Raw genomic sequence first — 123,676 nt, forward strand, 5'->3', positions numbered from 1 at the left:
CTATAACCACCAAAGAGAACTTTGATACACAAATGATATTCCATATCATTTTTTCTTTGATTAGTAGGTATCCCGATTAGGTGTGTATGCTCATTTCAAAAGTATTTATAGCCCTTATGAAGTTGAAGCTGGCATTTCCCAACCATATCTGTACTTCATAAGTCACAATGACAAAGCTAAAATGTGCTCAGCTGTTTTTGCAAAAATCAGAAAAAACTCAAATTATAAATTTAAGACACTCAGACACTTTTGTAAACCTTTACACTATTACATCTAGAAAATCCTTTTTATTGACAAATGTCAGCCATTATTAGCAAATATTCTTTCAACATATTGATTTCACTATATTAGTACTAAATCTAATTCTCCACTTGTATGTTCTGCTGCTACCTCAATCATTCGCAACTAAATTTCTACACCCAGGCTTGTCACTCTGCTTACTGTGCCCTCCAAGTCTTATTAGCTAGTTTCTCCGTTGCTTATTGCCCATTTTAAAACCTCTGTCACTAAGACCTGGCTTAAACAAGGGGACTGCTGGCCTTTTATAACACAATAATTACAGCTTCTTTAATTCATCGAGGCCATAATCCATCCATCCTCTTACAACTTTTCCATTTCATTATTTTGAATCACTATCCTTCAAAAATCCAGTTTGCTACATTATTATCTACCAAACGCTGAAATCCTGCACTGATTTCTTGAAATTTCTCCTGCTTGCTCTAATCTCTTTTCAAATTTGACGATTTTTTTTAGTAGCAGACTTTAACTTACATAGCAACGATCCTTCAGGTTGTAATGACACAGAATTTGCATTTCATTTCAGCTGGTTGAAAATGTTAAAGGCCCTCATGTTACAAGCAATCTGTATGGTCATCTTTGATGAACCATCAACAGCTAGCCTTTCCGTTCGCTTCTCTGATATATTCATATCAAAACATGGGTTTTCCAGTTTTCATTTGACTCGAGTAAGTGGTTTAGTTAGTCTTAGCTCATTAGATAAAATGTTCCCATTAAAATATGGATTATTCTAAACTGCCAATCCTTCCTCTTGGTTTACTAAGTACATTTGTCGCCACAGGAGCGAGTGTAAGAATGCTGAATAGAGATGCAAGTAAACAAACTTGCTCACTGTCTTCACATGATAAAATTATTACTTACACTCAATCAACTTTAACTCCATTGACCAACTAATTAATCCCACTCAGTCTGGGTTTCCTCACACGTCTTCTTATGACTGTGAAAAGTTTCTAAATGTCTTTGTTAGCAAAATATATGGTGTCAGATTAAACTTCAGCCCTGGAGCTTATCAACCTGACCTCTTTACTCACCCTGCTCTGCTTTCTGAGTTTTACTGATTCCGATAACAGATTTCCTGGACAGAGATTATTATATATGAGTTTCTTCTTGCAAGAGGGTCTGCCTGTAATCTCCCCTTGTTCTCTGTTTTATTATCAGTCAGTCTCTTTCATCTTGTTGCATGCATGATATCCCCAAGAGAGTCAACGTGTTCCTTTTAGCCGGTTGAGGCGACTTTTGTTGTGATTTGGTGCTATATAAATAAAATTGAATTGAATTGAATTGAATTGAATCTTTCACAAATCCTTATCTGGTTTCTCTCAGGATCATAACACTGAAACTGCATTACTCAAAATTAGTAATGATGCTCTGGGATAAAGGTGAGCCTTCCAGTTTAGTATATATATATATAGTGTATGTTGAGGTGTAAACACTTATTTAGTTGTGGGTTTTCTGTAATGATTGACTTTATGTAGAACTCTGCAATAGAACCCATAGACCCTCAAGCTTTCCTTGTATAAAAGATGTCCAGGTGGGACAAGAAGTACACTGAACTAATAGTGAACTTCCACCTTTCACATTGACAAAACTCACATTTTGAAACAATTTTTCCAAGCAAAACTAGACCACCAGCTGCAGGCCATTCAATATCAAAATGTTTGCTGGAATCTCCAGAAAAGAAAAGCAGCACAGGTTAGGTTAAAAGGCACAAGAAAGAATACGGAGTCTGCAAAACTGCATTTAAAGCAGTCAGCAACTGAACTATGTGGACAGAAATGCAGGTACTTGCACTCTAAAAAGTAATTCAGAGGCTTAGTTATCACTATAAATATAAGTTAGATGAGCCTGATAAAATCTATAAATATCCTTTTAGTAATTATTTGAGTTTGATAAGTTGGAATAAATGTCTAAAATGTTAACGTTTGTGTTAAATTAAGGTATTTATTTACATTTATCTCAGACAAAAAAATCAGTATGTGGTTCACAGAATACCTTCTTTGCATGTACTTAATATTTTTGTTTAAAATTGAATCAAAATGTTTGAGAAATATGTATCTATACTCATCAGTATCTTGTACTAAAATCATTAATTATTCAAATCAATATTATTTATTGTCAGCAACTACAACTGAAAAGTGTAAGTAAAACACGTTAACGTAGAGTAATTGAGTACCATGAGCCTTTTTCATTGTTTTGCTCATTTTGTTTTTTAAGTACTCTGAGCTCTTGTGTTTGCTGTCCTGGTTTGCCAGCTAAAAGGGAAAAATCTCTTTTATTTTTAATGCTTGTTTATTTCAAGTTATTGCCATGTTTATGAAAATTAAGTTTTCAATTGGAAAAATGTTTAACATGTGGTCATTTTTCATACATGTATTATGAAAAGCACAACTACATATTAGTTTGTTTAGGTTTTTAGACTTAGACTACCAGTGAAATACAATAACATTCATGTTTGAATGTTAGGGGGTGATCGTGGCTCAAGAGTTGGCAGTTCGTCTTGTAATCGGAAGGTTGCCGGTCGAGCCCCAGCACCGACAGTCTCGGTCGCCTACTGGTTGCCTACAGCCTACTGGTGGTCACAGGGCCCGGTGGTGCCCCAGGGCAGCTGTGGCTGCTATATAGCATGCCATCACCAGTGTGTGAATGACTGAATGATTCACACACACATTCAGGATGACTGAATGCAGTGCAAAGTGCTTTGGGGTCCATAGGGACTAGGTAAAGCGCTATACAAATACAAGCCATTTACCATATTTAATATTAAGTACAATTTTGATTACGTTCAGTTTACAATAATGAGTAAATGCAACAAAATTTTGGATTAACTGACCATCTATATTTCAGTTACATTGACCAAGCATGTCAGTGTTATTTACTCAATTCTTTCATGTTTGTGTAACAACTACAATTATTCATTTCAACTTAATATGTTTAAGCGTAAGTTATTCAATTGATCAAGTATACTGAACAGATTTGACTAGTTTCCAAAGTGTTGCCTCAAAAATTTTAAGTAAATGTCAGTTTTAGTTTTTAGAGTGTGCGTGATACCCCCCAACCCAGCAGATTCCGAGTGATGTGGTGCTTCCTGGATCTCCCCAAAGGCAGAGTATCCCTGCTTCCATCATCCTTCTCCCGCCTATTCCACAAAATATTATCAGCTTCATGGTATTTAAAATTGAATGGCTCCAATTCTTCAGCATATCGTTTTGGTGCTATAATAAAAAAACAGGCGCTCTTCGTTACCTTCAAGTGTTTGTGCTTTCTACCTGCTAACCTTGATTCTCTGTCTACTTCCTCATTACCTGCTCAAGCTCAGTTCCAAAAAGCTGTTTGTCCCTCAGCCTCTTCTTTGGAGATGTTTGGTGCACACCACCAGCCACTACTGAACAAAGTGAAAGAAACCACAGAAATCCACTCACCAATCTCTGCTACTTGGAACCCTGAGTTTGAAATCAGAGTTCTACCATTGCTTAAATATAACAGAGCCACACTTGATTTGGAACTACAGTTCAAACACATTTAGGGAAGGACAGATTTCATAACAAGAACAAAGAAAGTCAAGACATCATTAATCTTGAGATAAGTCTCAGATCTAAAATAAAACAATATGCGGTTGTGTTACACTCCTTTCTTATTTCAGTGCTGGGAGTGCCAAGATAGCGAATGGAAGTTTTACTGCAGCTGTTTGAAAAAAGATGAGCTGCTGAAAGACTTCCATTGGTTTTTAATACTGGTGGTACCGAGGCTGTAGACATAATGATAAATGTGCTCCATATGTCCTGTTTATTACTAAGCATGGATCATTTTCTGTTATGGAAACAACAACAGTGGGAAATGATTGTGTTTTCAGTGATAATGGCACAATATCTGGTAGAATTGCTTCTTCTTGCCACCATAGAGCAGATTGCACAAAGCAAATAGTATTTATTGCTGGCCTAAAGCAATTAATTTACAGTTGCTATGTCAACTACATCTCAATACACTTCTTTCATATTGTCCAATAAAAATATCGCATGCATTATAAAATTTCATAGGTGAAGAAAACAAAATGCAAACATGTTTTTTTCATTGGTTAATAAGTCTTATCATAATATAAAAAGGTATTACAAGAGCAAAACTAACCTTATTTTGCAAAAACCTAGTTTATATCTTTGTTAACATATCTACTGTGTTTTTAGATATAGGTTAAAAGAAGCAGTAAGGAAATCCTTCCTCAACTGACTATTGCTCTTCAATGTATTATTAGCCCTGACTCTCCAATCAGAGAATGACTGTAAGGGGCACCTGTAGCCCATTTTCCAGTGTATATTGGTGTTTTGGTCTCATTCATGTGAAAAATGGATTTAATGTGTTTAGGCCAACTGTTTCCCCTCGGGTGCCAGTGACATAAATTTTGTCATCAGACAGTTATCGCGTGATACCGTGACGATGTGTTTTCTTGTGGCCACGCAGATGCTTCTGTCTCGTTATTAGCTGTCAGCTATTGTATTTTAGATTGATTGTATTAACTGAGGTGCCTTTTTTTTCTTTAATTTCTTTAGAGTTGATAATCTGTTTTTATTTTTATTATATAAGTAAGCAGAAGTCCTGTGACATCAGTATGACCCAGTCACTACCCTCCACCATGGTAATGTTGGCATTACAGAGGAATGTAACGTCAGTAATTTGCACTCCATCCAGCACAGTGAGGTGACATATTGCCAATGTAGCCTATACGTGCTGCGTGGGTGGTTGTAGCCCCTACACAGCAGACACCTGTTTGCTCAGTGGGAAAAGGTTGTTTCTCCATAGTACTACTTTGCAATGTCATAACTCTCTTTGCTCTACCCACATAGAGAGGGACTCTGTAGTGCTATAATAACAGTGACAGTACTGCTAATACTGTTTCCATTCAGTGGCGCCATCTTGGATTGCTAGCTCGAGATATGTTGGTCTGCTCCAATTTTCCATGTGAAAAATCCAAGTTGAGGGGATGTTACACAAAACATTTCCAACTGGAACCTCAAAATTTCTGACTTCCGACTTATTCCGGAACAACGCCTTGTCTTTCTCTGTGTGACCCCACCTGGGAGGCAGTGGGTAACCTGGAAATCATTTGGGGTGTGTGAGTAGGGCAGCTGAATAGTGTATTGGTAACACCAACGTCTTTGGAACAGGAGATAGCTAAAGTTAGATGTTGTTTAGATTAACAAGCTGTGTGTCAGATGTTGAGGATTGAGGCAAGGCAAGGCAAGGCAAATTTATTTGTATAGCACAATTCAACAACAAGGTGATTCAAAGTGCTTTACAGAGACATTAGAAACAAAAACAAATAAAAAGCATGATTTAAAATTGATTAAAACAAGCAAACAAACAAACTAACTAAACACACACATTTCACACCTGTTCGCGCGATCTGAACCCTTATCGTAAGGGGAGCTACCAGTCCTTCTGTGGACGAGCTACTTTCTATTTTAAATTCCCTGAATTTAAAATACTCTCTAGACCCAGTCTAGACCCAGTTGGGGAGCTACCCAGAGCTCTAATCCCACACCTGTTCGCACGATCTGAACCCTTATCGAAAGGGGAGCTACCAGTCCTTCTGTGGACGAGCTACTTTCTATTTTAAATTCCCTGAATTTAAAATACTCTCTAGACCCAGTCTAGACCCAGCTGGGGAGCTACCCAGAGCTCTAAACCCATATACTGATGAGAAGTGCTGCTGGAACAAGGCATACATGAAGAGAGGTCATATGTAACGCATGTGGGAACTACAGACTCAAAGAAAACCATTTTGTTTTGCAGTGAGAAATATTTAGTGAGCAGTGGGTAGCACTCCTGGGCACTCCTCAGTGTAGATCGTGTCCCCAAGTTACTCCAAGCTAGCTGTATTAATTTGTTAGCTTGGTTGTCCTGCTATTTCAACAATTTTACTGTTGATATTGTTGTTGTTTTTTGATAGTTTTTTAGAAATATATATTATATATTAAAATAAAGTAATATATCCACAATCCTGCTGAGTTTGTTTTTTATTGATTGATTTGTGAAACTATTGAAATGAATCTGTCACATCTCTGCCTTTTCATGAATGAGTTTTTACTATCAACTGGCAATATAATTAAGGATTAATATTTCCTGTGGTGCAGTTCCCCAGGTTGCATTGTGGGTCTTCCCTCCAGCTTTCTTCCTAAGGAAAATAATCAGCCAGTACCGCGCAGCTGCAGTGCAAAAATGACTCGAGCTCAGATATTCAGACATCCAGGGTTTTGTACATAACTAATGAGTAAAACCCCAAAATAGTGGCCTTATTTATCAAAGCTGTAAGTCTGTAGCAAGGTTGTTCTAACACTAGTGACTCACTAGAGATTAATTGTCAGGTGTTCAATTATGCCAGAAGAGAAGAACAAAGAATTTACTTAAAAAAAGACAAACCTTCCTCTGTCAAAAGACTGTCAAGTTTTCCAACCTTCCATCCACCCCATCGCTCAAAATCAGCAAAACACTGGGTCTTGGATTTCAGTGTGATGGCGCAAAAGCAGGCTTCTATTTCTAGCTGTCACCCACTGATTTTCCAGCTCAATTAACAGTACTCTAGATAATTATGTTAATGTTAACGCCACGAGCTGGTTGAAAAGTGTCTCTCGCTGATGTTTTAATGTTTACAGCGGATTCATTGTAGAGTGTCCTGTAAATGAGGTATTTATTATGCACTTCATTATGTTTCAGGAGAAAAAGCTTTTTAGGAAAGGGGTAGCTAATGTGTTTGGGGAAGGCTATCTCAGGTAGCACATCTGCAGTAACTGGGGTGTAAACAGAACCTGTAGCCTGACAAAATGATGTAGTGTAAAATTATTGCTGGCCTTGGTAGAGAAGCTGTAAGTAGTTCTGCTTACACAAGAGCAGATAAGAGTAGATGATGCATTTACCAGAGTCTCATCAGTGCTGCTTTATGATTAGATTCATGATACTTCAGTCAGAAATATTGTGAGTCAAGGTAAATTTGAGGATACACACATCGATGCTTTGAGGACACGGTCTCAACGGCTTGTGAGTAAGAACAGTGTCTGTCTCATAAAAATATTAGCAGTGGCGTGATTGGCTCGTTAGTGTTTTGGAATGTTTCAATTGTTTTTATTTAAGAACAGAGGCCTTAATTGGTGTAACAATGTGACAATCATCATACATGTGGAAGCCATGAGACCAGCACCCGTGGATAAACATCATGTTAACAGCACAAGCAGCAAAGTTGGAATATTATGTCAGTACAGTAGTACTAAAAACTGTTTCCTCAAATGACCACTTGAGGCTGTCTCCAACAGTGAGTTAGTCCCCACATATTGCCATGATAAAAATATCCATCATACACTTTGTACGTCTTTGTTACAGCTGTACATGGGGTGAATTGTTTCATAACTAAAACATCTAAGCCACTGAAAAGGACCTTTAAATTGTATTTGTCCTGTTGCTGTTTTTGGAACCCTTTTAATGCAGTTAACGCTGCGCCCTGTGCTTTTTACAGATGAGATTTTCACCCTGAGCATGACATGAAAGGGTCTGGAGAAGCCTGTAGCATCGTTCAGCATGACCAGTTTGGTGGTGGGTCAGTGATGGTCTAGGGGGTCGTGGAGGGACAGGCTTAGGCAATGGCATCCTGAGCTCCATTAGGTATTGAAATAAAATCCTTGGATCTACTGTTGGAAAATATGTCTGGTGAGATGGGTCCTGGGTTCCTCCTGGCACACAACAACGCCCAGCTTCATGTGGTGAGAGTATGCAGGCAGCTATTGGAGGGCCTAACTAAATCCAATAGAACATCTCTGGGATACCTCAGTTCATCTGACATGCACCTCAGACTGTCCAGGAGCTCAGTGATGCACTGATCCAGATTTAGGAAGAGATCGCCCAGAACACCGTTGGTCATCTCGTTAGGAACACATATATATACAAACACACAATGTGTTTTTTTAATGTACCAGTACATATTATACTCTAATTGAGCACTAAAAGCGCTTTTAATAATCAAAAGCAACAACTGACAGCTTTTCTCCACTGAAACATTAATCATATGATAAGCATGTATAAATGCAAAATATGACCTGTATGCATTTACAAATATCAAAGCACTGACGCAAACATATAAGCAGCATTATCAAACACCTCTTGCACTCTAAGCATATGGGCCGACTCTCCATTATATTCAGCTAATGACAGCTGTGCCCAAATTGGATGAAAATCTGCTGTTAGAGTGCTCGCCAGGTGCCTCATTATGTTTGCAATGGCTCTCATTCGCTGCTAAATGCATTCCCTCCTAGTGGTGGATGATGAAGGAGAGAGATGATGTGATTTCTCTCCATCACCCTGTCATGATATCCAGAGGGACCTGCGAGAGGCGGTGGGGATAATGTAGGAGCTAGACACCTGTTATAACTGCCTTCTCTCAGGCTGAAGAGCATCATTTATATCATTTAATAATCGCTGGGCCTCCCCTGGGTATATCAGTCATGCATATGCATTGGTTAGCCTTTTATTCACTGTGGCATTTAGCTACAGGCGTCGTTTAAGCTTCTTTTTATAATTTTGTTGTCATTCACCATCATTATTTTCTTTTATCTTCTGTGTTCCTCTACTTTCATCTTGTCAGAGATCAATACATCTATTGGTGAATGAGTGATCTGGTTAAATAAAGATTTTTCCCTAAAATGCACACTATATTTTGCACAAAAATACTACAATAGCAGTACAGTGATAACAAATCAAAACGCTTTCTTTGGCAATAAAATGAACAGAGGACACTGACATGATTTTTGCATGACTCGCTGTTCATTTCATTTCATGCAGCACCAAAGTTTCCCCGCTGGCTTGACACTGAAGCAGTCTGGTTCAGACAAACAGTGATTCGGCTTAATTAATTAATTATTGGTCAGTTTGACCTGCTGCCACTCTGACAGTGGCTAAATTTGCTATTTGCAGGAGCTGAGACAGGTGTGTTGAATTCAAAGTAGAGCTTAAGCAGCTGCAGCCAATCTGTAAGCAGCTCAGCCTGCTGTGTTGGCTGGATCATAGTCTATGTTATGACCAGGGATTTTCTTTCTCAGTTTTTGCCTGCTTGCCTGGATTAGCTTCTCTTTTTTCCAGTTTCATCTACTCTGACTGTGGTGTCTGTCTCCAGCTCCTGCATGCTCAGCCTTTAGGCTCTTAGCCATCAGCACAGCCACCGTTTGTGGCTTTTCCATGCCTGCTGGCTGCCTCTGGGTCTTTTCCCTTCTGCCAGTGATTTTTATACCATTGGTGTGGTCTGTCTGCTATTTTACAATCTGCCCGCACATGGGTTTGCCTGTTGTTGTCCTACATAAAATTTCACTTTCTTCCCCTTCCTTTATTGCCACAGGCCAAGAGGCGGGGTGGACGGGTCGCTAGTCTATCACAGAAAGATAGACAACCTTTCACACTCAAATTCAAACCTATGGGCAATTTAGAATCACCAGTTAACCTAGCCCCACTAACTGCATGTCTTTGGACTGCGGGAGGAAACCGGAGCACCCGGAGAGAACTCCCATCCAGATGATTAGAACTCACAACATTTTCTCTGTGAGGCAAGACAGCTAACCACTGGACCACTTTGCTGCCCTTGCAATGGCCATTTTAGACATACATGTTCGCACTGCCTGTCTGAAATAGGTACTGTGCATCTGTGTATGCTTAAGGCAAGGGTGTCCAACTCCAGGCCTCGAGGGCCGGTGTCCTGCCGGTTTTAGATGTGGCCTCGATCCAACACAGCTGATTTAAATGGCTAAATTACCTCCTCAACATGTCTTGAAGTTCTCCAGAGGCATGGTAATGAATGAATCATTTGATTCAGGTGTGTTGATCCAGGGTGCTATCTAAAACCTGCAGGACACTGGCCCTTGAGACCTGGAGTTGGACAACCCTGGCTTAAGGGGATTGAGACACTGTGACTGTCATATCACCACCTTAGAGAAACAGTCAGAGCCACAGCAGTGGCTAATGCTAATGCTACAGTCACACTAGGGAAACCAATGGCTGACAAGTGTGTGCCTCTGAAAATGTTGCTCAGATGATGGGGACCAGGTCTGTGACCACTTGCAGTAGTCATCTTCAAAGTGACTTTGATGCATCAAAACAGGAATAAGTAATATAACCAGAATACAACCAGTAAGGTGGAGTTTTCTATTGCAAAGAGATGCATCACAGACGAGCTGCGCTCATCAGCGCAGACTTACTCAGACTGATTTCTACATGTTGGCAAAATTTGTGCATTTATAAATTAGATGGCAGTTGTTTTTAAACAGTCTGTGTGAGAGTGATTGCAGTCAGCTTGAGTCAGACCGCAACTGTTTGGAGACAGGTTGCCTCGCACCAGGCACCCTCTGTAAACGCCTTGAGATCAAAAGTGGTCACCCAGGGATTGAAAGTGTTGCATGTTCTGCCTCTGGGTAATCAGTTTACTACTTGCAGTCAGTCAACCACTTGTTTTTCACTAGTCAGAAGGAGGTTGCCATCCTATTTTTACTCTAGTAAAACTGAGACATTTTTTTCTATAAGTGAATTTAGTTCTGAAAGTCTTTTTCAAACTAGCATAGAAGTAACAGCTTCATAGGAAGCTGGTACAGTCACAAGTCCAAACCTCTTTGCATCTGCTTCTTCTTTATTATTTAGCAGTCACAACATGTAATACTCTTTATATGCTGCAACTTGTCACTGCTGACATACCTGCTAAAGAAAACTGCCAAAAACCGGTGTGCTTCATCAGTGGGGCATCTGAGTAAAGGAACCCCTTCCTATATAAATGCAGTGACTCAAGAGTCAACCTCCCCTTAGTGCAACAACAAACACCCAGGAATAAATGGCTCTTACAGCAGTTAATATTATTGTGAATAAATGTTGCACATTTTATTAGGCAGCAGCCAAAATCCCAAACTTGAGGCTTTGAGTGTAATGACCCCATGGTAGCTATGCCCATGCTTTCCATAAGATTTAAGTCTATCCATGATTACCCCGACAGGCAATCAGACCAACAGAAGCACAAAGCCATGGCTGCTAATCTTTTCACAAACATAATTAGCCCAACATGTTATCTTGATGGGTAAAGTATTTAATATGAGTTAAAACTATGCTCACTTGCTTTCTTTAGACTGTGAGGAAAGAACTTGATCAACCTGTTCCTTGAAAACAGGCCTGGTATACATACTCAAAACAACACTGGCATGCATTTGGAGTTGTAATTATTAACTTAAATGTCAACATTGCATAGTCCGTAGCCAAAGTGTTGTTGATTTTTTTTGTTGATGATCTGTAAGTGAAGGTAAATAATGCATTGAGAGGGAACTAAAAGGGCCATAAAACATATCATAAAACCAAAATAATGGGCAACTGCAGAGCCTGCTGAGAACTCAGTGGATTGATTGCTACAAATGACTAAATCTCACCCTTTTGATCTTGGTCTATCCAGTATCAAACTAGTAACACGCCCTTAGAAACAATCGAAATGTAATAAACTAAAGCATATCCATTACATATAAGGTGGGAAAAGGCTTTATGATAAAAGGCTGACAGTCTAACACCACTTTATTGGGTGTTTAATAACACTGCTTCCTCTGTGTTCGCCTTTCCCAAACGAAAGGTCAAACTGTAATAATGACACAATCTCTTGGTGCTATCTGCTCACACTGGAAGTAGAAGCCAGCTGGCATGAAAGACAACAGGGATAATGACGTGGTTCCCATCGTTAGCCGCTGTCTGCTTCCTAATAATATCACGAGCCTGTGTTGTTGCGACGTACGCACACAGAGGCTACAACTCTTACACAGCTGTTTTCCTTTGAATTATTCTTGTCCATCGTACACGTGTGTAGGTGGATACACTCTGTAGGTGGGGGGTAGCATTGCTTTTTGGTTTCAGAAATCTTATCACTGCCCAATTTCCTACTGTCTCAGGTGCCTGGCAACATCTTCTAATGTCTTCATAGTAACAAACAGGAAGTCCATTTAAAGGTAAGGCTCTTAACTCCCCCACTGTTTAAGCACTCTACTTCTGGTTGCCAAAGGAAACGTGCACTCTCCAGTTGAGGAGGAAGATGCAAACAAATGGAGCGAGCTGAAAGACACTCTAGCCCTCATTGTTGTTCACATTTGTGAAGCGCTTCACTAAAGCCGCTCAAACCAAAGACGCCACTGGGTAGAGATCAAAGCAAAGACAGGTGTACTCTGAATACATGAAAGTCATGTTCATTCTGTTCCTGGTCCATTTATAAACTTCAGATCAAGCTGCCTGTCGTGTGTGACATGTCGAGATTATGGAAAAACCATTCATCCACTTAAAAAATGGACTTGGCTAATGTCTTACTGCTTACAAGCTGTTTTCTAAAGTTGAGAGGTTTTCCAAGTCAGTAAAGCTTTTCAGTAAAGAATGTATTAAATGTAGAAAATGTTGAGATGTGTAGGCTCATTTTAAATTTGTTGCCAAGAACAGAGTCATGTTTACCTCTGTCTTTCATCAACACTTTGTGAGCTGATGTGACAAACTGCTTGGATTACTTTGTAAATGAGTTTATGTGTTTTAGCAGTTCAGGACATCCTTTGTCATGTTTTCACTGCGTGATAGGTCTAGACTGCAGGCAAGGCAGTTTAGCACCTGCAGTCTTTTACAGGTGAACTATGTATAATGATATTTGTCCTCAATTATTGTCCCAGTCCTGAAGAAGCCTGCTGCTGAAACTTTCAGATTTCAGAGATGTTGCTCTCACTCCCATTGTTACCAAGTGCCTTGAGAAAATAATATTCAGCCTTGTTAAAAGGTAGCCTCCCTCTTACCTTTGACCCTGACAAATTTGTAAAAAAGGTCCACAGAGGCGTTTCAATGATTACAGCTCTGCTTTCAGTACGATCATCCCAGATATACTAAACAGTAATTTCCTTACGAATTGTCCTCAGGATGTCAGGGTTGGCCTTAACCTCTCCTCCACCTTCTCACTCAGCAGTGGCGTCCCACAGGGCTATGTGCTGAGCCCATTGCTTGCTCACATTACACACATGACGTGCATACGTATGTCCTCCCACACTTCCAGTTCCATAATAAAGATGGTAGATGACACAGTGTTTGGCCTCATCTTAGGCAGTACATACCTCGACAAGGTCCCAAAAGTGGCCCACTGATGCCCTGCAAACAACCTGATAATCCGTCCCGGTCCATTCACACCACTGCTACGATACAAAAAGTCACAGAAACATCTGTGACTCCTAAAAAAAGAACAACCCATGTGTGAAGTTGGCGATTATTTTCCACCACTGTGTGACAGTGCATTTTTTCACTGTCTCTCAGTGTGGTATTCAGGCTGTTCAGTAGCCTGAAAAAAGCCCTACAGAGGGTCATAAAGTCAGCGCAAAGGATCATCGGCTGCCCTCTTCCTTCACTCGAGGACATTGCTGACATCTGCTTCCTCTCCAGAGAACATCATAATATCTATTTCTTACCCCAGTCATCATCTTTTCGACCTTTTGCCCTCAAGGAAGCGGTATAGGTCAATTAAAACGTACAGAAACAGATCCAGACCCTTGATAAACACTCAGTGTTCTTTACAGCTTAACACCATTATGTGTGCAATATTGTGTCAGTCAGTGCAGCACTTGACTTTGGACTTGCACTCACAGCATCTTATCACACCCTGCCTTGGTCTGTTTTCTTTATGTTGTGTTGTTTAGGACTGGTGTATGTACTGAAATTTCAATCTATCACTGTATGTAGTGACAATAACAACGTCTTATTTTATACAGTCAGCTGCCACTGTAGTACGGGGTTAGCAACTTTTACTTTCAGGACTGACTAAATTCTTCATTACACCAACACAGCCAGCCTGAACTGCTGATGCAAGACAGGATGGGTCTATGCTTTCATGTTGTTTATGCCAAATTCTGACCCTACCTGTACCTATGTTAGAGCACAAATCAGGACTCATCAGTGCACACTTCCAACAGACACATTTCCAATCCTCTTTTGTCAAGTTTTTATTTATTTATTTATTAACCTTTATTTATTTCATTGTGATTTAACTCTCATTTCCAAGAGAAACCTGGCCAGGACCTCACACAGGGTCTGTCTTGGTGAGCCAGTGTGAATGTAGCCTCACCTTTTATTCTGTTAGCTCACAGATGGGCTACAGCACCCGATGTGGTCTTCTGCTGCTGTAGCCCATCTGCTTAAAAGCTTGACATGCTGTGTGAGATGCTCGTATGCATATCTTATTTGAAATAAGTGGTTTGAGTTACTGTTGCCTTCTTATCAGCTCAAACCGATCCAGCCATTCTGTTTAAATCTATTATTTTAAAAACAAAAACTCATTTCCAGTATGTAAATGTAAGCAAACCATTTCCTGCCTTTATCTTCAACATAATGCTACTCATTTTTGCACCTAACTGCAACAAAATGTAACATCTTTTGGATCGACCCTTCACCAGAAACTCAGCGAAATCATAACTGGAAAAATGGCAGATGCAGTAAATGTCAGTCATTCTGTCTCCTGGTAAGTATTATGAGTGCCTTAGCAATGAACTCTATAGTATGTGAAGCCGCTGAGGTTCTTCTAGCCTGAGGCCTGAAATCATTAGCCATCTCCCAAAGCACAGCAGCGTGTTCACAGATGAACTGCTTCTGATGAGTGCGGTGGAGAGCGCTTCTGTATTTGTCCAGTCCTTCTTTAAGGACTAATCTCTCAGTGCTGGCTGGGTTTGCTGGCAGAAAAACTCTTATGTTTTGCTTTTATATCTGAACTCTCTACCTCTTTAACACAAAGTCACTTTTAGCTGTGTAGTTTGCTTCACTGGAAAAGGCAAACTGATCCTGTAGGCTGAACTGAGCGCCACAGAGAGAAGAAATACCCATTAGCTGTCGGGGTTATAAAAACATTCTTCCTTGCACTCACAAATCCTACTTGACACTGGATGCACTTAAATAGAAATTGACTTTTCTGTCAGCTGGATGGTGTAATAAAGACAAATGAAAATGCACACCTTACCCCACTGGAGAGTGAGATGTTCTCACCCAGCTCTTGTTTCCATAAATAAACAGTGTTATGCCATCCACTTTAATAAGAGTGGGCAGAAGTACTTGAATTAAAGTGCGCAGGAGTGAAGGGAGCCAAAGTTGGGTGATTAAACATAATTTAAAAAGCAAGCAGAATAAATCTCACTAACCAAATCACAAACATGACGAGAATGCGGGTCACCACTTTTTTTCCTTTATTTTGTTGTACACACAGTTGTATTTTGATTTAAATAAATAGTAATAATATTTTTAGGCAGAGAAAAGTGCGACAGTGTCATTCAGTAAGTGCGCAGCACATGCTACACGTTACAACAGTGCAAGAACAGACCTGACGTCTGCATTTAGGATTCATTCCAGCACACGATCAAGCAACGCAGGGTGATTACAGAACATACAGACGCTGCGACAGATGGCTCGCAGAAGGCTCGGAAGGGCTGCATTGAGTTTAAAAGCTGGTGAATTTAAAAGTGTTAACCTTGACTGTGTGATTCATTTTCATGACGCGCTGCCTTGTTTATCACTGCACAAACTGTGGCAGACACAATGGCTACATCTACTGGCCATTCTGCAGAGCTACACTCATGTAGTTGAAGCCCTGGTGCACACAGAAGTCTGGAGGGGACTAACTAATATAGTTAAATTCCAGATGCAGTCCAGTTGCTGCATAAACATAAACATAAATGAGAGAAAAAAAAGAAAAAAGAAAAAGAATTACACACAGTCTGCGTTCCCAGAAAGGTCATCAAATAGGAAAACACACATGCATGGTTCACTGAGCTGGATAGATAAAAAACAAAACAGCATCAGATTGCACAATAAACATGAACTGTTATCTAGCAGCTCACAAGTGTTGAACTAGAGAAGGTAATCCCTACAGCACATGCTGTTCAAATGATTGCCCAAACTACTGCAAACACATGCCAGTTTTTGGCAGGAGCTTGAGAGATTTCTGCATAAATATGAGTGAGGACAATTTCTTTGGCATAGGGACCCTACAAAAGGGTTCAGCACCATCACTCTCAATGGCGATCTAAAAGACATTTTAGAAGCTTTATATAGGTTTGCAATAAATAAATACAAAATGTGTGTTGGGTAGGATTAAAGGCCTAGACCAAATTGTAAATTAAGAACAGATTTGAACAGTCACTATTAAGGGGATCACATCTCATAAATAACACACAGGATTTAATCTGCACAGAAGTCAATTAAAACCTGAAGATAAGCTCAAAAGGCACGGCTTTTTATAATCCCACAGGTCAAATTTCATTCAGCAGCTTTATGGTCAAGGTCAGGATCGTGCGTTGAGGAAGTAAATGAGCAGATTTTACCCAACTGGTAGAGATCATTCAGGGGATCGTGCTCTGTCATTAGGTCTGGAACTTCATTCATTTTCCCTTGGTTCTTCTTATCAAACACTGCTGTAATCTGAGCCAGCGTCTTGCCCTTTGTCTCTGGCAAGGTGAGCCCCAGAAACACAGCAGATACCAAACAAACACAGAGGAAAGGCAGAAAGCAGAGGTTTCCCAGGCCATTGACGATGAAAGGTAACAGCATTCCCATTAGGAGCAGGCTAATCCACATTAGAGAGCCGGCGATCATGTAGGCCGCTGGACGAGCCGTCTGATCAAAGATCTCAGCTGGTAAGATCCCTGTCACTCCGGCTGGGCCCAGGCCAAAGCTGAGGATGTAAGCGAAAACGCACACCATGCTGAGGTATGCCATCCCTGTCACTTTGCGGCTCTGGAGTGAAAGAGCTACAGTAAAAACTATAGACCAACAAGACATGAGACTGTAACCCCCGATGAGAAGGTACCGGCGACCCACGCGTTCAATCAGGAGGTTACTCAGAATGGAAGCTGTTAGCTCAGATGCCCCCGTCCCAATGGTGACGTACTGAATTTTCTCTGGTGGGATCCCTGCTTCCTGAAAGATGTAGGAAGCATAGAAGTAGATGGAGTCGTTTCCACAGAGCATCATGGCGCTGCTGGCGGCCATGACTGTTTTGAGTTGTGATCGTAAATTACGATCCTTAAACAGGGCCCAGGGCGTCTTAGCAGAAGATGTAGCTCCAGAATTTATGGCTGCGGACATTTGCTGCTCCTGAAGCAACTCCTCCATCTCCAAAACGGGAGCCTCCCCGCCGCGGAGTCTTCCAAGAGCCTGGAGACATGCTTCCCTGTCTCCCCTGTCAATGAGTAGGTACCTGGGGCTTTCGGGGAACCAGGGAAGGGTAAGGAGCTGGACCAGTGCTGGCAAAGCATTACTAGCCAGTAAGTAGGGCCAAAGAGGCTCACTACCCAAAAGCTCAGTAAGTCCCACAACCTGACCCAAAAAGATCCCAAATGCAGTAAAGACGGCAGAAGAAAACGCCACAGCACCTCTGAGGTGTTTGGGGGCACTCTCTCCAAAATACATAGGCTGGACATTCATGCTGACACCTGAGTTCATCCCCACCAGAAAGCGAGCAATGATGATCATCTCAAATGATTTTGCCACCCGGCATGTTAGCACCAGCACAGCAGCAGCAAACATGAAGGAATTGTTCAAAAGCAGCGACTTTTTCCTCCCAAAGCGAACTGACATAGGGCCTGCCAGCAGGGCCCCAAGGAGGCCACCAAGAGAAAAGGCTGATACTATCAGGGTCCACACCAGGGTCACCTCTGGGATAGCCAAGCCTGTACCCCAGCGCTCTATGTAGGTGTCATTAATAAACTTTTGGATGTAGCTGGTAGGAGCGTTGATGATGGAGATGTTGTAGCCGTACTGAAAGGTTCCTCCAATGGCAGCACAGAGCACAGTCAGTCCAAGAGTCAATCCATTGCCTGAAGGTTTCCTGGTTTTTTCTGGTACATTATCTGCAGACTTCATCTCAAAGCAGGCTCTTTAAGTGGAAGAGCAAACTTGTCCCCTTCCGTTAGTTGTTCAATCAGTCCAAACCTTTTATGTAGCTTAGAGAGGCGTTTTTCACTCATATGAGACTACGGCTGATCTCTAATGCGGTTCAAATGAAAGGCAGCGTGATTCTTCAGTTAGAGCCGGGGTTATATAAATCTGCGCCTTTTCCCTGAGTCTAACCTTTCAGGCAACGTCATACCCGCAAGAGTTCTGCTGCAGTGATCCTTCCCCAGTCAAATTTAGAGTTAAATTTAAAAGAGTCAAATTACAGAAATTATTTAAAAGAGTAATAAAAAGAAGTGAAACCAGCTATGGGAAACAAGTATTATTCAGAAAAATAAATCCTGCTAGTCTAAATTTAGATAATTATTTTCACCACCTTAACGGATGTTTTTGCATGTGTGAGGCGCGTACAGAGTGCTGATTGGTTCAAACTGCTTACGTCATTTTTGTGCGATTACTACTGTCGCGAGGAAAAAATGTAAGTGAACGCAGTCGTTTTAATTTGTTTCTCTTTTGTATTTGGCTTATAAATTGCAAATCACTACACGAAAGTGTTAACGCGAAAGGTACTGCTTTTAGCTTTACACGAAATTGTTAATAAGCAAACACAATATACAGCCATATTATTATTATTTATATATTTAACCAACGGTAAGCTAGCTAACTTTTGAGCTAGCTTGATTTTGTTTTGCATTTTCTATGAGTAGATATACTGTGGCCACTCAGCATTTGTCCTCATTCTTAAAAATGCATATGTGGCGATTACAGAAATGTGTTGCAGAACTGCTCAAAGAGCAAATGAACGAGGGTTCGCGAGTTTCCTACAGAATAATAACAACAAAAGGAAGTTCGTTTTCTCCCCCTAACACAGAACTATTGGTAGCATCTATTTGACAAATCGACTAAATTAATTTGTAGCTCATGTCAAAAGCGCAAAGAATTATGCTTCCATAAACAAGCGGTCATTCTTACCTCAGTGTTGGAAAAAGTGACGATGCAGATGCTTTTGCACAGAGACGGAAAGACGTTACTTTAGCATCCCTGTAGTTACATCAGTGGAATATTATTTAACTGAGAATAAAGATCCTTTTCCCTCATATACCTCAGAGTGTTAGTTACCTTTAACAACTGGGATGTGATCAATAGCAGGCAAGGAGTTAAAAATGGAGAAATGACGAACGTGTTCAACATAGTCTGACTAAGCCAAAAGTTTTGGAATTTTGATTTAATAATTAAAACTATGATAAAGGGGAAAATCCAAAAAAGTATCAGTAATATAGGTAATCAAGATTTAGGTTCAAAAAGCTAGAAAGGGACAATATAATTCAGTAAAAATGTAAGATTATTTACAGCCACTTATAACCGTACTGCCAAAATACTGTAAATTTCAACGGTGGCTATGAAGATAATGTATGTGTGTAAAAACATAGAAAGATGAAGAAAATTTGCAGGTCCAAAATATAATATAATATATTTCAGTGCAGCATATTTTGAAGCCACCTAACAGTTTTACCAGTGTTTGTTTAAAGTTAAAAACTGCCTGTCCAATAAAACAAAGAAAAAAGTATAGTCAAACAGTATTTGTTGGAAAAAGTTTATTATTAATTTTCACTATGACATAATCTTATCATTTCAAGTAAAATGAGGTTTGCCTTCAAAAAATATTAAAAAGCTGTAGTTTGAGTTTCCCTTCTCTTCTTTTCTTGAGTTACATCTCACATATAGACCAGCTCAGCTTCAAGCCTCTTTTACTCCATTTTTGTTTTCCTTACTTTTATACTTTGCAAGTCTGCTTGGGTCCCGCTGATGTAAATTTTTGGAAAGGTAGTGCAGATGTTAACCTCATGTTATCATATGACGTGAAGGACAATAAAGCTCCTTGAATCCTTGAGATTTTAAATAACCTTACCAAAATTATAAAAAAAAGTTGTGCAGGCTAAAATAGAAATGTTCCTTCAAAATCTAGTCCGTAAAGGCCTGTAATGTAGTGGGGATGGAGCCGGACTCCCTTAAGGTGGTGTCAGAGAGGCGGATGTTGTCCAAGATGAGGACAATGCTGGACAATACAGCCCATCCACTCTATGACAGGAGCACGTTCACTTAGAGACTGAGTTACCCAAATGCACCGCTTAATAACACAGGAAATCATTCCTGCCTGTCAGTTTGCATGGTTTGATGTTACTGTATGCAAATGATAATCTATTTTGGCACAGTGCAAAGGTGTTGGGGATGTCTGGCACCCTAAATCTTAGATCTTTTTGGTTTTTTTCTCCTTTAACAGGGCGCCTTCTCCAACAAAAAGGAAGGACGATGACAAGAGCAAACAGCGCAGCAAGGACAAGTCAGGAGCCACTAAAGAGGGAGCTGACAAAGGCCGGGGCCGAGACAAGAACCGCACCCGACGCAGCGCTTCTAGCAGGAGCAGCAGGTCAGATCACTAACCACCTGTTCCCCTCTGGTTTGAATGAGAGTTAGCTCATTTTAATTAAAGCTTTGGGACCAAACCCTTCTATTGCTCCCCTCAGCAGATCATCCATTTAAAAATAAATAAATAAATAAAAAATTATCATAATGTTCTCTTTAGGTCGAGCTCCAGCTCCAGCAGCAGCAGCTCAGGTTCCAGCTCTGGCTCCTCCAGCGGCTCAAGCTCCTCTGCCTCCAGTCACTCTGGCTCCTCCAGCTCCCGCTCTTCTTCCTCCTCATCTTCATCATCCTCACCAAGCCCCAGCCGCCAACGCCACAACAACAGACGACGCTCGCGCTCAAAGTATGGAAGCGTTTACTAGGAAGCACCCAAAAAACTAAATGTAGTAAGAGATTAGCAAGAGGTTGTACATTGCCTGTTCAGTGAGTAATCCTCAGTGAGTCTTGGTTCTGGTGATGTTTTCATAAAAAGAACTTAATGTACTTGAAGAGTTTTCATATTAGACGCTGTCATTAACAGCTCACATGTTAAATTAAAGTCAGATGTGATTGTAGGTCTAAATCGCCAAAGAAGGAAGGCAGGGATCGACGACGCAGGAGTCCCACACCCAAACCGACCAAGGTCTTCCTGGGTCGGCTGACCAGAAACGTCATCAAGGTACATTCTTAGCTAGAAGTGCTTAAAAAGATGGTTTTTTTGTTTGTTTGTTTTTATTGTTATCACACTGGCTCTTTTGCTATGTCACAGAATGTTTTTTGTTTTGCTTTTTTTTTGTCATCCATAACATAAAATTTCAAGTTGATAAGCCGTTAGCTCCACCAATCAGGACCTCTCTGAATATATTTCACTGTTACCCGGAAACAGAAGGTGGAGGCATCAGCTACCAATGCTACAGATGGAGGTCACGAATGAGCAAACTGCTTTCAAAATGGTTTTAAAATGATGACATCCTTGTGTTACTAGTGGAAACATGCTGTTATTATTAGCATTAACAGGAATTTTTCCATGTTTACTATACATATTCCTGATTTTGAGTGCACCTGTGACTGCACCATTTGTGGGTAACTAGGGAATGACGTCATTCACGGAGCTTTCTGATTGGCAGAGCTAACTTGAAATTTCAAATAAACTAAAAATGTAGTTATGGATGTATTTTTTTTTCTTTTATCCCCCCCAGTGGTGGAAACTATCTTCCATACTTTTGTATTTAAGTCATAAAAGCAGGGAATCTTTGTGTGATGTATACAAGCAGTGTGCAAATGGATAACCATGAAGCCAGATTTTCTTTCACACCCGATTTCTGTTGATACGTGCGTTACGATAGATCCTGAGGGACTTTAGGACACTGCAGCCAACAGAATAACAAGTAATAAACATACTGCTTAGTCACAGCTTTAAACTGTGAGCAGAGTTTATTTTCACAGTTCTTAAAAAGTTTTTGTGTTTACAGTTTGTATTGAAACTTTTTGTTGATTCAAATGAAGAAGAGGATCGTAGGGATGGTGGAGAGTGCTCACAGGGGACTGATTAAGCCTTTGTTTTGGAGTTTGAGTCAGCAGCATTAAAATCTCTGGTAAACACTGTTAGCTACAAGCACAGTGGCCACATTTCATTTTTGTGAAAACTTAAGATATTTGATCATTTGTAGTTGATTGTAAAGCAAATCTTTGTAGTTGCTTAAAAAAAACAAATGTAGGCTGTAATGAAATGCTTTGCATTTCTATTATTACCTTAATACTTTTACCAGTACGCTCACGAAACAAGCATGGAGTTACTGATTACACTGAATGCGGCTACAAAGAACTGATAAGGTGTTAGCTGCAAGAAGGTATTTCTTACTCTAATAAGTATTAGCAGCCTTTCATTCCCTCAAATCCTGTTTGTTTTCTGTCTCAGTACAGAAACTTGTTCAGTCTTTTCTGGATAATTCTGTGTGTTCCAGAATTTTTAGTACACTCTGGGAGACTGAGAGAGGATTAATGCTGCAGATGATTCAGAGTGTGTAGCTGTCCGCTACACTGTTAATTGCAGAACAGTGGAGCTGCATCTGTGGACCTCTGGAGAAGAGAGGAGGGGTGGCGTGGGGGGTTCTTGATGATTTAATTCATTGGTTTCCCGCTTGATAAATAATAATCATTAAAATATATATTCAGGCTTTCATTCTAATATATATACAAATTTCCTAAATGGCATTCTATAATATGTCATATGTAATGTGTGTCTGTGTGTAACCACATGTATAACTTTTTGTTGGTGATGCTTAGACTGGCCAGTTACACAGAAATGACCCCCAGAATGAACCCAGCCGTCATCCAAATTCAGGTTCAGATTTCTTTACTGTCATTCAGTCAATACATCACAGATGCACTGCTGAACAAAATTAGGATCACAGAAAAACAAACAAAAATCGGAGGTCAGGTCATAGCTGTCACAGAGCCGTACTGTGCTGCACGCCAGTCTGTGATAGCTTTTGCTTAAAGGTAGAAGAGAGACCAGTCTGTGGCAGGGGTGCCTGCTGTCCCTGGTGATCCTTTTTGCCCTTGACAGGTGGCGTTGTTGGGCCAGGCTCCCAACAGGTGGCAGTGAGACCCCATTAATCTCAGCTGCCATCGCCACGCTCCCCAGTGGCTTTCTGTTTGAGGCACTGCTGCTCTCATGCCACAGAGTGTTGGTACTGCGTGTTGGTGCACTCTGTGTGGTGGCTCTGTAGGAAGTGGTGAGGACAGATGGGTTAAGATGAGCCTTTTTTTAACCTCGGTAGGAAGTGCAGGAGATTTTTTTTTGAAAACATAGGAGATGTGCAGGGGTCACATGAACCCCCATGAATATTATATGAAGCACAGTTTCCACACCAGTGTTGATGATATAGATCGGGCTGCGTATAGTCAAATAACAGCTCTTTGGGGAGGGGGGTTCACTTTCAGAATAAGATTGTCATTGCTGCAAAAAGTTTCACCTCCTTGTAGTCCTTGTTATTATTTTCCTTGTTAAGACTTTGATGAGATGTTGAATTTACAAAGTAGTTTTCTGAGATCATGCAGTGTTGTGGCTGTGAGGTGATCCTGGGGCCTGTTCTTCGTACCTCGCTAAGTAAGTTAGCTGGATTAGATTGTTGACGATTTTGCGTGATCTTGGATCGTTCGGTTCCCCGAAGCTCATCCGGGACTTGCTGTCATAGCAACAGAGCCGTAAGCGTAAACCTGCTGGGGAGCAGGTTTACTTTATGTAAACAGGATTAGATCGCGGCCACGCAGGTATGTCCGCTTCATTTATACGAAAGCAACAGCGATATTCCACCACTGTTTCAACATAAATAAATAACATCAATGTAACTAAAGATAATGCAGCATTTGATCCTTTCATTGATTTCACACAGATACATACAGGTCATATCCTAAAAAAGGGAAATGTACTATTAACATTCTATTACATGTATGTGATTATTACAGATGTAATTCATATTTCACAGTAGTAATTGCAAATCACTTCGTGTAATCAAGATGAGAGACCACGGCTATAAAAGCGAAGGTGGATTTGGGAAGCCTGTCGCAGCCATGTCCTGTCCGTTTACGCGACCAACCCATTGAGGAAGGTGCAAGATTGATAAGGAGAGTCCTCAGAATTCAGCGTATATTGCGGGACAGACAGGATCCTTTAGCTCAGCGCGACAGTGTGCTCATAGAGAGATATCGATATTCCCGTGAGGGTATTATTCACTTAACCAACTTGTTGACGAGGGGGTGCAGGACCACCACCTGTCTTTTTTTTGCTCTGCCCTTTTCTTGGTTGCTGTTATGACCAAACAAACAGATTATTTCAGGGTCTCTTTCCAAGAGACGAAAAGCAATATAAGTGATAAATATTACCATTCTGTAGAATATTTTTATATTCCACTTTTACTTGTTCCCATGTTCTAGTGGGTCCTGTTGTGGCTCTAATGTGAAAGGGGATATAATATAACATATTATAATATAATGTAATATAATATTGGATAATATAGTGTAATATAATAAATCTATAAATAAATAACAAAGTGACTGAATAGTGGTATTGTCATGCGCTTTGGGTGCCTTGAAAAGCGCTATATAAACCCACTCCATTATTATTGTTATTATTGAATTACTTACGAGTTTAATTTGTCAGCAACTTTCTGCCAGCCCTCTCTCCTTGCTTTTGCAGCCTTTGCAGTGTTCCCTTGCGTTTTAATTAAACTCTGAAACTCATGACAGGTGGCTGTCTCTCCTTGATCCTGGATCTGAGCTCTGAGGTTTCCTCCTGTTAAATTTTTTTTTTCTTCCTATTGTCACCAACTGCTTGCTTATAGGGTTTGATTGTTGATGATTTTCTCTGTATTACTGTAGGGTCTTTACCTTACAGTATAAACTACATCCAGGTGACGGTTGTTGTGATTTTGTGGCATATGAATAAAATTGAATTGAAATTTTAGATCTAGCCACATAGAGCCTTAGCATGCTCCTCAGTGTCTGTGTCCTGAGCCCCTCGAAGCACCGATCAGTCTGTGCAAATCCTGCAGTGCTGCTCCGTAGTTCTGATGACCAGAGGTCTGTATGCTGGAATTTACAAGACAGAGACGTGGTCTGATGAGTTGATGGTCGGGGCGGAGGACTGAATGCTTTGAATGCTGCTGTTATGTTTCAATAAACACAAGTAGTCAAGTATGATGGACCCTCTAGCTACAAAATCCACGTTGGAAAAAGTGGCGGAGAACTTTTTTCATAACCATTTGTTGGTTGTTTTGTATCAGGTTACTGTCACAGCTTTGTGTCTGTGTAACCGTGGATGTAAAGAACAGTGATGGAAATTACTGAGTTTGCTGAACGGCCAGCATTTAATGGCCAAGTCCTCAGTGTGTGGAGAACAATGTGATAGGCCCTGTTTGTGTCCATGCACCATCTGTTGTTAATGTGGATACCTACTCCACCACCACAAGGAATGCTGCTTCTGTGTGACGTTTTCCCCGCTAAGCCTCATCTGTGCAGTCGTCAGGCTACTGAGACTTTAAATGAGCAAAGATTTCAAGTTCAAGCAGAATGATGAATGAAGTCTGTAATCAGCAACTGACAACCGGGAAACCACAAATGGATCAAAAATCAAAAGAGGGCTCACCAAAGACTTAATCCAGAGATGGGCAAGCAGTGGTCACGTGATCAGGCTAAAAGAATCAGTTCTACCAGGAAGAACAAATTATTTTTGGTTTAGAAGCTGAAAGTTACTCACAATAAAAACAGCAGGTATCTCAAAGGTTTTCTGTGTCTTTTAAAGGAGCACATCCAGGAGATTTTCTCCACATATGGCAAGATCAAGATGATTGAAATGCCCATGAACCGCATGCACCCTCACCTGTCCAAGGGGTACGCCTATGTGGAGTACGAGACCTCCGAAGAGGCAGAGAAGGCTCTGAAGCACATGGACGGAGGTAGGAAGGACTGAAGAGATTGTTTCAGAGCCACGTTCTGAGTCATGTGCTTAAAGTGGATCAACTCTCACGCTGATGTCTTTCAGGTCAGATCGATGGTCAGGAAATCACTGTCACAGCTGTGCTGACTCCCACGGTGCGCCCCCCTCCTCGCAGGCTTTCCCCTCCCCGGAGGATGCCTCCTCCGCCCCCGATGTGGCGCCGGACTCCCCCTCGTATGAGGAGAAGGTAATGAGCAAATGATGGGCACCCACAGTGGAGAAGGGGGAGGAGGAGAGAGGAAACCTTTACCTCTTCTGTTATTTATGTTCTTTTCTCTTAATTTCTCTTTTTCTAGATCTCGGTCTCCACGCCGACGGTCTCCAGTGCGGCGCAGGTCTCGATCGCCTGGCCGCCGCCGCCATCGGTCGCGATCAAGTTCCAACTCCTCGCGCTAGCGATCGTGAAGCCTTTCCTCTCCCTCGCCTCCTCTGAATTTATTCTTTTGTTTTGTCCTTTTGATCAGAGCAACAAAAAATGTGAAAGAAAAATGTTTTTGTGTTGTTACCTTGTTAAGTGGCGAACACAGGAGCACCAAAGTCTTTACCATTTTCCCCAGTAAAGACATTCAGGCGGTGTTTTATGATAATAAGACGTAAGAATTGTGTTGAACTTTAAATGCGTCATTTTTAATACATTGAAACCTTTTCATTATTTTCTAGTATTTTTGTTGTGTTCATGTATTTGAAAACAATAGAAACACAAAACTGTAAAAGAGCCTAAAAGGCAAATCTTCATGTGTCCCCAGTAAGAAAAAAGGCTGTGAGATCAGAATAAAAGAACCTCTTGTATGTTTATGAACCACAGTGGGATTAATATGAAAATTGCAATGCAACCATTTCCTAGTTTTCAAATCATTATTGGACCTCCGTCCTTCAGATTAACAGTTTCCTTCTACTGCCTGTCCCTAATTTCTGTTGTCAGTTATGGTGTTGGGTAGTTACTCAGTCATATGGCAATGAATAGCCATTATTGCCATTGCATTTACAAGTGCTATTAAAGCTTAGATAATCACACTAATCTTTATGTCTATCATATGACCTATCCACAATATTACTGTCTTGTAATCCTGCCACGACCTTAGAATGAATGACTCCGTGATCGTTACTAGATGGGTTGCTGTTGCTCTACCCTGAATGCAATAAGCTCTATTAGATAGATCAGTGAAGACACGACAGGAAAGACATTCTGCAAAGGGCCGCAGGTTGGACTCAAACCTGGGCTTGCCACTCTCAGCCATATGACATGAGGTCACCCGTTCAACATGCTGAGCTAAACCAGCACAAATAAAATCAGTACTTAATTATAGTTCCAAATGAGTTGAAGACATAATTCAGACATGACAAAGACCTGTGGGCTTCCTGTTTTTGTCTGAATTCTGATAAAACTTTTTAGTGGTGTAGTGAGGGGTCAGACTGTTAACTAAATTATATAATAACTAAATGTTAATTTGACCGAGTCTTCAAGGTGAACTCAATGATTTATTGGTTGAAAAATGAGAAAGAGGCTTACAACTGATAAACTATAAGTCTTACGAGTGAGGTAAGTATTAGCATATAGAGAGTATCATATAAAGATTATATATAAAAATTTACAATGTCACATTTGACCTCTGACCTCTCCTTCAATAGATGGATCTGAAGGTCAAAGCAATAATAATGCTGTAGAGTTATTCAAAGCTGTTTCTTTCTGCCATTGTTTCCATCGACAAGATAAAACTATCTAGGGAGTAATATAAGGGGATTCTAAATATCACATCATAATTTAGTTTAAAACCACTTCCTTCTATCATCATCATCACTCCCTGAATCCAGAGACTCTTTAGCATCGATATCAGTCATCCAGGTGCTTGGAAGATGACGTAGCAGCTGCGTCAGAAGGATGGACAAATGTCTCACTAACAGTCACAGTAGTGGATGTTTTACTGTCACAACCAGAGCCAAAGACCACAGCTGAATTCCTAAAATATTCACATGAAATCACGCTGGATGCAAACACAACAAACACATCCACACTGCAAAACCTTTCTAACCCTCAGGTTAAAAAAAATCCAGATATAATGAATGACTCTGACATTATGTAAGTTGGCGAGTACTGACAGCTTACGTCATTATTATAGGTACAATCTGTAGGTTAGTGAATTCCCTTCCCTCTCTACTGACTTCTGGTTATATTTTGGGTAAGAATCAGAAGGCTGTTTTCTCCTTTGACATCTCCTTTGCTAAGAACTCATACATTTATTCTGCCACTCTGGCATAAAGGGCTATAATGGACACTGGACTGAATATTAAAAATGCCATATCATGCAATAGGCCTGTAGCGAGTAGGTCACCGGTTATGATCATACTGTAAATCTTTAATTGAGGCTGTCAGAAGCTGGGATGGGACTGACTCACTGTAACAGCAGGTGGTTTTTTTCACCTCGCTTTGTAATGTTGCATCATATTTTATGACATTGTTAATGTAAATTGCCAGTAAATATTCAGCTCAGAATGCTTTTTTGCAACCAGAGGAGCCACCTGCTGCTGGCCTTTAGAAAGTTACATCTCCTATACTTAAACAAATGACTGAGACTATGGCTCCAACATCATCAGATCAGATGAATAATAACCATCAATCAAATCTAGCTTTTTTAACATGCTACTGACAAGACTGCATCATTGTTTTTCAAGGAAACCAAGCAACTTATAGTGACATGGGGACCTCTTTTATAAAGGAGATATACTGGACAATCTATTGCACAACCACACTGAAGTACAGGTGTGTTCCTCTTTCTTCAAAAAGGTCTAATTTATACCACATTGTGTTCCATTATATTCAGCATGTTGTTTTTTTCCTTACTAAAATAAAGATGTTTTCCTGTTAACCGATATACAGAAAAGGTGCCAGCTCTTCCAATACTCAGTCAGGAAATATTTGTATTATTTAAAATTTGGGAGTGGGACTTGCATTTTTTAAGCACAGGTGTGCAGCTCATATGAAACTGTACTGCTCAGTACAAACCTCCCTCTGCACTCAGCTGCAGAAATCTGCTGTTGTAACATGATTCAGCAGAAGGCATCAGTATATTCAGGGAGCTTTCTCAGAGGGAAAAAGACAAAGTGATATCTGGGCCTGGGATGTATGTCATTTATTTTATTATGCTGCTGATCCTTCCTGGACAAAGTAAGTCTGTTTCACAACCCTTTGTAGATAACTGTGAATAGGACAGTAACTTGTGGTAAGTCACCCGTGAAATTGTTTAGACGTTTGTAGACGGGATGAAATGAAATCAAATAAAAACACACACAAAAAGCACTTTTGTTCACATGGCGGTTTCATTCTATGATCATATCTACACTTTAATAGACTGCTGTAAAATTGACATGATTTTACATTCTGTAAACAGCAATGCATTCTGGGAGCTTGAGGCAGTTTTTAGCAGTAAATCAAATACACACCTTATTCTGTAAACTTCAAATTCAAACATACACTGTGGGATTATTTTAATTTAATTTAACTTTAATATGTTTTGTTTGTTTGTTTAGGTGCTTAAAATTTGGCATTTCTGAAAGTAATGTGAAACATATGTTGCCACTAGTCGTCTACTACCATGGTAAGGTTAGCTTAATTGATGCTAGTTAAAAACTAACTTGATTATTTCCAATGCCCTCATTAGTGAATGTTGAGGAGCTTTTGGCATTGGCATACATAAGGTAAGCTTTAGGTATGAATTTAGCATTTTATTCATGAAAATTGTCCACGCAATCCTGTAATTACTGATCTTTATTCCAGTGTTATGGACATATGTCAGCACTAAGTTTAGGTCCATATCTTCTGCCTAATTTACCGCCTCCTGCTCTTGATTCCCTATCTACATGCTCACCTGCAGCCTTCTTTATTGCTTCTCAGGATCTGCTTTCATGTCACCCGTCTAATCCTCAAACTCCCCTGTTTCCTGTTAACAAGGTACTAGTTAGGTACTAGTGCTGCTACCTGCCTCTTCATAGACACTTATCCTAAATACCAAGATGTCTTTTTGTGAAAAGAACTCAAAAATAAAAATAAAACGTATTATGATGAGGTAAACAAAAGTATATAGTTCATTATATGTACACTTGTTTACTGCCTTATCATATGGTAGAGTTTACAGGCTGAAATGTTAGACTTTTAAAGCAAGTAGTCACATGTATTCAAGCATATTGGTTTCAGAATCTGTGCAATTCTTTTGAACCTATTTTAATGGAAACATGTCAAATAACAGCAAAAACCTGACTTGTGTAATATGTTAAAAGTGTGTGTAAAAATAATAATATGTTGGCTTTAGATCATATATTTGTAATCTCCCTGTGAGTTTAAGACAAGCATGGCCAATCATTATGAACTGCTTTGGCTTTAAAGCATCAGTGTACACAATTCAGTAATTCCTTAAAATCTCCAGAAAACAAATCTAAACAAAAAAATCTGAAAGAGACTTTTGTTTATTTATTCATTTATTTAAAAAAAAAACCAACAATCATATATGACCCCCTATGAGCAAGCACTTTGGCAACAGTGGGAAGGAAAAACTCCCTTTTAACAGGAAGAAACCTCCGGCAGAACCAGGCTCAGGGAGGGGCGGCCATCTGCTGCGACCGGTTGGGGTGAGAGAAGGAAGAGAGACAGAGGTTAACAACAGATATGATTCAATGCAGAGAGGTCTGTCTATTTGAGACAAAGCCTGTCTGATCTAGGTCTATCAGCTCCGGGATAATTGATTCCAGTCTCTTAGCTAATATTGAAGCAAATAATTTATAGTCCACGTTAAGGATAGAGATTGGCCTATACGAGCTGCATTCTTTTTTATCTTTGCCGTCTTTTGGGATAACTGCTTCTCTCCGAGATTGTGGGGCTACTCCTGTTCTTAGTGTATGATTAAAGCAATTAAGCAGCACTGGTGTTAGTTGCGTCCTAAATGCTTTATACCATTCGGACGGATAACCGTCTGTGCCCGGTGCCTTATTCGCCTTCAGCCTGGAAATGGCTGATGTAGATGTCTTCATTTTTATTTCAAAAAATGATTCTCTAGCGGTGGTCCTCGGCCCAGCTGTGGTTAAAGGTGTGGCGCTTGCCGTTTTCGCAGTTGGTTCTGGCCCTCTTATTTGATGTTGCAAAGATGCTTTCATCTGGCTTCCTCTTAATTGGCAAGATGGAATTTTGTGTCCTGTAGCTAGTGGTTGCGCAGGATGGAGCCATAGAATCGTGGCGTTTCTGCTGGTCATGATCTGACCTTTCATGTTGGTACAGTGTTTCTCTGCGCACATCTTTCCAATTAGTCTTTTTTCTTTTAAGATCTGGGTCACTCGTATCCTTTTCATTTTCCTGCAGGTGCTTTCTTTTACACTGTGCTTTCTTTGGAATTGTCTCAGAATTTTCACTCTGACTGGACCTGACTAAATTGTGGCTGCTCCTCTGAGTTGAATGGGGAGAACCGTTTTGGCTGTGGGGGATCACTTGTGTTTTTCTCTCTGCTGCAGAGGGAGGGAAGTTCCTCTGAGCAGATTGTCTGGTGTCAGAGGTGGGCTTGTGTGCAGACTCTGTCCTGCTGGTATGGAGACTCTGTCCTGGCGTCTCTTTCTTCTTTGTCCTTAAGTAGTTTATGTGCTCATAGCAGGACTCAACATAGGAGCTTCTCTGGCGTATCCATGCAATGTGGCTCAGTTTTGAAAAGGCATGCTCAAGGACCTGATTGGGTGTTATTCGTTTTCGGGGATCGAGGTGAAGCAAGTGCTTTACCATTTCTACAAACATCAGGATATCACACCTTTTTGCAGTTGCATCTGCATAATCCTCATCTTCAATGATCTCGGTATATAAGAGTTCATCCAGAGACTTCAATTTTTTAACTCTTTTGTCAACAAACTCAATCCCAAACTCCTGGAAATATTGTTCAGTTGTCTTGAGTTTCCAGTGGTAGATGTTGTCGGAATTGAACTCCCTGCAGAAATACTTTGCAGTCTTTTGCCCACAGTTTAACATTTGCTCTGGGAGTTCTCCTTGAGTCTCCGTTATGTATTTTAGTATGGCATATTCACTGTATCCCGGGTACAGCAAGTAACCAGTGTATAGAGTCACTGCCATGCAGCCCAGAGACCATATGTCTATGGCTTCTGTAAATGGAAGCCCCAGAATAATCTCCGGAGACCGGTACGGACGTGTCTGGATGTATGAGCCCACCTTGGCAGCTGAGGTCTCACAGGCCAGACCGAAGTCAATTAGTTTAACTCGGTATGGCTCTTGGGGATTATTCACCAGCATTACGTTCTCTAATTTCAAGTCTGCATGGATTGTTCCAATGGACTTGAGGTGGCTAAGAGCTAAAGCTATCTGTATGACGATGGGGCGAATAGCCTTTAAACTGAGCGGATTGCAATATCTTTCTTGCAATAAGTCAAGAAGACTTTTTTCGAGGAATTCAAATTCAAGGCACAGATGTCCACGGACTGTAAAAGCCTGGTACCATTCGACTATATTGTACTTGCTGGAGTTACAGGCTTTAAGTTTTTGCAGGGCAGCCAGCTCTTGGTTTTTAAACGGGTCTTTTTGGTCCTGATCCTTTATCATTTTAATGGCTACAATCTTTTTGTTAGCCATTTGGACACATTTGGCAACTCTGCCATATGTCCCTTCTCCGACAACACTTATAATTTGGTAGTTGGAGGAGAGCCAGCCACCGGGGACTAACTTGTCCTGGACATTTCCGAAAGACATCTCTGATGCTATCAAAGTGATTAACACTAAAAGTTAGAAGAGTAAAGCAGATTTCACCTCAAAATATTATGAAATAAAATAGATGGTTCTTCTTTCTTCTTCAAAGTGTGAAAAGGTGAAAGGTCTGCTCAAACGGTTTACTGTTAAACTTGGTTCTTGCAGGCGTGACCAAATGTATCTCTGCTTGAACGTTGGAACGTTTGCGAACTGCTGCTGGCTTCAACTGCTGTCAACAAACTGACTGATAACTGCTGATTCTCACTTCTATTTATAGAAAAAGAAGGATCAAAGATTCTAAGACGTTTGTGACATCATCACTCTGTAAGCCATTGAGATTGTGACATCATCTATGAATGGGGATGTTTTTTTTTAAACTGTTTTCAAATTTACTATGTCAGTTAGCTTAGTTTTAGAGCAGTTGGTTAGTTACCACTTTTATATAGCACTTGTGTTCCCAGTTTATATACTTTCCGGTTGTTTGGTAGATTTTAGGTCTTTTTCCACTCAGCAAAAATAATAAAACATACTTGTATGTATTTTTTTTCCTATGGTGTATCCTATGGTATCCTATGGTGTACCCTCGAGGGTCCGGACAGACAGAGGAGGGGAAAACAATGCTATCTGCCTGATGATGAACATTTTCAGAGGCTTTGATCGTGGAAGTGCCCTAAGAGGAAGGAGTACCCATAATCAGAGAATTGAGAGGCTCTGGGGTGATCTGTGGCGAGGAATGACCAATGTGTACTGTGATTTATTTCACCACCTGGAGGAGGAAGGCATCATTGACATTGACAATGAAATGCACCTTTGGGCTCTCCATTACATCTATCTCCCAAGGATCAACAGAGATTTGAAAGACTTCACTCAACAGTGGAACAATCATGGCTTGCGGACAGAGAGACACTTGAACCCATTGCAGATTTTTGTCCGAGGCAGCCTCCAGCAACAGGGCCGAGCCTCAACTGCCATGCAGGACATCTTTCAGACCAGAGCAGCTGCTGCTGATGGGACTATTGGTGGGACAGCTGATGGTAGTGTGACAGCCACTGAGAGTGAGACGACTGCTGCTCAGGGCTCAGGTGCAGATTCTGGTGGTGGTGCTGCTGCTCATGGTACAGATGAGCTGGGATTGCTTGTCGACTGGCCTGAGAGGATTACTGTGCCAGACATTGAATTTACTCTGGACGGAACGGTGATGGAGCAAGTGGTAGAACTATTTAATCCACTAAGTGGCACCAGAGGGAGTCATGGTATTGAACTCATATCTGGCTTAATATACTTTCTGGACTCCACATATCACTGAGACAGTTCAATTAATGACTGAAACATAATAGCAGCAAGTGGAAAGACTTCAAAATATCTAGGTGACTGGATACATATAATGTGAAACGTTATGATACGTGTTTACTATGTACCATTGAGTAGTGGTGTAAATGCTGTTAAAATGTTCTGTGTAGATTTCATGATGTAGATGACTGATTTATAATAAGTTACATAATTTCATGAATATATATATAGTTTGTGTTGAAATGTCTTTATTTGAAATGTACATGTGTAAAGTGTAAGAGCTAGTGTCTCGTGAGAATACCCTTAACGAGAGTACACGAGACTTTGCATGGACTGTGAAGGAGCAGATGTCTCTCATGAAGCGATTTTAAGCTAAAAGTTTGCTAAAAGAAAAAGCAACACAAGGACTTAAGGACCTCTTTTCAGGACAAGCAGCCAACGAGGTATTTGTCATTTGAGAAATGTTGTTATTTGTGTTTGGACTTAATATGTGTACTGTAAAGTTGCTAATTGGTTTGTACTGTTCACTCGTGACCAGTTCCCACGGCGTATTGGCATACTGGTGATGGTGAAGCTGAGGAGAGAAGGCCCAAGTAATAAACGCCCGTTTCAAAGAACCGACCTGTGTCTGTGTTGTCGTGAAGAGAGCTACAAGTGGAGATATAAGAACGAGCTGTGTGACACTGACAATAAAAATGTTGAGTGATTTTTAAAGTGTGTAAGATGGAAGTTGAAAGTTTACAACTGAAACAATCTCGATAAAGTCAACTTGAATAATCTAAAAGCTACAGCTGTTGATATTGATAAATACAACTATAAAGTATTGACAGTAAATAATTAAAAAACGATAGTAGGTCTTGAAGTGGCTCAGTATAGTGTAGTAGGTATAAAATGGTTTACCGTGTGTGATGTTGTGACAGTTCACAGCAGAGAAAAATGTTAACATTAGCGAGCAGATTATGTTTTGCTTTGTACAGATTACGCTTTGTACAAACATAGTTCTGAAAATACTGGACTCCGGTGTAAAATGTGAATAAAAAAAAGAGCAAGCAGTGATTTGCAAATGTCAAAGGCAAAGTTTATTCACAGTAGAACATAGAAAACATGTCAAATGTTTACACAGAGACTACGTCGTTAAAAATAAGTCCATTTTAATTTGATGGCAGCAAAATGTTTCAAAACAGCCATTGGGATGGGGCAAGAGAAGGCTGGAAAAAAGTGGTTCTAAAAAGAAACAGCTGCAGGGATATTTTAAGAGTAACAGGTCAGCTACATGATTAGATATTAAAAGAGCATCTTAGAGAAGCAGAGTTGCTTTGGAGGAAATGTGGGCAGAGGTTGATCAATCTGCAAAAAACTCCATTAACAAATTGTGCAACAATTTCAGAGTAATGTCCCCAAGTGTAAAGTCTTTAAAATATTCCTGAGATACTGTTAACATTATTAAATTTGAAGGCTATTATACAGTGGTATTACTTTAAACTGAGTAAAACGGTATTTTGGTAAAAGTTAAGGTCTCCGTTTGTTTCAGAAAGAGCATACTGTCATTTACTTGCTTTTATTATTTATTTATATGCCCTCCGCGGACCATCTCTGCACTGCGTGGGTGATTAGTGGCTCCCTGCACAGTAAGGGCTGCACACAGGGACAAGACGCACTCGGTTACGATCGGATCTTCCCTGGGCAGGGGGAGGTGATGAACTGTATGCCACTTTTTCATTGGCATACAATGTTTTATTGCCTACGGTGGGGCAGGTCACATACTGGGTGAAGGTGGGCAGTGTGGAGTCCAGCGAGACATGATTAAAGTCCCCTGATATTAGAAGAAGAGCTCTCGGAGATTGCGATTGCAGTCTGCGGACCACAGAGAGTCACAGGCTGCCTCCACGGATGCTAACGGCTAATAGCGCAATGTCTGTGTTGCAGAGTTGTTCTTTCACAGCGATGTGCCCAGAGATACCACAACCGTCTTTAACAAACACTGCCAGCCCCCCTCCTTTCCTCTCACCGCTGTCTCTCGTCTTGTCCGCCCGCAGCAGCTGGAAGCCGGGCAGCCTACTCACAGAGGGAGTACCGGGCAGTGCCGGGATACTGCCACTGTGACCGTGTTAGCGTCATTAGCTCCTCAATCATATCAGGGAGCCATCTCACATTTACAGTGATTACAGGAAGGAGAGATGGTGTGTGAGGTGTCCTCGGGAGACATCACCCCCATTTCTTCCCTCACTGGGGATGTAGGCCGCGTCTGTCTGCCGGTAGCGCAGCTGCAGGGCGCATAGGCGCAGCGCTTAACAGCTGATCCCTAATGTAAACAAAGGAGCCATGCGCCGAGTGTCCAAACACGGGTGAAAAAAGTGGAGACAAAAGAAGAGAAAAGTCAACATAACTAGCACGAAGCGGTAATGCAAGATGGCAGGATCTGATTGCTAAGACATAAGTTAAAGGTTAAGAAAAGTAAAGAGGAAAATAAGAAAGAGGCTCAGAAATGAGCAGAGCTAGCTCTGCTCATTACCTGTTAGCTGCCATAACAGGTAACACAGTTAAGGTTTCAGAAAAAGTATTCTGTCGTTTGTTTGCTCGATCATGCCTTAAACACATCAAAATGCATAGTGGGATTATAATACAAGTGAATACTGTGACAAGCACTGGTACTGAATAGGCAATCGCTTAGCAGCAAGGTGAATCGGTGATGCATTAGTGTGGTCTGCACTTCCTCTTCTTTGATTGGGTGAAATGAGTTGAAAGTAATTGGATGAGGGAACCATGGGGAGTGCCCTGCATAATTTCAATAAAACGCCGTTTTAAACGTCGTTACAGCTGGCACAGAACGCCGTAAAAACGCCGTTCAAAGATGCATAAAAACGGCGTTTCCGCCTGTCTTTGAACGCCGCTTTTTCCGCCACTCGGATGGTGCGTTCAGGGCGCCATCCGAGTGGCGGAAAAAGCGGCGTTTGTCGGAACAGAACGCCGTTTTTTTCGGCTTTTTGAATGATTGAACGGCGTTTTTTACGCCATTTCTTAACCAAACGGGTTAGAAAAGTGGCGATTTTTGGCTCTAATGGTAGTGCACCCCCTCGACCTCACAAACGCCGCAGCACTTGGTAAGTTTATTGTATAGCGTTTTGGACGGGTTGATAGCAGTGTTAGCAAAACTAGCAAAGCTAAATTAGCTAGTCCTCAATTATTTCATTTGGTAGGCAGCAGACAGAGATCGAACATCATACAACTCTATTTATTTGGTAAGTAGGTAACAGTCGTTCTTGATGTAAATGTTTCCTTAGGAATCCAGCAATGCACCTGGACCAAGTAGACCCGCCGTCTCCACTGGGATACCATACCGCTCGGTAGGCCTTCTTACACATATCATTTAATTTATTTATCATGAAATTTCCCCTTGTGGGACTAATAAAGGTATGTTATCTTATCTTAGCTGACTGGTTTTGATATACAGTCAGGTTCATAAATATTTGGATACAGACACATTTTCTAATGTTTCTTCTGTACATTACCAGAACGAATTAAAAATGAAATGACTTCAATGCAGTTGAAGTGCAGACTTTAAGTTTTAATTCAGTGGGTTGGACTAAATGAATGCATAAAAATGTGAGAGGGGAAAATTTATTTGTAAATTTGCAAGACACTTCACCTACCGCCTACTGGTGTTGGCCAGAAGGGCCGATGGCGCGATATGGCAGCCTCGCTTCTGTCAGTCTGCCGCAGGGCAGCTGTGGCTACAACTGTAGCTTGCCTCCAACAGTGTGTGAATGGGTGGATGACTGGGTGTGTAAAGCGCTTTGGGGTCCTTAGGGGGGGGACTAGTAAAAGCGCTATACAAATACAGGCCATTTACCATTTTAATGTTTACGGATTATCACAGGTGATTACAGCCAAGGAGGAATATGTGCCCGACGTTCACTTAAACTAATATAAGGATGTATAAAGGCTCTGTTAACATTATGAAGCTAGTCATGCTGACCTTCTTTCCTTTGTTCAGTGCATCACGCGTTGTCTACAACACCAGGTGAAAGTGAGGCCAAGCATCAGGAAACGGAGAGCTGCATTCAAGAGAGTAAAAATGAGGGCCAGGCAGAGGGGCAGCAGATGTTTCCATATAATGTGGCAGAATTTGTGTAAGCTGTTGTCTAGGGGTTAAAGAAATCCTTCATTTTAGATGTTGTTTAGGATATTGTTTTGATGCAGGTTTCCAATTTGCATGTTTGGGGTTTTCTTGCTGAATGACTGCAACTTTAGGATTTACATTTAATTTATTTTATTTTTTTAATGATGTAGTGTGAGAAATTCTTCAAGGCTGACATGTTTTAGGATTTCTAATATCTCTTATCTACTTAGCCCTATTTTTCTGGAGGAAGATGAAGCTCCTGACATCTGACCCACGTTAAACTCATGGACTGAACATACACACACCCACAATGGACAACTGTACCCTCAAACACAATAATAACATGGACTGAACCACCACTCACAACCACTAGCACTTTATATAGCCTCTGTAGAAACTATCTACACCCTCACTTATCTTAACTGCACTACTGTATAGCTCTGTGTAAATAATCATTCTGTACATTTGATAATCTTTAATCCTACAACTGTTTACAACTTGCATAGTTCCCATTTCTGTATAGCTGTATATCCCAGATTCTGTAAAGTTATTTATTTCATATTCTGTATAGTTTTTCATATTTATATCCTGTTCATATCCTGTACATAGCTTGTACTCACTACAGCCTGTACATACTTATAGTTATAGAATATTCACAACATACTTCATACCGTGTACATTATAACATACCATAATAGACCCATTTCTGTAATATACTCACATATCTATATTATTGCTAATATATATTGTAATATATCTATATCACTAAAGCACTTCTGGATGGATGCAAACTGCATTTCGTTGCCCTGTACCTGTGCATGTGCAATGACAATAAAGTTGAATTCTATTCTAATTCTATTCTCTTGAAGAGGCAATTCAGCGTAGCCTCCTAGAAGAGTCTGATAGACAGAGAGAAGTTCATATTTCAAGGTAAGATTTGAAAGTAACCTTTAATAATTGAATATCTTATTTGCATCTTTACTTGCATCATTTTTTTGCAGTTACACAATTACAAAATTACAAATCAGTTTTTGGCAGACAATCACTTTTTGGCACAACACCGCCCTGGACGTCGGGCTAGAGATTTTGCGAGCCCCGAGTTGTGTATTAGTTGACAAAAAATAAATAAAACCCCAATAATCTGACAATTCCCTCTGAGCAAGCACTCGGCGACAGTGGGGAGGAAAAACTTTCTTTTAAAAGCAAGAAACCTCCGGCAGAACCAGGCTCGGTGAGGGACGGCCATCTGCCTCGACCGGTCGTGGGATTTTTAAAGTGACTCATTGGATGTGAAATAAATTAGCTTGTTTGAATCGTTTGTTGTTAGCCAATTTAAAGAGTCACTTTGATGTCAACTAATACACTTAAACTGTCCAAATAATTTTAAAGAAATATTTAGAGTCAATCCTGATGGATTGCTACCTGAAAAACAGGTAGAACGATACTTTTCTATCGTTTATTGCATTTATGGAGGGAGTGATGTATGCTGGGTAATGGCACAGCTAGCGACTGGGTGACTTTATTCACCCGTTTCGGCTGTTATCAGTCCATACAGTGGGCGTTATTAGCACAAACCAGTCCCATAGATATGGGCCATCTCCTGCTAGATTGTTCAGAAGGTTGTTATCATCCATCCAGATGGAGGATCACTAACAGGAGCGTGGGAAGACTCCAGAATCCACTCTGGCTGGAATCCGGTGGATATGCAGTGTGTACAGGTAAGACCGTTTAAACGGACAGCATTTATAGAATGACTATTAAAAGTCAGCGAGTGTCAGTAATGTTAATGTGGTTATGTTAGTAATACACCGAGTGCTAATATAACAGCTTTAAGATGCATTTGTAGATATTATTACTGTTTTACCGTCTTTATGGTGCTAGCTTAAAGTTACGGTGTAAACGTTAGCTTATATTGTAGTAAAGCTGTTACCGTTTAAACGATGTTAGCACAGAAATATTAGCTTCTGTCATGACTGATGAAGTTACTAGTTAATAAAGTTTTCAGTAAAGTGTTTAATCGCAGCCAAAGACTGACAGCAAATATCTCGATTAGCTTCAGTGCATCTGTAATAAATATGTGCAAGTTTCAGTGCTTCGTTTAAACTGTATGATACTTATACTGACCCAGGGTCAGTTTAAAATACAATCCTAGCTGTGTGAACAAAGCCTGGCTCCTTTAATCCTGCATGACAAACAAGAAATGCCCCCGTCCACACATAGCAGTGTCAAGATGCTTTGTGAGTTGTGTTGTTAAAAAAGCAATACAAAAAAGAAACACGTTCAGTATATTTTGCAGTTCAATGAAAAATACAACTTGGGTGATTTTTTTTTTTTTTAAAGGAAGTAAACATGCTTGGCGAATACAAATTAACAGCATCACATTCATAAATTAAAATCCATCCAAACACTTTCAACGTGTTTGATCATTTGAATGTCATTTTAAAAAATGCGATTGTGTTTTACATTACCGACAGTCTGTGTTTGTGTATGTTTGTCTGTGTTGATTCACAATTCAGAAAATGGTAACAATCATTACAGAGACACATTGTTTGTCTGCTGAGAGAAGAGTAGTAATGAAAGAAGTGTATTTTGCTCATTATGATAGCTGCAAATTCAAGCTTTTCAGTTAGTTTTTGCCAGCAATGAATGGTTATGGTTGGTACCATGCACTTCAGATTGTTTTTTCAAGCTGTTAACATATTGTAGTTTTTCACCTTAGGCTACATTTTCAAAGCTGCTGGGCTAAAAATAGACCCCTACTAGAGTATGAGATGACAACCCATAGATCAATAATATTACTGAATGAATGGCACGAATCTAGCTCTCAAGCAGTCCTGCCCACATTGTTAAAAAAAATACGATTCAGCATGAACAGATGGAAGAAGAGCCTTGAGGGCTAAAAGAAAAAACAACAGAGCTGTTCAATACTGCTCCTGTAGAAATCAAAGTTCTTAAGTAGCCTATTTAACAGCAACATCTCAATGAGGTATTTCTACTGCACCCTCTTCTGCACTGTGATGGATAAACAGGTGGTGAAAAATATTCCCGATTATTGCTGAGTTTGGACTCAAACTCAGCACTTCATGTCTTTGTCCAGTTTCTGCAGCTTTGTGTGATTAGAGAGTGTGTTATCAATAGAATACACAGTTTATCAACGTGGCATATCAGAAGGTGATTGGCTGCAGACTCCCATCTCTGCAGGACCTGTACACCTCCAGGACATTGCGGCGTGCAGCTCGGATCTCAGCTGACCCTTCTCACCCTGGACACAGTCTGTTTGACCTGCTCCCCTCAGGCAGGAGGCTCCGGTCCATTCGCACCAGAACCTCTCGCCATAAGAACAGTTTCTTCCCCTCTGCTGTTGGACACATGAACAATAACCGTATGACTGTTCCCACCACTAACACATGACCCTACGCTGTGTTCACTGCATCATTCCATGTTTGGCACTGATCACCACCTGCACTCATGTATATATCATGTATATATCTATCTACTTAGCACTTTTAATTCGTATTTTTATTTTCATGTCTATTTAAGCGTAATTTATGACAGGCGATTTAAGTAACTCATCACAGCAGCTGCACTTTACAGTCTCTAAGCTATATTTTCCTTGTTTTGTTCTGTCACTCAAGACCAAATAAAAGACAAAACTGGGGGAAAAGCCCTGATTGTAATTATGCACTGCGCTCAAAGCATGCGACTTGTTTGACAGTAAAACGCTTGCGTGTCGTGGAAAATGGGGATTGTGAAATGTGCCCAAAGTTGACAAAAGCAGAAGTGTCATATATAATGCCATACAACACGCGCAGCAGTAAAGTTTGTTCCTCAACCATCATCCCACGTATGTCATCACAGCTGCCAAAAACAACACTGCTGTCAGCTTGAGAGGGAAGAAAGCTGCTGAGCAACAACAAACTCACAAACTCACCGTGGAGTGTGTAGATATTTAGCTCTGATTTGTGATGCTCATGGCTGTTCTTTCTCAGTGCATTTACTATCAAAAGCTAAATTCAAGCCAACTATGCACTGATGTATTCTTCTACTGATGAATAACACTAGGCTGCCCACACTTACATTTGATACAATATGGACACTTTTTACACTTTTTGTGAACGGTACAGCTTTGACCCCCCAAAACGAAAACTTTTTTCAGAGCACTTTTATGATCTTTTGATGCGATGCAGTGACTTTGAGCGTCTCATTTTAAAAGTTGTTCACAATAGATTCACGTTATTAGTCAGTTCTGGGTCCAAATTAATAACATTCACAGCCACCGTTGAACCACCATTCATCTGCTTCAGATCATTGCTAAGCAAGGTTTAGCTAAAGAAATGGGAACAAATTATGTTGCTATGGGTACCAAGGTGCCTAAACTTACTTAGGTGTTACACATAAAAACAACAGTGGCTCAGGTGCCTCCTTTATGCTCGAATGATTCATGGGTCAGTGCTGAGTGGCTTAACAGAGAAAAAAACAGCAAAAGAAAGTTTAAAAATGTTGTAAATTGCACGTAATTCCATGAAGTGATGTTTTATATTACAGCACATTAAAGAAATACTGCTACTAAAAGATTACAGATGCATTGGTGCAAGTTGAAATGTTTACTTTAAAGATGGCTTTTTGAACGTGTTCATAAGTAAGCAAGTATTAGAACAACTAATCTCTGCAAAGACTTGAATTCTGCACCATGTTCGTTAACTTAATCTTAATCACTTAAATTCTGAATTATTTTACAGAAGCCACAATTGTTTTTGTTAAACAACCTGCAGCCAATGGCATCCAACAGTCCAAATAATATATGCTGTAATTCTTACTTGTTTCTACAGATCTGTGTTTGGCCATCAACGCCACCATCACCCCTTCTCCCTTCACGGTGGCCTAGGAGGGAGAAAATATCACACTTACTTGTGTTGTTTCCCAGCGACGTCGCAACACAGCGTTACCTGTGGTTAAATGGACCTTTCTACCAGCGGGCACGGATCAACCAGAAGACGAACTCCTCATTGCCCGTGTCAATATGAGGAAGGAGCGTTTCTATGGCCAAAGATGAAGCTGACAGTGGTGAAACAGGGAAAGATCTTTGAGCTGGTTATCTTGAACGTGTCCGAGGGGGACCGGGGGCTCTACATGTGCCGGGTGCAGGAGTTTAAAAAGCATCAGGCTCGCTGGAAAGCTTCATCCAACTACACTGCTGCTACTGAGCTCAGAGGTGAGGGCTTGGTTTGCTATCTTGGAGCTTCCCTGTAGTTATAGTTACTGTTTGAGATTTGATAATTTATAAGTGATTTACAAACCACCATATTAGAATCGGATCCATTGACTGAGTCAATATATTATGGAAGGTGAGTATCAGAAGGTGAGTAACAGCCAGGTGCTGCTAATCAAATCAAACTGATTATCAGTAAGAGTGAGAAGCAAAGTCTTTGCTTGTCTGGAGCATTCAGGTGTGCGTCAGAGATATCAGCAGTGATCTTACAGAAACAACTATCGCTGCTTCTCTACCTCGAAAGAGTTATAAAGTAATTTCCAAACAATTTGACATCCAGATCTACAGCGACAGCATTTAAGACCGCTGCCTGTCTTCCCAGAGGTGGATGTCCTGAGAAATTCCCGAGATCAGGCGATACGATGCTCAGAGAAACGATGAAAAACCATATACGCTACAGGCCTCGGTTAGTGTTTTAAAAGTTAAACTTCATGACAGTGCAGTTCAGTTAAAAAGACTGAACAAGAATGTTTTGTTTGGAAGGATTTCCAGGAGAACGACTTTTCTCTGACATGGACGAATCATTCGTTTTGGTCATTTCATGGGACAGTATCAAAAATACTTAACAATAAACACTCTTAAATGCCAAACAGGCACATTTGGTTTGAATTCCACCATACAGGATTTGAGAAGATCCAGGGAGCCTTTAAATTTCATAAAGGTTGTGTTCGAGAAACATAAGAGTAGTCGATTTTTGATAAGCGGGTTTGTTTTTGAACTGTTCAGAGAATGTCACTGCTGCAACTGTGTCAAAGGCTCCAAAATAAAAGTTTAGATAAAAAAGATTTATTGACAAGCAAAACAGCATCTCTATATATTACATAAAGTCATCTTATGTACAAAATTAATTTGTATTGACTGAAAACACACAGTCCTCGTGCTGGAGCTGCATGTTCAGAGTCTTTGCAGTCATCCTTGTCAGCTCACGGTCACAGCACTTTATTCTATGCTTCTGCACTTTGGAAACAGCAGATGTGGAGTCAAATCAGGATTTGTTGTCTTTGCCTGCTTGGCTGGGGGGAGGATCCATCAGGTCCTTAAATCCCAGTTTCTCCAGAGGCTCCTTGGTCATCAGCTGACTGAAAACAAAAAATAAAACCAAGACGATTATACACGTTACCTTTGTCGATTCACTAGGTAACATTTTCATTGGCTTTCTTACTGGTCCATTCGGCACTCCAGGTAGTCTTTGGACTGCAGTCGGCACATGGAGTTGTCATAGTTGTTCTCTCTGAGACATTTCATGAACTTTTCTTTGAAGGCTTTGCACTCTCCTGGAAAAACAAAAGGACAAAATCAGGACTTGTGCATTTGTATGGTCATCTGTAACCCCCAGTAATAAAACTGTTTCTTCCGAGCCACACAACGCTAGTGCTTAAGGGGAACATTAAAGAATCAGGAGCCCACAGGTTGTCATCAACTTTCAGCCCCGATAAGGCGGCCCATCACGATCATCAGTCAGGATTTACAGAAGAAGCTGACATCCAGCACAAGTTATCGAGAACAATGGCCAACAACATAATGCACATATTTGATTTTTAATTGCCATTAAAAGTCTTTGAAAGTTATGACACGCTAATGAGGGTTCTTCTGTAGATCATACACGCAGAAAAAAAAAATCATGTTAATAAAAACAGAATCAGTGAAGTTTGTATGAAACACAACATTTGTGCTACTGCCAAAACTTTCTGTCCATGACTGTGTATCATGATACTTTTCTAGCTTTTTAAGTGAAGGGCTGCTGCCAACATATTGCTTGAAGGTTCTGTGCAGTTTATATAGAGCAGGACAGACATTTGTGTTTTCAAATGAAAGGGAAAAAAATCAAACAGCAGGTGAGGCGTTGTCCTACAAAGTTTCCTGTTGTTTGTGAGCGAGTTGTTTTACATACACTCATCATGCGCATGAATGGTCATTTTGAGCTTTTATAATTTCTTTAAAGTGCAACCAAGGTGCAACTTGCTAACGAACATTTAACCAAATAGTGCGGGTGTACATATATGAGCCTGTGTTGATTAAAGAAAATAATTTCAAACTTGTGCACCCAATTATAGTTTTGAAAACCATGAAAGATGTGTGGTGGTCAATCTTCATTTTCATTAAATGTCTCTTATTTTAATAAAGCAAACTGATCAGAAGTTTAATGTAGTTAAGAACATTTATAACTGGTATAAATATAACGCAGAGCAGCACATCATACATGTTTGTGTAAACGCTATTTTCATTACAGTCTGTCCTTCAGACCTTCTGTCCTAATAGCAATAGCATCAAGCATCGCTGTAAACGTCCATGTACCAATCCTGCTAAAAGGCAGCTGGCTTAGACAAAGGTCTATGAGTGCATTGCACTTATTTAAAACATTTCTAAATATTTATAGCATACACTGTCACAGTTATTATTAATTCTGTCGCTGTTGTGTCTGCGGTGAGGGGAACGAGAGTTATTTAACGGGGCAGACAGGCTCAGCTGGAGCTTACCGAAATGGTCCAGAGGGAACGAGCCTTTGTCCGGAGGCCGAGGTTTAAAAGTCTTCGACCCGAAATTCATAGCGGTAGACATTTTCTCTCAGTTCACAGAGGGCCGTCTCAAAATGTTTTGACATAAACAACAGCCTCTCCGTTTGACCCTGCTGTCGCGCAAGTATGACGGGGCTCGGCAGACAGACATTAGTAATCGATTGATGCTATCGTAAACTGTCCGCACTTTCGTGAAAGAATAAGAGCTGATATTAATTAAACCCATATATGGGTTTAATTTTGGTCTTAATAAATGTGTAACTTATTTTTTTCCGTGGCATTAACAACCAGTCTGCTAAAAATGACCATGTAATGCACAATAGCAAACGGATACTATAGGACTACAGGGGGAAAGCACAGTGATCAGAATTTCCCCTCATTACAAACAAATGACTTTGGATACTTTGCAAAATAAAGTTCTCATGAAAACTAAAAAACAGTTTCATAATTCAAAATAATATAACGGACTAAAAAAGAAACTCTAACTGTACACTGAATCTGATAGAACCGATTCATACTGTTCTCTTAGATACTGTAAGAAATTGAAAATCATAACTGCTGGTTGAAAATATTATTTAAAAATGATTTGATGCAACAACAAAAACGATTGCCTCAGGCAGCTGCCGACAGACGGTGATGAGGAACAGGAAGAGAAACTGTCACGGACGACCAAGCCCCTACATGGGATGACAGACAGAGGAACTGACTGACATTAGGAAATCCTACTGGTTAGAAGCCGACAGCGCAGAGGCTCCGATGATGGCAACACAAACACAGGCCCCAAGTGCCAGATCCATAGAAGTAAGCGTTTACCACAACCAACAGGACCCAAGCTGCAGACTGTGCAAGGCTGCCCCAGAGACTATCCAACACATGGCAGGCAACAGGATGTAAGATGCAAGCTGGGTCTGTGTGCAAGAACATCTGTGCTGCATATACCCTAAAAGTCCCCAAGTCCTGCTGGGAGACACCAACAAAGGTGGTTAAGAGAAACAGGCCAAATGCGCTGTGGTGTGAGTTGTGTTAAATGTGGTAATCGCAGCAGACAGCAACATCAGGAAGAAGGAGCAGGAGAAAATAGTAAATTACCAGCGGCTGAAGGAACATCTGGAACAGATGTGGAAGTCCAAAGCGATCCCAGTGGTAATCAGGGGTCTCCATCCAGGAGAGTGCAACCTCGGAAACAACCTGCAACCTTCCCTCAGATGGGAGATATATGTTAATATGTATTTATTAATAGTAGGCACACTTATTCACCTCTCCGTTTCTGCGTGTGCATTCAGAGCACGTTCATGTTATCAGTTTCATTTAAATGACATTTTTGCACGAGCGCAGGATCCGACTCCACTGGATTCTTTAAACGTGCAGCTTCACCTAGCTCACCGCTGGATGTCTCACTTTTCTAAGATATAAGGCTGAAGGGAAAGCAGGCAGACAGAGAGGAGGGGAGGAGGCGGCGATGGTAACGTGTGGGCTTGATTATTATGCAGCCAAAGAGCCTGGGTAATAGAGCTATCAGTGAGAGGCAGAAAGAGCTCTCGGCGCGGATCGCTCAGTTTCCTTTTCTCTCTCTGCTCTCTTATCCTCGGGCACAGCTCGGATCGGAGGTGGCAGGTGACCAGTCTGTCTGTCTGCTGGACCCCAGCGGCGGATGTTCTTGGGCACCTTCTTCCCACCGCGGTGAGGCTGGACGGATAAACTCACCATGGCGCTGGAAGCGGAGGGGAACAAGCTGCAGCTGCAGGACGTGCTGGCGAGACCGGGCAACGACAAGTGCGCGGACTGCGGCAATCCAGGTAAGGCAAACCTTCCCCCCTCCACCCCGTCCACCAGCCCCGTTACTGAAAACCCGGCGCCCGGTGGAGTCAGCGCATCCAGCTGCCGGTGCGCGTGTGCCTTTCGAGCCGCTGTACACCAGCAGGGGGTACATGAGCCAACTGGCACTTCAGAACCGCACAAGTCTGAGCGAGTCTGATGACAAAGGCCCGCAGATACCCGAGGACAAAGTAGACCAAAGTAGGCCTGACAGTGGACTCTGGACTTATAAGTCTGAGCCATAAACCAATTAAACTGTGTGAAGACATGCCAATTCTGCTCCTCACTCCGTGTGTGTGTGTGTGGTTTTGTGTTATTACAGTCTACACTGTCAGCAACCTCCATAAAGCTCAGTTATTACTTGTGTGTGAGTGGTTTTGCTTTACATGTTCCTGACTGTGTGTCCACCCTATTCCTGTGCAGCTATTTATGTTCATTTTTCACTGTCTTCATCCCCCCCCACCCAGATCCTCTCTTCATCATCCTTTCAGTACACCCCTCCTTCCTCGTTGCTCAAATGGCAGTAAACCAGTGAGTGGCCAGTCGAGGCTCCAGTACGGGCCGAACGCCCAGTGCTTGGAGCCGAGCCTGCCCGGGACGCCTGTTCCTTGGCCCCGGTTACGGCTCCTCTGGGGACTGGCTGTAGCAGAGCAGCATTGGTTTTTTTTTTTACATTTTAGTTATTTATTTATTTATTTGAGCCAAAGGCACTTTTGCAAAACAAGATAGCTTTGTCTGAGGGGTAGACACTTAAAGAGGGATTTCATTGTGATTGTAGCAAGGTGGAAAGGTTGTTATTTTTTGTGGTTGATGCAGCTTTTAATTAGCAGAAGCATTTTTCTTTTATTTTCCTTTTTTTTATTATCAGCAACCTACATAACAACAGTTCAGCCTTTTGTCAGTTTATAACAGCTTTTACACAATGGTTAAAGTGAGATTTGGCAGGGCGGGGGGAACACTGAAATCCGGTGTAGTGGTGCAGCAGGGAACAACGACTCACCTCAAAATAACTCAGAGATTGATTTGTACCGTTAGCTCCAGTGGGCTTGTGTCTTAGCAGACAGCTTGACTCATAAACCATGACTACTTAATATTATCTCTATGTGTGTATGGATACCTCAGACTGCCCTCCACCTGGCCAATATCTATCTATCTATCTATCTATCTATCTATCTATCTATCTATCTATCTATCTATCTATCTATCTATCTATCTATCTATCTATCTATCTATCTATCTATCTATCTATCTATCTATCTATCTATCTATCTATCTATCCATCTATCCATCCATCCATCCATCCATCCATCCATCCAATTAATTCACGGTTGCAAAGGGGCTGGAGTCTATCCTAGCGACCACAGGAGGAGAGGCAGGGTACACCCAGGTTGCCAGCCTGACACAGGCCTAACACAGAGAGACAGACAATACATTCACACTCACATTCACACATCTCTGTAATTTAGAATCACCAATTAACCCAACCTTGAGTCCAAACCCATGACTTGATATAATATAAGTTTGCACATGGATACCTCAACCAACCCTCCACCAGCCCAAATAAAGTCAATTAAAATTAGCCACAGTGTTGCAGAGCCACATCCACAAGAAGAGGTTTTGGTACATATCCGCTGAAAGCTAACAAAGTGTGAAATTATCACTTGAAATTAAGTTTATGGTAGTTAGCAAGGCATCACTGTTATTTTCGTTATACTTTTCGTCAATGACCCTAGTTTTTTAACCTTAATTAGAGTTATAAAAATTGATTAGTATGAACAATAGGCTCAGTAGATATCTTACTAAGTAGTTTACAAATGAGTCCCATTGGTGTGCTGGGTTTAGTGGAAAATTGTGGATATTTGTGGCATTCAGAAGATGCATCCTAGCTGACCCCTGTGAGACCCCAGCCATACGTGAATGCTATTAAAACATATGGGATGGTTGTTCAGTAGAATAGAGTAGAAAAGAGAGTAGAATACTGATGGGCAGTAGTCATTAGCTTCATTGTTAATTAGTAAATGTTAGCATACTTGAGGAAAGAAAGTACTTTATAAGTGTTACTTATGCTGGAAGCCAATTCTCCAAGCTGAAATTAAAATGAAACCTGATCTGTTATGTGTCTAAAAGACATCCTTGTCAAGTATGCTGTCTTCTTTAAGATGATGAACATGGTAAAGGTTATAGACGGTTAGCATTAGCATTGTTTCTGTGAGCGTGTGGCTGTGCTAGCATAAGCATTTATTTGCAAACCTGTACAGACTCACAGGCCAGCTAGCATGACTACAAGCTGTTTGGGGAAAGCTGGCACAATGATTTACACTGATCAAGCGTTATTTGTCTCTTGGGATGTCGTTTTTGATGATTTGTTCACTGTTCTGCAACAGTTCACTATGCCTCAGGGAAAGATTGGCATTGAATGTTCCCGAGCTAAAACTGTTAAGCAGTTTTCCCTGGCAAGTACACCACTTTCACCTTTGCAATGATTGCACAATAGAATCTCGCCTCTGAAGAGCAGTTGATGTTCTGTTCTGTGTGGCAGTGCCAATTGTATCCAGGATGTAATACAACAGCTTAGGGGAAGGAGCTGGAAAATCTGATCCGCCAAGTCGTATACACTCGCTTTCCTCGAGGTGATGAAATTTCCTTCAGCATGCGTGCTATAGTTTAGTTGAATCCAACTGCTTTGTTTCCTAATTACTGTGCTTCTTTCATAAAATTTCACAAGAGTACAAGCAGCACAGATGAAACCCCCACCAGTACCACTTCCCCTGTTGGCAGGAACCAGGAATCCCCAGGCTAATAATTCACATCTCATCAAGATATGAATTTTTGATGCTGGTTTTGGTGGTTCAATTATGAGATGGTTTCAATATAGAGAAAAACAGACAAATCCGCTCAATAGACAAAAGAGAAAGGAAAAAAACATCATTGTGGCTGTTAAGTAGAATATAACAGATACCGTACAAAGAGGTAAGTACAAAATGGGAAATAGTTTTTTCATATTTAGTGAAGCAAACATTTGATTTTCCTTAAACGAGTGCCATCTATCCTTGTTCTGCTTATCCAGTTCTGGCTTGTGGGAGAACTGGATCCCAGGTATCGAAGGGCGAGAGGTGGGGTACACCCTGCACTCGTATATCCAATCTAAAACCTGGAAAGAATCCACACAAGCATGGTGAGAACAAGCTTGTTCATTCAGGCCACAGGCTGATTTCGAACCCAGTAACCTTCTCCCTGTACTCAGAATTTTCTTACTCATTTTACACATCAGTCACTGACTAAGAAACAGAGCAACATTGCACACTTCCCAGGTAGAAACTTGTCATCGACAAGGTGGATCTGCCCTAAAGCAGCGGTGCCCAAACCCGGGCCACAGACCAGTACCAGTCTGTGAGTCATTTGGTACCAGGCCGCGAGAGTTGATGCTCGGGTGTGAAATCTATGGTTTTCTGGGTTTTCTATTTTTTTTAATCATTTTTATTGTTAACTCGGTTTCCCTGGGTCTTTTCCCATGTGTTATGAATCTTTTTTTTTTTTTTTTTTAATTTTTGTTGTATTTATCTGCAACACCTTAAAGGCCGGGCCGTGAAAATATTGTCGGACATAAACCGGTCCATGGTGCAAAAAAGGTTGGGGGCCGCTGCCCTAAAGGATGCTCTACTTTATCCCCCTCTTTTGCTTTAATAGGGCCACAGTTTACAAAATGAACAACATGCTGTGTTCAGTGAGAAATGAAACTAGCGATTGAGGCCATAAACTCATCAGAAGACTGTTTGGTCATTTCATAGATTGAGGGAGCATAAGGGTCATTTTTCACAGGCCTATATAAAAAATGCACTTATTTTATCTCCCAGGAGATGCCGGCAGCATGTCCCTCAATTAATCTTGTATAATGGCCATTCCCAGATGTTGCAGTTCACACAGTTCTTCTCCTAGTTGACTTAGTGGGAGTACAGACATTTAAATTTGTTTGAAATCTGATTGCATTAATCACAGTGGTGCATTTGTTAAAGAGTCTGTATGCATAAATTTAAGACCAGACCAGAAACCAAGACAAGCGACTGTTAAGTGGGTGTGAAGGCTTTCAGCTAGTTTACAAGTAAACATTTACACTCTGAAAAGGTCTTCTCCAGAAATATATCGCTTTCTGCAATGACTCACACGATAATTCAAATGGGATTAGGAAATAAGAAAAGCATGCATTGTGCTAGACAAAATTATTTTGGAGTCTAGTCCACTCGCCGTCGTGTGGTTGTCTGGCTCTCGCCTTTTCTCGATTTCACACCTACAGCTAATTTAGAATCACAAATTAACCTTAAGCAGATCTTCGGTGTGTGGGAGGAAACCCGTGCAGAAGCACTCCAAACAGAAAGATCTTTCTTGGTGAAGAATGAAATATGTCAGAAAAAAGACAGTTTCTAGCTTTACTTTGCTATAAAGGTGACAGGTTAGCCTGCTTTTCCTGAAAGATGAGGTCCTCTATTTTCCCTGCTACGCGACATCGCATGAAATCCTTCTATTGTTCGTGAATTTGCAGACTTACAAAGTAAAACACATCGCAGCATCAGCAGTGACCTGCCTGTCCTTCCTCACCCGTGTCTTATCGTCCCATCTCAGATACAGCATTCATTAAGCAGGCAGAAAGCTTGCTGGAATTGGGCTGAAAACACGCATGGCTTGTGGATGTTTTTGTAATGCTTAGTCATTCTTACTTTGCCCTTCCTTACCTTTGCGTTTCTTCCCCTATCTTCACTCTGCTGGTGCGCTTTGATGAGACCGCTGAGAGGCTGAGCTGGGCGCTTGTACTGCGGGGTTTCTCTGTAGCTCAGCAGCACTGTGGTTCTGCCCTCTGCTGAGGACACACAAATGATTTTTTGCCTCCAGAGAGAAGCCTCAGCAATCCTTTTAGGTGTGCAGAAGGTGTTTATAGAACAGCAAATCAGCAGGTCCAAGATGAGATATAACGAGGTTTAGGTTCCTTTTGCAGTACCACTCATTGCTTTCTGGGGTTTTTTTAGGTTTGAAACGTCTGAAAGCGGCCGGCCTGGGTTCAAGTCCGAGTCAGAAATAAATAATAAATAATCAGAATACAAGTTGACACTCATCTAAGTCGAGTTTGCTATTGCAAACAGACTCACTGTAGACGGTTTGCTTTCAGCATAGACAAACAAACATAGATTGATCGTAACGTGTTGACCATCAGCACCACCACTCACAGTTGGTTGACGAATGCAAAAAAATGTGATGAAATGGGCAACCATCAATTTTTTTAAGTCACAAGGAGGTTACGGTCCCTATTTTACGCCAGTCAGTAATACAGTTTAGGATCACATGGACTTTAATTTTAAGGTGTTTTGAGCATTTTTTTATGATCTGACATCGGACGAAATCCTGAACAAATGTTTTTACGTCATCCTTTGCAGTCTGCTTTCTCAAGAGCAGCAGGAGGTTCTCCACTTCTAATGTACTCTCGCTACATGAAATTATTTGATTTCAGCAAAGGTTGTCATTCGGTTAGAGTGTGCAGTAGGCTGGATGCATGAAGAGCACTTGCTTCAGGGTAATTCTCAGTTACCTGCTCTATTCACAGTTTGCTCAATAATACATTCTAACTTAGCTCTAAGCAGCAGGCAGGTTAAAGACTGTTACATCTCCATTCCAGCTCAAGTTCTGTGTTCTTGCTTACAGTTCTGCTGGGTAATACTGACAAAAAGCCTGAGAGAATATTTACAAAGTTCTCTTAACCATCTGTGCCAAGTATGGCCTGGAAGCCCCGAGGTCAAAATGGGAGACGTCCCCTAGGGTGGTCAAGAATAACCGAGCTAAGATCTTGTGGGACTTCCAGATAAAGTGGTGGTGGCTAACCAACCGGACATAGTTGTCGTAGACAAACAGAAGAAGACGACCGTAGTGATAGATGTAGTGATACCGAATGATGGCAACTTCAGGAAGAAGGAACATGAGAAGCTGGAGGAGTACTAAGGGCTGGGAGAAAAGCTTGAGAAGATGTGGAGGGTGAAGGTAACAGTGGTCCCAGTGGTAATCGGAGCACTCGGTGCAGTGACCTCCAAGCTAGGCGAGTGGCTCCGGCAGATCCCAGGAACAACATCGGAGATTTCTGTCTAGAAGAGCACAGTCCTAGGAACAGCTAAGATACTGCGCAGGACCCTCAAGCTCCTGGCCTCTGGTAGAGGACCCGAGCTTAATGGATAAAGACCGCCCACAGGGGCGAGAGGGGAATTTTTTAGATATATAAAATTGTATAATGCTTGACTTGTGTATATATAAGTCAAGCATCTGTTTAGCAACATGAAGCTCACTGTAAATATAGAATATAAACTTCTTTAATGTGGAATCAGGCACTAATGATAAAATGTATCAGTATCTTTAGACCTTTCTGTTTCTTAGACTATGGTCTGTTTGCCTTGCTGTAGGCTCGATTTAGTAAAGTTACAGTCTTTTTCTGTCATCCAGCAGGCAACCGACTGAAATAATACAGCATTCTAATAAATATGGCAGCACAAAGCCTTGATACATAATAAGAAGCAGTTTAAAATCAGTACAAAAATAGATGAGTAGATTGTTCTGGATTCTTCTGGAAATGAAATACACCTTTTTGAAATTGTCTGAACTGGTCTTTCTGGTGTTTAACATTAAGGTGTTATTGATTAGATCACCAAAGGAGAGCATGTTGAAAATGAACAAAACAGTGGGTGGTATATGAAATCAAACAGAGCATTTGATTCAAGGAAGTTGAGGTCAACCCACACTCTTAATTTTCCAAGACTCTAGTGACCTCATAACAACAAGCCCACGTAACACACACACACACACAAAAACATATACACATACAACTGCTTAGTGTACTTTTTTCAGACGTTTCATTGTCAAGGATTTCACCAAGTCTCCTTTTTAGGGAGTTTCAGGGAGACAGAACGCTAATTCCTCTTTATTGGAACTACACACCAGCCTTTAGGGATTCAGGACAAAAAAATTCCTTGAAGTATTTTATGTTCTAGAAAGCTGTTTGACCCAATGATTATGAGGTAACTGTAGAAATATTGTATTAACATGACAAAGTAACCTTTCAGGAAGGTGTGCTTGCATGAATTAGCCAACAAAGCTCAGCAGGATTGTTCTGAAACAAATATTTTGCTATTTATTTATTAGCTATACATTTAGCTATTCTACTAAATATAGGGGTTGACATAGTGACATCATCATTATCAAAATACTGAGCCACTTGTGTAAAGTGGCTCAGTATTAAACCCATGCTCCTTTTAAGCTATGATTTTGTATACTTGGGCCAATGAGCCCAAAATCAGCTTTAATTCTAAGATAAAGCGGTGTGGCCTAGTACTTCTATCTTTATACCTTATGTTATAGTAAGGTTATAACTAAAAGCTACATAGTTTGTTTGGTCCTTCCATAAAAATGTCTACTGTATGGGCATCAACCTTCACCCATTGGTTTTGGATTGCTGTGGGCAATGTTTGAAGGCGTCCAGTATAGCTGTGAGATACCCCAAGAGTTCATTTTCTGTGCACCAATCATTACTGTTGATAGCTGGTAAAAGAGAAATTGCCCTCAGTTTTAGAACCAGTGGCATTTCAGCAAATGCATTTCCTCCTTTGTTTGTACTCGTGTACTCAGAATAGAAGTTGGGGGGGAGTGGAATTTACCAAGCATGTCCAAGTGACCTTAAAATGAAAGGAACACAGTGCAGTGATACTTGCTTCTAGAACAGACTTTAGCATTGGATAAGATCTATTAGTAAAAAAAAATGTCCTCAAGTTAAGAACATGAAAAGCAAAGAAAAGTAATGAGGTAGTAATCCATCAATAACAAAGATGGAGTATTTTTTGTGAAACAATTACTTTAAACAAACCCGTGTTTTGGACTTGAGAGTTAGCCCTCTATTTAAGTGAACCACGCTACACACAGTGACCACACTAGCCCACAGTGGCTCAAGGAAAATTATGATACTTACCCAACAGTCATAGCCTTAAAATCTATCCCCATGGCAGCAGGTAAGAAACACGAATCAATGATTTGGGAAGAGCAAATTCAATGGATTCAATGGGCAATATTTGTATTTGCAGAGACATTTCCTCTGGAACATCTGTCTTTTTAAAATGAAAAACCCCTGAGAGAAATGAAAGCATGTTGTGGTGTCTGTTCTTGGGGTTTTTTTTTTAACCAACACACTGGGTCATAACCTCAGATGGCCCTACTTTCTAGCTATTAATCTCCAACACAATGCCACTTCTGACAGGCATGTGTATGAGACATACTGTACAAATGACTCTGCTGCAGATGCATGAAAGTGCTTGCAGATGCTCACAGTCACAGGCCGCCACTGTAAGAATATAAATGCCCCTCACCCATTCATTCATCCTCTGTCCAAAGCTCCGGTGTCTCCCTAAGAGGTGAGCCCAATAAGATCTCCTGCAAAGCTTTTTGTCTCCTCTCTCTGAACAGTTGCTCAGAGATGCAACACAGTACTGCTGCATTTAAAGAAAAAACCATGTCTCAAACAGCATATGCACTGTAAGGAAAAAAAAGTCACACTACATCAGGAATTTTCCACCTCCTGCTCACTACGACTGTGCATCTGTTGTTCACAGCTATCCTGTTGAGAAACATCACTCATGTACATGTAGAGGAAAAAGCCCTCTGTGTATGTGCATGTGTAGTTGTGTGTGTGTGTGTGGTTTTGTGTGTGTGTGTTGTTAGTCAGTCATGCGGCCACAGTAATCTCCCTGAGTGCCGCCTGTTTCTCTGTAAGGCCTGACTCAGACAGAGATGACCTCACCACCGAATGGCAGGTTGTATGTTTTCATGTCAGCAGGGGTTGGTTTGGTGTGAGTGTGTGTGTGTGCGTGTGTGTGTGTTTGTGTGGGTGCCTGTGAGTTTTTATATTGTTGTTGCGAAGACCTAAAAAGGAAGAGGTTTGATTCCCTTACATTAAAGCGCTGCTGCTTGAAGCTTCATTGCACTCCAGAATGATTAAAGGATGACTTGACGTTTATAAAAGCATCACCTGCTTGTCATGGGTTAAAAGAGATGAAATGGAGGAAGATTATCGCAGATGCCAGCTAGCGCTCTCGGGGGAACTCACATCATCCCTCTGTTTGCTTTTTCCAGTCCTCCAAACCCTCATCTCTGTTCTCCGCTTCCATCCAGATCTCTAAACCTTTCCGCTTCAGCCTTGAAACGACAGAGATGCAGAAATGGTGTTGGGTTTTGGGTTGTTTTTTTTTGCCTCCTTCAACCTTTCGTTCCCCTGCCTCTCATATGATTCCCTTGAGTATTACACACTGCTGTCACTGTGTGTGCATGTGTGTGTGTCTGTGGTGCGCCACGCTGAGGGCCTCTTTATTTAAGAAATAGCAGCTGCACAGAGAGTGAGATACAGAGAGAAAGACTTTTGAATGTTGCTCAGTAAGGGCACCCTCAGTACTTTCAGTCGCTTGTAGCTGTGCACATGCAGGTTAGGATGTGCATATGTTCTGTAGCACAGTATACACACACATGCATATGCATCCATTAGTAACATCTTAATCCATAAATGCCACACCTGCACACTAACATTAGCCAATATAATCACCTTTGAACTTATAAAATATATTTTGTTTTCGTTAATACTGCATACTGATAGCACAGACTGTATATAAAAGATGGAAATAACTGGCTCTGACTAAAAAAATGTTCATGGACTTGTTATTCACATGTTTGTCTCAATAAGCTCGCCCTGCTTGACTGTTTACTTACAATACAATACAATGTACAATGTACAGTAACTGGCTCGATGGAAGAAGACTACGGTGGTCCAGAGAGGTCAAATAGATTGCAACTTAAGTAGCAAATAGAAAAATGCTGCAAGAGCACACAAATAACAACAGAAAAAGAAAAAATAATGGCACAGACCAAGTGACAGAAACCAAAACGTTAAGGATTTCCCTCAGACACACTTAAAGTGGTCTTAGTGCTGTGTCAGGCCCATCCATCCATCCATCCATTCGCTTATCCTTTTCTTCAGGGTTTTGGGGGGGCGCTGGAGCCTATCCCAGCTCTCATAGGGCGAGAGGCAGGGTACGCCCTGGACAGGCTGACAGTCTGTCACTGGGCTCACACACAGAGACCGAAAACCATTCGCACCTATGGGCAATTTAGATTGATTGTTCATCTGAACAATAGACTGGACTGGACTCATAACTCAGACGCCCTCTACAGGAAAGGGCAGAGCAGGCTGTACCTGCTGCGGAGACTCAGGTCGTTTGGAGTGGAGGGCCCACTCCTGAAGACCTTCTATGACTCTGTTGTGGCTTCTGCTATCTTTTATGGTGTGGTCTGCTGGGGCGGCAGCATCTCTGCTGGGGACAGGAAGAGACTGAACAGGGTGATCCGAAGGGCCAGCTCTGTTCTAGGATGCCCTCTGGACCCAGTGGAGGTGGTGAGTGACAGGAGAACGGCGGCTAAGCTGTCATCCCTGATGGACAACATCTCCCACCCCATGCAGCAGACTGTGACAGCACTGAGCAGCTCCTTCAGTGGGAGACTGCGGCACCCACGGTGTGGGACGGAGAGATTTCGCAGGTCTTTCCTCCCCACTGCTGTCAGACTCCATAATAAAGACTTTAACTGATCAAGCACACACATCCATACATATGCAATAATACTAAGTGCAATAATCCTTTCTGTCATCGTTGTATTTTTACTCAGTTGTATATAGTATTTGTATTTGTATTCTATTTTTATCTTATTGTATATTTATTTTATTTTATTCTACTGTATATAGTATTTTATTTTATTCTATTCTGTACAGTTGTGTACTGTATTTATTCTTATTGTATTCTAATTTTTGCCTCATAACTTTTGCACTGTCCACTCCTGCTGTGACAAAACAAATTTCCCACGTGTGGGACTAATAAAGGTTATCTTATCTTATCTTATCTTATCTTATCTTATCAATTAACCTATCCCCACTAATTGCATGTTTTCGGACTGTGGGAGGAAGCCAGAGTAGCCGGAGAGAACATGCAAACTCCACACAGAAAGACCCCGGCCTGATGCTGGAATTGAACTTTCTTTTCGTAAATGATGCTTCCTTTACTTCCCATCCCTTCGCTATTCTCCCTTAGTTTTTGTCAGTAATCAGCCTAAAAGTTGAGATAGTTGAGTATTCAGTGGAAAAAAAAACCCCACCAAATGCACACTGCCATGTCTACAGCTAAAAATACCAAACTTTCAGCTGAGAAACTGGAACCAGAAAGACGATCACTTCCAAGTAACTAACTGTGGCTGCCAGGATTGCTTGTCATTTAGTCTTACCAGTCAGCTAACTTGAATTGTGATTCTTTGCATTTGCTACCCACCAATAAGCCCATCTGTGGTATTCACATGTGTGATCCTCTTTGTTTCTCTTTCTCATATTCTAACATTCAGTTTCTCACTTTGCTCTGTCTTCCTCTTTCCGTTGCACATCACGCCTCTTGACTTTGAACACTTCATCAGCATGGGCAGACTCAGCCTGTGTGTGATACAGTGACTCACATGCACCCTGGCTGACCACCCACAGATGCTGCTGCTGCTGCTGTTGTGCTGCGTTGCAGAGAGAGTGGTTTTTCTTCAGTTTTGCACATTCTCCCAGAGTCTTTATGTGTGTGCATTTGTGTGTCTGATGCAACTAGCTCGGTAACTAAGGTCTGATCAGATCTCAGGTGGTCTGCTTCCTGCCAGTAGGCTAAATAGGATTTCCCCAAAATCATATTTTGCAGCCCTGCTCTCCTTTATGAGCAGGAGCTCACTCAGCCACAGTCTGGTGTAATATTCGCTTCATTTACTTTGCCTCTGTAACCTCTTAACAGCGCTGGCATCAGCACCTTCAGTATTTATAGTCTGAACCTTGAGCTGCTGTTCTTTTTGTTAAAGCATCTACATAACAAGACTTTTGCACCCCTCCTTTTTTGTTTGTCCTGTATCTTTCTCTCTGTATCGCGGTCTTGTCCTGCTTTCACAAATTTCATTTCCTCCTTTTCCCTCTCTCTCTTTTACCTTCATCATTTCTCTAATCCCCCCCCCCCGGCTCTCCCTTCTTCCCTTTCTCTGTCTCTCCTGCAGAACCAGACTGGGCGTCGCTGACTTTGGGTGTGTTTGTTTGCCAGGCCTGCTCGCTCCTTCACCGGAGCATCCCACACATCAGCCGAGTCAAGTCTGTCCAGGACACATGGGATGCCAGCGAGGTGGAGGTAGGGTGGGAATGTCAAAAATCTCCACATACCTTTAACCTCAGTCCACTTGCTGACATTTGATGACATTTGACATTTGAACAATAAAATGAATGTGAGACAAGGCTTCCACAGCATTGAATTCCTACACTCCTACATTTTGTGTCGAGAGAAAGAGATGGAGGACTAACGCCGCTGTTTTTCTAGCATACTGCTCGCACTACGCCTCCACAGCGTCAGATGGTTTGGGGTCACAGGCAAGCGACAACTACGATTTTCTCAAGAGAATACAGGAGGAGGTGTAGTCTGATCAGGTGTAACACACGGTGTTTATCAGGACAGCATCAAATATATTTTTTTAAATATGGCAATAAAACCAACTTTGCGATGCTATTAAATTACTGTGATGATAATGTCGTGAACAGAGCTTTAATTTAACATCAAATACAATCCACCTCCTCTGTTGTGTGGAGTTCAATTCACTTTTATTTATATAGCACCAAATCACAACAACAGTTGCCACAAGGGGCTTTACACTGTAGGAGCCTCTAATAGTACAGAGAAAAAAGAAAAGAAAATCCCAACAATCAGACGACAACCTATGACGAAGCACTTGGCGAGAGTGAGAAGGAAAAACTCCCTTTTAACAGGAATAAACCAGGTTCAGGTAGCGGTGTAGAGCTAGAGATTAACAGTAACTATTGATTAATTGCAAAGTGGTGTATAAACACAGAGTGGAAAGAGGTGAGTGAAGAAGAAACACTCAGTGCATCCTGGGAAGCCCCTTAGCAGTATAGACCTATTGTAGTATAACTAAGGGACGGTCAGTGTCTCTAAAAGTAGAGAAGGTGTGTCTCCCAAATACAAACTGGGGGTTGGGGGGCATTTGAAAGCTGAAGGCTCTGCCTCCCATCCTGCTTTTAAATACCCGAGGAACCACAAGTAAACCCGCAGTCTGAGTCTGATTTGTCAGTTGGACATGGAGAAAGGTATCAGCTAAGCCATCAGCTGATGTGGGCAGACAGTGAGATCACCTGATATTCAGGGATTGCTAAACAACTAGCCTGTCCTCTGTCTGAAGGTAGCTCAATCTGCCAGCAACTTTGGAACTAGAGACCAGAGATTTAAACATTAATTGATTTTTATTTATTTTACAAACCTGGTGGAAAAAGCCATCCAGTGTCAATTCAAAAGGGAATGGAAAGGAAATGATTGTATTATTAATCATATAGTTTGTGAACTAATTATTTAAAAAATCCATTTTACAATCTCTTTGGTTAGACATAAATGGACAAACTTTTAGATGTGGATTGTTATGAAATTAGCTAAAGCTGATGTAAAATATTTTTGAGTCTTCTGCAACTGTAGAATAATATACACATGAAACACTATAATGTATCATACATATGAGTATTAGTTGTGAGAAAGTTGCTTTTAAAACCTATGAAAGCAACAACTGTAAACAATGGTCAAGTTGTAAAGTGAGCCACTCAGTTTAGTCGACTAGCTAACGAGGTAGCAGTATGTTTTTTTTCATCACCATTATTCATGGCAGCTACAGCTGAAATATTGCATAAACATAAGCTTTCATGCAATCTAAATGGATGCCTTATATTATTATTCATCTTTGTACAGTTGTCAAGAAAGTGGAAAATAGCCATAGAGACCAAAATTATTTTTGTAGCAGGCTGTGCTTTTAATATCTGTGGGGTCATTTTAGAACTAATGACCGTTTGGGGAACTTTAGACTTTCACACATGTGGCTTGGCTTCATGTTTTAGCACCGGAGATGGTTGTTTTTAGCAACTTGTAGCATCATAACTAAAGTGGTGGTGTTAACAGTTGTAGCAAACAGTCCCTTTTGTTAGGATTGTCTTTTGAGTCGCTCTTGCACTTGTTTTAGTAAAATGGCTCCTAGTTTTACATTTTGTGTGTTTTGAAATGTGTCATTCCTAAAATCGCACATACCTTTGAAGTCCACTAGTTAACACCATGACGATTGCAAAAGCAATGGAAACAAGACTATTTGCCAAATGGTTGTGAGTGTTTGCTGGAGGCTAATGGCAGTTGCTGGGAGAATGATTGCTAAAGCCCCTGTCACGTGGCCTAGAGACCAATCAGTGACCCCCCAAGCCACATGTCACTTGGCAACAATGTGTACTCCTCAACCAGTAAGCAAAACCCCCTTGTGTTTGCTTTGGTTGCTAGCTTATTGCTAAATCGACCATTTGCTTTCAAAGTTGTGCCTTTTGAAACATATTGGCCACTGCTGAGGTACAACTTTTACTTTGACAACAAACTTTCATTTCCAGTTTTTATCACACTTTTTCAAGTCGTATTATTGCTCGGCTAATAGGAACTATTAGTGCTGGGATTCTGCTAGCAACCAAAGAATTCACTAGGATATTGCTGGCAACTGATTTCAGCTGGCAGGAGCCAGCAACCTCCAGAAACCACTGCCAACCAGTGGGGGAATACATGATGTATCACTGGAGGTGATACAACCAGTGACTGTGTCACTTCCGCATGACATCACATGAGGAACCTGAATAGAAATCTATGGGAAAGCAGCTTTCTGTCTCGACTTCTGTAAAAACTTTCTTTATGAATTTATGGGCTCAGTCACTTTTGGGTCATACTGTGTTCCAAAAAGGGATATTATCCATGGTATGTTAGTTAGCAACGTGGAAAGGCAAGTCATTACCCAGTGAGCAAGCAGTTTCACAATCAGAATTGCTCTTCTTTGTTACATCCAGTTTTTTAAAACCAAGATGGCGGCGGTGCAAACGTTAATCTTTGCTGCCTATGGGTAACTTCAAGCCAAACAGTTTATTAACTCAGAGAAGTGAATAAACTATCAATGTTTTATATCAGCTGAGTTTAAATGTTTATATTTTGTTATGAGTCGATTGAAATAACTGCTAGAATTCTTAATTCTTCACGAATATGTGCAAATCCCAATATAAGCGTGCATATTTGATATGTGACTGTACCAAATACATTCAGACAAAAACAAAAACCATGGTAACTGAAGCTTAAGCATCACTATTGTTTCTATGGAAACAACCCAGTCAATGGACATGTGATATGGACTATGGATAATGTGACAGAATTAAAAAAATGAGGAGGAGCGATGTCATTTAAAGGAAAAGTGGTGGATTTTTGAAACCCAGGGCATCTCTGTCTGTTGACACATTCATTATATTTCTAGATTAGCCATAGTGTTTTTCTTCAGCATAGAACAAAATGCTGCATGATAAGAGTCAGAGTCTCATGTGGCTTGATACAGCCAGTATTGATCTTCCAATAATACTTAGATTTGCTGTGATGCCTGTGCCCTGATATGTGAATTCTAACCAGCTCCATAATTCTGACCTTCAGCCTAACTCTGACTTCCCAGTGGAAGGAGAATATCTCACCATATGGATCAATAAGCATTATTAGTAAAATAATAGTTTGCTCTTTTCCCTTGTGTGCCTTGCGATCATGTCCCGGTCAGAATACATCTTCAAGGCATCCTAGTACCGCCCCTGCAAATGTGTAAACACAGAATGCATATTTGGACTTCTGTACTCTGCTGGGGATAAATAAAGTTGTCCGTGAATGAAACAGTGTTGTCGCTCAAAGACTGTCAGTCTGTGACAAAAAGGGACTCAGGGGGCGGTGATGTGAGTCACCAGGAAGGTTGAAGATGTGGGAGGACAGTAATTGGGATGTTATGGGGATTTGACTTAAGGGGTGAGCAGTGAGGGTGTTAGCAAGGAAAATGGAAGAAGAATACACAGGAAGGACAGAGCATTTGGATAAAACCAGAACAAAAGCACATTTATTGGCGGATGGGGGATACATTTGATTGAGGTACGGGAATACACGAGGGCTTTGTGACGTGCGTTTGGGTTAATATAATTGGGAGTGTTTTAGGATGATTTTGAGATCACTGTTGAGACCTCTGGAGCTCTGTTTTGGTCCCATACCAATAAAATGTCAGTAATCGGAGGAACCACAGCAGTATTCACTTTATTAACTGAACATGGCTTCTATTGGGATCAGTGGAAATGTGTCTGTGGTTGTGTTCAGCTAGGTGCTACAAATCACAAGGATATTACTTCATTTTGTTTTGGAATTATAATACCACATTAGGCTTTATTTACACCATGTACTAATGTTTAATCTGTATCTGGACACATTATCTTACCCTTGCTTTTAATGGCGTAACGGAGCAGGCTCAAAAATATAACATAAGACACCACATAATACACCAGAATCTCATTTTTAATTAAAGGCTGGTCATACACCGACAGAGCTAGCAATCCAGGCGAAGACCAAGAAAAAGTGCAGAAAAAAGTCCCGAAGGGTAACAATGAGGATATGAACAAGAAGCACAAGGAATACAACTCCAGGAAGAGAATATGAGGAATATAACTAGGAAACTGTCTAGAAAGCTTAACTTCCAAGACAATCTGGCATGTTACAGAGAGACAAAGAAGTATATATAGTAAAAGAGTATGTAACTGGTGAAAACTGATGTGAAAAAAGAACAAAGTAACTAGATACATACATCACTAAAAATGAGAAAATAAAATGGGAAGGGGCACAACAGAAACCCAAAACCATGACTCAAATATTGCATCTAAATGCAAATAAGTGAGGGGGCAGGCAAGCAGGATCAAGGGAAGCAGTCCTCCTTTGTGGGCTTTTGTCATTACTTGTACTAACTGGGGTCTCATAAGTTACCAGGATGAAGTCGAGCTGGAGCTTTCACCTTGCTTTGTGTGGCTGATTCAATCTCAGTTACACTTTATGCATTATGCACATTCTTTTTTTTTTTTATCCTTGCCCAGACTACACTGCACACTGCTGCATATTTATCAGTATATAAATTGAATCAGCTTTGCTATTTTTATGGATATGTATGTGCTTAAGCAGTTGGATCTATAATAAATTAGACTGTAGATAACGAGAAGTCATCCAGTCTCATGTGCTATTGCAGCGTTAACCATGTTATCATGAAGATTGGGTTTAGCCGTAACTGAAGGTCATGCTCCGCAGAAGCTTGAGACAGTTGCGAGTGTTTTTTTTTTTCAGCCGTCTGGTGGAGTTAAAAATTCACATGAAGGAGAGGAATACAGTGAATGGATGTGGTACAGAGGTGATTATACCAAATGACAGGAACAGCTGATTCAACATTGATTGATTTCATGTTCATTCAAGGTGCCAAATTCATCATTCGTCACATGAGCTGAATTTCAGTGGCTTTCTTTAGAAATCTGCTTCTATTTGACGTTCACAATAAAATGCCACAGTGCTGCATCATTCCCCAAAGTCCCTTAAAGGATAAGAAGAAGCGTACTGAGGGATTGTGCCAGCTGGATTGAGCTAAGGGATTATCCTAGGATGAAATGTACGACGGAGGGAACAAGGGCAGGGGGAAAATGTGTCCCAATGCAGTGTGGCCATTTCCATCCTTAATCCCATAAGAAAGCCAGAGCCTTATTGTCAAGTGAACAAGTTCTAACATACTTAAGGTTTTCTGTGCTATAGCCCACTGTTTTTAATCTAATTTAAAGTTAAATGTGAATTTTTTCTTCCTGTTATTATTGTTAATGATAGTAATAGGATTAAAACCAATATTACTGGTGCTGCTATTACTATAAATATAATAAACTTAATGCAGTTATGTCCCCAAGTAAAGTATAGCAAAATTATGGTTCATTAAAAACTGGGTAGATAAAATGTATCTGGTTTTCCATTTAACCTTGATATCTGAAATGCAGTATTAAATATTGAGCTGCGGACAGTGTTTTGATGACTAGGTTTTTCTTTCTGTTTTCCTTTCAGTTAATGGCTGCAATGGGAAACAGTGCAGCCAAGGCCAAATATGAGCAGAAGGTTCCGGCTTTCTACTATAGACCAACACACACTGACTGCAAGTAAGTACACCTTTCAAATTAATCTCAAAACACGAACACTAGAAAACACAGCCTTGTGTGTATAAAGTTTTTATAGTTGCATAACCAGTTTATGTCTAATGTTAAATTAGCTTATTCTTTTTTGTTAGCTAGCGGGTGACTGTGTGCTAGGACTGAGTGAACTGATGTTAGGCCCTTTCCTGTCAAAGGAACTTGTTTTTTCTGTGTGTCAGGACAGCAGGAACCACTATTTAGGACATTTCTTAGGGCTGTTTTGGTTTGTAGAAAAAAGTATATGTTCTGGGCTAAGTGGAGGCACAGGACACAGCCCTAAAACTACTAGACAAGGATGATTAGCTAAACCCAGAGAAGACAACACAAACAACTGCCATTTCTGTCCTCTTGATAACTACCAGTCTTATCTCCGTTGTCATTTAGTTGCCTACGTGGCAAAACCAAACCCATCTTGTTTCCCTCTATGCTTCCTGTAGTGTAAAGTCCACTTTTGTACATTTTCAAAGTTGAATACAGAATAATGTGTAATGAAAAGGTTGGGAAATCTACTTAATTATTATATTAGCTTTGCAAGTATTACATTCTTTCTTAAAGGCCTAATGAAGGTAGAGTGAACTAGTGCTTTCTGTACTTAAAGAAATCACAATGGCTGCTCTGAAAAGAGCAGAAGCAACAGCAACAAGTTATAAGAACATTCATAACAGCGACTTGGGTTTAGGCCAATTAATTCATTATGACTATACTTATGTGATTGTGTTCATTTGTGGTGCAAAGTTTTCTGATAGTAGCTGGTATGTGCATGTAATACACACAGAGCTAAACGTGCTGCTATACCTATTAGCTAGGCGCTAACGTCGGCCACCGTTTGGTGCTGGACAGCTAATTGCAGTGTACTTTTATAGCATTTGAGCTAAAAAGAAGCTGCATGTTTGTTCAGGAAACAGCTGTAGATTGTGTATCATGTGTTATATCACGTGTTAATCACAGTGATCAGGAAGCATCACATTCTCTTATTTTTTGTGTGTATGAAAGGCCATGAAAAGCAGTGTGGTTTTGTTTGTGTTATTATTTTTACTGTAAATCTGCAGGGGTTTTATTCAGCATTTCTGAATATTCTGGAGGCTGTTATGTAGTACACATTGCACCAGCATGTGCTTTGAATCAGCCTCAAATAGTACTTGAGGTAGCAAGGCTTTCATTTCTTGGCATTTTAGGAGTGTTGTTCCATTTGTCTCCCTGTCTTCCAGTAAATTTAATGAAAAGAAACAACCAAGAGAATCCAAAAGACTGACAGAAAGCCTAGAACTAGAAGTGAGAGAAATACCCTTCTCAGTATCAGCTGTCTGTTTGTGCTCTCACCCAGTGTCATCATTGGGTGTCATTTGAAGAAAAATTTGCCAAGAATGTTTACCTCTAAATGTTGATAGAATAGTTAATGTATTTCCTCTGTGCAGAAAAAGAGATGGTGTGAGCCATTTAGAGCATGCTGGGGAGAGGCAGAGAAGGAAACGGGATGAGAGAGATTGTTGGCATGGCGATGAGCTGCCTTTTTGTTTGTTTTTTATCAGTGAGAAGGAAGAAGGTTTAAAAATGAGATTGCCACCTTTACATTAGGCTTTGGTATAAGGCTGTGATCAGGTTGCTTTGAGTTGCATTGCAATAGATATCTATGAGTGTTATATGAGTATAAGCTTAATGGATATTCCATTATTCTGTTTTATTGAGGATTAAGTAACAAATTTAAAGATGCAGCAGGGATGAATTAAGAAGTTTAAAAGTGCTGCCATGGCCATTGTAAAACTAAGGAAGAGGTTTATGAAAAAATAACATGTAAAGCACATTCTTGTAAAGGTACATGTCATACCCTCCTCCTATTCCGGGATATACTTCTATTGCTGTAAGCATTTTATTAATGATGATGATATTTGTGACATTTTTTTGATATGGCTTAGATTATTTAACAATTCAATTTTATTTTGACGGGAGACTGAAGCTGTCCGGAAGTTTCTTCTTCCTCCTTAGGCTGTCAGCAGAATTACAGTGACCATAAAAAGCCACTTAACTATATCTTATAATCAATTTGATGAGATATGATCAGTTTTTGTTTGGTCAGTAAAGCATAGAAACTGGTAAGCAACCATTTGTCAACCTCTGGTTAGTAGGGGAAAATGTGTATTCCCAATCTGGTTGGCAAGTGGTTTTGGGAAGTTGCTTGCTTTTGCTTGGGTGAAGTAGGTCCCAAAGAGGGTGCAGAGACAAAAACCTTTGTGTTGCTTTGGTTGTGCCCTACCACTAACATGCACACATTTCTAAAAGCTCAATTTTTGCTCTGAAGGCAAATGCTCTTATCGCTTGGTAGGCAATTTGCAAGTGGTTGCAGACCAGTCGTCATCATCTATTCAACTGTGGTCAGCTGTGGTAATCACTAATGACCAAAGAAGTGGCAAGAAGGTTTTTGGTGCTGCACATGGGTCTTACATATTTCATCACAGTATTCCACTATTTTAATCTCCTCTATGTGTTGGGAAAGCATACAGGTGACTGCATGGTTAAGTCAGAAAATTCAAGTTGGAAGCCAGGAGTTATGCATTTGGCATTTGTGAACTGCCAGGAGAACAAGTAAGAGAAGACATTTGCCAGCTTGCTTGTTAGACAATAAGAAGATTCAAGTTTAAACACAAATGTCCTCAGAGTAGCAGTTTATCTTGGAGGTGAAAGCCAGTGACTGAAAAGTGAAGAATAAAACCATGTAGTGTGTCCAAGGTCTTTAGAACTGGGGACAATAGGGTGTTGCTGTTCCTTTGTAATTTCCCTCTATATATTCTGGCTTTGTCCTACAGACCGAAGACGTGTTGATTAGGTTAAGTAGTGATTCTAAATTGGCCATAGCTGTGAATGTGAGAGTGAGCCTGTATGCCTCTCTGTGTAAATTTGAGTCCACAATGAAAGCGATTCACAGTGACATGGTGATCAGAAATAGAAGAAAGTCAATCACATTCACTTCACATGACTATACAGGGAGTGCAGAATTATTAGGCAAGTTGTATTTTTGAGGAATAATTTTATTATTGAACAACAACCATGTTCTCAATGAACCCAAAAAACTCATTAATATCAAAGCTGAATGTTTTTGGAAGTAGTTTTTAGTTTGTTTTTAGTTTGAGCTATTTTAGGGGGATATCTGTGTGTGCAGGTGACTATTACTGTGCAGAATTATTAGGCAACTTAACAAAAAACAAATATATACCCATTTCAATTATTTATTTTTACCAGTGAAACCAATATAACATCTCCACATTCACAAATATACATTTCTGACATTCAAAAACAAAACAAAAACAAATCAGCGACCAATATAGCCACCTTTCTTTGCAAGGACACTCAAAAGCCTGCCATCCATGGATTCTGTCAGTGTTTTGATCTGTTCACTAGGGCTGCCACAAACGATTATTTTGATAGTCGACTAGTCACCGATTATTTTTGCGATTAGTCGACTAATCAGATCATCATCCATTAGACGTAAAACTACAGCTTATTGCACCAGCAGCATCTGCTCTTATATAACTATCATTAGCTTACAGCTTTAAGTGTTTAAGGTCTGTGCTAACTAAAAATAAAGACAAGATGATAGTTTATTAAATTTTAATGAAATTTGCAGATTGTTTCGGTGAAGTTTAATAAACTCCTTGCTATCTAAAATATAACAGGACACTGGAGTATATTCTGGAGCATCTCACACTTCTGATAATCAGCTGTCTGCTTGACGTTTATTCAGCTGTGTAAAAACTATAACTTTAATCTCAGACAAACTGATTTACTCAGGAACAAATAAAATACTAAAAAAAAAAAGCCAAACAATAAAATTTTAAGTTATCTAAGTGACTCATATATATTTAACCTGAGTAGCGAAAGACGGCGGTGGGTTTGAAAACGATTTGCGGGGAGTCCGGTGTTCTCACGGCGCTAGTGAGCCTAGCCCCCGGCTCGCTAACGAGCTAGTGGGTAACAGATGTCTCCGAAAACGTCGGAGCGCTTTTGAAAATATGTGGTGTCCTGATAAACTGAGCAGATATTTGAGGTTTACACAGCTACATTCTCGCCTGAAAATATGTTAAACGTTTATTTTGTGACCCAGAAAGAATAATAAGAGTAACATTAAAACTAACTAGCTGCCGCCATTGTTGGAAACTGCGCTGGGCCGCGCTATGAATTCTGGGACACAGCTGCTTCTTCTTCTTCTTCTTCGGGGTTTAACGGTAGCTGACATCCTTGTACATGCAATGCTGCCATCTTCTGTTTCAGTCCGTTATTACACTCTTAAATCCTGCCACTTATTCCTGCGTCTTTTGTGATCGTACAAAGTTTCAAACGACGCGTCGACTATTAAATCAGTCGTCGACGATTTTGATAGTCGACGTAATCGTGACTAGTCGACAAATCGTGGCAGCCCTAGTGTGAAATAATTTGATTTTGGCAGTCAAGGGTCAAGGTCACTGTGTTTAAATATGTCTGTCTTCATTTCTATGAGGTCATGCTGTAAGCAAAGTAAGACTCCTGAGCAGTAAAAAGTAACAGTGTGTACGTCTAACTGACAAAGAAAGAAATCATTTTAAGTTTGTGTACATCAGAGCAATTGATGATGAGTGTGCAATTCACATAAAAGCTAACTGTGTGTTTTCATCGTGTCTCCAGACTGCTGAGAGAGCAGTGGATCAGAGCCAAGTACGAAAGGAACGAGTTTGAATTTATCGAGAAGCAAGAGCCATACTCTGCAGGTACGTGCATACTGATAAGGAAGGCTTTGTATAAAAGTCCTCATCAATCTATATGTTCCTACACATCACTGTAACTGCTGGCTTTTTTCCTTTTTTTTTGCCTGTAAAAGATGAAAACACTTGCAGTATTCCAAAGTCAGAAACAGAAACTGAGGAATTGGTTTCAGTTCAGATCTTTTGACCCGGTGATGACCGAAAACAAGAGCAAAATAAGACAGCATCAGGCAGGACTGAATAATTAATAATCGCCTACGCACTGCAATGGCTTTATCCCAGCAATGTAAGAAACAGTGTTAGAGGAGCAGTTTGACATTTTAGGAAATTGCACACTTGCTTAGAGTTAGATAAAAGGATTGACGCGGCTCATGTGTTTACGGTAAATATGAAGCCACTGCTGAGAGACCCCTAAAGCCCACTAATCAGCACATCCTGTTTGTTTAATCTGCATGTCCACTGGTTGCCTGGAAACCTCACGGAGATGGCGAGACTCAAAAATGAAAAAGCCTATTTCCAAAATCAAAATATTCCTTCAACGCGTCTTTCAAAAAAATATTAAAATGTCACGTCATGTTTATGAGTTGAAAACAGCTCATCCCTGTTGGGGAGGAGGTCTTCAGATAACGTCCGACTGCTCAACTGTCTCTTCATATCCATCCACCACAACAGTAGAAGCACTGGGCAATAGTACTCGAGAACAGACAAAGACTGTATGTAAAAGATGCATGTACCATAATCATTATGATACTGCTTGTGGTTTCTGGAGCTAAAGCGGCATTCATAAACTGGATGGGTTCAATTCACAGGCATTCAACTCATTTCAATTAAATTTTATTTATACAGCACCAAATCAGAACAACAGTCACATCAAGGCGCTTTATATTGTAATGTAGGCCCTATAAGAATTGCATGCCTGATAATTAGTGCTTAGTATCAGACCAATAAAATTCCAGCTTTACTCACCAAAGCTGTAACACAAACTCCTCGGACAGCCTGGCACTCACAGTAAGCCATATTATTTATCAGTTCATCCATCCAAAGAAACTGGGGATGATAGCTATAAAGCTAGACTTACTGGCAGGCTGATATTATTTGCTAATATCGATCAGCAATAATTTGCTGATATAGCTACATTTATAAAAGTCGGTAAGTGAACATTTAAATGTAAAGAGGAGAGAGAGAAACACCCTTTAGCCATGTTATGACGGATGACGTTGCATAGTTTGTCCATTAGAGGGCGCAACGTAACTTTCCTGCTGGTGAACATGTGTTTGAAACAACACAAACACAACAATCAGCTGATCCAAGCAGAGTCAGGCAGAGCGTAAAGGATAAAATAAATAGCTACACATAACAAATGTTAAGAAAATATGTTTATATTTCATTTGTCTAAAAGAAAAAAAATATCAGCTGACATGTTGGAATGTCAGATGGTTAAATCATCAAATATCAGTATTTATCTTAAAAGTCGTATATTATCCTATATATTATGCATCATCTTTTATTGCTTTTATTATACTTTAACTATAGAGAAAAAAACCTTTTTGTAAGAGGCTGTAAATATTTGAATTTTATTATTTCGTAATCAGCCTCAAGTGGCCATTTAGAGGAACTGCAGTTTTTGGTAATTCTGTACAAGAAGCATTTTGGCGCATGGATACAAAACACATGAACTCTGACTTGGTTGGGGACGTGGGTTAAAGTACTTTGTGTGTTACCTCTAATGTCTTCACATTTAAATGTATATAGCCACTTTTAGGCTTTTTGTAGCAGTAAATGTGCTCGCTCAAGCTAGAACTACATAAGATGAACACATCTATGCTCAAGCAAGCATACCTCAAAAAGAGACTGCAAAGTGGCCGGTCTGCTGTGGTGCCAGGCTTGCACTGTTTACTCTTCGATAAGCAAAACCTTGAAAAACTCTTTGGGTAAACATTTCCCCGTGGATGCCAGTAGCACAAATTCAATTACCCTGAAACATCCATTGACGACTCTCAGACAATTATTTTCATCCTTCTCCTCCTAAATGGTTGTGGTATATGTTTGCGGTTAAAAGCATATTCGTGCAATGACATTGTAATTGTCACTGCTGGTGAATGGAACTGCCATTAAAAGGAGTATGCTTGCTTGTGTGTGTGTGTGTGTGTGTGTGTGTGTGTGTGTGTGTGTGTGTGTGTGTGTGTGTGTGTATGGAGGCTGAGGGTAGAGTACTAGTATACATTTCACATCTTGATGAAGATGGTGCTTTCTGATTGGCTTGCAGTGACCTCACCCTCACACACTCAAACGCAAATACACACACACACAACAGAGTGTAATGATATGAGTCATTCTGTCATCTCTATTTGTGCCTTTGTGGTAACGTCATCACTCATTTTGAGGTGCATGTACATAAATATATGTGTGTGTTTGTGTGTTTGTGTGTGTTTGAGATTGACTTTATGCAGTAACCTGGAATGCACAGTGACCAACATTGATCTAATATGCAAAGAAGAGGAGGAGAAAAAAAAGGTCAGAGAAGGAGGCGAGGGTGGGGACAAGGAGGGCTATTGATTGGTGAGGTAACGCCAGTGTAGGTGGATGTTTCATGCCGGAAAGTCACAGACGGAAAGACATACACACACACACACACACACACACACACACACACGCATATATGGAGCAGAATGAGTGCAGAAGATGAATAGATAGAAGACAGGTAATCAATGGCTGCTAATAAAAAGAATAGAAAAGACAGCAGTAAAGTAAAGAAATGTGAGTGAATATGAAAATGACTCCTCAAGCTTTTTAACTGTAAAGCTGCAGTTCATAATTTTATGTAAGCTTATTTTTTTATATTAGCAGTGGTATTTGCCTTTTGTTTATGTCATAAAACTATGTTGTAATAGTTATCGCTGACCTCTGCTTTTCAGTTTATTTTACCAGCAGCCGTCATCTTTTTGTTTATTTTTTTTCGGTTGTGACGGACCATGTTTGGTTTTATTTATAGGTGGCATTTATGCTTCCACCCAAAAAAATGCTGGCGAATAAAATCAACCGCTAAAACTAAACTGTGTATGTGAAAATTGTTTCATTTTAAAAAACATTGATTTATCCAGAAACGCTACCACTGCGGCGATATTGAGGTTTTTCAGTTACCCACTGAAACCTTTCCTGGAAATGGAGAAGCTTTTGACACACTGCGGTGTTTTCATTGGCCTCTTCATAGCTTAACAAATGAAACTACCTATGTGATTAAATAGTCGTGTAAGTGCAGGTGAAACAATCCTCATACAGATGAGGACAGAATTCGACTGCAGTTGTTACTTGTAGTTCTCAACGAGCCCATTTCTCTTTGGTGAATCTCTCGACTTCCTCCAAATTTGGTGGTGTTCCAAGATGGACCTTGGTCTTTAGTTTATCCCACAGATTTTCAATAGCATTCAAGTCCGGCCTTTGTGCAGACCAGTCAGTAACGCTTACTTTGGTTCTTCACCAGGAGTGTTTGTTCACGTATATTTTGGGTCATTGCCATGTTGGAAGATCCAGACCCAGTTTTTCTGCTTACTGCTTTAGGTTGTACACCTCTTCCTTTTTCTCTCCAAACATAAGCAGCATCTTTGTGGCCAGAGAGTTTCAGTTTAGTTTCATCCGATCAGACGAACTTGCAGTATGCATCCAGGTTGTGGAATGAAGTTCTTGGTTCAGCCTCTGAGTCTATACAGGTTCTGTACAGGGTTGTGGTGATTGTCCTGTCCTCTACAATTCCTATTTGGCTGAGTCCTTCACTCGTGTCCTGGCAGTTGCTCTGGGGTCTTTAGTCACATCTCTCGCTACTTTTCTTTCTAGTCTTTGAAGTCTTGTTTCCTACCTCTGCGAGGGTTGTTCTGTACTCTGTGACTGTCTTTGAATTTCTTGATATTACTTCTCTTTCCAGTTCTTGACACTTTGAAACACTTTGAAACACTCTAATCATTTTGTATGTTCATCTTCTGCTTTGTGACCATCAACAAAGTCTAAACTGATTGCTTTTGTTTTCGGCATGATGCTGTCTCAGCTTTAAAGAAAATGCTATGCTGAAAATCCCTTGCTCTTTTATAAAAGCACTTGGGAAATTTTTGACAAATTCGAATTTCATTGAAATTTCTAAACTTTATTTAGCGTAACCCCCTCTCTTTATTTGTCCTCCCCAGTGTAGGGATTTCAGTTTCATCTTGAATGTAAATTAGTCGCTTCTTTGGAGGACTACCCGGTTATGCTTCCTATAATTTTAACTCGCAAAAATAGATCCAGACAAAAAAACACATCAGAGCTCGACAGAAATAGAAGATAAAAGCAAGAAGAAGAGGCAGTGTGAGTCAGAGGGGTTTACTGAAATAGACCAAAGGAGAAGAAGAAAACATAACAGGGCTACAAATAGTGCGGCATGTCATTAACATGGGAAAGCATGTTCTATGTACAGAAACAATAAAAACCGTCTGCGCTGACTCATGCTGTTTTTTTACCCCCTCCCCTGTTTGTTTCTTCCCGCTCTGCTGTGTTTTCTCGCTCTTGCACGCCGTCTCCTTTTCCTCGTTGTCTGCATAAATTAGATTTCAAACGATCTTTGATTTCAGCTTAACTGAAGTATCATCTGACACCTACCAGTTACAATATCTCCCCATCACTGTTGTAAACATCTCCTCTGTTTGATCTCCTGTCTCCTATAAAGGCTTTATGGTACCAGCTCCCCTACCACACACACACACATTTATTTCTTTTTTTCTTTCTACCCAGGGTACCGAGAGGGGTTTCTATGGAAACGAGGAAGAGACAACGGTCAGTTTCTCAGCAGAAAGTTTGTCCTGTCAGAGAGGGAGGGAGCGCTGAAATACTTCAACAAGCAGGATGTAAGAAACACGATACAGCCAATAGCAGAATTTCTCTTTGGTGCACAGCAGCCATACTGAGGAATGTGAGACTTTTACAATTCATTGTTTACCCCTGCTCCTGTCAAGGCCAGAGATCCCAAGGCAATAATGAAAATAGAAACCCTCAATGCCACCTTCCAGCCTGCCAAGATTGGCAACCCCTGCGGACTGCAGATCACCTACCTGAAAGACAACAGCACAAGGAACATCTTTGTTTACCACAGCGACGCCAAGGTACGCACGTGCATGTATTACACACATTTCTGCACAAGTAACTCCAAATTACTATGTACACTAAAATGACGGGCTTCTGCTTCTCACGCGCAGAGCTTTAAAAATAGCACAGAGGAGATCTGTGGCCTCAAAAGATGACTCTGATGGCAGAGTGCAGACTTTAATTTGAGGACACTATGCCTTAGATTATGAACAAAGCACAATACTGTGCAAAAGTCTTTGCCCTCCATCATTTCTTTATATTTTGCTAAGAATCTGGAAAATAGGGAGTTTGTACAATTCTAACAAGCTTGAAAGTCTCCACCACAGCCTGGAGTGTCTTAGGCAGCTTTCTTTCAGTCTTCAGGAACAGTTCTCCACGCTTCTCCAAGGACATTTAAAGCTTCTTTGTTTTTTAGCTTTTATTGGAGAGAAGACAGAAAACCTGGGAGAAAGACCAGAAGGAGAAGGCCTTAGGGCAAATTTAAACCAGGCTTCTGCATCAACATTAATTCAGTTTAAATAAAGTGAATTGTACAACGTGTTCTCATCCAAATCGTTGGTGTGTTTCGCGTTTGGAGGCATGACAGCCTTTGAAATAATAATAATAATAATAATTAATAAATAAATAAATAAATAATAATAATAATAAATTTTATTTGAAAGTGCCAAGACATCCAAGGACACTTAACAATAGAATAAAACACATAATAGAACAATGACAGAAGAAAAATAAGAAAACAAGAGCACAAGATAACGTACACAAACAACAGGTTCACAGTGAATATGCAGAGTTGAAAAGATGGGTTTTGAGTAGGGATTTAAAATGGAGGAGAGAATCAAGGTTTCTTATACAGTGGAACCCCAACTTACCAAATTAATTCGTTCCCGAGGGTCTTTCGTAAGTCGAAGCACCCATCGCGCCTTTTGAGTGAACGATAGGCTAATTGCTAACGGCAACAACAATACGTCGTTTAAGTGGAACAGCGAAGCGCAAGTACAAAAGCCACGGGGTTGTCACATGATTCGGACGGCATTGTAGGCATTCTAGGCTCAGCCAATCAGAGCCAGCAGATTTCATAACACGGGCATTTTGCCGTAACACGGGCAGAAATATTGCCGTTCAGTGCCTTCGTAACTTGAATTTTTCGGGGGTATTCGTAAGTCGGCGTTCCACTGTACCTGGGGTAGAGAGTTCCACAGCCTGGGAGCAGAGCAGCTGAAGGCCCTGCTTACCATGACGGTGAGGCGGAAAGAAGGCACAGCAAGCTGAACAGAAGACGAGGGTCGAAGTGAGCGGGCAGAAGAGAGGTAGGGAGGAGCGAGGTTATGAAGGACCTTGAAGGTGACCAGAAGAAGTTTGTACACTATCTGGAATTTCACACGGAGGCAGTGAAGTTCCTGGAGAACAGGGGTGATGAATGAATTTGTACATGTACCTTTGTTTTGCGTTCTGATCATGAATCACTTTGGAAAACACTATCTGATAGGGTTAAGGTTAGGGTTAGGGCTCGGACTGGAATGGACGGCTGGAGCCTCTGCTCCAAGCATGTGTTACCGCCTCAAACGCCATTCTATTGGATTCAATTGACAATCCGGAGCGTCTCATAGTAACGCGAAATGTACCCTTCCGCGTCCTTATGAGACGCTGTGATAAATCGTCAGTATGTTACGCGTTGGGAATGAGAATTCTCTGGACCTTTATTTATATAGATCCAAATCACAACAGCAGGCACCTTAAGGTGTTTTATATGGTAAGGTAAAGGCAGTATGTGGGTCACCTGCACAGCCCAATGAGAAAAACCAGGACACAACGTTCATAGACTGGTCATCTTCTGAACATAGTGTTTTAGGTTTGCCACTTCTTCTTTTGTCCATTTTTCTTAAAGCCACACCATGATGAGATATTCCAAGTTTTCAGCGAATTGCTTTTTGAGAATCATCATCTTGGTTTAATTATACTATTTTATATTTGTCCCATTGTGTTATCTTTGCCATTTTTCAGATTTTTTAACAAATTCTGCACTGTAGTGACAGGCTGCTGGAAACAAAGTGTCTTACTGGAAACTGTAACAACCAAGGAACTTGGACTTTCAACAATAGATGAGCTGTTGTTACTGTTTGGCCATGCGTCAGCCCTGATACAGATCGGCCGGCCGGAGGAACTGACAGGAGCAGAAAAACTGCTGGAGAAGATCAAATCATACGACGAGAGGACGTTTCAGTGTCTAGTTTACTACGCCTTTGGCAAGCTATTCCAGTAGTTCTTTGCTAAGCTGTCTGTTCTGTGTCGAAAGAACACTCGTGCGTTTCCTTGAGCTTTGCTTTTTATGCTTGCATGATTCATAAGTCAGTGTTAAGTGGCTTAACAACAACAACAACAACAAAATATTGCGCTGAAAACATTCACACCACTTTTTAAAAATTGCAATAATGTTTACCTCCTTGGAAGCAAAATGTAAAGAAATTAGGGGCAAATCTAGACTTGTGCACAGTCCTGGAAGCAGCCAGTTGTTCAAAAACCAGGATGCTATATTAAGATGAAAATAGCTGTGATCGCTACAGTTTTGCCTGTTATCACGAAATGAATTAAAACACAAGCATTTACATCAAATTAAATCTTAGCTTTTAACTGTTATTTTAATATGATTTGATACTGAAATGATGACAACAGTAAGCTCCTGCACATATTTATGGGATTTCAGACCTAGTGAGAGAAAAACGTGAAGAGGCCTCAAGTCCTGGGGAGTAATGAATCATTCTAGTTGTGAAATCATGTTTTGTCTGGTTGGTCTGGCTATAGCTGCTTACAGACACCAGCGCTGAAGCTAGTGCTGGATTAGCCAGTTGTTATACCAAAGGTGATGAAATATGCCAGTTGTAATACAAAATCAAAGCCATGTTCTTAGACAAAAGCGTCGAGTGTCAACTTCCTAAAATGCAGCCACACCTGTTGCTTGATTGAGGGTCAGAACATTTGAATCTGACTCTGAGTAAATGTTAAGGACATGCAAATAGTGAGTAATGTTTGCAGGCTCTCTTAGGTTAGGCCAGTTCATTGTTATTAAGGTGCAGGGTGTGTTCACAGGTGTTGTAGCCCTTCCGCTCCCAGAGGTAACGGATCAGTCCAATAAAGCTCCTGACAGGCATTTTTCTTCTCATAAAAGTAAATGGATGGATGATAATGTCTGCACACACTAACCCGCCCCTCCGCCCAACACCCACACCCTGATCTGCCACTGCTGCTGGTCATATAGATATCATTTGGAAAAACTGTAAAATATCGGCACTGAGCATATTCTGTGACTCCTTCTTCCTCTATATACAGTTATCCAGTGGTTAGAGCATTTTAAATGTTTTTGTTTGTATGACCAACAGTAGGCCTTCACCGGCCACTTTATTACGCACACATTAGAAGGACTTTTGCCTTAATTCCTAATGGGGTAGATTCATCTAGTCCTGCAAACATTCCTCAGTGGTTTTGTTTCATGCTAACATGACAGCATCACACAGCGTTTGCACGCAGTGATGTAACTCTCCTGCTCCACCACATCCCAAAGGTGCTGGCTTGAGATCTGGTGACTGTTGAGACCATTAGAGTCCAGTGAACTCAGTGTCACGTTCAAAGAACCAGTTTGAGATGATTTGAGCTTTTTAACATGAAAGCAGCCATCAGAAGATGGCAACACTGAGGTCAAGGGATGGACGTGGTTAGCAGAAATTCTCAAATGGACTGTGGCATTTAAATGATGCTCAGCTGGTACTAAAGGGCCTAAAGTGTGCTATTACAGGACCATCACCAGCCTGAACCGTTGATACAATAATGAGCAGCTGAACAAGTATACCTAATAAAGTGGCTGTGAATGTGTAAGATAGTGATAGAGCTCTTAGACACTGCAGTAAATATGGTATCGTAAGCTATGGTTGCCCAGTGATCAAGCTACACGCTGAAAGATACAAACAAACACCGTTAGCTTACTGAACAACACAAACAACCATATCTGACATCTTATAGCCCTGCTATGTGTAAGATAAGCTGTCCATCATTACACTTCCTCCCTGAATACAATTCTGCACTTCAACCTTTAAACTGACGGTGTGTGTTCCTGAGAGTTTTACACTGCTGAGCCTCACGTTGCTGCTACGTTACTGGGATTTGGGGCTGAAGCAGAATTAGAGGGAGACATAATCAAAGCTGAACAGATGAAAGAGAAGAAACGGAGAGGTTTTAAAGCCATTTGGTGGAGTAAGAATGACAAAGGGTGCACTGCTCCCTCTGCTGGTGCATTAGAGTTCCTGCCTGCTGTCACAGGAAGGGTTCACTGGGTTCATTCAGCATCCCTGTCACTCTCACGTTTTGTAGCGGATTTATCGACAGCGCTGCAGCTTCCACGCAGCAACGCACGCCTTGGAATTCATTCTGCTGTGTGTGACAGATACCTTCATCCAAAATCTGTTTTATTTACTCAGAACAGAAATGACGGATTAGAATGAATAAGATATGAAGTGTGGCAGGGCATGGTTCCACTGAGAGAGCTTTTTGTCCTTTGCAGGAGATGGTCGACTGGTTCAATGCTATCAGAGCTGCCAGGTTCCACTACCTGCAGGTTGCCTTCCCGGGAGCGAGTGACGAAGAGGTGAGGATGGTGTGATTTAAGCATGCGCATCACTGTTACTGAGCTTATAGTTTCAAAAAATAAACAGCATTCTCAGAGGTGTCTGTTCATGATGCTTTTCTATTGCATGGCAGTCTTGACGCCTCTGATCCCACTGCACATGTCCATGCTGAAATAAGGGCAGTTTTTAATATTTCATGCATGCTTTTTCTTTTGTCTTTACATGATTCTCTTTTGTCTATTTGCTGCTCCAGCTGGTGCCCAAACTGACCCGAAGCTTTATGAAGGAAGGCTTTATGGAGAAAACGGGTCCGAAGGTTGGTGCTGTAGTCATCCCTCTATAGTGAACTAAGGATGATAGTATCAGTTACACCTGAGTTTCAGTGTTCAGGTGACCTAAATATGGCCAAAGTGTCTCCAGGTTCAGAGTAGTGCATTGGTTCCTAATCTTTTAGCCTCCTGGTTTCTTCTGCTGGAATTATTTTTAAGGTTATGGAGGCTCAAGGGAGTAAATCTGTTCAGAATTCTGCAATAAAAAAAGTAAACATTAGCGATTACAATTATTGTTCTTCTTTCTCATTCTGTGAACCATTACAACCATAAACCAGACTGACCTAATTAAGTCTGAGTAATGCCTAAAGCTAAGGCTAGCTGTGTTGTAAATTGTAATTAATTATTTAAGAAAATATGTAAGTTTGAAAATGCAGTAGTGAAAGTGATGGAACAAATGCAGATTTCATTAACTGTATATAAAAGATGGGCGTAATTTGTCAGTCTGAAAATGAAAGGGAGTTAAAATGCATTCTTTCTAATGACCAGCAGGGGGCGACTCCTCTGATCATAGCATATATTATAAATATTAAAAAAATACTTATTAATGTTGTCAGGTGAAGCTGGAATTTTGACTTTCATTAAAACCTGACCCGATAAGTGAAGGGTGCTTGAGGCTAAGAAACTTAGGGACACTGTACACTCATAGGCTAGCTACTTGTCAATTATAAAATCGAGTCACCCAAAAATCAAACCGGGAACATTGTTTACAAAATAAGCTTCATGTTGTATCCAAAAAGATTTGGAGCTTTATTGCTTGGTTCTCCCATTTGGATTTAGGTTGCTCCAAAAACACGCTAGTGCACTCTCTCATGCCACTCACCCTACTGACTACACCTGCTATTGTTGGATTAAGTTTCTCTCCAGTATTTCTTTTATTGAAACAAACACGGTATTAATTGCCTTTGGTGTTCTTATCCCTTGTTGCCAAAGCTGTGTAGACCCAGTTTTTTGTAGTCACTTCCTGTTGACCATTAGAAAGAATGGCTTTCACTTTTTCAGACCAGGAAGCTCCATCCATCCTTTGTATACAGTCTATAGGTTGCAAGAAGAAGTATGGCTGTGTAGGAGTCATCTGCTCGCTCAATTTATTTTCTCAAATAGTCTCAGATACTAGTTTGGTTTAATACAGCATGATGGTGACTTTGTTAAAGTGAAACAAACGACGAATCAGAATATGATTTAGGGCGTGGCTACTTTGTGATTGATGCTGCAGCATTTTTCAGTTTCTCAGTAAGACCCAACAATTGTTAATGACATCTTGACGTCTGATTCCACAAAACGGTACTTGACAGCCTAATAGTTCGAGTCACAGTGGCTATGTAATCTTTTATATACAGTATGTATTATAAAAGCTAAAAACGAAAGAAGAAATTCTGGAATTTTGGAGCTTTTTTCTCCCTAGTGGTAAAATTATGATTGTTTTTCTTTACCTGTATTGGAAGCAGTTTCTTTGAGTTTAGGGAGGAGTGAGTATTGCAAGTTACAACAAAACTTCATCTTCATGTCTTATGATAAGTGACAAAAATGTGCATTTGTCTCCCTCCTTTCAACAAATGTACTGTCTGTCTTACTCTGCGTTAGCACACTGAGGGCTTCAAGAAGAGGTGGTTTACGATGGATGACAGGCGGCTCATGTATTTCAAAGACCCTCTGGTAAGAAGAGCCCTGCATCGACCCAACCTTTTGATTTGCTTCATTTGTGGCTTGCTTAGTTTGTCTTTCTGTCCCTCAGGATGCCTACGCCCGCGGGGAGGTGTTCATCGGCAGCAAGGAGAACAGCTACACTGTCCTGGCTGGCTTGCCTCCGTCCACACAGGGCTACCACTGGAACCACGGCATCACCATCGTCACGCCAGACAGGAAGTTCCTCTTTGCCTGTGAGACCGAGGCCGAGCAACAGGACTGGATAGCCGCTTTCCAGAGGGTCATAAATCGACCAATGAGGCCACAGGAGTATGCAGGTCATTAAGTAAAACATTAGAGTCCTAAAATGTTTTTGTTTTTTTTTTGCATGTTTTGTTGTGGGGGAAAGGGAATGTGTAAAGCTTTAAAATCCTACCATAATATACGGACTATAAGCGAAACACGAAAAAAAAATGAATTTCCTGTTACTGAAAGTCGTTTTCTCTGTGTCCCTGCAGTGGAGGCCCATTTCAAACACAAGCCTTGAAATCTGCTGGAAACCAAGCGCTCAACTGGACCAGCCCGGTCTCATTCAGATCAGAGACGGCCCCAGCGTGCGACCACTGACCATGGCTAGAAGAGGCGGGGTGGGTCTTATGGGTCACGAGGGGTTTTAGGGATGGGCCGAGATGGGAAAACACGAAGAAAGGAAAGGAAACACCGGCAGGACTCCAGTCTGTCTCGTGTAGGAAGCCTAAAACTCTAACGGGACTCGAGGCCCCTCATGGGGTGATCCAAGGCCAAAGGGTAGATGATGTCATCACTCTTGCGCTTACCAACCTTGTGTTGTACATTATCACATCAGAAACCCTTTCCTCTCCTCTCCTCAGCCATGTGGACCCTTCCCCTTGCAACAAGCTCCTCCTCCCCCTTCCCACCCAGAATTTTTTGTCTTGTGAATGGTTCATTCTGTCTGTAATCTAATGTAATTATGTAATCTAGAGTCATTTCACTGGTTGCTTAACAAAGACAATGCATTGTTAATTTATTGAATGTACAGTTTTGATGACAGTGGCTTATTCTGTGTGCGTGCGACATTTTTCATTGAGGACACTGTGAGGTTGAACCTCCCGCACTAAAACCCTGGTAAACCTGAAATCTGCAAAGTGCTGTTAACAACAAATATGCATACGAAACACACAAACATACACACAACAATCTCTCAGTGAGCACCTCTGCTGTTTCGGCAGCACGAGGTGGCATATCTGCATCCAGGCAGGGTTACCTTTCAAACCTCAATCTGACAGATGTTCTCTTATTTATTTGTACTGTTGAACATACTGAGTCATCGTAGACGGTTATCGCTGCTTTCCAGGATTGTAATGTGACAGGATTGTAATTTATATGACACTTCTACAGACGTTTCGTTTAATCTTTGCATCTTGTTTTAAAGACACATGGTTGTGTTGATCCTTAAATCACAGTGATAGTTTGTTTCATTATAAAATCAATACAAAGGATCCTGAAATGAGCTGCCGGTGTTTTGGATTGTCCTCCGTGTTCCCTCTTCTCTGTTGTCTTTCAACAGTTTTCCACACACTGATCCATCTGCTGTTGCTTTCAAGTAACCTTGAATCCTGATTGGTGCACAAAAGTCTAAACTAAACCATGGCTGACAGCAATACACAAATACACCTGTTGAAAGTACTGTCTTTTTGAGCATGGCTGCCAGTGCTCCCCAATTCTTCCACTAGGTGGAGCTCTTTTATCACCCCGCCACTGCTCACAGGGCGATGTGAATCATGTGCGAGCATGTGGGGGACATTAATGTAAACTGAAGCAGTTTGTACAAACAGATGGCAAAAAAAATAGACTGACACTTTAGTCCAGAAGGATACTACACTGCTGGGAAATTACTGAAAGAGAGTTAGAGATCCATTCTCTTAACTTACAGACAAAACATACAAAGTCCACATCGTGAACAGCTACTGGACCTTCTTGCTCTGAGGCAGCAGTGTTAACCACTGTCAGAGTGAGAGGTAGTTTTATATTGAAATCGACACATCCTTATGTGTCTCTGGTGTCACAGGTAAAATATAATAATATAATCATATATTCTCTGACCGCTTGGAAAATGGTTGCAGAAGGTTGCTGGCTGTCATTCAGTGAAAACTTTCTGCTTTGGTTATTAGTCACAGTTGCCCATAGTTTGCATGGAAGACCCTTACTTATCTGCAAACACAAACACAATGCTAGCCAATCCTTTTTAGAATTAAAAAATGTGTCGTGCAAACCAGAGAGCATTCAAAGTAACGTTTACTTTAAAGCCAGACGGTCTTTGTTTCTGGCTTATGACACACTTTTTAGAGTTTCACTAGCTCCTGTGTATTTCCGTGCTAACTGTGGCAATCTGTTAGCAGCCAAAATAATCAGCAACCAGGCGGGAAATGCACATTTTTTTCCTTGCAACCAGTGGTTGCACTGATATGTGTGAATATATAGGAATCGATTTCAGAGCAACTACCACCAACCTCCAGCAACCACTTGCCAACCGGTCAGGGAGCACAACAATTTTCTTATAGTTGCGAGATGGTTGTCGACTGTTCTCTAGGCTGGTGTGTGACTTGGACTTCATTTACTTGACCCCAGACTGTTACACATCTGAAACAGTGGAACACTTAATATCATATGGTTACTGATCACATGACTACAAAATCAAAACTGATTATTCGATTGGTAAACGCTTGAGTGACATTTTTAATTGATGACATATTTAATTAAAATCATTAGAAGCTCAAACGCTATTTGAGAGTTAGCCTAGTTTTTGAGTTCCCAATTTGAAAAAAATGATACAAAGAGGTAGAAGCCTTAAAAAAATAACCTTGAAAGTTATTGAGTAGGAAAGTCAATTTCTGGTGTTGTTTTTTTCCACTATTTTTTTTTCTGGAGAACTTCAGAAATCCCAGCTTCACAGTTGCCATCGAATGCAACACTATACCCAGAGCCAAGGGTGGTGTGAATATGCTCATGTCTCTCTTAGTGAGAAAGCAAAATGTCATAATTCCCCTCATGTGGACCTACTTAAGACATATACTCATCACAGGGATCACTGAATGAAATGATAGATGTTCAGTTCCCTCCTTTAAACTCAAATAAACAGCCTGAATTTTCAAGTGACATGTTAGAAGCTCAGTTTGTTTTACAGTGGATGGGGCTCACTGGTCAGCAGCAAATGGAGCTTGGCATGTGTGAAGTTGCACACTCACCACAGAATAAAGACTTAACTGAAGGTCTGTTGGTGCAAATGTCACCTGATGATCTCGCCACTCTTCCACAAACGTCCGCACGTTGGCTCCAGGGCCGTACGCACATGTGAATAAATCAATGTCTCTTCTGTCTGGCGCCCTTGTTGTCGTTGGCACCTGGGTTGTCACGGTAAACTGCTGAGACAGGGAGCCACTGAGCTGCAGCAGCCGGCTCAGACCCACACAGGAAGTGTTTAAAAACGGGTGTGTTTGTCCTAAAGATACCACGGTCACTGAGTGGCTGGAACATGTGGCAAACATTCATTCTCAGTGAACCTGCGGCTTCACAGCACTGCAGTCCTTACATGGACGTAATAAGCACAACCTCAGCTTCATTTTTGGTTATTTTTTATTGTCAGTATAGCAGGTCTACACAGCCATTGAGTGTAGGACTTGTTTTTACCCACATTTCTTTCTTCTTTAATAATTTGTGTGTTTCTTGTGCGGTGCCTCTGTGAAAACCTCACACAGCTGTCCTGCCTATCAAACCTTGTGGCTGATGGACAGGACAGCCGCAGCTTGAACTGTGAAATTAACTAATCTCCTCACAGGAAACTCAGCAGGAGCAGCTGTCACAGTGGAAATGAAGCAGCAGGAGGGACCGGGTCTGCAGAGAACAACTGATAGGACCAAGAGGGGCTTCAAAACTCCTGCTCACAGGTACAACTTCCTTTTACGTAAACTACAAATTCAGCAAAACATCTTTTATTTTGTCCAACTATTATACATAACCACGAAATGCAACACATGCTATACCAAACAGTTAAGCAGGCGTGGGCCTTTAAGGCTTGCAGGTCTCCTGTTTTTAATCTAATTAAGAAAAGTTACAATCTCCTGGTCATGTCGATGTAAATCACATTCTTACTGGTGAAGGAATAAGAAGCCCTTTGGAAACGCGTCACTTTCCAAGTGACTTTAATAAAAGTGTATAAAAATTAGGAAACTATTTAAGTTTTAGTGTGGAAAAGTGTTATAAAACGCCCTGTCTGAAATAGGTGCTACTTTCATGCTGAAATTTCATTAGTGTGGCATTTCAGTGGAACATTTTGGTGTCCAGGGCGGGTTTAAATGTCACTCTGCAGGTGTTTGTACTCAAAGTGGCAAAAACGCTAACGTTTTTTTGCCTGAAAATCAACAAATGCAGCAATATATGACACACTATGTGAGTTACAGCCGGCAATGATCATCAATGTTCAAAAATTTTGGTCTGTTAGAAGTCAGTCTATATGGCTATATATTTTTGTCTTCTTCAAGGCCTGGTGAGGGTCGTATAGATGGGCTGCTCCCAGCCAGAGGGAGGACTATGAGTAGGTGGTGCCAAGGCCAGGCTGTTGATCAGTGGGGTGGTGTAAGACCTGCGGGAGGAATGAAAGTATGGGTACTGATACAGGCTGGCGGGGTAACCAGAGAAAGCGCTGTAGAAGCTGGAGTTTTGAAGGTCGGTGTAGTCTGACTGGTTGGCAGACGAGGAGGTGGTAGGGGTGGAGGAAGGACAGATGCCCGAACCCAGGGATGTATACTCAGGTTGGTGTGACCGTGGTGGAGGACTTGAGGAGTTGTAGTGACCCGGGCTCATCCGCTCAGTTTTAATCTGAGGTTTTTGGCCGCCATCCTTGTGCAGCCCGTCGGTCTCACAATTGGAAGAGGTTAGCGGCATTCCAGCGGAAGTCCCACCAGACATTTTGGACGTCCAATTTTGGATGTTGGGAGTGTGACAGTCGGTGCTGGGTGGGATGAAAGTACCGGAGGGGTTGCTGGTTTCTGGCGGGGTTAGAACAGTGGCACCGTGGCTGTTTGGAGGCAGGTACTGGTCGAGCTCGTGAACGTCGAAGGCGTCGATAGTGCCGATGACGTCAGTGCTGAGCTCAGAGATGTCTACGTTACTGAAGTCGATGTTCTGACGGTTGGGAGGAGGAGCAGCGCTGGAGCTCATTGTGTCCACAGACTGACGGTTCTCGTGTTTGGGTCCCATGTGCAGGTCTGTTTTAGGGGTGGTGGGAGGTGTTGGAGGCCCGTGAGACTGACCTGGAACGCAAAATCAAGTGAACCTTAATCAGCTTTTTCACATTTAACTAAAAAAAGGGAAAAGAAACGAAACGAGTATCACAGTGTCATCACCTGTTCTGTCTGAATGGTAATGCTGCTCCACTTCCCCTGTGCCAGCCAGCCTGGCCACACCCGGGTCCATTTTATATAAGCCCTGCTTCTGCTGCTGCTGTTGGACCAGCGCAGGTCTGCAGTCGCCCTGGTCCGGTTTATTGCTCTTGCGTCTCCGAGGCTGGTACTTATAGTCTGGGTAGTCTTTTTTGTGCTGCAGCCTCAGCCTCTCGGCCTCCTCAACAAAGGGACGTTTCTCTGTTTCAGAGAGAAGTCTGAGGAGGACAGGGACAAGTCAGAGAACAACCGCTGGCATTTCAAACACAGCAGGAAGCAAAAAAACCAAAAAAAACCAAAAACTGACAGACTCCTTGCTTCTTTCATCAGTGATGTCAATAACTACAGTTATTCACATAAGTAATCACATAAGAACTCTATACATGTTACAGTTTTGTGTATTTTCCATTTCATTCTACTTTATATGAATACTCCATCACAGAAATACCCACTTACATACTTACTTACATAAGTGCATTAACGCAGGACTTCTTTATTTTACTTAAATAAAGAATATGAATATTTCCTTTTCTTAAAAAATCTACAGTTACTGAGACATGACAAATGAACTAGCAGTTGTTTTTTTGTACTGTACAGATAAAGCCACAATGAAGTGGTTCCTCAGTGTGTATTACCACAACCACAAAATGATATTCCCGCCATAATAGCTTTGTTTATGCACAATCTGCAGGTTTTCTCTCATTTTACTGGAATTCTTTGTTCTTTTTGTTTGTTTCAGTGAATAAAACAGGCCTGTCATGATATTAGATTTACATTACATAATCGTGGTAATGAAAAAAAGGGGGGGGGGGAAACACACAGTAACATAGTAATTTTAAAAAATCTATTGAATTCTACAAAAATGCAGATGCATGGAGGAGTCCAGAGTCTGTAACTCCAGAGATCAGTCATGTTCAGTCAGCGCAGTGTTTCAGTACTGTGCAGGTGCTCATCAGATGAAACTCAGGTGTACTCACCGCCACAGCTTTCCCAGCGTCTTGCTGAGCTCAGCGTTGTGCAGATGTGGATACTGGTCCGCCAGCTTCCTCCGCGCTGCCTGCGCCCAAACCATGAACGCGTTCATAGGCCGTTTCACGTGAGGTTTACTCTTCAGCCCCCTCTCCCCCAGACTGGGCACAGGCACCAGCGACCAGTCGTAACCTTTTAGCACCTGCGACACAGCGTCGCGAATGCAGGTGGGGAACCGCTCGTCTTCCGAGCAGCTCTCCAGTTTTGGCGTAATCCCGGGCGGGCGCGCTGCCTCCTTCGCTTCGGGCCTTACCGGAGAGGCCGGAGACTCTGAATCCGATCCATGCTGGGACGCAGACCCGTCGGTTCCCGCTGGACTGCATGCCTGCTGTGACAATGGCTTGTTCTCCTCAGTCATGTTTGGTGCTGCAAAGATCTACTGACCCCCACCCTCCAAAATCCCAAAGAGCTCTCTAGTTGCGTAAAGGCGCGCGACTTTGTAGAAAGAGTGTAACCCCGCGTAAATAACCAAAATCCCGGATTTGGTCTGTTGAATTTTTCCATTCCGTCTCACATCCTCCTCCAGGACCAGGCAAATTTTGACGAGGGACGGTTACATTCTACTCTTTGTAGCACTTTAGAGCTCATGTCACTCCACCCCTCTTGTCCTATTGGCTTGTGCAAAGCTTGAGTTTCTTCAGAGCCCCTGAGTAGTTAGTCGAGTGCTGTGATACTGCACACTTTGGTATCCAAGTAAATCCAAGGCCAGTACTGATACTAATACTGACTCTGATTCTTTTATCTTTTAAAGCCAGCTTAACTAGGGGAGAGCATGTCATGATTTATGAGATGAATCATTCTGAACACATATTAATGACCAAATCACTGTGATTGCTACTTTCCACAATAATTAGTTATCACATCAAATCACTTTCATGTATTTCATGTATTTTGAAACTGGGTTTTTTGAAGTAATTGAATATAAAAGTGCCAAGCTTCTCTTGTTTAAATGTGATATAGGCAATAAATTAAAAACATCATAGGCAACACACAAAGAATCAGATATTTTCTACAGTTCATGTCTGAGATATTTTTTTTTCACACAAATAAAGCAAAAAACATTAACATTGTTCAGTGGGCTACATATTGATGTGATACCAATACCACAGTTGTTGTTGATAAAAAAACAAAACAAAAAAACATCAGCACCACCTTCAGTAAGTAAATGTAAATGTATTCCATTATTAAAAATAACTGCATGCACATTTATTCTCTTTTTTGGATTCTATGAGGTGTGAAAACCTGTTCCACTGCTTGCCTTTCAATTTCTTTTTCTTTTTTAGAGCTATTATTGCTGAGCTAATTCCCAGATGAATAACTGATTTATTTCATTGTTCAGTAGCTAATCTTTATTCTTCAGCTGTTATTTTCTTTTTAAATGTATCGGTAAGCACCTCATTACTCTTTATACTTTACAAAACAACATCGTTTACTGCAAGCAGGTGACAAGTTAATGGAAAAGTCAGTCTAAGGAGCTGAGCTACCACACGTCCACAGAGAAGCCTCAGTGCACCTCGGTGTGGATTCTCCAAGTCTCTGGAAAACTACTGGAGGGATGGAACATTATTCTTCCAAAAGATATTCCCTCATTTGGTGTTTTTAAAGTGGCGTTTGAGAGCAGTGCCGCTCCAAAATCTTCCATAGTTCTTTCGGTTGGTTCTTGAGACACCTCATGCCCTTTGGTCAGTTTGGAGGAAACCACTCCTGTTAGGACGGAAATGTTTCATCATAGTGTAAAGGTGTTCTTTCAGAACAACTCTCTGTTCATTTTCAGTGAACCTTCACTGTAAGACCCAGAGTGACTGCAGGCGGAGTAAAGAAAGTGTAGAGAAAGCTAGGAAAAACATAGAAACAAGAGTCTTTATTCTGCTAAAATTCCACTTGTATTCCTTACCTATTGATAAAAACAACAAATTAGTTAGTTTGCTTAAAAATATTATCCCAACTTGCCCGATGAGGCTGTGATGGATGAAACTGTGGATGTCAACAAGACTGTGATTCAACAGATTTCAAAAAGGTCACTGTTTTTATTGTAATTGGTTTTGATAAATCTTGCCTCTGATATATGCCCTCTATTTAATAATAATTAAAAAGACCAATATTAACAATGAAACTAATAAAAAACTAAACTACAATAAAAACTTCTCATACAATAAAAACGAACTAAACAACAAAACAAAAGCTCAAAATGAAAAAGTCATATTATAAAATACAAAAGTATAACAATAAAAATAATATTAGTAATAGTAATAAAACCTATAATAGTGCTAACCTGTGATCTTCATTTCAGCGTCTGAAGAGGGGAATGCCAGAAAAACTCTGACTGGAGAGGAGAGAAGCAAAATGCCTCTCAAACAGCTTCAGGTACAAGAACCCCTCAATCCTGCTTTATAGATTTCTCTTTAAATTTGTCATCTTAGGCATCAGGTAGATTCAGAACATTTGTACTACGGAAGATCCGTTTACTTCCAATAAATTACATTTAAATTGGTTTTGAAAAAAATGTATACGTTATACATACAAACCGTATAATATCATTAAATTTAAAATGTAATGATAATAATAATAATAATAATAATAATAATAATAATAATAATAATAATAATAATAACATACTTCCGCGTCTGTTCTGTCACGTGACCGTGACATCCTTAAACATGGCGGCAAGCGGTGAACGTGCAGAGATCTCTGTGAGGAAGAGACGTGTTGGCAGTAAGAGAACAGAGACAGACTCCGCTGTTAGCGGTGGAGAAGATGGAAAACACTCCAGCAGCGACGCAGAGAAAGAGAAGCCGCTTCTGTCCTTACAGCCCGGGACTTACTGGCTCACTCGCATTGTGCTGCTGCGCTCCGTCGCCTTTATTTACTGTATGTTGACACTTACGGTCTGCAGTCAGTTAGTGTGTGTGTGTGTGTGTGTGTGTGTGTGTGTGGTAGTTTAGCTGTAGGGGTTTACTTTTTTATCATTAGCATGACAGTCACAGTTTAGTGCCACGGTATCTTAACGCATGCGCACTTTACTGTAAATAAAACTTGCGTGAATGTACCTACACGTGTGTTTGGCAGTTTTTTAACTACTGTTATTAATGCTCTGTTAGTTTCTGATAACCATTCATTTGAAACACAGGGATGGCGCAGTCAAGGAAATATACTGATCCCATGAATGTGAACGTCAGATGAGTGAATGAGGCAAGTTGTGTAAAGTGCTTTGAGTCTAGAAAAGCGCTATAAGAACCAGTCCATTTATCACGTGTTCTGATTTTACTGGTGCTTCTTGCAAAGAGCTGAGCTCACAACCACCACCAGCGTTTTACTCACATCATAAATGAGCCCCCACCTGAATAGCTCCTGTCAGGACAGCTGTGCCTCATGGAGAAGTTTGCTCTTTAATTTGAGAAAAATAAACTAATTGCTTCTGTCTCACAAACAATTTCATTTGTTTTTTAGTTGTGGCCTTCAGTGTTGCTTACAACCAGAACAAGCAGCTGATTGGTGAACATGGCTTGATGCCCTGTAAGAGCTACCTCAGAAGTGTCAAGCGCTATGTTGGGGGGAAGATCGGAATGGCCGCCATGGCGTACACCCCCTCCGTTCTCTGGTTCTTTGACTGGAGCGACATGGACGCCAACCTGGATGGCATCGCCCTGTTGGGGATGGCGCTGTCAGGGTTTGTCCTGGTGATGGGAATGGCCAACATGGTGATCATGCTCACACTGTGGGTGCTATACCACTCCCTGGTCAATGTAGGACAGCTGTGGTAAGTGTTGGTTAAATCATGCTTTCACTCTCAATAAAACTGGATTAAAAATGTTTTAATGTAGAGCACCTAATCTTAAAGATTGATCAGATAACTTTTTACAGCCAGATTTGTAGAAATCTTCAAAAAACTTTATAGAAGATCTTAAGTTGTAGCCAAATTTAGTGAGTAGAGAAGCCCTGATTGGAACGTTCTGGGTTGATATTAATGTTTGAAACTATTAGATTTTGAAAAACCATTAATTTACTGCTCAGAATGTAAAATAAGTTTCGCATTCCTGCTACAGGGCTTTTAATGTGAAATTAACAGGAAGTGTTGTTAGAAAAATAAAATATAATATATCACTGGGAGCAGAATTTGAGTAGTCAAACGTGGCTACGTAGAGGGCTGTGCAAAAGTATCAAGCCGACACATTTCTTTACATTTTGATTCAGAATTCTCATTTTTCAGTGATTTCAAACTATATTTCTTCAGGCTTTTCAAAGGTCTCTAAGTATTTCTTTAAGTCCTATCAATCATTTAAGTATAATAAAACACCTAACTTGCATTTTTAACCTAATAACTGTGTGTGTGTGTGTGTGTGTGTGTGTGTGTGTGTGTGTGTGTGTGAGTGACTCAGAAAGAATATGTAGGTTCAGGCGACTTTTACGATGGAATATCTTTTTGCATATTAGTCACTACAAGATTTCAAGTGAATTCATTATTAAGTGTATGCTATTGCTATTGCATAGCATACACTTCAGTTATGATTGGACGTTTCCGTGTTTAAAAAGATAAAATTATGTGAACTATTAATGTTGTAGGTCCTAATTTGAAGCGCTCATGCCCGCGCTTATATTAGCATAAAGCATACATGCATTTAAAAACATTCCCTATAAGATGATCCCACAGTGATGGTTACCATAGTCAGCTGTCAACTTCTCTACTAGACAGCAACTGCATATTTCATTTCTTGTATTCATGTTGTGACTTATTTTTCCGCAAAGCATTTTGGCTGCCCAGCGTGTTTGATCTCTCCTGACACCAAACAGTCAGTTTCACAGCATTAACCTGCTTCCTTTTTCTCTTTCCAGGTACTCCTTTGGTAAGTGAACTTCCACAGAAGCTTCCTTTGTTTCGCCTCCAAAAAGAAGTGGATTTGAAGGAAAGCATTAATGTGAGACAGGTGTCTGTGTCATTTATATTTTCATAAAAGGTGAAACTGATTCTGTGAGATGTTTTAAACCTGTGTTGAGCAACACTTTTTAGAAAAATCGAGTTACGGGTCACAATTTGAAGAGGTGGATTTAAATAGTGCTAAAGATCATCAGTGTTTGATCCTTGTTCTTAAAAAAAGAAACAGAATTTTAGTGTGTATTATTGTTATTATTATTATTTAGAGTAAAAGTGTAGTTCATGCTGCTTTTTATTAATGTGTTTTTGGTTGAGTGGTTGTTCTTTGGTAATGCGAGGGCCTGATTGAGTCCTTATGTTTGTATTTAGCACATGTTCCTTAAACCAAAAGCACATCTATACTGACACATTGCGTTTATTTAGAAGCCTATGACTGTAAGGTGACTTGACATATTTGTAAAGATGAGCCAGTCTTATTACAAAATTCAGTAGATATCAAGATATGCTGCGAAAAAATCAACTACTTTGTTTGCAGCTTAGAGTGAAAACTTAGTATATTGTTTTTTAACAGGGTGAACCCAATAAACTGTCATGGCTATGATGGTAAAGATGGCGGCGGGGGAAGTATAAACATGAGGTTGCATGTAGAGCTTCGGCCCAGATAAGTGGTGAGGTCAGCGGCAGCGCCGTGATTGCCTAATGACACTTTGTAGTCAGAGACGCCAGGCCTGTGTCTGTGTCTGTGGTTGGGCTGTGGCTTCTATTACCCGAAAAAGAAAATTCCTTTTCTCTCATTCTGCTGCAACTTGGACTCATCATCACACTCTGGCTGACAGTGGAGCTGAAAGTCTGCAGATGAAGGTCCACTGTTCCCATATTAGTGCACTTAGCACTAATATTGGGTTGTTTATAGACATTTATAGACTATAACACTAGAATTTTAATAGGTGATTCCATTTTAAATATTTGTTTTTCTTCAGTGCTTGAAACAATTCCAATCCTAATGAGCATATGCAAACCTAAAAATGTAACGTTATATTTGCTAAACATAAGCACTATCATTGTGAGCATATTATACTGACACTGCCATTTAGCTTCCAGTAAAATGTCAAAGTATCTCTGGGAAAAAAGCTATTAGGTAGCCCGTAATAAGTGTCTTTGACCAGTCTGCTGGCGACCCATGTCGAAATACGGTTAGAGGTGGTTTCATTTTAGCAACATGACTTTTGCAAACTGAAATATTTTACACTTCAAATGATGCCTCATGTAGTCCTGAAATAAGGATTTAACCCCCGGTTGAATTCACAGTTTTAAACACAAAGAAATGAGCAGCTTAGGTCAGTGGTTGGTTTATTTCTGTAGTGAAAGACAAATTATCTACAAAACAATCAAGAATGAATCATTCTGCCACAGTTAGAAATTAATGGGAATTTCAGAGAGAGAAATAACTGGAACTCAAATTGACTACTTGGTAGAGTAGCCGTTGTCAAGCAGAGATCTTTGCTGACCTCGTCGAAATCCTCAAGGCTTTTAGGTTGTGGTTTGGAGATACAAAACTTCAGCTTTCTGTCTCATCTTTAGCGGGTGTCTTCTTGAGCTTTTGACTTTGAAGTATGTTTTGGATCATTGTTTTGTGGGAAGGCCCACCCACGATGCATTTTCAGTGTCCTGGCTGAGTGAAGGACATTCTTATCCAAGACTTTTCCATTTTTTTTCCTCAGTGTGATGCAGGGATTTTATAATATTGGCAGAAAAAGACCCCCAAAACATAATGTTTCCACTGCCATGTTTGAATGTTTTTAGGGTGGGAGTCAAAAATTATTTTCCCACAAAGTACAGGAAGTGGATTGATGCCATCACAAAATAAAAAATTATAGACTGAGTGCTCAAAATTATGAATTCAGCAGCAAATCAAACACTTATTTCTCTTACTGTACATGCATGACAGTCCTGTTATAAGCTTTTTCACATATGTATGGCAGATAGGCAAAAGATCCACACACTTAGCCATTAAATAGGTTTGCAGTGACCGCTTGGAGGTTCAGCAGCAAAAACCAATCACATAAAGCTGTGTTTTTGTTTCCCATCACTACTGATATTCACCCTGTTATGGCAATAAGTTGGGGTCACAATACATTTATCGGCTGGAAAATGTTACTCCCTATTTTGGCAAAATTTAGAGTTCCTCTCCAACTTTGACAAAGATGTGCTTCTTCAGTTACATCCTGACTTTGACTCCCAGAAACACAGTTAATGTGGCTTTATCAAGGACATTACCAGACAAACGTGTGCCATTCCTCTCATATTTATTGATATTGTTCCAAATCAGAAATTTGACGTCATGTTGTTTTCTTGGGGCGTGCATGTGTTACTTTGTTGACCTGAAGTGTAATGTTCCTGCACCATTAAAGCAGTATTAGCTCTTCTGTGCTATAACACACTGAGCCTGCGTTAAGTAAAGCAGGTCATTGATGATCTTCTGATTGTTTGTGCAGGTTGGGAGAGTCAGCTGTTGGAGACGGGCTTCCTGGCTATTTTCTTGTGTCCGGTGTGGACTCTGTCCCAGGTTCCCCACCGGTGCCCCCCGTCTCTCATCTGTATCTGGACCTTCAGATGGCTCATTGTTCGCATCATGCTGGGGGCTGTGAGTATAGCAGTTTATAAATACACAGAAGAGATGTCTGCAAATGTATAGATCATTTATTGCATGCCGTTAAAACAAGAATACAACTGCTTTGACAGTAAATTTTAGGAAGTAATTTCAAACAAATTCACAATAACTGAAAGATAAATGAGAAAGCTTACCTTTGTCTTCCATTTGTGTGCATATATCTTCTTCCCTGTTAAAGTTTCTAAATTAAAAGCCTGACATAAACGCATCTCAGTCATGTGAAGAAATGAAACCGTTTCTGAGCAGCGTGAATGTTTGTCATCGGATTTTAGACTGTTACTTTTGGGTTTTTGCTATTGAGCTCTGCCAGCAGCCAGTGATGCCAAAACAAATATACGGTCGACTAAACAATATGTCTCTTTGTTTGACAGTTTCCATGGTGAATTTTAGACCTCTGTCTGTGTTTTATCTGTCAATCACTGTGTTTTCCACAGATTCAGTGGCATTTTTTCAGTTACGACCACAAAGCGAGCTGAAACGCAGGGAGCCCCCTACTCAGCGCTTCACTGTAAAAGGCTCTCATGGCGTATTTCATTCTCTGATGTACAACGTCAGAATGAATGTTGAGTTTTGTTGCTAAGGGCTACCGTTATTTGAAAGCACCTCAGTTATGCTACAAAACGGTCACTGCATAAGCAAAATGAAAGTGCTGTTATTTTTCAGAAGGCATAAGCAAACTTTAATCTTTTAAGAAAAGATTGAGAAAGTTTTTTTTGTTCTGCTCTTTGTGCCACCAAGATACACGTATCTTAACAACTGACTACTGACCAAGGAAACTACTAGAGATCATGGTTTCAAAGGGGAAAATTCAATGACTTTGGTTATTTCCAAATATTTCATTTATAGGCTGACATTTAGGCATTCAGGTAAAGTTTCCTGACAAGTATTAGATATGCAGATATTCAAAACACTTAGAGGAAATGTGATGATGATGATGATGATGATGATGATGTCTGGGGCTTAAATTTGTTCACTTTGTTGTTTATTGACTAAATACCTCCAAAATTGTGACTAAAAACTGAGAGTATATTATTTTTGTGTGCAAAAAAGAGAACTGCTATTACTAGTGGAATTATTTAGATTTTAATAATTATAAAATTTTATAATTTTAATCTCAAGTACTTATGACGAGTTGTTCTGTTGCAGTGTGCTGCACAGATATACTGCAGTTTTGATAAAATGCATCAGCTCTGCTTGCTTTCCTCAGTTAAATGAAACCAGCTGCTGCACGTTATTGTTCAGAGTACACAGTGTTAAGTGTATGGATTTATAGCAATGGATGATGTTCTGGGCTTTAGCTTTACAAAATATTAGATGAAATTATTATTGGACCTGATTAGTATCTAGTCAACTGATCACCCTCTGTCTAATTGGATTAGCTGATTAGATTTTGTTGATAATTTATTTTGTAATGTTGTTAAGAATGTCAGAACTTTAAGGTTAAGGTCCAAATAGCATTCACATGCTCCTTTTGTCAGGAAATCAAATCCAGATGATAAACAGTAAACAAAGGAACCACACTGACTGTATATTGTCTTACTTTGAAGCTCTGCTGCACATTTTCTACTATGATTATGAGATGAACTTTCCTATATTTTAATTTTTCATGTGAGACGTCCATCACGGGTTTGATGACCTTATAGTGGGAGAGCTTATGATGGTCCAAACTGAGGTCTGCTTAAACGTAACAAAGACTCAGCAACTTTTCAGCAGTGTTAATTGCAGTGCTGTTCCTCCCACAGTGTTTGATCCACCCTGGCTGTATCTATTTATCCATCTGAAAGCACTGTGGTTCAATGCTGTTCTTTGACTTATATATTTGTGAGGATGACAAAGGTTAGCATGTACTTTTAAGGTCCCTGAAAATATAGGAGATGGGTTGGGTATGAGCCCATCATTTTTTATTTATTAATTTCTTTAAGCAATGAAATGTCCTACAATGTCGCACAAGTCATTTTTCCCCAATAATAATTTCATACCACATGCTATTGCTGTAGCATCTAATGTTTTTAATATATTAAAAAGGAAAGAATTGGACTATAAATGCATTAACCATATATTATTAATTGGGATGGGCTAATAAGATAACAGTTTAACTAAATGTAATTTTCCGCTTGTCAGCCTTTACCATTGAAATAAGTACATAAATCATTTTAACATCCTTGATAAAAATTTATACCCTGCTCTATTTAAACAAGCCTTACCTTAAGCATAAAAATCCAATTTAAAAGTATACATAAGTGCCTTTGTTTTCTTGCTTAACGTTGTTATATAAACCAGACTTTCCCTGCTAATCTTGATTAGAACCATCTCCACTGTACCTTCTGTAGTAAGTAATTACCTCATTAAAACAAGGGGAACTTCCAGCACACTTGCACACACAGAAATGCCCCAGCATTTTATAAAAATATCACATGACCATATTTTATGCTAAACAACAGTGTTGACATTAAAATGTTTAAAAAATGTTGTTGTAATTATTACACGTTTCCCCCTATTTGTTTCCTAATTAGCGTAGCTTAACATATTTAATACATCATGCACATTGAGGTGGCATGTTAAGCTGCTCGGATGCATTTCAATTTGTGCCCTAGCAGCTTGTGTGCAGCAGCAGTAGACTGTGAGGTTAATCAGGCAGAAAGCTACAAAATGTGAAGCTAATTAGATTTCAGAAGATCAAGTCGGCTCATTAACTATGAAGCTCTGTAAATACTTTAAATATAAAGTGTTTTCACAAAAGGGGATAAAAGCCTCATTTTAAATTCTGATTGATGTTCAGCCTTATAGACATTTAGTCCCTTCTATATCTTAAAGGTAAATTAGATAAGTGACCCTCAAATGAAGTCTCAGTGTTGTAAGATGTGATGCTTTTTCAGTACAGTGTTGGGTAGATACATTTTTGAGTATAAGCATGGTATGCTTACTTGATTAAACTTTTGTATGAGGACTAAATTTCTCATGTTACCAAGAATATTGACAACAAAGTCAAGTAATTGATAATAGATCCTTCATCTTAGCTTGCTAGCTGTTTCCTGATGGTTTAGTTGTAACTTTAAATTAAAATTGGTCTTGAAATGGCCTTCTAAGTTTGTTCATAGTAGAGTTTGATCATACTAATCACTGAGGGTATAACAACAGCGCCCCCCCAGTAAATTCCTGAGAGTTTAAAAGCGCCTCTTAATAGATGAAGGCAGTAAAAATACTGGTGTTGATATTTTTTTTTTTTGTCAGAGAATCAATAAATTATTAAGTTCTACTGTTGCGTATAGTGATTGTAAATGCGTTGTATTATAATTTTTTTGCTTGATCAAACATTTCCATTAAACACAGCAGCTGTAGGAAATATTTTGCTAGGTGTGGTTTGTGGCTTAAATTGGCTTTATAGAGTTAACGGTGTGTAACGTGAGCTGAAATCACATTTAGACTTTGGTTCTTTTGTTGCTGACACGTTGATTCGCCCAGACTGTTGGTGCACATCTGGTCGACTGGGATGGATAGACCTTTATTGCCTGTTATAATAAATAGATGTGGGTAACAATGAGTTCAAGGTGTACAAGAGAAGCTGCTCATGATTCCTGGCTGAATGACATTTTGGCTGTAACTGAAGATATGTTTAAGTAGAAGTCCAAATTATTAATACTGAAAGACTGACGTGGATTAAGGCTTTCATACAGTCCAGCTATGAGTCAAATGTAACTCAGACCTAACTTAAGTGTGAATGAGAGCAGCAAGAATGAGCCAAAAGCAATATTGAGATTGTAAAAAAAAAAAAAACCCCCAAAAAAGATGAAAGACGCTAAAGAGCTGCTTGGTGCTAATAGGAATTGCACTGTAAGATAGTAATTCTCTGTTTATTCAATAACTGCTAGCGTCAGGTTTCTGACAGCAGTCATTGTATTCATTGCCAGCAAAACAATATTGATTATAGCAGCTTTAACTCTGAGTTCTGAATCATCATAGGTGATAACCCTAACTTTGTATCACAGAGGAAGGCAAACGTGTTTTCTGGGGACAAATGCCAACAGTTTTTGATTTTTCTTTGTTCCCTGAATTATAAGACTTGGGAGAACAATTCAATTAAAAAAAAAAAAAAAAAAAAAAAGAACAACTTTGCAAAAAAATTAAGGAAATTTGTATCTGGTTGACAATGTTTTTGCAGCACTGTTTCTTGGCTATAAGTCTTATACCCCTGTATCTACATATTTTCCCTTTAAATGGAGCCACATTCATAGGGAAAATACATTTGTGGGCTGCAACCATGATACGTTTCTCTGTCAGTGCCAAACAGCTTATTCGGTTATTGAATCTTGTTTTGAGCTTCTGGTACTCCAGGTGCAGCTAATCGGGTGCCTGACTAATTGGCATCTGCTCCAAGGATGCCTTGTTTACCAGGATGCCACGTTTGATTGATCTGGAGAGGCCATAGGGCAACTTCAGGCTGGTGTTCCACAAAACAGAGTTGGAAAATTATTTGGAGTGAGTTCTAGTACCATCTCCAAATTGAAGTCGAGTTCTATATAACTGGGAATGTCAGAGACGGGCTTTATTCTTCTGGTGGTGTTGTCTCCCAAAGAGACCTGTCATCACTTAGGAACTGTAGGCAGTGTTCTTCAAATTTATAGTCAAACTTTGAAGGAAGATACGGCCGACGACTCTGCCCAAACAATCCACAAGAGATCACACACAATCCATCTCTGCTCTCACAGTCCTGCCAGGAGGCCTTCCATGACTGCCCTGCACCATCAGGCCCATTTGTGCTTGTGTCGACAACACGTGCACTGGAACATGTCTGCAGTCCTGACCTCAACCCCACTGAACACTTGTGGGATCACCTTGGGTGTGCTGTTCGTGCCAGAGTGACCAACACAACAGCACTGATCTCAAATGCTGGCTGAACAGTTGGATGGCATCCCACAGCAGTGTGTGACCAAGTAGAGGTGTCAGGCTGTTGTGGCTGTGTATGGCTCTTCCACATTCTACTTGTTAAACTGCCAGTATGTCTTCTTTCTTCAGACTTTAATCATCCTGAAAATGACACCAAACAAGAGTCAATAGGAGAATAAGCTGTTTGCCATTGGCAGGGAAGATCTGAACAACCCACATACTCGGCTCTCCTGCTCAATGCACAGATGCATTTTTCTTACAGGGGCACCGTTTCCAATGGTATACAATTTATTGCTAAAAAGCATAGTTACAACAAAATAATAGTTGATAAAACACAAATGTCCTTAGTTTTTGTGCTAAGTTTAGATATTATGATTGCCTAGGGTCTGGGTTAGAGTTTGGATTACAATCATGCTTGGGCTTTTAGTCAAGGATGCCTTAAACCTCCTAGAGTTAAGCCTTTAAGCTCATGACAATCAATGGACTGAAAATGTTTGATGATTCATTACCATTGTGTCATTGGCATATGTTGATGATATTACTATTTACTTTTGATAAGTGGCTTCCTGTTTGACTTCCAAGAAAGGCCTTCTTAGAGTAACAGTATGTTTTCATTCATGTTGGAAAAATGCCATGTCAAACAAAGCAATGTAACACCAGTACTGCTGTGGCATTAACACCACAGTTCCTCTTTTCTGTTTTTATAGTCAGATTTTCATTGTTTGAATCCAATGGATACATTTGTATCCAATTTTCTTTCTTAATAAAATTTTGAGCGGATCATAGTTGTGAAAGGTTGAATCTCTCTGGTGTTCTTTGCTGAGTTTACAGGTTCATATCCTTTCCCTAAGGCCTCTTGATACTGAAGAGATATCTGTTTATGTCAGAGGTTTGTATGTTGGGTAGTAATTGATGACATTTCAGAATCTCATGACTGAATTGAATTATCAACAACATCTTTGGCTTCATCACCTCAACAGCCAGCAGCCAAGTTTGTAATCAGAAAGAAATGTCCTGGTTTTTGTAAATCTGGTTAGAGGTTAGCAGGCGACTTATTCCAAATTCCACGTCGACCACATGACAGGCTGATGTGTCAATATTGACACTTGGGTCCTGGATAGTGTCCTGTTTGCTTAATTCAGTTGGTGGAAAACAAGCCCTGACATTGCATTTCTCTGCATTTTGGGCTTAGTTTGAATCATTTTTTTTGTTTTTTCCTATTTTATTAAGGGAAAATCCTCAGTGAGGGACTATGGTTAACTTTTTATTACAGTCATAATCTGCATCATCAATTTAGAAATACCATGGACTTCTAACAACAGACTTGTGATTCAGTAGCATGACAATTTCTTTTGGCCAAAAACACTCGTAGAGCTCCATAGGCTTTTTCCCCCCCTGTATCCGTCAGCATACTTATTTTTTTTTAGCACTGACTCTGTTTATAACTGAATCTTCTGAGGGCTTCTTCTCAATTTGAGGCATTAGCACAACAGGGCTGCACAACTGTGAGCTGCTATTGAGTAGAGAAGGTCAGAAAAGCTAATGATGTTTTCAGACGACAAGCAAATTAGATTTGTTGTGTCAGATTTGATCTTTGGTGGTGGATCCCCACTTTGTATTGTGTCTCTTGTTGTGCTTAAAGTGTGTCAGCCACTGAGGGGCTTAAGTATCTTGTCACTTCTTAGATATGGCTACATGCTATCCTGTTTGTTAGAGTGTAGCATGTTAATGAATTTCTTCTCCATAAAGCATTTGGTTTATTTAGGCTCTGAACATACACTGGATGAGTATGATTTTAGTGATGCCTTAAATTTTCCACTGTAAGATTCATATTTTTGTTCTTTTGGTTGAGATTTTAAAGCATTGGTATTATCATGGTGCCCTGATAATAGACTGAAAGATTGATAAAACTGCAGTGAATGTCTTCGTTTTGAAGCCTCAGCTTTATTTATTGCTGTCGCCATTGTGGATTTTTGGAACCAAAAAAAGTACTATATTAACAACCCCAATTGTAACATGTGAATAGAAAACCGTCTCAGAAACCCAAATTTAATTCCCAGTGGAACATTAAGGAAATAGTCATTTTGAATTTAATGGCAGCAGCAAGTTAAACTTGGCGTTTAGGTCAAAGGCTGAGCCAATGCCCAGTTTTACAGAGCCACTAGCATGTTTTATACACATTACATATATATGAATATGTAAATTTGATGTTATTATTTATTATAACTCTCCAACGGCGTTATTATTAACTGGTTCATGTTGAACCATTTCCTTTTGAGACAGATTTTTAGTTGTCATGTGCTGACATCCATTAAGTCCAGCTAAACACAGAAGTGCTTGCTGCTGTGAAGTTTGAAGTATACTGAGGTTGATGTAGCACAAGTTTTATGGTTTTTCTTTTCAGGGTCTTATAAAAATCAGAGGCGACAAATGCTGGAGAGACCTCACCTGCATGGACTATCACTATGAGGTGCGTATGTTGCATTTAATGTACTCCCTGCATGTCCAGCTTCCTGGTTCTCAGTGTTCTGTTGTTGTAAATGCACAGTGCAGCCTCAAGGCCCTTTGACATTTGACACGGCGTGCGCTGCACTCACCCTAACTAGAGTGAAGGACCCAAAAATTGCAGCTGCTCTACGTGTACTACATGCGCCTGCTTCTTGTCACTTCCAAACATGTATCTCTCTGACTTTATATCCTCTAGAGAGTTTGTGACGTATTATGTTCAAATGTTTAATAAAAAGATGTATCGCTTATTCATAAAGACTTAATCTTTGTAACTATCCCGATTAGTGAAGAGTGTGTCGTTTACACAAGACGTCTTTGCCCCCGAGGTCCTCAGAGCCATTGGAAAGGCTTTGGAAGTCCCTGTATATGCATATGAATGTTTTCCTTCATCGTGTGGCTGAACTTAGCGCAGCATGCTTCGTTTCTATTGGCTGTGTGAAGGTACGTCACAGCAGAATGCGCGCAAACAAAAGACACGAATGGGTTTCAAAGGGCCTTCAATCCTCACAGGTTGGGCCGGGAGCTGTTCACACTTGTTTCCTTCACACTAGAACCCCTTGGTGGTTCTAGGAAGTTTGTTAAACATGTTCTGTGCAGAACACAGATTAAAATCCCACGTTTGCTTGCGTTCTGAGTACAGTGCAGGAGCCGCTGCAGTAACGACCTCCTACAACCAAAGATTTCACCTAAGCTATCATATTACAAGTGTCCAGCAAAACCAGAGTCGCTTTTAAATTTCCCAAAAGCCCGTTTTCTTCAGCAGTCTGAACGTCTCAGTCTGATTGATATATAAAAACAGTGAACCTTGGCTTCGTCTCCTGGATGATGACAAAGCTGCAACAAACTCACATCAGGCTAACCACAGCAGGGCAGCACATTACAGAAACCGCTGTTGTGGGATTCAATAAATCAAACTCTTACACTGAGTGTGAGGTTGTGCAAATCCAGTGTTTGTTTTTCCCTCGGTGGGACACTCGACCGCTCTAACCAGCACTGCTCGATGTTAGCGGGCCACAGAGGGAGGAGGACCTTCTTCTGTCTTCTGTAATTAACATAGACAGGAATATTCTGGCTCCTATGAGACGGGATACATCAAGAATACTTCATAGATATTCACCCAGCCGAAAATACAATAGGAAGGGAGGTTAGGTTGTAACACACAGGCTTCCATGGAGTTGATAGCTAGTGATGTGTAGGATTATAATGTGGAAGTATAAAGCGCTTACATTTTTATCCTTTCTAATTATGGCTTTTCCTTCTTTCTTTCTTTGACTCTTCCTTATAAAATTTTCCTAGATTTTCCCACAGTTTTAGCATTCATTGCCATACAGGGCAGCAGAGTTTGTGAGGCCAAATATTTTCCACTGTACAAATTTCACAATTTCATGTGTATCGAAAATGTTGAACTGTCTTAACCTCAACTAAATTGATCAAATGTCCTGTACATTGAAAAAACAACATCAGTTAATTCTCCCCATGTTCAGTGTATGAAATAATTATACTCTCTGTTCATATGTCATGTGATTACCATTACATCATAAAGAAAACTCCCCTAAATGACCTTGTTGTTACCAGAAAGATGGGTTGTTGTTTTTTTCCCTCTTCCTTTTGATACCTTCATTTAAACTTGTACAATGTAAAAATAGTTAAAGTTAAACTGATCTGTTGGTTAAACTGTTGATTTTCAGTGTGCTCAGTAGTATTAGGGGCACACAGCTGTTACAGCTAGAACAATGAGAGCCAGATGTTGACCAATTTGAGCAATCGAAGGTAGATGATGTTTAAAATCTCTGAACTGTTAAATTCAAAGTGAAATTCTGCTTTGCTAAGTTCAGTACACACAAACAATAGACACAAGCTTTAAACAGCTCCAGGTTTAATTAGTCTGGTGTGACCAGTAGCTTATTTTAAACTGAGGCTAGCATTAGCTCCACTGACAGTAGCCACTGTGATGTCAGCTGTTGGTTTTGGAGCGCTTATTCTGAAGCTTCAGTCTGACTGCTTTGGTTGTCGCCGATATCGGGCTGAAAGGGTCCCCCTAACTCCAGCTGCATGGATTATAAAAAGCTTCTTTTTTTTTTTTTAAATTGCGATGAAGGGTGAAAACAACTTTTATAATGACTGTGAGTGTATAGGGGTCAATCTGCCTCTAGTAACGCTCAGGAGAGACTGGTACTGGCGAGTGGGTGCCAGTACCAGTCTCAGGAGAGACTGGTACTGGCACTTGCTGATTTGTTAGTTCAGGTAAGTGATGAAGTCAAACATCTCACATCCAATTGGCGTGTCTCGTATGCAGCACACTGCTGAAACTGCTTCAGCCTGCTCACACTTTCATTTCAGCTGGAAGCTCCTTTGCAGCCCACTTGACATGACTTGCTGTCATTGAAGTCTGGTCTCTTCTGCGATGGCGGTTGTGCTGCTGCTCTCTCATCAGGTTTTGAAACATATCTATATAAACTATACCAATTAGAAATGACCACAAGTGGAAATGGCCGTCTTATTTTAACTGTAATGATGCATGACAGCGCTGGTTCAGTTCTCAGAGCTTGTGACTGTTGTGTAGCTGTATGTAGCTTTGTTTGTAGCCTCAGCTACTGTGCTCACTGTATCTTGCTTGAATTATTAAATAAACTATAGATGCCTGCGGAGGCAATTCTTTAGCTACATGACAGTTATTTAAGGTTAGTGTACCAGAAAATGAGTTTGTAGGATGATTTGTCAGGTATAATGTGGAGCTTATTCCGCGCTGGGTCACTTTCCCTTTCCTGGTCCAATTTCAACAGTTAGCAGCCTACGCCGTAATGTAGACACACACGCACGCACACAGGACCGGAAGCCAGTGGTGCCAGGTGAACCTTATTAACCCCTCGGACACAGTGCTCCCTTTCAGATGAGCAGAGGAGCTGCAGATCTCCTCCTGTCCTGACTCTCTGGGGGCTGTGTAGCTGTGTTTCAGCATAGTTGCTGTTTTGTTTGCCTCTGTATGTTTGTTGTAATAATGCTGGTTTCCAAGTCCTGTGGGGTTGTTTGGCTGTCTGAGGTCGCAGGCCCCTTGCCCTTGGTCTTCCAGGGGTGTTTCAGTAAGCTGCAAGTTTAATAACCCCAATTTTCTGCAACATAAAAACAATAAAGGTTTGGGTTAGGATGCCAACTGTCTTGTTTTCATTTTTCCTACGCCTATTCCTGTGCTATATTTATTTTTCACTCCCTGTAGCAGTTTGCATATTCAGCTTTTACATAGCAACCAGCTCATGCACGCATAATTTACCAGTCTGTATGAATCCTCTGGGGTTTTTTTTTTGGGGGGGGTGCATAGGTGTGGTTGCTGTTATTTAAATAGGTTTCCATCTTTATTTAGACATGGAAATGTTTCCCTCAAGGTGTGACACTATAAATTAATTTTCATCCCATCTCAGGCAGTTATTGCCAACGTAAATCTGAAAAACTTCCATCTTAAGCTGTGAGCAGACGGTGTTTGGAAAATGTTTGCAGATCAGAAAAACTTTGCAGAACTTCAGGGAGGAATCCATTCATTAAAGATGAGATGTTACCGTGGCACTTGTCACCTTGACCTTGAGTTTTTTCTCTGTGCAGACCCAACCAGTTCCCAATCCCATGTCCTACTACATTCACCGCTCTCCGTGGTGGTTCCATCGCTTTGAGACCTTGTCGAACCACTTTGTCGAACTCATCGTCCCGTTCTTCACTTTCCTCGGCAGGCGGCTGTGTATGGTTAATGGAGCAATCCAGATCCTTTTCCAGGTAATTTACACTGTTCACAAGCCACAGAGAGCAATGAGAGCAAAGGCTGAATGATGATTGATGTTTATGGCAACTGAGATAACGATCTTAACGGTGGTGCCAAGGTAGTAATGATTAAGAGGGGAGAAGTCAAACAATAATGAAATATAAATGCACCTACTGATGTGATGTTGTTGGCTCTGTTTTGGAAACACTGTTCCTGTTCAGTGTTTGCACACACGCAGGTTTAACCAAGGCGGGCTGCTCAGATAGATTTTATGTCATTTTATTTTTCATTCCTTGAAAGTCCCCTTACTCTTTGAACTATGAGTTAATGGCTTTAATGTTGGGATGTTTAATTGCATTTAGCTATTTTATCCATTACTGTACACTTAAACTGAATCTGTGCCTCATGTATAGCCTGTGGTAGGCTCCCTGGTAGCCTACACGAGGTGAACACGAAAAACAAAGTAGGATTTTGAGGTATTGGTGCTGCCCTTCATTTTGTTAGAGCTCATTGGGTCGTTCATTTCTTTAAAAAAAAAACATGTTTTCCAGCTTTTTAATTGGTGCTGAAACACTGCTGCATCATCTCTCCTCACTGTGCCTTCTCTCTGTCCCATTATTTTGGGCTGCAGGTGGTTTTGATAGTGAGCGGGAACCTTAGCTTTCTGAACTGGCTCACCATCGTTCCCAGTTTGGCCTGCTTTGACGATGCATCGCTGGGCTTCTTGTTTCGCTCTGGGGCTGGAGCCAAGAAAGCAGTGCTGGAGATACAGAGTGAGGATGTAGCTGGACGCACCCCAGCACCTACCAAAGGTATGCACATCCCAAACTGTGCAAACGCAGGATATTGTTGTCTACTTATGAATTTGAAATGTTGGTATTCAGCAGTACAGACTGACAAGGCTGCATAGCATCTGGTTGTGCTAGAGAAGGAATTATGGGAATAAAAAGGATTAGCACTTGGAGAGCTGCGTAGCTGGGAAAAGAATGACATCAAGTTTGTTGGAATTTAAAGTAACGCCACTTACATTTTTACAATACAGACTGCTGAAACTGGTAAAAGTGTGAGAGTGGCCCCACTCTAATTGGTCCCACTGGACCTATTAGTGTCTTTGCTTCACTGTAGCATAGTAAATATGAAATAACCTGGTACCTGGAGTGTGGGCCTATTTGAATCATTTGAGCAGAGCCAGAAAGTTGGTCCTGGTGAGAAATGATTGTGGGTAGCCTGATGTGTTTAACATGTGTTGGGCCAGGCAGAAAGGTAGGAAGGAACTGATGCAGACTTAGCAAATGTTTGCCAGTACCAGCTACCCCGGCACACATCGTCCACACCTTTTTTACTAAGAAATTGATTCACTGATCACAAACACATGCAAACACGCTGGCTCACTCGTTAATGCCAACCTCCACTGCTCCAGGCCAGACACTAATAAATGTGTCACCTTGATTTAAGGTGCAGTTTTCCTCGGCTTCAGGTACAGGTTTGGGGTGAATACACTTTTTTTTGGCTAAACAGGAGCGACAACATGCATGTGCAGTTTCATATTTAGCTGAAATGGAGCAGATGACAGAGAAAGCAGTGGGCTCTATCCAGTGACAGAACATTAAGATGCATTTAGAAGTTGTTTTTGTGTGCGTGTGTGTGTGTGTGTGTGTGTCAGGTATGTTGATTCGTCAGGTGGTTAACATATCTTTGGGCATTCTGATTGGCTGCCTGAGCATCCCTGTGGTGACGAACCTGCTGAGTTCCAGGCAGGTGATGAACACATCCTTTGACCCGCTGCGCATTGTCAACACGTACGGAGCGTTTGGCAGGTACAGCGAGGGGAAACGCATATATTAGCAGACATATTGCAAATTAAGATTTTTGCATACTAAAGAAATTAGTGAAATTTAAAAAATGTGATCCTTTATTCGTTTTATTTAATGTTTCCTCTCCTTCTGTTCAGCATCACTAAGGAACGTACTGAGGTGATTTTCCAGGGCACTCTGAGCCCAGATCCCAAGGACCCTGAAGCATTGTGGGAGGAGTACCAGTTCATGTGCAAGCCGGGGGACGTGTACCGGCGGCCGTGCCTCCTCTCGCCGTACCACTATCGACTGGACTGGCTCATGTGGTTCGCTGCCTTCCAGGTGAAACCTCACTACAGCATTTTTTTTTATTTATCATCCTAATGTTGATAAAGAGTTTCAATGTATTAATATTATTGTTGCTGTTATGGCTGTTTATATCTAAATGTAATCAATGTGGAAAAGCTTTAGTACCCCATTTCCAACACTGGGGGGCAGTGTTTCCACGATAGTGCTGCACGCTTGTTTTAAATCAAGCCAGAACTGTCGTGTTTGCCCTTCAGGCTTCATTTGTGTGTCTCTGTCTCCCTGTATCTGCTCATTATTTCCCTTTTTCTCTCTCACAAACACACATTAAATTCCCTTGCCTCCTCTTTCTCACTTATTTGATTCCCAGTGTGACTCGTTAAAATTCTCCTCTCTCCTGATTTCTGTCTCTTCCTCGTCCTCTCTTCTTTCCGTCTCCTTCTCCTGTGTTTATTTCAGTTTCTAACACATTGTCTCCATCTGTTCGATCAGACCTACGAGCAGAGCGAGTGGGTGATCCACATAGCAGGACGCCTGCTGTCCAACGACAGCACAGTCCTCTCACTTCTCGACCACAACCCGTTCCAAGGCAGAGACTCACCCAGGTAAACGCACACAGTCTACACCAGCCTCACCAAAACACTCCCGTTAAGTTTGGGAAAGTCCTCAGAAAGCTACAGCTAAACTTAGACGCTGGTAAAAGAAAAGGGATAAGTCCAAAACCACACTCATTCACACAGCTGTGAGCCACCACAATGGCTCTGTGGAGCTGATTGCTGAGTGGAGTCGCTTCAGTAGCGCTTCACAGGAAGAAGAGAGCAACTCACACGCACACAACCTTTAGAGACGTAACACAACCATCAAGGAAAAGTGTGTATTATGTGTACAATGTTCACCTGCACTGGTCTCTATCATCACCAAACCATTTTTAGCCAGCAGTGGAAGGATAGGCACATAACTAGCTAGTTGAGGCATGCTAAGTAACTAGCTAACCGGGCAGATCTTTTTCAGGCAGTGGAATCGTCTAATAACAAACACTACATTGTTCCTCAGTGTTTTAACGTGCATGAACACCAGCGGCACAACATGCTGGTATGACCATCATGGTCCAACCCATACTGTATATAAAAGATGGACAACACGCACTTTGTCGTTACACAGTGATTAGTTAAGTTCTGTTGTTGCAGCTGAAACTTTTTTCTGTCGTTCTTAAATCATTTGTAATGTTTTTTGGTGATTTGTGTTGTGTGTTGTACAACAAGTTCTTTGGTCAGTGTCTGTTGTTTTTAAATGTGCTATATAAATAAACTGGACTATTTTCAATGTCACCATCTCGGTGTTTTAAAAGCAGATGTGAGGATTGACAGGAGGACTGCTCATTGACTTGTGATTGATAACACAGGTCTGCAAAAAAGCTTTTTCAGCTGCATGGAATATTTTTGGTAAATTTTATGTTTTTTTAGGGTGCTGAATCCAAAAATGATCTCAATTTCCCTCCATCACATACATTTTTTTTTTTTTTTGCAAAACATGAGTTTATCTTAAAAAAAAAAGCGATGAAAAAAATCAATATTTCAGTATTGTTTTCTAAGATTCCTTACCTTTTGCTCTGAGCAAAACAAACCTAACAAACTCACTGTTGTTGGTAGACACAGTATTATAAGCCCTGAAGAATGTATGCTGACGATAAAAATCATTACTTCATGTGAACGCAGTTTTGGGCTCTTCTTCCTTGTAGGTGGGTTCGGGGAGAACATTTCAGGTACAAGTTCAGCCAGCCAGGCAGTGCCAGCGCAGCACAGGGCAAGTGGTGGCTGAGGAAACGCATCGGAGCTTACTTCCCTCCTGTGAACCTGGAAGGACTCAGGGGCTACTTCCAATCCAGGAACTGGCCCCATCCGCATTTACAGCAGAACAGAAAGTAAAGCCGTGAGCTCTGAAAGTCACGGTGAAGAAGGGTGGGATTCGATTTCATGAAGAACTTTTTCATTGATATCGAGCATCCACACATTTATTCCCACATGATGTGAGGGTTTTTGTAAAGCTTTCAATTAAAGGTGGGAAGTTGCCCGCCTTTGTATATCTGAATGAGTGCAGTTTCTATATTAAAAGGGATCTACACATATGTAATGATCAGCTTCCCTGCTTTTTCTTGTGTGTGTGGTTCATGCAGAGAGATGTCCCACCATATTTGTGTCTGTTCCGACAGTCTTTTAGATAGTTTGGTCATTTGTGTCACTACAGATGTACTCCTACGAGACACATGTTATGCAGATGATTCACAGATCTACCTCCCACTGAAACGCAAATCTGTGAACCCTCTGAAGAGTGTTCGATTGTCTGGAAGATGTTAAGATATGGATGACTTTAAATTTTCTCAATCTAAATGAACAGAAACCTGAGATCATTGTCTTCGGCCCTAGTGACCATTACGACCTCGGCCCCTTAGAAAATTATAAAAAACCGTTTGCGAGGAATTTAGGTGTGATTTTTGATTGTAATTAAACATTCAATAAACAGATAAATAATGTGATCAAGACCAGCTTCTTTCACCTTCGCTTACTTGCAAAGGCGAAGCCATTTCTCTGCTTCAGAGACTTTGTGAAAGCAATCCATGCCTTTATTTCATCTCGCCTCGACTTCTGCAACAGCCTTTACTCTGGTGTTACTTCGTCATCTATTGTCCGGCTAAAGCTGGTTCAAAATGCTGCGGCAAGGCTTTTGACTGGCAAGTGGAAGAGAGCACATATCCCCTACACTCGTCTCGCTGCACTGGCTGCCAGTAAGGTTTCGAATTGATTTTAAGATCTTGACACTTGTTTTTAAAACATTGCATGGACTAGCTCCTATATATCTTTCTGATCTTTTAAATTGGTATACTCCGGCAAGATCTTTGAGGTCTGTGGCCCAAATGCTTCTGGTTGTCCCAGGTCTAGATTAAAACAGGAGATTGGGTATTTTGCTGTGACTGCTGCGAAACTGTGGAATAAACTGCCTTTACATATCAGGACCTGCAACACTGGATACTTTTAAAACTCGTTTAACCTCTTAGGACCTGGCGTCCACATCACATACAAAGTTTTTCTCTACAAGGGCCTGATATCCACTTACGAGGACATTATACTGCAACTGTTCTATTGAAATTTAAAGCGAATGTCCTCATGTGTGGATCTAATTTTTCTCAGAAACAAAAATCAGGTAAAAAAAAAAATCAATAAAAAAAAATCTGGTAATTCTTTATTTTTAAATTCATCAGGTCCCAATCAGCTCAAATATCAAAGAGAAATTTCAAATGCATGCCATGAAAGAGTTCGGGTCTCAGGAGGTTAAAGACCCATTTTTTTTACTCTTTGGCTTTTAATTCTGTACGAGTCTGTCATTATTTTATTATTATTTTCTTATCTTTTATTTTACTTTCCTTTTTAATTTGATCTGATTATTTTATTGTACAGGTCAACAGTTGTTGTTTTTAAAAGTGCTATATAAATAAATTGATTTGATGGTTGCCTTGTACCAACCATGACTGCAACCCCTCCACTGTGTATTCAAACTGTGCTGAAGGGTCCCGGAGCAAGTAAGCATCACTTTCACAGTTAGCGATCACACTACTTATATTGCTCGAGCCAGCTGATCTGTACACAGCAGTTACTATGAAATAAGCTAGAATACTTCCACTGGGTACAGTTCACCAGATCATGTGAGTCTGTTTTTGGTAGCTTGTTTACAGTTAAAACAGTGTCAGCTAAAACTGAACTTGGGCAGGTGTAAAACAGCTTGTGTGCTCATCCAAGAAATCAGCCGTGTCATTTCATTCTGTGATGTAAAAGCTACCAGTAACTTTTACACGCTTTTACTGACCTGGTAGCCTGCCTGCCCCTGGGTGGGTCCGGGATGGGCGTGAGGTTCTGGGGGCGCTCCGTCTCTGGGCTGGGGCCCTGGCCGGGCCTCGGGGCCTTGGGTCCTGGTTTGTGTGTTGCCGGGGTTGTGGGCAGGTGGGTGCATGGGGGCCCATCCCTGACGCAGGGTGCCGCCGGTGCGGCGAGCCGCCTGGGGGGCTCTTCAACTGGTGGGGGAGATTGTCACACCTTGCAGGAGCTTTCCTCTTCTCAGGAACTCTCTGCAGGAGGGGGAGATGCAGGAGAGGTGGAGGAAGATCTCAGCCTGGGCGTTTACCGTCTTATGTAGTCTGGAAGATGTGTGGATGGTGGGGTGGGTGCAGTTTTCTCTGTGGTGGGGTTGGGTGGACTGTCCCGGGCTCTGTGGGGCCGGGGGGTGCTGCTGCGCTGGGCCGGTCTGGATGGGCCTGGGCCCCCTTTCCCTGGCGGGTCGCGGAGTATGGGAGTGCCTACTGGGGTCAGCGGGGGAGCTGGCCCCAGGGAGGGGTCACCTGCCCCTCCCTTCCTTCCCTCCCCATCTCCAGCTGCCTCCCTCTTCCCGCTCCACCACAACCACCCACACATGCAGGGCCTTGGAGTAGGGGTATGTCACCAGGGTGCAGAGGAGGCTACCCCCCCCCTCTGTCCCCTTCTGGCTGCCTCTGCCTCAATTTTATCCCACAACTTAGACATTCACATTACTCACACTCTCATTACACATACATATAGGATCTTGGGGGTGGGCACGCTACACGGAGTCCAAATTACCATCAGGGTGTACACTTCACCCCTGGCGTCGTTGCCCACCTCTCAATTTTAAATACACGTAGACATTGAGGGCTAGCAGGAGGGACCATGCGCTTACCTGCTGCTCTCTGGCAGGTAGCTCCAAGCCCTCCTGGGTTTTAATTGCACCTTAGAACACACATGCATCAACATTACAATGAGCGGGTGGAGGGAGGTTTGGAGTCTTCTCTCACCCCCGTTCTCTGCGGCCTGCTGGAGCGGGAGGGCTAGGAGGAGTTGGCCGTCCGACTGCGGTCTGGAGTGTGGGGCCTCCCTGCTGCTGCGGAGTCGGGGTGGTCTGCCTCTCCCCACCGCAGGGAAAAGGGTAACACCACCTAGGTCTGGGTGCAGTTCCCCCCTCCAGGGGCAAGGGTACCTAGACCCGGTTCGTAAAGTACGCTTGGGGAGTGTGATCGTGTGTACAACGTCTCTTTATGTCTGTCTCCACGTTGGTTGAGTGTGGAGTGAGTGCATATGAGAGTATGAGGGTGGGAATGGATGTTTGTATCTGTGTGTGCCTGTATGTCTGTGTCTATATGTCAGGTTGGGTATCAGACGCCACCTCTCTGGGGACACCTCAGGCCCTCCAAGGTTTGGAGGCCTATCTCCCCCCACCACCACTTCCCCTGCCCCGGTGGCGGACTCCCTCAGGTGTCGGTGCGTTGGTGGTTCTTTGTGTCTGGGGGTGGGCGTCCAGGTACACACCGGCTCACTCCTTGGCGGCCGCTTATCGGGGCCTGGAGCCTGGGGCTCGCTCGGGCCACTTCGGAGGTGGGGTGCCCCCGGCCTCTCGGCCTGGGGCTCGGTCACTCGGGCACAGCTGGCTGCTGGCGGAGCTCACGGGCGCGTCACTGCAACTCCCCCTGGCTTCTGCTCCGCGGCTGCTGAGTGAACCCTCATCTGGGACTCTCCTCAGCTCTTACTGGAACAGTGGCGCGGCTGCCCCTCTGTTGGTCTTCCTTGGTCTCTTGTGTTCTGGGGGCCTCTGGATGTCTGGAGTTTTGATCTCCTCCATACCTGCTTCATGCCCTGGAGGACGGGGCTATGGCCCCCCCACACCCTCTAGCAGATCATTACATGGAGAAACCTTTGGAATACAAGCGCGCTGATCCACACAGGTATGCACACGGGTGTACACATGGGTGTTCACAGACGCGGACTACAGCTTTCTTGGCTGCTGCCTCAAAGCACATTGTGCGCTGTCTATCTTGCGTGCTGCACAACATCGTTTATTATTTAGTATCTACTGTTAGCTAGTTTATTGTGATGGTGCCGGTTTTTTTTTATTATGTTGCTCTTTGTTGTTTGCTTTCTCTTCTGTTTTTTTTCTCCATACAGGTGACCCAGGTGTTTTTTTTTTTTTTTTTGTTTTTTTTTGTTTGTTTGTTTTTTCTTTCTTCCCCCCTTCTCACCGTCTCTTCTCCCCTTTGGTTTTCTTTCTCTCTCTCCCTCTCTTTCTTTCATTCTTTCTCCCTGTCCTATCCCCCAGTCATGTCTGTCCCGTTTGTAGCAACTGAAAATAAAATAAATTCATAATTATAATAAAGGTCAATCAAATGGACCAATATGGCAAGGCCATGATGATCCACTTGGTAAAATAAATCCGCTTGGCATCTTTCTTGGCCTTAAGACAACAATTCCGATGGCTAAAGATCCAAACGGGACACAAAAAAAAACAACTTTTACACGCAAATGTCCTTTGGCAGCAAAGTTGATGCACAGATCTATGGCATTACCTAATGAATTATTGTGTCACTAAACTTGTATTTACAAGGATGTTTGTGCTTAAAATTAAGTCATTTTATGGCCTAAAACCAGAAATAAACGACAATAAAACAAAAATAAATGACAGACATGACATTAAGTCAGACGATATTGTTAAAAAAAGTTTGTGGTTTGCAAAGTAGCTTGCAGAAAATGTGGGCAGGTTAAAGCGGCTTAAACGGGGTAGCCATAGCAAAGCGTCGGCGCAGGGCATCTACAGATCAGAAGGTTGGTGGTTTGATCCCTAGCTGTGCCATCTCCAGGTGTCATTGGGCGAGATAATACCCCTTAGTTGTTCTCCAGTTCATCCATTGGTGCATTTACCAATAAAGCAATTCAGTCTCACCGTGAGGCCTGACTGTCGGTCAGAAGGTTGAGGTTTCAAGTCCCTTAATGGTTGTCTTTTCACACTTTTACTGGGAATATCAGATAATCTGCCAGTAATGGAGGAGTCTGATTTTCTGGACTGCCGCTACGCTCAGTTAAATATCACAAATTTTTTTTTTTTTTGCAAAAGTAGGTATAAAACTACTGCTGACAACCAGGCAACAACTAAGAATGATAAAGTTTCATTGATCATTTTGTCAATGATTTGTTCGTTGCTATGTAGAAGCCCTGTACCTTATCACCGCAGGATTTTCTTGAATACCATTGGACTTTTAGATTGTGATGCCTAATATCTTGTTGAGTGATGATTTTTCCTTTTTTTTTTTTTTCCTGTTTTGGCTCTGAAATGAAGACCGCTCCTGGTTGGATCTACAACTGTTGGTTATTGATTATTCTTCAGCTCTGAAACACATTTATTATCCGGAGGCCTCACAGAGTTTTGTGAAACGATGTGACCGATGTGATTAATTCTCCATCGAAAATACGCTTTACAAACTTCAGAGGAGCGTGTTTATGGTTGCAGTGAAATATGGAGAGTTCTGAAAGTCTTGACGGTAAAATATTGGACAAAACAAGCTGGATTTGAACCAATAAATCTTTCCTCCATTCCGCAATGAAACCGCTTTGGCCTCTGTTAGTGGGTCATTAATTTGTCAGCCTGAGCGTTCAGCATCCGCTAAGGTCTGAGTTACGTCTTTATGTTACAGTCACGATTTCTTAGGGCTGCTTGACTTATAATTATATACAAGGTAATTGCATTTACTTAATAACACGAGTAGATATCAGAGATGTGAGATGAAGGTGGGGAAAACATGTTTCTATGCAAATGAAAATAACCTGTAGTAACATAAATGGCCTCTAGATGGTGATGTTCACCATGTTATCAGCGTAATTAGGTCTTTGTGCTTCATTCTTCCAGATTCACTGCTTCACAAATATCTTTTCTCAAAGGGAATCAATCTACCGTGTGTGTGTGTGTGTGTGTGTGTGTGTGTGTGTGTGTGTGTGTGAGCGCTACGCTGCTATTCAGGACCTTTTGTTGGTACGGCAATCCTTTTATCTGTTAATGACAAGTTTCCAGATTCATCAAAGACTGCCGGGTGTCTGCGATTTTACACACATTCTTTGGCGTTGTATTCTCCTCACATGACAGATATTATTCAGAGTTGCTTTTATGCTACCTTTTCAGTATCTGTACTGATGTTTAAATATAAACATCAATGTTTCCCTCCAACAGCTGTGTAAAGTACCACAAATCATCTGTTTAAAATTTTTAGAAAGAGAGCAGGAATAATGATTTGTTTTGGTGTACATGACAAAGTGGATGTGTATTTTTTTTGAAAAATGAACACATACACTGTGGCTGACAAAGTAATTTCCACCTTGCTTGCTTCATGGATAAATAATAGCTTCCCTTCCTGATGATGGAGGGTGCACCATTCCCTGGAGAACTGACTATGACTACTGTGTATCCTGTGTAGACCCATATTTTTCATTATTTTCATCATTAAATAATAAAAGCTGGATATAAAAAAAGGTGCGCGACTAAACAGTGTTTCCTTTTATTTAATGTAATGAAGTCGTTCATAACAGAGGAGCAGCCATCTGGTTAATGCAGAATGAATGTGGCTGCATGTTGTGTTCTTATAATAAGACTGCGAATCAATTTCCCATCAGGGACAATAAAGTTACCATTGACCATTGACATATTGTTTTGGTTTGAAATTTTTTGTAAAAGCCTCTTTTATACTATATGGGGGGGGAAACAAACAAAAAAACAACTAAACAGTAGGGCAGGGGTGGGGGTTGGTAGCTAGCTACAAGTCTCAGCACATATTGACATAGCCTAGCTGACTGTGTTCAGCCATGTTCCCTTTTAACCATTTTAAACATTTCTTCATTTAGTTCACAGTGTTTAGTTAAGTTATGTTTATAAATATCATAATTACATGCTTAATACATCTATGGCGTTTCTTTCTCAAATAGCAAACTCTTCAGGTCCAAAAGGCTCCAAAATGCACTGACATGACAGTCAGTCAGTCATTTTTTAAGTTTATCTAATAGAAAAAAAGAACATTGAACTAATTGATGTACATCAATTAGTGTGTAATTATGCTTTCCTTGAAATTAATGCATTCTCATTAAAGCAGGTGCCAGTTTGTGGATACCGCCATGTTGCTCACCCATCTTGAATACAAGGACCGAAATTGACCTTCCCATTCTGCCTTTTATGTATGTGGCTGGAGACCAGCAATATACAGAGCACACATGAGAAGTTGCCTTCAATCTAAAGATCAGAAATAGCTTTTTAAAACCATATATGACATTTGAATATTTATATTTTCATCATCTCTCCTCCCTCTTTTCCACCTCATCAACTTCCTCCTCACCTCTTATCTCGTGACCTGAAGTCAGAGATCAAGTACTTGCATAAAACATGCATAAACATGCTTATTTATTCCCATATTATCATAATGACTTACTGTCCATAGATTTGACATGTGATTCCCCCTCACCCCTCACCCCGCGCCTCAGGGCAGCTGACAATGAGCCAGCTTAACAACAACAACTAGCATTATAGCAGCTAATGGCTTGAATGTGATAAACAGTTTGATTACATTCTCACATTGTAGAAAAGTTTATTTGATAAGTGCCCAAGTCGAGAAAGTTAGCCAACTGTTAGCAGTTAGCTGACTGACAGGAAAGCTATTATCAACAATACACCTCAGTAACGCTGTCATCAAGCTTCACTAAATAACCAACTCGCACTGGACTCCTTTCACAGTGTTTTACAGCCTCCTCCGGAGTAAATAGACATGATTAACTGCCATATTCAAAGCTGAGGTAAACAGCAGACTGACACTCACTACAGATGGCCAGAATGTTAGGATGACTTGGGTGTAGAAACATAAAATAATGCAAAACATTTAATTAACATATATCAGGGGGGTTTTTTTCGAATCCACCGAACTGCTGCCCCGAGGTACCCCTGAGCAAGGTACCGTCCCTACAAACTGCTGCCCGGGTGCTAGATTGGTGGATGCTCACTGCCTCACTGAATGAATGGGTTAAATGCAGAGAGAAATTTTCCCACGGGGATCAATAAAGTATACATTATTACATTATTGTTATTATTCAAATATGATGAAATATAGCGTATTCAAAAATGTTGTTCTTACACAAAGTAGAAACACACTGACCAGCCATGGACATTGTCAGGTATATAAAATCAATGTTTCTGAGGCCGTGTAAGAAAACAGAATTGAGCTGACTGTAATCTACTGACATCTAGTAGTGAGATTTTCCCACACAATACTTTTAAGCACCTTTAAGCAACTCAACAAGCTCTTTAAATCAGTGTGTGTGGTGGATGGGTGTGTCTGTGTTGGTTCACTCACCGGATCTGACAATGCCACGCTCACACAGCGTGGATACTTTTAATAGCCTGCTCATCAAACGCATCCGCATTCCGTTTGTTTCCAACCTCCCTCTACAATCACTTCCGCTGCCTTTCCTACAGTTTTATGTGCCTTTGATTGTTAACTTACAGATCGGTCACTGGATCACACAAACATCCACTGTGCATCCTGATTGTGTAAAACATGGCAGGGTGGTGCGTCTGATAACTCTCCACAGCTCCAGTTTGGCACATTCCCAGTTGTCCTCTGATATAATATTAAAGCGGAGGTGGCAGCAGCACTCAAAGAGTAGATATGACCAAAATGGGTGTGGGCTGCAAGTTCAATTCCCTGCTGGTAAAATCAGGCTAGAGGAAGTGAATGAATCCCACAGCAGATGCATCAGTGATTGCTTAGAGTTGTTGGAAAGCTGTCAGTGTGAAGGCTTGTAGCTGAATTAGGCTGCACTGGAAAAGTATGCTCAGCAAGTCTTCCATGAACAAAACCGATCAAATACAGTATGCAACCCAGCAAATGAGTCACCAGTGCAGCTCATCATCCTTTGTTAACCCTTACATAAAATGCTTTTTAGGGTGTGTGTCGTCACAGTAGACGTAGGAAAATGACTGTTTACTTGCAATGAGGGAGGGAGCTCCTGAATATAAAGGAGTGACTCATGTGGTCTTTTTCTGTAACACGGTAGCTACTGTATTGTCTTCAGCTCTTCCTGGGAGCAGGGCAGGGATTTTGTCCTACACACACACACACACACATACACACACACACACACACACACACACACACAACATATAAGCAGACAGCAATAATTGGTTGGGTCAAATCTGAGTGCACAGCTGCAAAATCATATGTTGAACTAGACGGCACATCCTCCAGCAAGGCCAGCACCCTGTATTGCAATTTTATTGAATGTCAGTGAATCTACAGTGAAACGTTACGGGGTTGTGCCATTGCTTATGCTCCATGGCTCCACCAAGTTCTTGAAATTCAGCTTATTTCTTCTTTCTTATTGATAACATTAATGATCCACTGCTCAAGGAAAAAGGACCAAAATCAATGAAAAAAGAAAAGATAAGATTCCTTTTTTGTCTTAAATAAGACAACCCAGAATGCTAAGTGTGAACTGGCATTGCATTGAGAGTTCCTCCTCAAAAATATAGAGTGTAAAAATTGATAACCAAATACTAAGTTTAACGTAATAGTTATTTAGTTCCAGTTCACAACCGTTTTCTTAAGGCATTTAAGGTAATATTGCAGAAGAAAAAAACAAAACTATGATCTGTTAGCAAGAACATGGCAACGGTGGGCAGGAAGAACTCACTTTTAACAGGAAGAAATCTTCAGCACAACCTATGAGGGCTCTGAAATCAACGTCAAACATGGCAAACATGCACCATCTTGCATTGATTTATTTGTTCAAAAACAACAGGTCCTCAACATCCATTGATAAAAAATTACCAATTTTTCTGCTTCTGCCAATATTATGGTGCCAACTGAGATTATGGCTACTTTTACTTGAAACCAGGTTAACATGCTGATATTTTCACACGAGAACGGATGGAGAATGGTATCAGTGCATTTTTCACATTTTTACTTCAAGAATCAAGCAATTAATAATTTATATATAACACAAGAAGTGCTGCCAATTAGCTTTTGAATCATTGCAGTTGAAGAGCACTTTGTATCTTGGAAAACACAGTAAGTGACATGTAGGGGTGTCAAAAATAAGGCCCGGGGGCCAGAATCAGTCTGGCAAAGACTGAAATCTGGCCCACTGGTTTTGAAATATAAAAATAATTAAATAAAAGATAAACAATAACAACTAAAGAAGAAAAAAAGTCTAGATATTTCAGGTTTGTTTATTTTTTTTTGTTTTATTTTTTTTTACAATAAGTACACAGCGGGGCGAAAGAATGGGATGTTTTTTTGTGAATTAGCCTGGGCGGTGAGCTGCCGGAACCTTTTCTGTAATTTTATACATTTATTTATTTGTGTTGACAGATTTTTCGAATTTGCTAGAGCAGTATTTCTTTGTCATGAGTATAAGAGATGTAAGAACCATAGATCTACTTGTTATTGACTTCGCTCTTGGTTTTAATTGTATTCAGCCACATCTTCTTGCACACAGCCTTTAATTTAATTTGAATATAGATTTTAGCACAGTGTTGGCTCACTGGCCTCTTAACAACCAGATCCTGTGGGTCTAGGCTATTGGAACCCTGTCCAGTCATCCTCAATTGGATCCCCTCAGGGCTGTGTGTTTTTTTTACCACTTCTATCTGGGTCTAATACTAATAAGTATTAGAACAACCCTAGATCGAGATGCATGTCGACAGCACTCTAATTGTAAGTCTTCTGCAAGATGTGGAGCAAGATTATGTCCCAGTCCTTGATGAGTCTGTTAGCCTGTGTGTTTTCCTAAGAAACGTGGCTTCAACCAGAAGTGTTTGATTTCAAAGAAATTTGGGACATTTAACTGTATTTTCTTAAGTTTTAAAGCTTTTCCCTACTGACAAAGACCTCCCCTATGACCATTCATATACACGAAAATAATTAGGTTATAGATTTCTGTAATTTTACACATTTACTCCTTACAATTTAATCCGAAAGAGTCATGCTCACAGATTCCTTTAATTTACTTCTTTATCATGTAGAAAAACTGAAACATATGGTTGAAATTGTGCTTCTTTATCTTATATTAAAATGATTCAGAGATTAAATGTGCAGTTTAGTGCTGTGCAATACTGTAAATTTTGTTATGCTCCAATGCCAAGTAAATAAAGGGCCAGTGTTTCAGACACCAGTACAAATTCTGATACTTTTAAGGCAGAATATTTCGGGGAAATCACAATTCAGTTGGCTACATACTGAACTTAGGGGATAGAAACAAAGTATCAGTCTAATACCAATACCAACATCAATGTTTGGATCAATCCGCCTCCCTCTAGTGCAGACATAAGATAAAAATGGGGTGTATGTGACCTGCGATGCAAAGGAGTTTAAGATTTCTGCGTTAGGATGAAGGTTTGGACTCCCCAGATGTAGCACATTTACATTCATAGTGACAGTTTGGGACACTGGACTTTTCTATAGTGTTTTGTGTATTGTATTGTATGCATGTATAAGACTACTTATGGGCCCATGAAAAACCATTGCCCAAGGACCCACAGGGCTATTTGTGTTTGGAAACTGTTGCTTAATTTTAATATGTCTAACACACCTTTTTTTCTCTCTCCTAGACTGCATGGTTTTGTCAACAATTCACCTTTTTGCTGCTTGGCACCTGAGATAAAAAATGTGTGTGGCCGTGCCAAGCTCTAGTTAAATATTGACCATCCCAAAAAACTGATGACTCATTTGGCTAATGGGGTTTAGCATAACCATTTCATTTTTTCCTGCTGTAATGCCACTCTAAATCCCAAACGTCCATCAGTGAAAGAACAAGCTAATTGTTTTACAACCAGAGATAACGCGTTACTGTAATCCGATTACTTTTTTCAAGTAACGAGTAAAGTAACTATTGCAAAAACGGTAATTAGATTACCGTTACTTTCCCGTAGGAACGCTGCGTTACTGCGTTACTAAAACCGTGATTTTTTTGAGAGAATGTCTCGTGACAATGACGTAAGCGAGTGCGCCGTTAGTGACAACAGCTGTGTGCAGATCAACAATAGATCATATATCAGTGCGGGAGAGAGTATGAGCGTGCAGC

General features: G+C 40.8%; 6 protein-coding genes and 1 pseudogene across 9 annotated transcripts; 3 read left to right on the forward strand and 4 right to left on the reverse strand.

Annotated features, from left to right (window-relative positions):
- Positions 1 to 15,512: 15,512 nt before the first annotated feature.
- Positions 15,513 to 18,626, reverse strand: LOC147322860 (solute carrier family 2, facilitated glucose transporter member 11 pseudogene; annotated as a pseudogene).
- On the forward strand, positions 18,569 to 26,933 carry LOC147322861 (RNA-binding protein with serine-rich domain 1-like). The gene is made up of 7 exons (XM_086302813.1): positions 18,569 to 18,709; positions 20,513 to 20,659; positions 20,816 to 20,998; positions 21,211 to 21,313; positions 25,940 to 26,093; positions 26,180 to 26,321; positions 26,431 to 26,933. Coding segments are annotated over exons 1-7 (831 nt in total). The 5' UTR covers positions 18,569 to 18,707; the 3' UTR covers positions 26,531 to 26,933.
- A 2,891-nt stretch (positions 26,934 to 29,824) lies between these two features.
- Positions 29,825 to 33,555, reverse strand: LOC147322862 (homeodomain-interacting protein kinase 3-like). Its single transcript, XM_086302814.1, has one exon. The coding sequence runs from the start codon at positions 32,859 to 32,861 to the stop codon at positions 31,176 to 31,178; it is 1,686 nt and encodes a 561-aa protein (XP_086158940.1). The 5' UTR covers positions 32,862 to 33,555; the 3' UTR covers positions 29,825 to 31,175.
- Positions 33,556 to 37,074: 3,519 nt separating this feature from the next.
- Positions 37,075 to 83,988, forward strand: LOC147322863 (arf-GAP with dual PH domain-containing protein 1). 4 transcript variants are annotated; one of them, XM_086302816.1, is made up of 15 exons: positions 37,075 to 37,249; positions 37,430 to 37,492; positions 39,138 to 39,986; positions 41,470 to 41,650; positions 43,098 to 43,480; positions 59,992 to 60,119; positions 65,937 to 66,028; positions 70,715 to 70,797; positions 75,550 to 75,662; positions 75,771 to 75,917; positions 80,450 to 80,533; positions 80,767 to 80,829; positions 82,427 to 82,498; positions 82,578 to 82,806; positions 82,987 to 83,988. In XM_086302816.1, the coding sequence occupies exons 5-15, from the start codon at positions 43,225 to 43,227 to the stop codon at positions 83,013 to 83,015; spliced, it is 1,296 nt and encodes a 431-aa protein (XP_086158942.1). In that variant the 5' UTR covers positions 37,075 to 37,249; positions 37,430 to 37,492; positions 39,138 to 39,986; positions 41,470 to 41,650; positions 43,098 to 43,224; the 3' UTR covers positions 83,016 to 83,988. The 4 variants fall into 4 exon arrangements, with proteins under 4 accessions (XP_086158942.1, XP_086158944.1, XP_086158941.1 ...); XM_086302818.1 differs by lacking the exon at positions 41,470 to 41,650 and having other exon boundaries at positions 39,138 to 39,198; positions 39,907 to 39,986; XM_086302815.1 differs by lacking the exon at positions 41,470 to 41,650.
- cox19 (cytochrome c oxidase assembly factor COX19) lies at positions 44,302 to 46,198 on the reverse strand. The gene is made up of 3 exons (XM_086302820.1): positions 46,015 to 46,198; positions 44,700 to 44,811; positions 44,302 to 44,616 (listed from the first exon to the last, which is right to left on the reverse strand). The coding sequence occupies exons 1-3, from the start codon at positions 46,094 to 46,096 to the stop codon at positions 44,523 to 44,525; spliced, it is 288 nt and encodes a 95-aa protein (XP_086158946.1). The 5' UTR covers positions 46,097 to 46,198; the 3' UTR covers positions 44,302 to 44,522.
- A 2,131-nt stretch (positions 83,989 to 86,119) lies between the features above and the next one.
- On the reverse strand, positions 86,120 to 89,561 carry sox8a (SRY-box transcription factor 8a). Its single transcript, XM_086302821.1, has 3 exons — positions 88,905 to 89,561; positions 87,892 to 88,145; positions 86,120 to 87,798 (listed from the first exon to the last, which is right to left on the reverse strand). The coding sequence occupies exons 1-3, from the start codon at positions 89,312 to 89,314 to the stop codon at positions 87,023 to 87,025; spliced, it is 1,440 nt and encodes a 479-aa protein (XP_086158947.1). The 5' UTR covers positions 89,315 to 89,561; the 3' UTR covers positions 86,120 to 87,022.
- Positions 89,562 to 91,608: 2,047 nt separating this feature from the next.
- On the forward strand, positions 91,609 to 111,861 carry lmf1 (lipase maturation factor 1). Its single transcript, XM_086302822.1, has 11 exons — positions 91,609 to 91,824; positions 92,404 to 92,713; positions 93,787 to 93,797; positions 96,322 to 96,470; positions 103,786 to 103,851; positions 107,484 to 107,651; positions 108,269 to 108,449; positions 109,301 to 109,454; positions 109,589 to 109,772; positions 110,229 to 110,341; positions 111,475 to 111,861. Exons 1-11 carry the CDS (start codon positions 91,614 to 91,616, stop codon positions 111,659 to 111,661), a joined length of 1,734 nt encoding a protein of 577 aa, XP_086158948.1. The 5' UTR covers positions 91,609 to 91,613; the 3' UTR covers positions 111,662 to 111,861.
- Positions 111,862 to 123,676: the final 11,815 nt, after the last annotated feature.

Source organism: Aulonocara sp. 'chitande type north' Nkhata Bay, linkage group LG8 (genome assembly GCF_057382095.1).
Source record: "Aulonocara sp. 'chitande type north' Nkhata Bay isolate Kocher_YH1m ecotype deep benthic linkage group LG8, A_spYH_male_GT1.1, whole genome shotgun sequence".
Classification (NCBI taxonomy): domain Eukaryota; kingdom Metazoa; phylum Chordata; class Actinopteri; order Cichliformes; family Cichlidae; genus Aulonocara; species Aulonocara sp. 'chitande type north' Nkhata Bay.

Coding starts and splice junctions, on each gene's coding strand:
- LOC147322861 (XM_086302813.1), top strand. Junction 21,314..25,939: donor TGACCAGAAACGTCATCAAG/GTACATTCTTAG, acceptor TGTCTTTTAAAG/GAGCACATCCAGGAGATTTT. Junction 26,322..26,430: donor CCCCCTCGTATGAGGAGAAG/GTAATGAGCAAA, acceptor CTCTTTTTCTAG/ATCTCGGTCTCCACGCCGAC.
- LOC147322862 (XM_086302814.1), bottom strand. CDS start 32,861: ATGTCTTTCGGAAATGTCCAGGACAAGTTAGTCCCCGGTGGCTGGCTC.
- LOC147322863 (XM_086302816.1), top strand. CDS start 43,225: ATGGACCTTTCTACCAGCGGGCACGGATCAACCAGAAGACGAACTCCT. Junction 60,120..65,936: donor GGGATGCCAGCGAGGTGGAG/GTAGGGTGGGAA, acceptor TTTTCCTTTCAG/TTAATGGCTGCAATGGGAAA. Junction 80,830..82,426: donor TGGAGAAAACGGGTCCGAAG/GTTGGTGCTGTA, acceptor ACTCTGCGTTAG/CACACTGAGGGCTTCAAGAA.
- cox19 (XM_086302820.1), bottom strand. CDS start 46,096: ATGTCTACCGCTATGAATTTCGGGTCGAAGACTTTTAAACCTCGGCCT. Junction 44,812..46,014: donor GTTCCCTCTGGACCATTTCG/GTAAGCTCCAGC, acceptor TTGTTTTTCCAG/GAGAGTGCAAAGCCTTCAAA. Junction 44,617..44,699: donor CTGGAGTGCCGAATGGACCA/GTAAGAAAGCCA, acceptor TTTTGTTTTCAG/TCAGCTGATGACCAAGGAGC.
- sox8a (XM_086302821.1), bottom strand. CDS start 89,314: ATGACTGAGGAGAACAAGCCATTGTCACAGCAGGCATGCAGTCCAGCG. Junction 88,146..88,904: donor ACGCTGGGAAAGCTGTGGCG/GTGAGTACACCT, acceptor TGTCCTCCTCAG/ACTTCTCTCTGAAACAGAGA. Junction 87,799..87,891: donor TTACCATTCAGACAGAACAG/GTGATGACACTG, acceptor TTTGCGTTCCAG/GTCAGTCTCACGGGCCTCCA.
- lmf1 (XM_086302822.1), top strand. CDS start 91,614: ATGGCGGCAAGCGGTGAACGTGCAGAGATCTCTGTGAGGAAGAGACGT. Junction 109,455..109,588: donor ACGTACGGAGCGTTTGGCAG/GTACAGCGAGGG, acceptor CCTTCTGTTCAG/CATCACTAAGGAACGTACTG. Junction 110,342..111,474: donor CAAGGCAGAGACTCACCCAG/GTAAACGCACAC, acceptor TCTTCCTTGTAG/GTGGGTTCGGGGAGAACATT.